Below are 123637 nucleotides of genomic sequence, written 5' to 3' on the forward strand. Positions count from 1 at the left end.
CTGGCTGGCTGAGAAACTTTTTAAGCTCTTGAAGCCTTAGCTCGGCAGGCTGGCTGGTTGGGCTGTTGGCTGGTAAGTCTCCTGGCCAGAGCCGGCCTTTGGCACCCCAGTGCCACCCTTTCCCAGCCCTCTGTCCCCCCTCAACACACACAAACTCTGCCTCCCTCCTGTACTCACACCCCTTCCAGACCCCAATCCCTTACCCCGGTGGTTCTCAAAGTGTGGTCTGTGGCTGCCTCCCTTGTGGTCTGTGTGCAGATCTCACCCCCCCCCCCCCCCACCTGACCCCCATGCAGAGGGGAGCCCGCGCTGCCGCTGCAGGCTTGTGGTCGCCTACCCACCTGCTCCCCCCCCCCCCCCACCTTGCTGCGCCACATCCAGCCTCCCTGAGCTCTGCCCCTCCATTTCCCTGAACCTCCCCCCGAGCCCCCTTGACCCCAGCCTTCTTCCCAGGGGCATCCTGCCCCCATCTCCCTGAACTCCCCCAGCCACTCTGCCCCCAGCTCCCTACCACTAGTCTGCTCCTGCACCCTCCCCCTGACCAAACCCCAGCCTGCTGTTGCACCCTCCCCCCGGCCAGACACCTACCCCCACTCTGCTCCTGCATCCAGCCTCCCTTGCTCCTGCTCACTCCCCCCTGCTCCCAGCCTGCTTCTGCCCCCCTCCCAGGCCTTGCACCTTCACCCCCTTCTGCACCCCACCTCCCTCCCCAACCCTGCACTCTCTCCCAAGCACTGGCAGCCCATCCTGCACACTGAACCCCTCGTGTTTGTCCCCACCCCAGAGCCTGAGGGTCCATGAACTCCACTAACCGGCACCCCAGGAAAGTGCATCTGGCCTATGGGCAGTCCCGAACCTCAGCCCTCCTGTGCCTTCCCCTCGCCCCGTGGGCTGGAGCACCAGGGTGAGGGGTCTCAGTTGGGGGCCACATCAGGGAGGGTGGGGGCTTTGCAGGAGTGCTGCTGCTTCTCACTTGCGTGGTCCTCAACTGATTTTTCTGTGGGTGAGCAGCCCCGACCCAAAACCGGTCCCCCCCCCCCCGCCATAAACAAAGGGACCATTGACCCCTTGTCTGCTGGACACGCCTTCGTCTTTGATTGAAAATGAGATGTGATGAACTAAGATGAGGAAGCGAGTGTCACGTTACTGGATCTTGAGGGGAGCAGCCAGATCACTGCTGCACCCATAGGTGGGGGTGTTGGCCCCAGGAATGGTATAGAAGGGGGCCATGTGGTGTATTGAATGGGAGCTTATTGTTTGTTGATCTTATGTACACTATTTATGTGAGTGTATAATGTCTGTGTGTGTAGGTAGGAATCTGTAATCTGTGTGGAAGCTGAATATTTCTCTGAATGTGGTTGAGCAGTGGGCAGAGCCCGGCCTATGGACATGCTAATCAGCGAGGCCCTGTGGGACAATGGCACTCGATGGGCCAAGGACACACCTAAAGCATGAGGGTGGAGACCTAAGAGCTGCAACAGAGAGAGGCTGATGGCCAGGTGACCGGCTGCGGCCAAGGAGAGGCCAGGAAGGAGTATAAAGAGGCCATGCGGTCGATGCCATTTTGTTCTCAGCTCAGCACTTCATCCCAGAGGCAGCACTGCAGGGATTGAAGAGCCCGGAAGACCTGTGAACCCATCCTGATCGTAGGATGTGCAACAAGAACTTTTAAACCAGCAGCTGTAACATCTCTGCTAGAGCCTGCATCGAGAACTGGGAGATTCGGTGCATGTAACGTACTGTACTTTAATAACCTTACTCTCAGGCTTTTCTTGCTTGTGTTAATAAACCTTTAGATCTAGATTCTAAAGGATTGGCCCAGCGTGATTTGTGGGTAAGGTCCAGAGGGTAAATTGACCAGGGATCTGTGGCTGGTTTCTTGGAACCGGACAGAACTTGTTCGGGGTAGGTGGGATTGGGTGCTAGGACCCCCCACCTGTGTATGAGGCCCGGGGCCATCTGGGGCACGGATATTGCTGGGGTGTCGGAGGGGTTTTGCTCGGGAGGCTTCAGGCAGGCAGCTGGAGCGCTCTGTGGGACTGGTTTGTGGCCTGTGTGGAGAGGTCGCCAGTCTGGGGGCTGTAAGGAGTCCCGGATTCGAGCAATTCGCCCTGAGCGGACGCCCTCAGCTGTGCCCAGACACTGCCCGGTCCGTCACAGTGAGAGCGCTCACTCTGTCTCCTCAGGTAGCCCCATCGCCCCAGCGGCAGCCCCAGCAAAATGGCTGGGTGGGATTAAGGAATCCACAGCGAGTTTCCAGTAGCAACCAGTGGGCCCGGGAAAGGCTTCTCCTGAGCCAGGGGGTCCACGGGCCAGCACGTTTGAGAACCGCTGGCGCATGCGACGGCCTAGTCCTGCCGCGGATCCAGCACTTGCGGGTACCTTTGCGGGCGGGGGGGGGGCGGGAGCTCACGGGAGCGGAAAGGCCGAAACACCCGTCACACTGGAGCCATGCGGCTAGCAAGGGAAACACCTTGCAGGTGAGCTCAGCATCCCTGGCCTGCGGGTTGAGCTAACCCCGTGTCCTCCCCAGACCAGCGCCCAGAGCGGCCCCTGGCCTGCGGGGCAGTTACACGCCCGGGCGCTGGGCTCAGGGTGGCTGAGGGGGTCAGATGGGATGTGCAGTTACACGCCCGGGCGCTAGGCTCAGGGCGGCCGAGGGGGCCAGATGGGATGTGCAGTTACACGCCCGGGCGCTGGGCTCAGGGCGGCCGAGGGGGTCAGATGGGATGTGCAGTTACACGCCCGGGCGCTAGGCTCAGGGCGGCCGAGGGGGCCAGATGGGATGTGCAGTTACACGCCCGGGCGCTGGGCTCAGGGCGGCCGAGGGGGTCAGATGGGATGTGCAGTTACACGCCCGGGCGCTGGGCTCAGGGTGGTTGAGGGGGTCAGATGGGATGTGCAGTTACACGCCCGGGCGCTGGGCTCAGGGCGGCCGAGGGGGTCAGATGGGATGTGCAGTTACACGCCCGGGCGCTAGGCTCAGGGCGGCCGAGGGGGCCAGATGGGATGTGCAGTTACACGCCCGGGCGCTGGGCTCAGGGTGGCTGAGGGGGTCAGATGGGATGTGCAGTTACACGCCCGGGCGCTAGGCTCAGGGCGGCCGAGGGGGTCAGATGGGATGTGCAGTTACACGCCCGGGCGCTAGGCTCAGAGCGGCCGAGGGGGTCAGATGGGATGTGCAGTTACACGCCCGGGCGCTAGGCTCAGAGCGACCGAGGGGGTCAGATGGGATGTGCAGTTACACGCCCGGGCGCTAGGCTCAGGGCAGTTGAGGGGGTCAGATGGGATGTGCAGTTACACGCCCGGGCGCTAGGCTCAGGGTGGTTGAGGGGGTCAGATGGGATGTGCAGTTACACGCCCGGGCGCTAGGCTCAGGGCGGCCGAGGGGGTCAGATGGGATGTGCAGTTACACGCCCGGGCGCTAGGCTCAGGGTGGTTGAGGGGGTCAGATGGGATGTGCAGTTACACGCCCGGGCGCTAGGCTCAGGGCGGCCGAGGGGGTCAGATGGGATGTGCAGTTACACGCCCGGGCGCTAGGCTCAGGGCGGCCGAGGGGGTCAGATGGGATGTGCAGTTACACGCCCGGGCGCTGGGCTCAGGGCGGCCGAGGGGGTCAGATGGGATGTGCAGTTACACGCCCGGGCGCTAGGCTCAGGGTGGTTGAGGGGGTCAGATGGGATGTGCAGTTACACGCCCGGGCGCTAGGCTCAGGGTGGCTGAGGGGGTCAGATGGGATGTGCAGTTACACGCCCGGGCGCTGGGCTCAGGGTGGTTGAGGGGGTCAGATGGGATGTGCAGTTACACGCCCGGGCGCTAGGCTCAGGGCGGCCGAGGGGGTCAGATGGGATGTGCAGTTACACGCCCGGGCGCTAGGCTCAGGGCGGCCGAGGGGGTCAGATGGGCTGTGCAGTTACACGCCCGGGCGCTGGGCTCAGAGCGGCCGAGGGGGTCAGATGGGATGTGCAGTTACACGCCCGGGCGCTAGGCTCAGGGCGGCCGAGGGGGTCAGATGGGATGTGCAGTTACACGCCCGGGCGCTGGGCTCAGGGTGGTTGAGGGGGTCAGATGGGATGTGCAGTTACACGCCCGGGCGCTAGGCTCAGGGCGGCCGAGGGGGTCAGATGGGATGTGCAGTTACACGCCCGGGCGCCAGGCTCAGGGCAGCCGAGGGGGTCAGATGGGATGTGCAGTTACATGCCCGGGCACTAGGCTCAGGGCGGCCGAGGGGGTCAGATGGGATGTGCAGTTACACGCCCGGGCCCTAGGCTCAGGGCGGCCGAGGGGGTCAGATGGGATGTGCAGTTACACGCCCGGGCGCTAGGCTCAGGGCGACCGAGGGGGTCAGATGGGATGTGCAGTTACACGCCCGGGCGCTGGGCTCAGGGCGGCCGAGGGGGTCAGATGGGATGTGCAGTTACACGCCCGGGCGCTAGGCTCAGGGCGGCCGAGGGGGTCAGATGGGATGTGCAGTTACACGCCCGGGCGCTAGGCTCAGGGCTGCCGAGGGGGTCAGATGGGATGTGCAGTTACACGCCCGGGCGCTAGGCTCAGGGCGGCCGAGGGGGTCAGATGGGATGTGCAGTTACACGCCCGGGCACTAGGCTCAGGGCGGCCGAGGGGGTCAGATGGGATGTGCAGTTACACGCCCGGGCGCTGGGCTCAGGGCGGCCGAGGGGGTCAGATGGGATGTGCAGTTACACGCCCGGGCGCTGGGCTCAGGGCGGCCGAGGGGGTCAGATGGGCTGTGCAGTTACACGCCCGGGCGCTAGGCTCAGGGCGGCCGAGGGGGTCAGATGGGATGTGCAGTTACACGCCCGGGCGCTAGGCTCAGGGCGGCCGAGGGGATCAGATGGGATGTGCAGTTACACGCCCGGGCGCTAGGCTCAGGGCGGCCGAGGGGGTCAGATGGGATGTGCAGTTACACGCCCGGGCGCTAGGCTCAGGGCGGCCGAGGGGGTCAGATGGGATGTGCAGTTACACGCCCGGGCGCTAGGCTCAGGGCGGCCGAGGGGATCAGATGGGATGTGCAGTTACACGCCCGGGCGCTAGGCTCAGGGCGGCCGAGGGGGTCAGATGGGATGTGCAGTTACACGCCCGGGCGCTAGGCTCAGGGTGGTTGAGGGGGTCAGATGGGATGTGCAGTTACACGCCCGGGCGCTAGGCTCAGGGTGGCTGAGGGGGTCAGATGGGATGTGCAGTTACACGCCCGGGCGCTAGGCTCAGGGTGGCTGAGGGGGTCAGATGGGATGTGCAGTTACACGCCCGGGCGCTAGGCTCAGGGCGGCCGAGGGGGTCAGATGGGATGTGCAGTTACACGCCCGGGCGCTAGGCTCAGGGCGGCCGAGGGGGTCAGATGGGATGTGCAGTTACACGCCCGGGCGCTAGGCTCAGGGCGGCCGAGGGGGTCAGATGGGATGTGCAGTTACACGCCCGGGCGCTAGGCTCAGGGCGGTTGAGGGGGTCAGATGGGATGTGCAGTTACACGCCCGGGCGCTAGGCTCAGGGTGGTTGAGGGGGTCAGATGGGATGTGCAGTTACACGCCCGAGCGCTAGGCTCAGGGCGGCCGAGGGGGTCAGATGGGATGTGCAGTTACACGCCCGGGCGCTAGGCTCAGGGCGGTTGAGGGGGTCAGATGGGATGTGCAGTTACACGCCCGGGCGCTAGGCTCAGGGCGGCTGAGGGGGTCAGATGGGATGTGCAGTTACACGCCCGGGTGCTAGGCTCAGGGCGGCTGAGGGGGTCAGATGGGATGTGCAGTTACACGCCCGGGCGCTAGGCTCAGGGCGGCCGAGGGGGTCAGATGGGATGTGCAGTTACACGCCCGGGCGCCAGGCTCAGGGCGGCCGAGGGGGTCAGATGGGATGTGCAGTTACACGCCCGGGCGCCAGGCTCAGGGCGGCCGAGGGGGTCAGATGGGATGTGCAGTTACACGCCCGGGCGCTAGGCTCAGGGCGGCCGAGGGGGTCAGATGGGATGTGCAGTTACACGCCCGGGCGCTAGGCTCAGGGCGGCCGAGGGGGTCAGATGGGATGTGCAGTTACACGCCCGGGCGCTGGGCTCAGGGTGGCCGAGGGGGTCAGATGGGATGTGCAGTTACACGCCCGGGCGCTAGGCTCAGGGCGGCCGAGGGGGCCAGATGGGATGTGCAGTTACACGCCCGGGCGCTGGGCTCAGGGCGGCCGAGGGGGTCAGATGGGATGTGCAGTTACACGCCCGGGCGCTAGGCTCAGGGCGGCCGAGGGGGTCAGTTGGGATGTGCAGTTACACGCCCGGGCGCTAGGCTCAGGGTGGTTGAGGGGGTCAGATGGGATGTGCAGTTACACGCCCGGGCGCTAGGCTCAGGGCGGCCGAGGGGGTCAGATGGGATGTGCAGTTACACGCCCGGGCGCTAGGCTCAGGGTGGTTGAGGGGGTCAGATGGGATGTGCAGTTACACGCCCGGGCGCTAGGCTCAGGGTGGCTGAGGGGGTCAGATGGGATGTGCAGTTACACGCCCGGGCGCTAGGCTCAGGGTGGCCGAGGGGGTCAGATGGGATGTGCAGTTACACGCCCGGGTGCTAGGCTCAGGGCGGCCGAGGGGGTCAGATGGGATGTGCAGTTACACGCCCGGGCGCTGGGCTCAGGGCGGCCGAGGGGGTCAGATGGGATGTGCAGTTACACGCCCGGGCGCTAGGCTCAGGGCGGCCGAGGGGGTCAGATGGGATGTGCAGTTACACGCCCGGGCGCTAGGCTCAGGGCGGCCGAGGGGGCCAGATGGGATGTGCAGTTACACGCCCGGGCGCTAGGCTCAGGGCGGCCGAGGGGGTCAGATGGGATGTGCAGTTACACGCCCGGGCGCTGGGCTCAGGGTGGTTGAGGGGGTCAGATGGGATGTGCAGTTACACGCCCGGGCGCTAGGCTCAGGGCGGCCGAGGGGGTCAGATGGGATGTGCAGTTACACGCCCGGGCGCTGGGCTCAGGGTGGTTGAGGGGGTCAGATGGGATGTGCAGTTACACGCCCGGGCGCCAGGCTCAGGGCGGCCGAGGGGGTCAGATGGGATGTGCAGTTACACGCCCGGGCGCCAGGCTCAGGGCGGCCGAGGGGGTCAGATGGGATGTGCAGTTACACGCCCGGGCGCTAGGCTCAGGGTGGCTGAGGGGGTCAGATGGGATGTGCAGTTACACGCCCGGGCGCTAGGCTCAGGGCGGCCGAGGGGGTCAGATGGGATGTGCAGTTACACGCCCGGGCGCTAGGCTCAGGGCGGCCGAGGGGGTCAGATGGGATGTGCAGTTACACGCCCGGGCGCCAGGCTCAGGGCGGCTGAGGGGGTCAGATGGGATGTGCAGTTACACGCCCGGGCGCTAGGCTCAGAGCGGCCGAGGGGGTCAGATGGGATGTGCAGTTACACGCCCGGGCGCCAGGCTCAGGGCGGCCGAGGGGGTCAGATGGGATGTGCAGTTACACGCCCGGGCGCTGGGCTCAGGGCGGCCGAGGGGGTCAGATGGGATGTGCAGTTACACGCCCGGGCGCCAGGCTCAGGGCGGCCGAGGGGGTCAGATGGGATGTGCAGTTACACGCCCGGGCGCTGGGCTCAGGGCGGCCGAGGGGGTCAGATGGGATGTGCAGTTACACGCCCGGGCGCCAGGCTCAGGGCGACCGAGGGGGTCAGATGGGATGTGCAGTTACACGCCCGGGCGCTGGGCTCAGGGCGGCCGAGGGGGTCAGATGGGATGTGCAGTTACACGCCCGGGCGCCAGGCTCAGGGCGACCGAGGGGGTCAGATGGGATGTGCAGTTACACGCCCGGGCGCCAGGCTCAGGGCGACCGAGGGGGTCAGATGGGATGTGCAGTTACACGCCCGGGCGCTAGGCTCAGGGCGGCCGAGGGGGTCAGATGGGATGTGCAGTTACACGCCCGGGCGCCAGGCTCAGGGCGACCGAGGGGGTCAGATGGGATGTGCAGTTACACGCCCGGGCGCTGGGCTCAGGGTGGTTGAGGGGGTCAGATGGGATGTGCAGTTACACGCCCGGGCGCTAGGCTCAGGGCGGCCGAGGGGGTCAGATGGGATGTGCAGTTACACGCCCGGGCGCTGGGCTCAGGGTGGCTGAGGGGGTCAGATGGGATGTGCAGTTACACGCCCGGGCGCCAGGCTCAGGGCGGCCGAGGGGGCCAGATGGGATGTGCAGTTACACGCCCGGGCGCTAGGCTCAGGGTGGCTGAGGGGGTCAGATGGGATGTGCAGTTACACGCCCGGGCGCTGGGCTCAGGGTGGTTGAGGGGGTCAGATGGGATGTGCAGTTACACGCCCGGGCGCTAGGCTCAGGGCGGCCGAGGGGGTCAGATGGGATGTGCAGTTACACGCCCGGGCGCTAGGCTCAGGGCGGCCGAGGGGTTCAGATGGGATGTGCAGTTACACGCCCGGGCGCTGGGCTCAGGGTGGCTGAGGGGGTCAGATGGGATGTGCAGTTACACGCCCGGGCGCCAGGCTCAGGGCGGCCGAGGGGGCCAGATGGGATGTGCAGCCCTGAGCGAGGCCCTGCTGGCCCCTGGCAGGAAGGAAAAGGCCGCGAGACGCTGCCTGCCACAGATTCCTGTACCTCAGGGCTGCAGCCTGGCTTGTGTGCTGGGAGGGGGTAGGGGTGGGGGTGGAGCCCAGGTCTGGCCGCGGCCACCCGCTTTCCAACCAGACCCCCCCTGCCCTGGTGCTGCTGGTGCTGGGGACCCGCTGCCGGGCACACCCGTATGCCAGTTGGGGGGGCGGGGGGCTGACCCCATTTTGCCAGAGCTGCAGCACGCTGCTGCCTGGCACTCCAGCGGGGGATGGGGAACTGCCTCTGCCCGCTGGGGCTCTGGCCGGGGGCGGGGTCTGGGGCTTACTGCCCCCCCATTGCCCACCCACTCAGCTGGGGCCTTCTGGCCCCGGGTTCACGCCCTGCCTGCGGGAGCCCTGCTGGAGGGCGAGGTGCAGCGATGGCAGAGGCCACGTGACACCAGCAGGGGTCTGGGCTCTCGCCCGCCGTGCTGAGCTGGGCGCTGGGCGGGGAGACAAGGAGCTCGCCGGGGGCCTCCGTGCCCGGATTCACTCCTGTGCCGGCGCTTTCAGGGGCGCTCTCCGGCGCGGGGCGGGAGGGCAGGTGAGCGTGAGAGCAAAGGGCCTTTCCACCCGGCACCACCAGCCCAGGCGACGCCCCGGGTCCAAGCGCCAGGTCTCTGCCAGCCCAGGGGAAGTGCCGAGGCCACACGGGGGCAGGAGGGACGTGCTGGTGCCGGGAGGGGCTCTCGCTCTGGGGGTGGGGGCAGGAGGGACGGCCGGACGGACAGCTGGCCAGTGGCGCCCAGGTGTGCGGGGCAGAGCATGGGGCAGGAGGCTGGTTCTGCCTGGCTCAGGACGGTGCTCGCTGCCCTGGCTCCACTCAGCACCTGCACTGGAGCCCCCTGAGCTGTGTCACCTCGGACCCCCCGGGCACCCCGGGGCCTCGGGCTCTGTGGGGGGGGGGGGCTGAGCTTTCAGGTGCTGGGTGGGCAGCACCATCTAGTGGGGGAAGGGTGGAATGGCAGGATCGGGGCCCTGCCCAGCCTCCCCCACAAATCGCATGTCCCCTTGCTCCTAGGAGCGCCCCTTCCAAGGGGGCTTCCTGCCTCCCACTGGGCAGGGGCAGGGCAGGACCCGCCCCCTCCCCGCAAACTGCTCCGGTGGGGGGAGGGGGGACCAGCCCAGACCCACCGCTCCCTCTTGCACCCCCCCCCCCCCCGCGGCTGCAGGAAGCTCTGTGATGGCTCCCGTCCGGCAGCTCAGCGTGAGCATGGCGATCCCGTGGCCCCCCAACAGGCTTGTGACGCCCCCGGGCAGGGCCCAGGTGCCAGCGCGGTGACATTTCAAGGGCAAACAGCTGGAAATGTGACATTTGCCAGTTTTAAATCCTGTGGCCGCGGGACGGTGCATGTGGCCGGGCCCCTGCCCTGACGCGGTTCCAGGGGCTGGTCTGTCGGGCAGGGGTGGCTCTCAGCAGACCTTGGCTGCTCCGGCCTGGCAGGGGGTCTGCTCGGGAACCTTCCTCTGGCACGTACAAGCGAGCCAGGGCCGGCTGGGGGAAAGCCTGTTTCCCTGGCCCCGCGGGGGCAGCCACAGGGTCTGGCTCTGAGCTTGGGAAGGAAAGGGGGAGGCAATGGCCAGGGCCTGAGCGCCAATGTCAGGGGCTCCTGGCCGAGGCTTGCCCAGCGGGGCCCCGCGCTCGGCCGGCCCCCTTCGCTCCGGCGACATTCCCGCCCTGCCAGGGGCTGCCCTGAGCTCCGCTGCGGGACCCGAGCCAATGGCAAGAGGCTCTCCCAGGCTGCCGAGCGAAGTCCAGCGAGGGCCTGCAGGCTCCCGGGGAAGGGCCCAGGAGGTCCGGCCTCGCCGCTGGGCTCTGCCAGGCCTGGCTCAGATTCACCCTCCGCAGTGCCGCAGCCGGGCCGGAGCAGGGCATCGGCGCTGCCGTCCCTCGGCCAGACCCCGGGCAGCGCCGGGACCCTCCTGGCCGTCCTCTGCGGGGCCTTTGCCGTGGCCAGCACCGTCGCCACGCTCTGCACCGACTGCTGGCAGGTAACGCGCGCTTGGCTTCCGGCCTGTGCCCTTGGGCCCCCGGCTGGGGAGGCCTCCAGGCCGAGGAGGGCTGGTGAGTGCAGGGCAATGCAGCAACCTCTCCTATCGGCCTGGGGTCCGCAGCGCTGGGCAGTGCCCAGAGCAGCAGTAACCCTCCTCCCCGCGCCTGCTCCAGCAGCACGCCCGTCCCTCCAAGGGGCACTGTGCATTCTAGTCTTGCCAGGGTCCTGTGCAGGGCCCATCACCGCGGTATCTGACCCTCCCCCCTCGCCTGCTGCTTGGGGCTGGGTATTTGCCGGGCTCTCGGCAGCCCTGGCTCGGTGCGATTACCCAGCGCGCTCCAGCCGGCGCACACACCTGCGCGGCGAGAGCAGGGAGTCGTCCCAGCTCGGTTACTGCCCGCTGGGCCCTGCGCTCCGCACGGTGGTGCTGAGACCCAAACTCAGGCGCAAACTGTAATGACCAGTCCAAGGCTGCTCCTGACCCGAGCGAGAGAGCGGGGCTGGAGAGCCGGGCCAGAGAGCAGGGCCTGGAGCGCGCAGGACGGGCCTGGCGAGGGCAGAGAGGGGGACGGGAACCGGGATGTCTCGAGTACATGACGGAACAGTCCAGGGGCTGGGGGCAAAGGGGATTTCTCCCTCTCTCTCCCTCTGAGCAAACGCTGCGGCGACGCCAGGGTGTGATCGCCCCTCCTCCCCTCTCAGATTAACAGCAAAGGCTCCGTCGCCCCGAGTACCCGGTGCCGTGGCCTCTGGAGAGTGCGTCTGGGACTCCTTTGCCCAGGTCTGGACCTGTGATGTGTTCGGCTCCTACCTTTGCCAGGGCTCTGGGCCTCCAGGCAGCCCTGCCCTAGAACCACCCTGCTCACCTGTGGGGCAGGCTCATGCAAGCAGGTGTCAGGCTGGGCAGACTGTTTGGTGCTGAGCGGCTGCCGGCGCTAATCTCACTAACAGCTGTCCCACGCGGGAAGGGCCTCGCCAAGCTGCTGTTCTGTGAAACCCGGCAGACGGGAGAGACATCGTGGGACGTGCTAACCTGCCCAGTGGGAACGCTCCATGCACGGCAGGTGGACAGAGCCCAGGAGACGTTTGCCCTGCCCTGTGAGATGAACCATGCAAGCACGTCTCCCATCAGCTGGCCCTGCAGCTCCGGGGGTTAAAAATCCCTACCAAGGAGCCATGGCTCCCTGTCGCCCGAACACTGGGGGACAAGGGTCCAGGAAGAGGCAAGAGACCCTCCCCACCCCACCCCACCCCGTTCAGCCTGGGACAGCCCTAAATGCCATGGAGAGCTTGCTGCTTAGAGAGGCCACTAGTGCTGTTTAGAGAGAGAGAGAGAGAGAGAGAGAGAGAGAGAGAGAGTGTGTGTGTGTGTGTGTGTGTGTGTGTGTGTGTGTGTGTGTGTGTGTGTGTGTGTAAAAAAAAAATAACCCGTTTCCTTTCCCTACTCTAGTTCCTTGCAGGACTGGTGACACGTGTTGTCTCTGGATAAGGTCCAGGAGGAAATGGCCGGGGGTAAGTGAAGGGGAGCCCCACAGTGCGGGTCTCTACCAAAGCAAGCCAGGCCTGTCTCAAGTCTGGTGCACAAAAGGACGCAGGCCAGGCTCCGGGGGACGCTTGGAGAGGTGGGAATGGGTTTTTGCACAATCAGGCAGATACAGCAGGGTGCAGTGAGACCACGCCAGGGCCATCGGGAGGAGCCTCGTACTGGTACAGTCTATTTCCGAAAAGCAAAAATTCAGGGTACAGCTGTAAAACTATTAACCATGCACATCGTTTCGCAAGATCCTCAGTAGCAGGATGTCCCCCGCATTGGGCATTGTAGGGATTTACACGACACGTCATCAATTGGTAGCTAGCACTAGAACGGTCAAGTCTCGCTCTGCTAGAAAATAGTCTCAGGAAGAAGAGTCGATGGGAGGCAGGGAGGGAGCAGGGCTGACCCACAGGTCCTGTGCATTGTAACTAGAAGTAAAAGACCCTTCACGCGGCTACGGCAGTGCCCGGTGCCCCGAAGAATGAGAGTCAAAGGGCCCACGAACCTCCTGCCTGGTACCGTAGGTGGCATACGGGTGACATGTAAGTGAACTGTAGTTAATAGAAGATTTCTTACATTGCTTTTGTATTGTTTTGTGCTGTACTCATTGCTTACGATGGATAGTACTAAGGTTTAAATTGTACAGTCGTTGTTCTTAAGGCTTGTAAAACTTAACACCTGTATGAACTGCTCAAAGCTTGCAATAAGTAAGGAAGTGGTTACGTCTCTCTGGAGTGTCCTGGTTTCCCTCGGATCCAAAACAAATCGAACCACACGTAAGTGGCTGGTCCTTTGGGACTGGGACTAAACTGGAAACTGACTAGGACTGTGAGCTCGCTTGGGTGGGGCGGTGGACCGGAGGCACCGAAGGGTCTGTCCCTGACTCCCTGCCTGGGAGGGGTTGACACGTGTGCGTTGGCTGGTGGAACGAGGTCCAGGACTCAGCTATTGGAGCTTTGTGCCCTGCTCCTAAGCAGGGGGCCCTGCCGAGCAGCCGGCAGTGACTTGAGGCGGGAGTGCCCGTGCAGGAGCGGCCCTAGACGAGCTGCCGGCAACGGGCGCCCTAGGCGAAACATGCGATCGGCGCCCCGCCTCCAAAGCCTTCAATGGCCATTTATCTTGGTGCCCTAGACGACCACCTAGGCCACCACTGTGCCCGTGACATGCACAGCCGAGGGAGAGTGCCCCCTGGCCTGGAGATCACGTTTCCCTCGTGTCGCTGAACCTCGTGATATTGCCCTCATGCCACAATGATGAGATTGGTTCATGTCGCAAGCCTGTTTTTCTGGTCCAGCTGCTCCGTTTGGCCGGGTCTCCAGTGCGAGAGCAGCCGGGAGAGGGAAGGAGCACTAGCCGGCGCCCCCCACCTGCTCCTGTGGGAGTGCCCCCTCCTGCCCCAGGGCCCAGCTCCTGGGCGAGGCCTCTGGGTGCTGCTGTAACCCACCGATCACCTGGCCCGCGCGTCTCTGCTCGGCCTTTGGGACAGGCCCTGAACAGCGCTCGCAGGGCAGCAGCCACCAGATGGTCGCAGAACCGCCAGCCTCGTACCAGTCCTTCAGGGGCATCATTTGGAGAGGGTGGGGGGCAGTGACCCCCCTCCCGAGTTTGAACCCCTGGATTTCAGGCTTGGGGTCTGCCCAAAGCCCACACCCTGACTCCAGAGGCAGCTCTCAAATGCTAGTTTGGGCTGCTGCAGCTTTGCCTTTGGAGCAGGGAGTTTGTTATCAAAGGGGAGGGGGATTAAGAACAACAAAAGGCTGGTTATTCAGGTAACTGAAGGATCCTTAGATCTCCATGAAAACAAAGCCGGGGCCTCCACTTAAAAGACAGGGGGAGTGTAGGAATGAGTGTTGTGCTGCAGGGATCTGCATTTGGATCCCGGCTGTTAAATGTCTCACAAATGTTCCTGAAAAAGGGTGACCAGTGACTACTCCAAAGCTGACCGCAGAGTCCCAAAGGGATCTCCCAAAGCTGGGTGACTGGGCAACACAAGGGCAGATGGAATTCAGGGGCGAGAAGTGCAAAGTGATGCACATGGGACAATATAACCCTCACCATAGATACAACGCTGGGTCTACAATAGCTGTTCCCACCCAAGAAAGCGATCTGGAATCCTTGTGGATATTTCCTTGAAAACATCTGCTCAATGTGCAGTGGCCATTTGAAAACTAAAAAGCTAACGGAATAATGGAACTCATTAGGAAAGGAATAAATAATAAGGCAAAATAGCCTATTGCCTCTCTATAAAATCATGGTTATGCCCGCATCTTGAACACTGTTTGCAGATCTGGTCACCTCATCTACAAAAAGATCTACTGAATTTGGAAAAGGTACAGACAGGGCAACAGAGATGACGAGGGGTAGGAACAGCTTCCATCTGAGGAGAGATTAACGAGACTGGGACTGTTCAGCTTGGAAAAGAAATGGTTAAAGGGTGGGGGCTATGATAGAGGTCTGGACAACCAGGAACGGTGTGGGAAAATAGAATGAGGGAATGTCGTTCAGCCCTTCGCTAACAACACAGGAAGCTGACCCAATGATGTGTATAGGTAGCAGATTTAAAACAAACAAAATAAGTGACAGGGGATGGATCGTGATGATTGCCTCCTTTGTTTATTCCTTCTGATGCACCTGGCGTTGGCTACTGTCAGCAGCAGGATATAGGGCTAGAAGGACCACTGGGGATATGTTGGCAGTCTAGAAAATCAGGAACGGTGTGGAAAATTGGAATAAGGAAATGTAATTCATTCCTTCACTAACAGAACACAAGAATTCAATTTATGGGCAGCAGATGTAAAACAAACAAAATAAATTAGTTTTCCACAGTCGACTTGTGGAACTCCTTGCCAGGAGACGGTGGAAAGGCCCAAACTCTAACAGAGTTCCAATAAGAACAAAATAAGTTCAAGGAGGATCGGTCCATCCATGGCCACAACCCAGACTGAGCGGGGATGGAGCCCCTAGCTTCATGTTGCCAGGAGCTGGGAATGGGCCACGGGGTGAGTCACTTGTTGATTCCCTGTTTATTCCTCCTGACACACCCGGCATTCGCCCATGGCAGCAGACAGGACACTGAGCTAATGGGCCTTTGGTCTGACCCAGTCTGGCCATTCTGGGTTTCTTATATGGAGCTGAAATGGACCTGCCCCTGCTGTAGCCCACTAGCCCCCCCCCCCTGCAGTTAGTAACTAAGCCCAGACATCCCGGTAACCCGCGTCCGTCAGGGAGGTGCCGCAAGGTGTCAGAACATGTGAGTGTCCGAGCTGAGGGGTCCGACAGTTATTCCATTGTCTGTCTGTTAGCTAGGAATTAGGCCCAGTGCTCCTGCCAGCTGACCGCTAACTGTCTGCCAAACCCAGAGTTTCTCGGTGCCTTGGCAGCCCTGGGCAGACACGCTGTGTGCGCGGGGAGGGCGGAAGGAATTGGTGACCCCCCTGCCCCCACTAGGTGCTTGGCTTGTACTGAGCATGCTTAGTAACACCGCTGCAGCTGCTGTCCCTCAGTCTGCCCCCCCCCCACGCTCTCACTTCCCCCATCACAGCTCCCCCCCAAATGGCGGGAGCAGGCCCAGGCAGTGTACCGGGGAGGTGGCGATGGGACTGCGCTTGTGGCAAACGCCCCTGCCTTCCTCTCCAGCCAGGCACAGTCCCGGGGCTGAGTTGGGGGGGGGGCGGTCCTGGCACCCCTAGGCACAGGCCAGACCCAGGCACATGCTGCCACCAGCGCCCAGTGGCAGGGCGGGCAGGACTCGCCTCGGGCCTGGCCCGGAGCAGGGAGGTCGGGCAGGCAGGACAGGGCTGCCCTGCCAGGCTGCGGGGTTCCCCCTGCTCTGAGTGATGCGGTCAGCAGGGCTCCCAACCCATTGTCAGGCCCCTCCAACGCCTGCTCGGCCCTGGGCACGTCCCCTGGCTCAGCGCCTGCCAGCCCTGCTGCTGCCGGGGCTCCAGGGACTCAGCCAAGCGCCCGGGCCAGCCTAGAGGGTTTAACCCCTTCCTGGCCTGGGCTGAGCGCCGGGGGAGGGGGACGCTCCCCCGCGGCTCCTGCCATTCCCCAGACAGGGCGGAGGGAAGGAGGAGCCGCCCTCGGGGTGAGATCGCTGCGCGCTCCTGCCGCCGCCTGGCTGCAGTTCCCCGAGGCCGGAGGCAGGGAGGGCTGAGGAGCCGCAGGAGAGTCTGACCCGGGGGGACGGGACGTGCCAAGAGCAGGGGCCATGCTGCGCTGTGCGCCGCGGTAGTGCCCGGGAGCCCCAGCCAGCCTGACAGCCGGAGCGAGGGGTGGCGGGGCGGGAGACCCCAGGCACAGTCCCTGGGCACGAGACACCACGGACAGTTCCTCGGCCGCAGCGCAGGAAGAGTCCCGGGGCGCAGCGCAGGAAGGGTCCCGGGGGCGCAGCGCAGGAGGAGACCCGGGGCGCAGCGCAGGAAGGGTCCCGGGGCGCAGCGCAGGAAAGGTCCCGGGGCGCAGCGCAGGAAGGATCCCGGGGCGCAGCGCAGGAAGGATCCCGGCGCAGGAGGAGACCCGGGGCGCAGCGCAGGAGGAGACCCGGGGCGCAGCGCAGGAAAGGTCCCGGGGCGCAGCGCAGGAAGGATCCCGGGGCGCAGCGCAGGAAGGGTCCCGGGGCGCAGCGCAGGAAGGATCCCGGGGCGCAGCGCAGGAAGGGTCCCGGGGCGCAGCGCAGGAGGAGACCCGGGGCGCAGCGCAGGAAGGATCCCGGGGCGCAGCGCAGGAAGGGTCCCGGGGCGCAGCGCAGGAAGGGTCCCGGGGCGCAGCGCAGGAAGGGTCCCGGGGCGCAGCGCACAGGTCTGGCAGTGCCCGGCCGGCAGCTCCTGGCCCGGGCTCGCCCTCCCGGCAGCGCGGCGCGCTCCAGAGGCTCGGCGCGGCGGGCCGTCCCATGGCGCCCCCGGGCTGGTGAGGGGCCGGTCGCGGCGATGGCCCTGGAGCGGGCCCTGCTGGCCGCCCGCCAGGGGGACGTGGACACCCTCAAGTCGCTGCAGGCGGAGGGGCTGCTGCAGCCGGGGCTGCGGGACGCGCTGGGCGCCTCGCCCGCTCACCACGCCTCCCGGGCCGGCAAACTCAACTGCCTGCGCTACCTGGTGGAGGAAGCGGCGCAGCGGGGCAACAGCCGGGCCCGCAACGGGGCCACCCCGGGCCACGACGCGGCGGCCACCGGCAGCCTGGCCTGTCTCCAGTGGCTGCTCACCCAGGGCGGCTGCAGCGTCCAGGTGGGCACCTCGCGCGGCCCCTCCGCCCTCCCCGGGCTCAGCCCCTCCCTGGCTCTGGGGCACCGGGGGGCGCAGGGCGGGGCTCAGGGGCGCGGGGAGGGGGGGACCCAGAGCCACGGACCCAGCTGTAACCGAGCCGGACCCGCCTGGAGCCAGGGGCTGGGCTGCCCCCAGTGCCCTGGTGCCTGCGCCCGGCCTGCAGGGGTGGCACTGGCTGGTGGGCACCGGGGGCTCTCCCCTGGCCAGGTCGGGCTCGCTGGCTGCGGGCAGCGGCAGGGGCTGTGCTGTGCCCTGCGGGAAGGCAGGGAAGCCGCGCTCCAGGGCCGGGCACCGCCCGCTGGGCTGGCAGCAGGGCAGTGGCACTGGGCACCCGTCGCCGCCGGGCACTCATGGCCCCCGGGGTGGCCGAAGACGGGGAATGTCACCAAAGGGGAGTCACAGGAGCAGGCCCCTCCCGGCTTGCGGCTGCCCTTGCATGGCTGGCTGGGCTAGTGGTGAGCGTGTGTGTCTATGACTGTGTGTGCGTGTGTGCATGTGTGTCTCTGTGTGTGTGTCTAAGTGTGTCTGTGTGTGTCTATGATTGTGTGTGCATGTCTGTGTGTGTGAGTGTCTAAGATCATATATACCAAGGGATACAATTAAAAAATGAACACATATGAAAAGGACAAATCAAATTTCAGAACAGAAAGGGGATGGGGGGGGGGAGGTAAATGTCTGTGAGCTAATGATATTAGAGGTGATAATTGGGGAAGCTTTGGTATATATGGTTGTGACAATTTTCTTCCACTATTTGATCTGAGGAAGTGGGTCTGGCCCACGAAAGCTCATCATCTAATAAACCATCTTGTTAGTCTTTAAAGTGCTACATAGTCCTGTATTTTGTTTCAGCTACACCAGACTAACACGGCTACATTTCTATCACTAATAAGACTGGGACTTTTCAGCTTGGGAAAGACTAAGGGGGGATAAGATAGAGGCCTAGAAAGGTATGGCTGGTGTGGAAAGAGTAAATAAGGAATGAAGACAGGGTGAATCAAGCCCTAAGGCCATAGAGAAGTCCTCCCAGCAGGCTAGAGTGGCTGTGGAGCACCCAGCCAATCAGGAGCCAGAGGGACTATATAAGAAGCTGCAAGACTCAGGGCAGCCCAGACCTGAAGGCTGGTGGAACCAAGGATGGCTCAGAGTGGGGAGCTGTTTAGGACATTGCCTCGAGGAGGGAAAGCTCACAGACTTCAAGGTCAGAAGGGACCATTATGATCATCTAGTCTGACCCCCTGCACAGTGCAGGCCACAGAATCTCTCCCACCCCTCCTAGAATAACCCTCTCACTAGATCTCAGATATTGAAGCCTTCAAATACTTTGAAGGCCCCAAGATGCAGAGAATCCTCCAGCTGTGATCTGTGCCCCATGCTACAGAGGAAGGCGAAAAACCTCCAGGGCCTCTGCCAATCTACCCTGGAGGAAAATTCCTTCCCGACCCCAAGTATGGCGATCAGCTAAACCCTGAGCATGTGGGCGAGACTCACCAGCCAGACCCCCAGAAAGTTCTCTAGAGTAACTCCTATCATCCCTCCATTGGCCTATTCCCACTGATAATAAGACTCTGGGGGCACCGCTCTCCTCGTGAGTGGGGAAGCAGACTGAGAGCCTGTGCTGGACTCAAGACCCTGCAGAGGGCACTGGGATGGGCCCCTGTTAGAGGGGCACCCTGGAAGTGGTTTGTGACTGTGCACAAGGGAGAGCGGCTTGGCCAGAGGGCTGAGTAGCCACAAGGCTTTTAAAACTGAGGCAGTGCAGGAAAGCGTATGCAGCCAAAAAGGGGGGTCTTGTGGGAGGTGAGTGCCGACCCCGTTCCAGGCAATGTTATTTACTCCTTCCCATAACACAAGAGTTACTCAATGTAATGAATAGGTGGCAGGTTTGAGACAAACAAAAGGAAGTACAAAACACACAGTCAACCTGTGGAACTCCTTGCCAGAGGATGTTGTGAAGCCCAAGACTTTAACAGGGTCCAAAAGAAGCACTAGCTAGATTCCTGGAGGTTAGATCCATCAATGGCTATTCGCCAGGGTGGGTAGGGTGGTGTTCCTGGCCTCTGTTTGTCACAGCTGGGAATGGCAACAGGGGCAGGGTCACTGGATGAGTCCTTGCTCTGTTCACTGTCTCTGGGGCACTGGGCACTGGGCAGCCAGGACCCTGGGTCTGACCCCGCCTGGCCGTGCTTGTGTCTCTGGACAGGACGACTCGTGGTGGCATTGGCAGTGGCCGCTTTGGAAGCCAGGCCCCGGGGGTTGGTTTCTGCAGCGCAGCTGGGATCGCTGAGGCGGCTCGGAGCTTTCCCAGGGTTCTGGGCAGCCAGGCTGGGCCAAGCGTAACGGGCTCAGCCAGCTGTTGCCAGTTGCCTGTGGGCTGAGGAGAAGCAGTGACTTGGGCCAAAGGCCCCCTGCTCACCTGGCCTTTCTCCCATCTCCTGCTGCTGATCCCGGGTCCCTCCCGGCCGGGCAGGTTCCCTGGGGGCGAGGAGTGTGGCAGGCCGGTGTCACAGCGGGCAGGGGGTGCAGAGCGAGAGGACGTGAGTGAGGAGTCACATCCCCGCACTGGGTGCAGAGCTCCCTCGGGGCCGGATCCAGCGGGACGTGCCCTGCCCCTCCAGACGTCTGCCCTGAGTTACGAGGCTGGTGTGCTGGGCCATGGCAGACGCCCTAGTGCCGCTCCTGGGAGTGCCACCGGACACCTCACTGATGCTGTGACCCCTGAAATTCCCTCCCTGCAGCCCACTGGCCCCCGAGCCCTCGCACTGCACACGGGTGATGGGGCGCGGACGTGGCAATTCAGTGGCACTCAACCTAGTTTGTACTCAGCCCGTCCCGTTGTCAGTGCCCAGGGCTCCTGCCGGTAGATGGGACCGAGCTCGGCAGCGGGTTCATGGAGTCAGACCATTTTTTCCATTCATGTGCAGAGTGAATTTTGTTGTGTGCACTGAGGCAGGTGCGGAGGGGCACCACCAGCAGGAACACTGACTGTGGGCACCCTGCTAATCAGTGGGTGGCTGCCGTCAGCGTTCGGGGATCCGATGAAACCGCCCCAAGGCTGGGTGCGGTGTTTCCGGGTGGCCCAGACATTGCTGACGCCAAGGGCAAGCGCCCTGCTGACTGCCGCAGGGGGTGGCCGCAGGGCTGAGATGCCCATGGGGCCGTGCCAAGGGGCTCGTGCTGTCGGGGAGCCCGGCCGCTGCGTTCCGTCGATGGGTCGTTCCCCGGGGCCGCGGTCGGAGCAGGCACCGAAAGGCTGAGCCGCTGCTGCAGCTTGAGCGGTGCAGACGTGGGCTGTTGCGACACAGCTGTGGGCAGCAGGGGAGATGAGGAAGCAGGGGGCAGGTCAGCCCCACGAGGCGCTATCTTGGCTGAATTCCATTTGCTGTTTGCTCCACGGTGTCGGGAGCGCTGTGACCCACACGGGGCTGTGCGTAACCAGGCGACCGCCTGCCCGGCAGCCAGCTCAGCATTGCTCTCCGCTCTGGCTGCGGGGAACATGCCAGCTCCCCTGGCGCGGGGCCCGGCGGGGGCAGGCCAGTGCCCAGGAGAAACAATCGGTGAATTGTCCGAGCCGGGGCTGTAGCTAGGGGGTGACAGGCGCAAGCTCCCACGGGTGCCCTCTGGTGAGAGGTGATACGTGCCAGTGGCTTGCCCAGGCCGTCCCAGGCTGCAGGCTCCTCGGGCCGGCCTGTCGCTGGGTGTCCAAGAGCCCCGCCGTGTTCGCAGGGAGGTTTTGCAGCGGGTGGCGACGGCCCCGCGCGTGTCTCGGCACGAGAGGCTGAGCGTGCAATTGCCAACTCCCTGCATTCGGGAGTCGTGCGTCGGGCTCTGGCGCTCACGAGGCCAGCTTCAACATCCCGCCCCTCGGAGGGAGTCGCACGGGCGGGGTCGTCTGGCCTTATGGTGCGCTCAGGGCTCGCGGCCAAGTTTCGCTCCCAGCCACCTGGGCTAGAAGCTTCCTGCCTGTTAATGAAAGCGCAGACCCCTCCCCCGAATAAATCACCTGACTCTTGCAGCTGGGTCCTTCAAACACCCAGTATCACGAGACTTGCAATCGTCACCTGACGTGGCAGCAGTGCCGGGTGGTGCAGCGTGGCGGGGAGAGCCCATTCCGGCCTGCCCGCTCGGTTCTGGTGAGGTTGGGTTGCCGTGAGCCGTCCGGGAGGGGCTGGGGGAGCTTGTACAGGGCAGAGCTGGAGGGCCAGGGCCAGGCCAGGCAGTGTGAGCACATGGCGATGGAAAAGGTTTCTTGTTGCCTAAGATGGATAAGTCGGTGAGCCTGACGGGTCGCTGCTCTCCTCGCCGCTCTCCTCGGCCCCTTTCACTGCTCGCAGGGGCGCTCTGGCTGCCCCGACAGCTCCCCAGACGGCTCCCCAGAGCGCCCGAGTGGTTCACGGCTCCCCAGACGGCTCCCCAGAGCGCCCGAGTGGTGCACGGCTCCCCAGAGCGCCCGAGTGGTGCACGGCTCCCCAGAGCGCCCGAGTGGTGCACGGCTCCCCAGACGGCTCCCCAGAGCGCCCGAGTGGTGCACGGCTCCCCAGATGGCTCCCCAGAGCGCCCGAGTGGTGCACGGCTCCCCAGAGCGCCCGAGTGGTGCACGGCTCCCCAGACGGCTCCCCAGAGCGCCCGAGTGGTGCACGGCTCCCCAGATGGCTCCCCAGAGCGCCCGAGTGGTGCACGGCTCCCCAGAGCGCCCGAGTGGTGCACGGCTCCCCAGACGGCTCCCCAGAGCGCCCGAGTGGTGCACGGCTCCCCAGACGGCTCCCCAGAGCGCCCGAGTGGTGCACGGCTCCCCAGACGGCTCCCCAGAGCGCCCGAGTGGTGCACGGCTCCCCAGATGGCTCCCCAGAGCGCCCGAGTGGTGCACGGCTCCCCAGAGCGCCCGAGTGGTGCACGGCTCCCCAGACGGCCCAAGTTGTTGCCCGTTGGGAGCTGAGTCACCCCATGCAAAGAGGGAAGAATTAACAGGCTGCAATGCTGGAGCAAGGCCAGCGCCGGGGGCCCTGGCTGTGCGTAGTGATGGGGCTTCAGCTCTGAGCGTCCGACCTTATTCTCGGATGTGAGTCTCCTTTGGGCTCCAAGCAGGCCTGGCGCTAGGCACAGATTCTCCCCCCCCCCCCCCCCCCCCCCCCCCCCCAGCTGTCTGGCTCGTTTTGGGTTTGAAGTTTCCCTGCCGAGGGCGAAGGTCCCAGACCTGCGGCTGGGCTGTTCTGAAGCCCTGGTTCCATCTCTCATTCCAGGGAGTAGCTTGTTCGCATGCAAATAGACCAGTGAGCAGAGCTCCCTGTAAGCTGCTCACGCGCGTGTGGTTGCTCAGGAGAGTCAAATGCTGCCCAGCTGATTAGCAGCGCGCCCACAGCCTGGGTTTGTTTGTATCAGTGGTGCACGTCTGCACATCTCAGTGCACATAACAAAATTGATTCTGCACATTCATGGAAAAAATCTGCGCCTGGATGGAAGAGATCAGCCTGGCAGAGCTGGGAAGGTAGAGCACAGCTGGCTGCACATCTGTCGCTCTCCTGCTCTGATGCCCTTCAGAAGGGGCTTTGTGCTGTGTCTGGCTCCGGGCAGCTGAAGGTGATGGCCAGGGAGCGGGCCTCCCCAGCACACCCCCCCGCACGCCCAGCCCTGTGTCTCCGGCTCTGTGGGCACTGCTCGGACGTGCAGAGCGCGGGCGCACGGTGTTACGGCGGGAGCAGCACCAAGAGGGGAGCAGTGGGGGGCGAGAGCGTCTCACAATAGCCCGTGTCTGCTTCTAGCCAGGGCACAGTCTCTGCCCCCGAGACGTACGCACAGACAGACACAGGGGCACACACACGCACAGACACACGCAGGGGCACACACACGCACAGGCGCACGCAGGGGCACACACACGCACAGACACACGCAGGGGCACACACACGCACAGACGCACGCAGGGGCACACACACGCACAGACGCACGCAGGGGCACACACACGCACAGACACACGCAGGGGCACACACACGCACAGACGCACGCAGGGGCACACGCACAGGCACACGCAGGGGCACACACACGCACAGACACACGCAGGGGCACACACACGCACAGGCGCACGCAGGGGCACACACGCACAGACACACGCAGGGGCACACACACGCACAGACGCACGCAGGGGCACACGCACAGGCACACGCAGGGGCACACACGCACAGACACACACACACTGGTATCCCCGTTCCCTTGGATACAGGACACTGGGTTGGGTGTTGCTTTAGCAGCTCTGGGCTGCTCCCTCTCCGCACCCCCACCCTTCCCATTTCCTGGCCGGGGTCCTCCTGCAGCTGCCCGTCCCTCCTGCATCCAGGAGCTCCGGGCTACCGAAGGCCTCTATAGCCTTCCCCCCCCCCCTCCCGACCCCAGCCCCGCCCTGCCGTGGGCCTGCCCTCTGGCCTCATGCCTCCTCCAGCCTTTGGCCTCTGGGCTGAGTCTCCCGAAAGGGGCCTTGTGTTTATTTAATGCAGGTCGGGGGGGGGGGGGCGATGCCGACGCTCTCCCACAGGGAACCCGGAGCATCCCCTGAACTCATCTCAGCGGCTACTGACCACTCCTAGGCCACGCTGAGGGCAGGCTGCCACTGGGCCGCCCCACCCACGCAGCCGTTGCTGAAACGCTGCACGAGGCAGGGCGGGAGGCCGGCCCTGCACAGCTGTGAGCCTGTGGAGGTGCAGCCCAGCAAACCCGTGTGCCACGAGCCACTGTGAGCCGCCGCCGCGAGCCACTGCGAGCCGCCGCCGCGAGCCACTGCGAGCCGCCGCCACGAGCCACTGCGAGCCGCCGCCGCGAGCCATGAGCCGCTGCTGCAAGCCGCCCCGTGCTGCGCGCCACCGCGAGCCACCGCCCTGTGCCGCACTGGTGACTGGAACTCTGTCATTCTGCAGGACACAGACAATTCCGGTGCCACCGTCCTGCATCTCGCCGCCCGCTTTGGGCACCACGAAGTCCTGGACTGGCTACTGCGCTTTGGAGGCAGCGACCCCACGAGAGCCACGGATACGGGCGCGCTTCCTCTCCACTATGCTGCAGCCAAAGGAGACCTCCCTTCCTTGCGACTCCTCTTAGCGCACTGCCCCAGGTGAGAGCCTTTTCGGGGGGGCGGGTTGCAGGGAGCTTGGCCGCTTGCTGTCAGCTGGCTCAGAAGAGCTAGGGCCGCTGTCACGCTCCGCTGGGTGCAGCTTGCGCACCACCGAGCCGGCCCCAGGACTGGCTTTCTGGAGTCCTCACTGCTCACGCTCTACCCACAGCGTCGCTCACACGCCCGGCCCTTGGCCCTCCAGCCGGGAGCAAAACCGAATCTGTCCCAGCTGCCGAGTCAGCCAGGGCGAGACCTGCCGGGAACGTGCGGATTTGTGACTCCCCGTTTGTACAGGGGTACAGTTGTCGGCTGACGCTTGGATTTGTGAACCAGGCAAAGGGTCCCCTCACCCCGGCACGGCTCCTTGGGCTCTGGGTCTAGAATCCCAGCACCTGCTCTTGGCGTGCGAATTCCTCGCAGCCCAGGCGGCCTGGTGCGCCGTGGGCACGGCTGGGGAGAAATACTAAGGGACCCGTAGTGGCCAGTGTCGGGATTCACGTCAGACGTGCTTTGGGGCTCTGGTGTGGGCAGTGATTACACGGCGGTGCAAGCGCCGATGCCCCAGTCCATGGGGCCTCGCTGTCGCCGCTTGCACCTGGGCAAGGTGCGTGGGAAACGCTGCCAGAGCTGGGCCCTTTCCCGAGAGCGGAGAACTGGGTGTGCCTGGCGCCGGCCTTTTGCTTCCCTTTGGTCCTGTCCTCTGCGAGCGGCCCCATCCTGACTGATGCTTCTCACAGCACTTGGCAGCGAGAAGTGCTGCCTGGTCCTCATGCGGATGAAAGGCCTGCTCTCGCTCGCACGCACGCATGCTGGGGCTGCTCTCGCTCGCACGCCTGCTCGCACGCACGCATGCTGGGGCTGCTCTCGCTCGCACGCCTGCTCGCACGCACGCATGCCAGGGCTGCTCTCGCTCGCACGCCCGCTCGCACGCACGCATGCCGGGGCTGCTCTCGCTCGCACGCCCGCTCGCACGCACGCATGCCGGGGCTGCTCTCGCTCGCACGCCCGCTCGCACGCACGCATGCCGGGGCTGCTCTCGCTCGCACGCATGCCGGGGCTGCTCTCGCTCGCACGCCCGCTCGCACGCACGCACGCCGGGGCTGCTCTCGCTTGCATGCTCGCTCACGCACGCATGCTGGGGCTGCTCTCGCACGCACACATGCATGCCGGGGCTGCTCTTGCTCGCACGCCCGCTCGCACGCACGCACGCCGGGGCTGCTCTCGCTTGCATGCTCGCTCACGCACGCATGCTGGGGCTGCTCTCGTACGCACACATGCATGCCGGGGCTGCTCTCGCTCACTCACATGCACGCTGGGGCTGTTCTCGCTTGCACTCTCGCTCGCACGCACGCATGCCGGGGCTGCTCTCGCACGCACACATGCATGCCGGGGCTGCTCTCGCTCACTCACATGCACGCTGGGGCTGTTCTCGCTCGCACGCACGCATGCCGGGGCTGCTCTCGCTCTGCCACTCAACACGCAGCGTTGCTGCTGAGAAACCTTTGTGACACCGGGGCTGGCTGGGGCCGTGACAGCTTTATCGCAGCGGGAAGTCAAACCTGCATTCTTTATTACCCCCTAACAAAGGGCGAGGGGCCGGGTGCGCTCTGGTGATGGAAATATTGCTCCTTCTCGCCAGCGCGGCTGAGGGGCTTTGTGGCCTGCGCCTTTGGAGCAGGGTGATAACACAGGCCTTTGTCTGGCCCATAGTTATGTAAATGGGTGAGGCGGCCCTGGGGAGGAGACAGGCTGCTCAGATGTGCGGCGAGACAAGCCGGCTGTTGTGGAGGGGCTGTGGGCCGCGGCGCGTGGGCAGGGGACGCGTTCTCTGCACGGTCACACCCAGGGCAGTGGGGTGTTTCCCCCTGGATATTCCAGAGTAAGATCAGAATCCCAGGGTGTCTGGGGAGAGGCCAGGCCGCGGGCCAGTCCTAGCCAGCCCGGCAACCAGCGAGTGCTGCTTATGGCCCGGCCATCCTGAGTCCTGCTCTCGGGGGCTTAGCACTTGCTCCACCCCCAGCTCTCCATCGGGGCTTCCCAGGAGCGGTGCCCGTGGCTGCGAGGCCATCCGCGTGTGGCGACGGTGCACGGCGTAGTGAGCCGGAAACGCCACACGCCCTGAGAGCGCGGCCCAGACGCGGGACGGCCCTTGGCGCGGGGGCGAATTTCACCTGCGCCGTAATCTCTCTTCTCTGGCCATGACCCCGTCCCAGGCTTAATGCTCCCACCTGGTGATTAAAATACAGAGACGTCTGTCCCCGAAATAGCTGCATTCTCTCGCGCCAGGGGAAGGGGCTTCCAGCTCCTGACGGGCCCCTGTGGGGTGTGGAACCGGCGTGCAGGCCGGGGCGCCAGAGCAAGTGTAAACCGATGGTGGGGAGAAAAGCAGGTCACCCAAACACACGGCTCTGTGCCCCGCGGATTACACCTCCTCTAATCTGATTTCCTGTGATGCTGGGGCTATAAATACCCCGTGCACTTCGCCACAGGCTGTGGGGCTCTCCGCAGGCAGCTTCTTGCCAAATGGGAGAGGGGAACCGAATACCCCACCCCCATAACAGCATCCAAAATGCAGCCACCTCTGGCCCTGAGCCAGTTTCGGCAGCAGAGCAGCAAGCTCCCAGGCAGCGGCAGCCTGGGGCAGGCCAGAGTCAGCCCCTCCCAGAGTTACTCCGGGCCAGAGCCCGCCCCGCCGAGCCAGGGCTGCAGGTGATGATGAGGCTGGCACCAGGGACCATACGCATCTGGCAGGCAGGGCGTGAGCCGGGGCGGGGCAGCCATGTGAGCCAGATGTGCTGGTGTCTGTGCACGGGCTGGGGCCTTTCACTGCACGGGAGCCGGTGCCAAAGCCGGTTCCACCCTCCCCATTTTCCTGTCACGGCCCTGGAGCAAGCGGCGCGTTCCCTAGCGGGCGGGCTGGGCACCGCCATGCGCCCAGCCCAGCACGGGCGTCCTGCGGGGGCGGGGCAGGCGAGGTGAGGCCCGGGGCCGTGCGGCAGCGGCAGGAAGCCCAGCGCTTCCCCGGTGCTGGTGGAGACAGAGCGGCCCTTGGCTGGGGAGGCGGCTGCTGGACAATCGGGGTGCGGGGTAATAGCCCCCTCCCTTCGGCGCCGGGGGCCACAGCTGGAGTGTCGTGTCGGGCTCTGGCCCCGCTACAGAAGGGATGTGGGCGCACGGGAGAGGGGCCAGCGGAGGGGAAACGCCGCGGGGGCTGGAGCGCATGGCCGATGAGCAGAGGCTGCGGGATTCGGGTTTGTTCAGTCTGAGAGGAGAAGAGCGAGGGGGTCGGAGAGCAGCCTGCAGCTCCCTGTGGGGGGTCCAGAGAGGATGGAGAGGGGCTGGTCTCAGTGGGGCAGATGGCAGAACAAGGAGCAATGGGCTCAAGTTGCAGTGGGGGAGGTCTAGGTTGGAAATTAGGGAAAGCGATTTCCCTAGGCGGGTGGGGAAGCGCTGGGCTGGGTTCCCTGGGGAGGGGGGGAAGCGCTGGGCTGGGTTCCCTGGGGAGGGGGGAAGCGCTGGGCTGGGTTCCCTGGGGAGGGGGGGAAGCGCTGGGCTGGGTTCCCTGGGGAGGGGGGGAAGCGCTGGGCTGGGTTCCCTGGGGAGGGGGGGGAGCGCTGGGCTGGGTTCCCTGGGGAGGGGGGGAAGCGCTGGGCTGGGTTCCCTGGGGAGGGGGGGGAGTGCTGGGCTGGGTTCCCTGGGGAGGGGGGGAAGCGCTGGGCTGGGTTCCCTGGGGAGGGGGGGAAGCGCTGGGCTGGGTTCCCTGGGGGGGGGGGGAAGCGCTGGGCTGGGTTCCCTGGGGAGGGGGAAGCGCTGGGCTGGGTTCCCGGGGGGGGGGGGGAAGCGCTGGGCTGGGTTCCCTGGGGAGGGGGGGAAGCGCTGGGCTGGGTTCCCTGGGGAGGGGGGAAGCGCTGGGCTGGGTTCCCTGGGGGGGGGAGCGCTGGGCTGGGTTCCCTGGGGGGGGGGGGAGCGCTGGGCTGGGTTCCCTGGGGGGGGGGAAGCGCTGGGCTGGGTTCCCTGGGGAGGGGGGAAGCGCTGGGCTGGGTTCCCTGGGGGGGGAAGCGCTGGGCTGGGTTCCCTGGGGGGGGGGGGAGTGCTGGGCTGGGTTCTCTGGGGGGGGGGGAGCGCTGGGCTGGGTTCCCTGGGGGGGGGGGGGGGAGTGCTGGGCTGGGTTCTCTGGGGGGGGGGGAGCGCTGGGCTGGGTTCCCTGGGGAGGGGGAATCCCCGTCCCTGGAGGTGTGTAAGTCCCGGCTGGCCGTGGTCCTGGCTGGGATGACTGAGGCGAGGTTGGTCCTGCTCCCGGGGGGCTCTTCCCGCCCTGGGATCCCAGGAGTGTCTGGATGCAGCTTGCCAGAGGCCGCCTCTGCTCCCTGATGGGCCTCTCTGTGGTGCTCCCCATGGGTCTCCGTGTGCGCTGGGCAGGGACAGGGCGAGCCTTGCGCCACGCCGGGTGGGGCTGCCACGTTTCCCAGCTGACGGGCAGCGCAGTGCTCAGGACTGGACAGGGCCCTGGGGTCACTATCTCGTCCCTGGCTGCTGGCAGGCTGCTGCGCAGGGCACACCCAGCCAGCCCCGCCCCACTCGACGGGCCGGCAGGCGTCACTTGGCCCTCTGGGGCCCAGAACTCCCCCCTGGATTTCCCCTGGGGACGGAGCGGGCGGCTGGAGGGGCCCATGGAGGATGCTGAGAGGGTCACCTAAGCCAGGAGGGCTGGCCAGGCTGGTGGAGGCGGGAGAACATCCTCCAAGCCCTTTACATGCCAAACCTCCACCCAGCAGGGCTTCCTGCAGCCAGGGCCTGCTGTGGGCCTCCCGACCGCCAAGCCCCAGCGCCCTCCCGCTGCCCCCAGCCTCTGCCTCTCCAGACCCAGCTGCTCAGGGCTCCCTGCTGCCTCCCTGCCTGGGTCCCTTCCCCCAGCAGATCGCGACGGAGCCTGAGCTTGCTCAGCCCGGGCCGGCTGCCAGGGAGACAAGCACGTGGGACAGCCTGGGGTTCACTGCGCCGGTGACGTGGGGTCCCGCGGTTCTGATTGCTGACGCAGGGGCCCTCCCATTGCCCCTCCTCCCCTGCATTCTCCATACGCTGCTGAGGAGCCGGCGCGGGGGAAGGCTGAGGCCCCTCCAGCGTGCCCGAGGGGTCTGATGGGATGGGCTGGCTCCGGCCGCTTTGTCCTCTGGAAGAGCCAGGCCCAGTGAGAACCAGGCGCTTTCTGGCTTGAAGCTGACCCGGTCTAGAGCGTCCAGCCCTGCCCTCCTGAGCCTGGCGTCTAGGGCACAGCGATGGTGCCTGGCCACCGTGACCGAGGCTGGGGGGCGACCTAGGGAAGGGGCCAGAGGGCGCCCCCCTGGGGCTGTGCTCTGCAGAGTCTCTCTCGGCCGCGCTGGCTCGGGGCACCAGCACTGCGGAGCGGAGGGACACAAAGGAGCAGAAGGGGCACCGGGCAGGCGCCAGCGCGTGGTACGTGGCACGGCAGTTTCCGCGTTGCCCCGGGTGGTTTGCAGGGCCTGCTGCCTGGGTATAAACCCCGGCTCCGGTTTTATCAGCCAGGGACAGGTCAGGGCACTTTTCCCTTTTCGGTGGAAACCCAGACTACGGGCGAATGCTTCTGGCTGTCCCGCGCGGTGTGCCCATCAAAGGGGATTCACCCGGCGTGCCTGCTCCGAAGCAGCTGTCTTCTCTTCGGGGCTGTTCTGTGCCCATCCTTTAAACCTGCCCCAGGCCGTGTACTTCGGCAGCATCACTGCTCCGGGGCTGCGGCGCACTCAGGCCGGTAGGACCGGAGACGAGCTCCGGGGCAGGCGCGCTCAGGCCGGTAGGACCGGAGACGAGCTCCGGGGCAGGCGCGCTCAGGCCGGTAGGACCGGAGACGAGCTCCGGGGCAGGCGCGCTCAGGCCGGTAGGACCGGAGACGAGCTCCGGGGCAGGCGCGCTCAGGCCGGTAGGACCGGAGACGAGCTCCGGGACAGGCGCGCTCAGGCCGGTAGGACCGGAGACGAGCTCCGGGGCAGGCGCGCTCAGGCCGGTAGGACCGGAGACGAGCTCCGGGGCAGGCGCGCTCAGGCCGGTAGGACCGGAGACGAGCTCCGGGGCAGGCGCACCTGCCAGGCCGACACGGCCGTGTGAGCGTTCCCCTTCATGCGCCAAGCTGCGGCCACAGAGCAGGGACAGCCCTGCAGCAGCTGCCGCTCACTCGTGCGCCCGACTGCCCTCCAGACCCGGGCTCCAGGTCCCATGAGCTGCGGAGGGTCTCCCCACCGAGCACGTAGCGTCCTGCTCAAGCGAGAGCCCTGGCCCATTCCTGCTCCACGCTGCGGCCAGCCCAGGGACGCAGGCCCAGCCCCACTAGCCCGGGCAGGCGCATACCAGCACGCCGCGTGGATTACGGTGTCTCGGGCGGGCGGCGTCTGTGGTGGGGCGGAGCAGGCCGAGGCTGGGAATGCTGCGCCGATTGCGGGGCGACGCTTGAGCCCAGACGGGCGAGGGGCAAGCTCGGAGACCCCTGGCGTGGCTTGGCGAGGGGAAGGGTGAAGCGAGGCAGGTCAGCTGTAGGGCCGGGGTTGGGGCTCCCTGGGAACGGCTGGAGAGCCGTTTGGGTTCAGACTCCCAGTGAAATCCATGCAAGTGATATGACAGCACCCCACGTCCCCCCTTATCAGTGGGAAAAGACTTCACAGCCCCCTCCCCCAGCAGAAGAAGGGTCCCTGTGCTTTGCCACGGAGGCTGTTAATTACCCCGGCTCAGTCGCAGCCCCGTGGCGTGCAATGCCACGCTTCTCCTGCACTCGCTTCTCCGCTGGCTAAGAAATCCCATCAATTATTTACCTGGTGAGCTCACTGGGCTCGCAGCACCTTCTGCTCGCTGGCGGCTCCATTACAGAGCCCTGACATTCGATCTGGGGGAGCTGCAGCACCGGCTCGCAGGTGGGAGGCAGCGGCAAGCGGCGTGGGGGCGGCAGGGGCTTGGATGGATACCGCAGACCCACGCCAGGTGGCCAGGCCATTCAGGGCTGCAGAGCGGAGCCCGCAGAAGCCAGGGAATGCCAGAAGCCAAGTTCCTCTGTGCGCTTGAGGCAGTCAGCAACCGGTAGCAGTAGAAGGTTTTTACCTTCCGTGTGGGCCAGCGCGAGAGGGTGATGAGCCGCAGCTTTCCCGGATTCCATTCCATGCCCAGGGCAGGAGGGGTCTGTAGTTGCTCCGGACTCTTGTGTCCCCATCACTCCCCCACCCTACTCGCACATGCCTGACTCCTGCCCACCCCCTGTGGCCCATCACCTGGCCTTGCCGCTGCCCCACCTTCTGCATCCCCGTCAGATTCCCTCCCCCTCCTCCTCCTCCTCCTCCTCCTCCATGCTGCCTGGGCGTTTGGGGCCTGCTTGTCAGAGCTCGAAAAGTGGTTGCAACTGGGTGGATTTCACAGGGCCAGCACCAGGCCCCTCCCTGCACCCAGGGCACTGGGCACCAACCAGTCGATCGGGATCTACCAGTCGATCTTGGAGCCTTGGACAGGGGATCCTGACTGGTTTGGCCAAGAGGCTATCGAGTGCAGCACTTCAGCCGCCCCTCCCCCCACGGCTGCGCATCTCCTGCCCTCTGCCTTGGAGCTGCCCCTCCCCTGGGAGCCTCCTGCTTTCTGCGCAGGGCAGGGGAGGGAGAGGAGGGCGCTGGTGTCAGGGTGCCCCCCTCCCACGCTGTGTCCTTTCTCCACAGAGCAGAGGGGGGCACAACAGGACTGGGGATGGAGTTTGCTGGCTGCTTTTCGGAGTGGTCCAGGGCCAGGGTAGGGGTGAGCCTGCCTTAGCCCCATGGCACCCCCACCCAGGAGCCACCGGAGGAATGCAGTGCCCTGCTGGAGCCCACATCCCGAGCTCCTACCCGTTATGAACCCCCTGGAGCACCCCTGCATCCAAACGCTGTCCCAGAGCCTGCACCTAGACCCCCCTCCTACGTCCCAACTGCCCTCCCCAAAAGCAGCTCAGAGCCCCTCCCACACTCCAGATCCCTTCATTCCAGACCAGAGCCTGCCCCCCAACCCTCTGCCCCAGCCTGGGGAAAGTTTGAGAGGATGGGCAAGAGAGGGAGGATGGAGTGAGATGGGGCGGGGCCTCGGAGAAGGGGCGGGAAGGAGGCGGGGCCAGGGGGTTTATATTTGAGGTAGATCTTGGCCTGCACTTGAATTCAAAAAGTGATCTTTTGCCTGAAAAGGTTGGAGACAACTGACCCAGCCAAGCCACTCGGCCCTCACACTCCTCAGCGCCTGCCCCACTGCGCTTCCCCCAGCGGCTCTCGCGCCCCGAGCACAGGCACCTCTGCACACGCGGGAGGACTGACCCGCCCATATTCCCCTTGTTGCTTTTTTCCATAGAATCGTCGAAATGCAGGGACCTCGAGAGCACAGGGCCGAATTGCAGGGCCGTCCCCAGGCATGTGCAACTGTGTAGGGCACCTGGTGTCACGGCTCACAGGTGGTGCCACACTTGGCCCCTCGGCTCCTGGGCGGACGCCCCCCTCCAGTGCGGGAGCCTCTTCTCGGGGAGCCCCCTCCTCTCCAGCAGCAGCGAGACGGCCCTTTCTCAGGGAGTCCGCTCCAGTGCAGCGACCCTCTCTCGGGGGCCCACTCACACCTGGGGGTCTGCCCCTCCGCCTCCGGGACGGTGCCTCTCAGGCCCGTCAGCCGCCTGCCTCCGCCATGAGCCCCCCGAGGGGTCCCCTTCCTCTGGCCCCCGGGGCCTCCGCTCCCAGAGGGAATAGCGCCAGAGCGACTATCAGCCAGCACCAAACAGGCGGGTTTATCGAGCTTTGAACAGCAACGGATCCCTCCGGCCAGTCGGCCTGGGCCTCAGCCCCCACATCAGCCCCCCCCTGCAGCCAGCTGAGTCCTACCTGCTCTGCCCTCAGTCCCCAAAAACAGCCCCCGTCTCCCAGCAGAGCCTCCAATATCCCCAGCAACAGCCCCTCCCCTGGCCATTGTCTTCCCCCAGGTAAGAGGGTCGCCTGGCCCCTCTCTTCTCCGCCCCCCTCCCCATCCAGTGTTCTCCCCTCGCTGGGGTCAGCTGGGGAGGGGGAGAGATGTAGAATCCCAGGGCTGGAGGAGACCTCAGGAGTCGAGTTCAGCCCCCTGCCCAAAGCAGGACCAACCCAACTCAGTCAGCCCAGCCAGGGCTTGGTCAAGCCGAGACTTAAACACCCCTAGGGAGGAAGATTCCACCCCCTCCCTAGGGAACCCAGCCCAGCGCTTCCCACCCGCCTAGGGAAATCGTTTTCCCTAATATCCAACCTAGACCTCCCCCACTGCGACCTGAGCCCATTGCTCCTCATTCTGCCACCTGCCGCCCCTGAGACCAGCCTCTCGCCAGCCTCCCTGGAACCCCCTGCAGGGAGCTGAAGGCTGCTCTCCGACCCCCCTCGCTCTTCCGCCGGCTCTGTGAAGCAACTAGCCCCTCGCCAGAGGAGGCAGAGCCACGATCGGGATGGGAAGGGAGGGGGCATTAAGACCCAGCAGTGCCCCAAATGGAAGGGTGCCCTACGCAGCTGCCTAGTCTGTGTCTGGGCCAGGGCAGCCCCGCCTTGGGCGTCTCCTGACTGAGTTACCAGGAGGGTCCCCTTTGCTGGGGATGCTGGTGCCACCTTGCCCTCTGTGCCCTGGCACAAGGGGAGGCACTCGCGACAAGCGGGCAGTCCCGGGCCCTGAGCAGTGGGAGGTGCCCAGTACTTGGCACCCGTCTGAGCCCAGCTGCCAGATTGCTGGGGGCGGGGGACCTGCCGGCTGACTCCAATGCCAAGGGCCGTCTGCCTCCCGTATTTCTCACGGCTCCTTCCTTGCAGGGTACAGTGGGCCCCGAAACGGACCCGAGCCCAGAGCCGGCCAGCAGGGCCCCTCCGCGCCCGCCCCTCTCGGCCCAGCTACTTCTGCCCCGGCGAGGCAGGTCCGCTTGGGCCTGGGCAGAAGTGGGGTGAAGCCCCCCGCTTGGCTTCTGGGGACATGGGCCGGCTCCTGCCCACACGCGGAGCCCCCCCAGCCCAGAGACGGCATCCAGCGTGAACCATGACATGAATCGGGGGGCGCGTCAGGGACCCCCCAGGCCTGCGCCCCGTCCGCAGCAAGACGAGACCCCGCCAGCCCGTAGAACGGGGGGTTATCGCTTCTCCCGGACACAGCCCAGACGTGACGTGGGTACGGGAGACAGGGGCTGGCAGCCTCCGACCCCTTGGGGTGGGTCCAGCCCCCCGGGAGCAGGGGGGACTCCTGGGCCGGCCCCTAATCTGCATATCTAACCCCCTCCCCCGCCCAGGCTCGAGCTGCAGGCTTTGTCTCGTTAATTCTTAATCAGCTTGGCCAGTGGCGATCGGGCCCAGCCGCTGGTTTCCATTGTGTTGGGATCGCTATGGCAACCCGGCAGGGCAGGGGTCTGGGCGCGGGGACGGGGACCGGGCGGGCGGTGATCCCGGGTTACCCCGCCCCTCCTAGCTCTGCTGGGGGGACGCGGCTCCGGCCAGACGAGACGGAGGCAGGGGAGCAGCGCCGGGGCGGGGAGGGAGGGCCCCCAGCCTGGGGCCCTGGGCAAGGAAGGGGCAGCTCTCCCCTCCTGCGAGCGGCCCGCCTCGTATCCGCTGGCACGGCCTGGCCGGAGCCTGGACCGGGGGGGACCGTGGCGCTGGCCGTTTGTCCCAGCGGCAGGCAGCCCCCGGCACTGGGCCCTGCCCCAGCGGTGCTGAGCCTCCCACGCTGGCTGGCGGAGCAGCGACGTGCAGACAGGGAAGGGCGCCCAGCTCCGGGGGCTCCGGATTCCCTTCGCCCTGCGCTGGAGCCGCCCTTGCCAGGCCCCGACGGGGGTAAAGTTCGCCTCCTCGTAGAGGGACGGGAGAACCCACCTTCCCAGCGGGGCGATGCCTAGGCCTGGGGGCCGCTCCCCGGAGCCCCCACTGCGCTGGTGTTTCTCCGGGCCCGCCCGCGGAGCTGCAGCGAGGGAGCCGCCAGGCCCCAGTGCCGTCAGCCTGGCGCTCAGGCCGTGGCTCCTGACCCCCGGCCCGCAGGAGCCCAGCCGATCATGGCGCTGCCGGTACCGGCTCTGTGTGGGCGTCGCGGCTGTGGCTTGTCTCTGCCTGCTGGGGCCGGGGCAGAGCGAGCCGGGCTCTGCCTGGGTCTGTGCAGCACCGGCCCCGTTAGGAGCCCCCCTCAGTCAGAGGCCCCCTCAGCCCTTGGCGGCACCTGGCGGTCCCTAGGCAGCAGCCCAGTGAGGGAGGCTCTGCGCCAGGTGCCTGCCTGGTCCCAGCGCTCGGCGCCAGGAGTGGGTGTTGGTCGTGCACCAGGGCTCCGGCTCCGGCTCCGGCTCGGTCGCTGCCGTCCCTTGTGAGGCTGCAGAGCGAGGCGCTCGATATGGGAGCAGGGCTCCGGAGCGGGATTGACGGGTGTGTTAGTGACCGCAGGCCCCGGGCTCTGCTCTCCTCTGGACGGCCACAGGGCCCTGCCGGGCTGAGCGAGCACCAGCCCCGCGGAGCAGGCTCTGAAACGCCCCCGGGGAGCAGCCCCCGAGCTGCCCATTCACCGGGGGAAAGGCAGCTCCTCGCGGGCGCCGGCACGCTGGGCCCCAGGCAAAGCTGCCGCTTGCAACAAATGCAGCTGGGGAGTTCAAAGGCCTTTGGGCCGATGCGTCCGGGGCCTCCAGGTCTCGCGCAGGCGGCGCCTTTCACCCCGGGCCGAGGGAGGAGAAAGGCCCTTGCCCGTTGCCGAAAGCTGGGTCCGCGCCCAGCCCAGCGCCCGCTTTGCTGCTGGTGTTTCTGGCTGGCGTCTGCCCCGCGGAGGGCAGGGTGGGCACCTGGGGCAGCAGCTTGGCCCCTTCCGCTTCCCAGATGGAACCGGCCAGCCCCGTGCAGCGCAAGGATCCTGCACAGCCAGGCTCCCGGCCCGGCATCTGTGCCCTTTGCAGAGCCCTTCTGGGCATCTCAGCTGAGCAGCAAGGCCGGCTTCTGGCTCGTGCGCCTGGATCGCTCCCCTCTGCCGGGGGCAGTGGCAGAGGCAGTGGGAACAGGGGGGTGCTGAGCCCCTTGCCCTGTGCACCCCCACCAGCTGAGGCCAGGCCAAAGCCCAGCACACGGGGCCGACAGCAGGGACCCCGGTGTGTGGGGCTCAAAGCAGGATCTCAGCACACGGGGCCGACAGCAGGGACCCCTGGCCAGGTCCCAGAGCCCCGGGGTGCTGTGGCGCCCCCCACCCCCGGAGTTCCGGCGCCTACGTTCGGGGGCCACCAGCTGTGCTAGCAGCGCTCGAGGTAACCGTCCCGCATGCAGACAGAGCTGCCTTGCGGCCCGGGGCTGGGCGGGGGGGCCATGGGCGGGCAGAGAGCCGCAGAGCCAGCAGCTGGTGCAGAGACAATCCGGAGCCCCCGCCAGATGGCAAAGCACTTTACGCGCACGGTCAGTATGCTGAGTGCCCGGGCGCAGGCTGCGTTAAGCAAACCTGAACCAGCCCTGATTAACCCATTCTAGATTACCTGGGAATTGGCAATTATGGGTTTAAAATGGGCCCGTTCACACGATTAGCGGCTAAGCTGGTCAAGTGCCATTAGCAGGGAGTTAATTAACAGATTTAATATGTTAAAAACAGAAGAACATTAAGTGCTGCCCACATCTGGCCCTTTGTGTGTGTCCATGGGCCTGCTGCTATGGCACACAGCCCTGGCCGGGGTCTGTGGAGGGGGAGGGGGCTGCCCAGGGCAGTGCACAGGCAGCAGTGTGGCCTGGCGGTGGTGTGCTGGCCTGGCGGTGGTGCACCTGGCCTGGCGGTGTGTTGGCCTGGCGGTGGTGCAGCTGACCTGGCGGTGGTGCACCTGGCCTGGCGGTGTGTTGGCCTGGCGGTGGTGCGCCTGGCCTGGCGGTGGTGCTGCTGGCCTGGTGGTGTGTTGGCCTGGCGGTGGTGTGCCTGGCCTGGCGGTGGTGCAGCTGACCTGGTGGTGGTGTGTTGGCCTGGCGGTGGTGCGCCTGGCCTGGCGGTGGTGCGGCTGGCCTGGCGGTGTGTTGGCATGGTGGCGATGTGTTGGCCTAGCGGTGGTGCGGCTAGCCTGGCAGTGTGTTGGCATGGTGGCAGTGTGTTGGCATGGCAGTGGTGCGGCTCGCCTGGCGTTGGTGTGGCTGTCCTGGCGGTGTGTTGCCATGGTGGCGGTGTGTTGCCAAGGCGTTGGTGCGGCTGGCTTGGTGGTGTGTTGCCATGGTGGCGGTGTGTTGCCAAGGCGTTGGTGCGGCTGGCCTGGCGGTGTGTTGCCATGGTGGCGGTGTATTGCCATGGTGGCGGTGTGTTGCCAAGGCGTTGGTGTGGCTGGCCTGGCAGTGTGTTGCCATGGTGGCGGTGTGTTGCCAAGGCGGTGGTGCGGCTGGCCTGGCGGTGTGTTGGCATGGTGGCGGTGTGTCGCCATGGCGGTGGTGCGGCTGGCCTGGCGGTGTGTTGGCACGGTGGCGGTGTGTTGCCATGGCGGTGGTGCGGCTGGCCTGGCGGTGTGTTGGCACGGTGGCGGTGTGTTGCCATGGCGGTGGTGCGGCTGGCCTGGCGGTGTGTTGGCACGGTGGCGGTGTGTTGCCATGGCGGTGGTGCGGCTGGCCTGGCGGTGTGTTGGCATGGTGGCGGTGTGTTGCCATGGCGGTGGTGCGGCTGGCCTGGCAGTGCACGCAGGGCGGCAGTCTGGGCGGGCTGGCAGGAGCTGTGATGCGTGCGGGGGTAGCAGGCTCGCGCTGCAGAGTGGAGGGAGACAGTCCCTGGGGCTGTGACAGTCCGGCGTGCGCTGCCTTTCCTGGAACGAGCGGCGTTCCGTGGGCCGAGTGGGCGCATTGCTCGGCTCTCCTGGCCCGCGCTGCCTCGCTGCTGCCCGTGCCCAGCGCCCCCGTGGCCGGCTGGGGGCGGGGGTGGTGCTTGTGCGTTTCCAAGAGAGAGAAAAGCTTTTCCATTGTCAGAACGACCCGGCCCCAGGCAAACCCGCTCCCCCGCCTCCCCCGCCGCCAAACCCGGACGCGGACAGGGAGGCCGATGCCGGCGGACTGCCTGCCACACCATGAACTTCAGAGCTGTATGCCTGAGCTGAGGCCAGCCCTGCAGCCGGCACCTCGGCCCTGGCGGAGGAGAAAGCCCGCGCCAGGCTGGCGTCACGACCCAGCAGGCTGAGCCCCGCCCGAAGCGGAGCCGCAGGGGGCAGGAGGCCTGTCAGGGACCTAGCCGTGCACAGGGCCCAGGAGCTGTGGCAGGGCGAAGCCCGGGGGGGGGGTGCTGTGCTCGGCGGCACGCAGGCGGGCGCAGCTGTCGCTTGTCTGCTCGCGTGGTGCATGGGCTTGGCCCGGGACTCTGGGACGATTGCCAGGGGGAAATGGCTCCCGGAACAGGCCTGGCTTCCCCTCCTGCTGCTGGGGGCAGGAGCTGTCAGCTGCAGGAACCAACGGGCAGCTGAATACAAAGGACAGGCCTGCTGAGAAAGCAAATGGCCATTTCCCCAGAGTGCAGCTGCAGCCCTATGCACTGACGGCACCTTTCCCTGGGCCCCAGCCCCACAGCTGGCGCGTGAGCCCCTCACATTTCACCGGTGGGAAACTGAGGCGCGGAGCGTGACACGTGTTGGGGACCCTGCACCCCCGTCCGCAGCCAGAGGTGACTCCGCCGGCCGGTTTAGCAAACGGCTTTATTGCTTCTCAGAGACACGGCCTGGCACAGAATCCGTGTTAGCGCCGACACCGAGAGCAGGCGCCGTATTCCTCTTGGGGGGAAGGGCTGACGGGCCCTGAACCCCCCTTCCTTGATCTCAAACACCCTCACTCAGCCTAACCTCACCGCCCAGCCCTACCCCCAGCCTGGGGCCGTCCCCGCCTCTTGTCTTCTGTCTCTCCCTGGGAACAGGATTGTTATCAGCCCAGGCTGGCACTTAGGTGTCCGCCCAATCCACACGTGGGGTGAGTCCGTGGGAATCACAGGCAGCAGCCCAGCCAGGTGGGGTCACAGGGTAACAAGGGGACAGCCCCCCGCTATGGCACAGGAGTGTTCGCAGCGTGCGCCAAGCTCTCCTGACGGCTTTGGAGGCTGCCACTGGGCCAGGCGTGGTGCGGGGGCAGGGGCCAGGACTCTGCAGTTATTGGGGCGGGGGTCTCGCCCCGGGGCCCGCAGTGCAAGGAGAAGCCGGCGCTGCTGCCTCGCCATGTGTGCCAGGCCCAGAGTCTGGGAAGTGCTGGCAGCTTGTGCCTGGGCCGCAGAGGGGCAGGCGTGTCAGGAGAACACGACTCCGTGCACGGGCTGGGGGTAAACGATGGCTTGCCCCTCCCCCCGTTCTACCTGGGCTGCCCCACCCCCCGTCCCACTGGCATCTCTGGAGACGGGAGCCCGGCCTGGCAGAGCACGCTGGCGGAGGGCAGGCTGCCTGTCTGTCTGCCCCGGACCCTGTCTGCCTGTCTGCCTGCCTGCCCCGGACCCTGTCTGCCTGCCTGCCCTGGACCCTGTCTGCCTGTCTGTCTGCCTGCCCCGGACCCTGTCTGCCTGTCTGTCTGTCTGCCCCGGACCCTGTCTGCCTGTCTGCCTGCCTGCCCCGGACCCTGTCTTGCCTGCCCCGGACCCTGTCTGCCTGTCTGTCTGCCTGCCTGCCCCGGACCCTGTCTGCCTGTCTGTCTGCCTGCCTGCCCCGGACCCTGTCTGCCTGCCTGCCCCGGACCCTGTCTGTCTGCCTGCCTGCCCCAGACCCTGTCTGCCTGTCTGTCTACCTGCCTGCCTGCCGCGGATCCAGTCTGTCTGCCTGCCTGCCCCGGACCCTGTCTGCCTGTCTGTCTGCCTGCCTGCCCCGGACCCTGTCTGCCTGTCTGTCTGCCCCGGACCCTGTCTGTCTGCCTGCCTGCCTGCCGCGGATCCAGTCTGTCTGCCTGCCTGCCCCGGACCCTGTCTGCCTGTCTGTCTGCCTGCCTGCCCCGGACTCTGTCTGCCTGTCTGTCTGCCTGCCTGCCCCGGACCCTGTCTGCCTGTCTGTCTGCCTGCCTGCCCCGGACCCTGTCTGCCTGTCTTGCCTGCCCCGGACCCTGTCTGCCTGTCTGTCTGCCCCGGACCCTGTCTGCCTGTCTGTCTGCCCCGGACCCTGTCTGCCTGTCTGTCTGCCCCGGACCCTGTCTGCCTGTCTGTCTGCCTGCCTGCCCCGGACTCTGTCTGCCTGTCTGTCTGCCTGCCTGCCCCGGACCCTGTCTGCCTGTCTGTCTGCCTGCCTGCCCCGGACCCTGTCTGCCTGTCTTGCCTGCCCCGGACCCTGTCTGCCTGTCTGTCTGCCCCGGACCCTGTCTGCCTGTCTGTCTGCCCCGGACCCTGTCTGCCTGTCTGTCTGCCCCGGACCCTGTCTGCCTGTCTGTCTGCCTGCCTGCCCCGGACTCTGTCTGCCTGTCTGTCTGCCCCGGACCCTGTCTGCCTGTCTGTCTGCCCTGGACCCTGTCTGTCTGCCTGCCTGCCCCGGACCCTGTCTGCCTGTCTGTCTGCCCCGGACCCTGTCTGCCTGTCTGTCTGCCTGCCTGCCCCGGACTCTGTCTGCCTGTCTGTCTGCCTGCCTGCCCCGGACCCTGTCTGCCTGTCTGCCTGTCTGCCTGCCCCGGATCCTGTCTGTCTGTCTGCCTGCCTGCTGCGGATCCAGTCTGTCGGTCCCAGACGCTGCATCAGCCAGGGACATCGCAGCACCGAGCTGCTTCCAAACCGGCCCGGGACCCGGCCTGCATGCTCAGGCTGGCTGGCTCCCTTTGCCCCCCTCCTCTCACTCTGCTGCGCGCCGGGCTCCCAGCCAGAGGGGGCAGACGTGAGAGCCGAGGGGGGCCCGGCCGAGGCCCCCAGAGCAGAGTGTCTAGCACTCGGGTTGGGCGTGGGGGTGCAGCCCCCCAGGCAGTGACGTTGCGGGGTGGGCTCCTCTCTAGCACCCCCGTTCCTCCCTCGCAGCTTCTCCCCCTGCTGCGCTGGGCAGGGCGGCCGCAGCGCCCGTGTCGGTTGGCGCCTAATCTGCTTATTTGCAAATGCTGCTAAATGGCCGTGTCCAAAAACAGCCGAAGGAACGAGATTAGCCTAAGCACCCTTCTTACGGGGTGACCTCCCGTGGCGGCGGCTGCAGCTGCCCGCGGGGGAGGGGGAGGGGCTAGCGAAGCGCAGTTAATGCCCGTGGCGCTCCCTGCTGGAGGGGGGCTGCGGGCGCAGGGCAGGGGAGGCTGCTCCCCAGCATGTGCTCTGCTCTTCGGTGAGCTGCTGTCTTGTCTGCTCAGCCTCTGCCCTCCCGGCTCCGGCTCCAGCCCTGGCCTGCCCTGCCCTGCCCCTGCAAGCAGCTCCAGTGAGCTGCTGTGGCCTTCTGCCCACCTGGCCACGGCATGCTGGTCCTGGCGGGAGCCGAGCGCGCCTGGCACCAGAGCGAGCTCAACACTCAGCCCCTCCCTGGAGATTTAGCTGGTCCTCTCCCGCAGGCTCTGAGTCTTCGCCTGGGCCCTTCTCCAGCTGCGGTGCCAGGGTCTCTGGGGCATCTCCAGCCCACGCGCCATCTCTGCCAGTACGTCCGAGTGGCACACGGCGCATGCACGGCCAAGGGTGTGGGGCACGGGAACGTGCCCGTCCGAGGGCTGGGGGGCGCATGCACGGCCAAGGGGTATGGGGCACGGGAACATGCCCGTCCGAGGGCTGGGGGGCGCATGCACGGCCAAGGGGTATGGGGCACGGGAACATGCCCGTCCGAGGGCTGGGGGGCGCATGCACGGCCAAGGGTGTGGGGCACGGGAACATGCCCGTCCAAGGGCTGGGGGGCGCATGCATGGCCAAGGGTGTGGGGCACGGGAACGTGCCCGTCCGAGGGCTGGGGGGCGCATGCACGGCCAAGGGTATGGGGCACGGGAACATGCCCGTCCGAGGGCTGGGGGCGCATGCACGGCCAAGGGGTATGGGGCACGGGAACATGCCCGTCCAAGGGCTGGGGGCGCATGCACGGCCAAGGGTGTGGGGCACGGGAACATGCCCGTCCGAGGGCTGGGGGGCGCATGCACGGCCAAGGGTGTGGGGCACGGGAACGTGCCCGTCCGAGGGCTGGGGGGCGCATGCATGGCCAAGGGTGTGGGGCACGGGAACGTGCCCGTCCGAGGGCTGGGGGGCGCATGCACGGCCAAGGGTGTGGGGCACGGGAACATGCCCGTCCGAGGGCTGGGGGGCGCATGCACGGCCAAGGGTGTGGGGCACGGGAACATGCCCGTCCGAGGGCTGGGGGGCGCATGCACGGCCAAGGGTGTGGGGCACGGGAACGTGCCCGTCCGAGGGCTGGGGGGCGCATGCATGGCCAAGGGTGTGGGGCACGGGAACATGCCCGTCCGAGGGCTGGGGGGCGCATGCATGGCCAAGGGTGTGGGGCACGGGAACGTGCCCGTCCGAGGGCTGGGGGGCGCATGCACGGCCAAGGGTATGGGGCACGGGAACATGCCCGTCCGAGGGCTGGGGGGCGCATGCACGGCCAAGGGTGTGGGGCACGGGAACATGCCCGTCCGAGGGCTGGGGGGCGCATGCACGGCCAAGGGTATGGGGCACGGGAACATGCCCGTCCGAGGGCTGGGGGGCGCATGCACGGCCAAGGGTATGGGGCACGGGAACATGCCCGTCCGAGGGCTGGGGGGCGCATGCACGGCCAAGGGTGTGGGGCACGGGAACATGCCCGTCCGAGGGCTGGGGGGCGCATGCACGGCCAAGAGGTATGGGGCACGGGAACATGCCCATCCGAGGGCTGGGGGGCGCATGCACGTCCAAGGGGTATGGGGCACGGGAACATGCCCGTCCGAGGGCTGGGGGGCGCATGCACGGCCAAGGGTGTGGGGCACGGGAACATGCCCGTCCGAGGGCTGGGGGGCACATGCACGGCCAAGGGTGTGGGGCACGGGAACATGCCCATCTGAGGGCTGGGGGGCGCATGCACGGCCAAGGGTGTGGGGCACGGGAACATGCCCGTCCGAGGGCTGGGGGGCGCATGCACGGCCAAGGGTGTGGGGCACGGGAACATGCCCGTCCGAGGGCTGGGGGGCGCATGCACGGCCAAGGGGTATGGGGCACGGGAACATGCCCGTCCGAGGGCTGGGGGGCGCATGCACGGCCAAGGGTATGGGGCACGGGAACATGCCCGTCCGAGGGCTGGGGGGCGCATGCACGGCCAAGGGTATGGGGCACGGGAACATGCCCGTCCGAGGGCTGGGGGGCGCATGCACGGCCAAGGGTGTGGGGCACGGGAACATGCCCGTCCGAGGGCTGGGGGGCGCATGCACGGCCAAGAGGTATGGGGCACGGGAACATGCCCGTCTGAGGGCTGGGGGGCGCATGCACGGCCAAGGGTGTGGGGCACGGGAACATGCCCATCCGAGGGCTGGGGGGCGCATGCACGTCCAAGGGGTATGGGGCACGGGAACATGCCCATCTGAGGGCTGGGGGGCACATGCACGGCCAAGGGTGTGGGGCACGGGAACATGCCCATCTGAGGGCTGGGGGGCGCATGCACGGCCAAGGGTGTGGGGCACGGGAACATGCCCGTCCGAGGGCTGGGGGGCGCATGCACGGCCAAGGGGTATGGGGCACGGGAACATGCCCGTCCGAGGGCTGGGGGGCGCATGCACATCCAAGCGGTATGGGGCACGGGAACATGCCCGTCCGAGGGCTGGGGGGCGCATGTACGTCCAAGGGGTATGGGGCACGGGAACGTGCCCGTCCGAGGGCTGGGGGGCGCATGCACGTCCAAGGGGTATGGGGCACGGGAACGTGCCCGTCCGAGGGCTGGGGGGCGCATGTATGAGGGGTGCGGGGTGTGTGCACTTGCCAATAGTGCAGGTGCATGCATGTCCAGGCAGCATAGGGCACATGCATGTCCAAGCGGTGTGGGGCTTGTGTCTGGCAGGTGCTGGGCCATTCCAAGACTGGTGGGGAGACCTTGGCACGGCTTTTTAGCCTGTGTGGGAACCTGGCACCAGCCCCTTCCATGGGTCAGCAGGGTCTGAACCTGGGGCCTGCGCTAGCAGAAAGTCAGTGCTGTGCTGACAGGAGCCAGTCTGTTAGCAGTGGTAGGCTTTTATCCTCCAGGCAGACCCGTTCAGTGGTGGACTCGCCCTGCGCACTGGTGTGATTGTGTGTGGCGTGTGCTCTGTGCACTAGCACTGGGCGGTGGCCGACTCTCATCCCTGGGCGTGGGGCCTGGTGGATTAACGTGGTGTGTGGCAGGGGTCCGGGCTATCTGCTGGAATTATCGCTCCAGTGCGGGGATGGGTCGGGCCCTGGATGCCAGCTGGTTACACTGAGACAGCCTGTTCTGCCAGCCTGCTCCCCTGCCCCCACCTGGTCCAGGCACTAAGGCTCCCTCTAGCAAAGCGCCCAGGCAGCAGCGCCCCCAGCGGCAGACGATAGAGACGCCGAGATCGGCCGTGGGAGGCTTGGCGCCAGGGGCTTGCTCCAGCCCTCGGGAGCACCCCCAGTTCTGCGAATTCACCTCCCTCAGCGTGCACAGCCCCCCCCAGCTGGTTCTATCCTAGAGCAGCGAGAGCCGAGCTCTGGGGAAGGCGCGTTGTGCGTGGCTGGAGGGGTAAGCGGCAGAGCGAAGGGGATCACTCAGAAAGCGGCTCAGCGCGTGGCGTCCCAGCTCGCTCAGCTCCAGAGCCAGGTTACAAACCATCGGTTCCCGCCGTAGAGTTTGTTTCAGGCTGAGTCCCGCAGGCCCCGTGTCTCTTGCCTGGGCCCAGCCGCCCCGGGGGAGGCCTCTGCACTTTCCATGCGGCTCGGTAACCCCGAGCTGGGTTTCCCATTGGCCGTGTGCCTTGCTCTGGGGCGGGCCAAAGGAGATTGAAAGCCGCCTGTGCCCCAGCCTGCCCTGTTCTCTTCGCAGCGGTGTCAGTGCCCAGACCAAGACCGGTGCCACTCCCCTCTACCTCGCCTGCCAGGAGGGCCACCTGGAGATCATACAGCACCTGGTGAAGGACTGCGGGGCGGATCCCCACGTGCGCGCCAACGACGGAATGACCCCCCTCCACGCAGCCGCTCAGATGGGCCACAACACCGTCATCGTGTGGCTGGTGAGCGCCGGCCCTGCGGGGCCACTGCCCTCTGCCCCGCTCTCGGCCGGCCGCCTCGCCGAGGGCTGAGCTGGGGGGGGCAGGGGGCTGTGCGTCCGGCTCTGATTTCCTTCCTGCGTGGACGGGCTGGTGTAGACGGGCCCCAGCCGCCTGGCCGGCGCCCCTTCCTGAGCCGTGGGAGACTCTAGCTCCGTGGGCCCAGAGAGCCAGGCGCTGCCGTCCTAGGCCATGCTGCTGGTCGCCTGCAGCGCCCGGGCTGGGCTCTCCCGGCACGGCTGCTGCCATGTCACTCACCGGCCCACGCGGCCGCTCTCCATCTCACAGACGAGCTTCACCGGCATCAGCCTGTCGGAGCAGGATGACGACGGTGCGACGGCCATGCACTTCGCTGCCAGCCGCGGCCACGCCAAAGTGCTGAGCTGGCTGCTCCTGCACGGGGGGGAGATCAGCACCGACCACTGGGGGGGGACGCCGCTGCACGACGCGGCGGAGAACGGAGAGCTGGAGGTGAGCGTGGGGCGCGGAGCCGTGGGGCCTCAGGCTGTCCCCCGGGGAGGGCTGAGCTGGGCAGGGAATGCCGGGGGGTTGCGAACACAGTTGTTGTGCAGTGGGAAAGCTGCAGTAAATGAAAAAGTATCAACCCCCCCTGCCACGGTACCGCCCTCCACAACCCCGCCCTGCCACAGTACCGCCCTCCACAACCCCTCCCTGCCGCACCACCGTCGTGCCACGGTACCGCCCTCCACAACCCCTCCCTGCCGCACCACCGCCCTGCCACGGTACCGCCCTCCACAACCCCTCCCTGCCGCACCACCGTCGTGCCACGGTACCGCCCTCCACAACCCCTCCCTGCCGCACCACCGCCCTGCCACGGTACCGCCCTCCACAACCCCTCCCTGCCGCACCACCGTCGTGCCACGGTACCGCCCTCCACAACCCCTCCCTGCCGCACCACCGCCCTGCCACGGTACCGCCCTCCACAACCCCTCCCTGCCGCACCACCGTCCTGCCACGGTACCACCCTCCACAACCCCTCCCTGCCGCCCCACCGCCCTGCCACGGTACCACCCTCCACAACCCCACCCTGCCGCACCACCACCCTGCCACGGTACCCCCCTCCACAACCCCTCCCTGCCGCCCCACCGCCCTGCCACGGTACCACCCTCCACAACCCCACCCTGCCGCACCACCGCCCTGCCACGGTACCGCCCTCCACAACCCCTCCCTGCCGCACCACCGTCCTGCCACGTACCGCCCTCCACAACCCCTCGCTGCCGCACCACCGCCCTGCCACGGTACCACCCTCCACAACCCCACCCTGCCGCACCACCGCCCTGCCACGGTACCGCCCTTCACAACCCCTCCCTGCCGCACCACCGCCCTGCCACGGTACCGCCCTCCACAACCCCTCCCTGCCGCACCACCGTCCTGCCACGGTACCACCCTCCACAACCCCTCCCTGCCGCCCCACCGCCCAGCCACGGTACCGCCCTCCACAACCCCTCCCTGCAGCACCACCGTCCTGCCACGGTACCGCCCTCCACAACCCCTCCCTGCCGCACCACCGCCCTGCCACGGTACCGCCCTCCACAACCCCTCCCTGCCGCACCACCGCCCTGCCATGGTACCGCCCTCCACAACCCCTCCCTGCCGCACCACCGTCCTGCCACGGTACCCCCCTCCACAACCCCTCCCTGCCGCCCCACCGCCCTGCCACGGTACCACCCTCCACAACCCCACCCTGCCGCACCACCGCCCTGCCACGTACCGCCCTCTACAACCCCTCGCTGCCGCACCACCGCCCTGCCACGGTACCAGCCTCCACAACCCCACCCTGCCGCACCACCGCCCTGCCACGGTACCGCCCTTCACAACCCCTCCCTGCCGCCCCACCGCCCTGCCACGTACCGCCCTCCACAACCCCTCGCTGCCGCACCACCGCCCTGCCACGGTACCACCCTCCACAACCCCACCCTGCCGCACCACCGCCCTGCCACGGTACCGCCCTCCACAACCCCTCCCTGCCGCCCCACCGCCCAGCCACGGTACCGCCCTCCACAACCCCTCCCTGCCGCACCACCGTCCTGCCACGGTACCCCCCCTCCACAACCCCTCCCTGCCGCCCCACCGCCCTGCCACGGTACCGCCCTCCACAACCCCTCCCTGCCGCCCCACCGCCCTGCCACGGTACCGCCCTCCACAACCCCTCCCTGCCGCACCACCGTCCTGCCACGTACCGCCCTCCACAACCCCTCGCTGCCGCACCACCGCCCTGCCACGGTACCACCCTCCACAACCCCACCCTGCCGCACCACCGCCCTGCCACGGTACCGCCCTTCACAACCCCTCCCTGCCGCCCCACCGCCCTGCCACGGTACCGCCCTCCACAACCCCTCCCTGCCGCACCACCGCCCTGCCACGGTACCGCCCTCCACAACCCCTCCCTTCCGCACCACCGCCCTGCCATGGTACTGCCCTCCACAACCCCACCCTGCCGCACCACCGCCCTGCCACGGTACCGCCCTCCACAACCCCTCCCTGCCGCCCCACCGCCCTGCCACGGTACCGCCCTCCACAACCCCTCCCTGCCGCCCCGCCGCCCTGCCACGGTACCGCCCTCCACAACCCCTCCCTGCCGCCCCGCCGCCCTGCCACGGTACCGCCCTCCACAACCCCACCCTGCCGCACCACCGCCCTGCCACGGTACCGCCCTCCACAACCCCTCCCTGCCGCCCCACCGCCCTGCCACGGTACCGCCCTCCACAACCCCTCCCTGCCGCCCCACCGCCCTGCCACGGTACCGCCCTCCACAACCCCTCCCTGCCGCCCCGCCGCCCTGCCACGGTACCGCCCTCCACAACCCCTCCCTGCCGCCCCACCGCCCTGCCACGGTACCGCCCTCCACAACCCCTCTCTGCCGCCCCACCGCCCTGCCACGGTACCGCCCTCCACAACCCCTCCCTGCCGCCCCACCGCCCTGCCACGGTACCGCCCTCCACAACCCCTCCCTGCCGCCCCACCGCCCTGCCACGGTACCGCCCTCCACAACCCTGCTCTGCCACGGCCCCACCCTGCCGTGTCCCTGCTCTGCCACAACACCGCCCTGCCCTGACACCACCTCCACAACATTGTCCTGGCACCCCAGCACGATACCGCCCTGTATAACACCCTGGCACGGCACGGCCCTACCCCAACACCCGGGTGTGGTACCCAGCGATAGCATCCCAGTCCAGTCCCCGCCCACCCTGGCACCCCTGCACAGCACCACACTGGATAACACCCTGGCACGGCACTGGCACGATGCGCTGTACTGCCTGCGGTCGGGCCTCGCCACCTCCCTGCCACCCCAGCCTGAATGTGGCTAAGGCTCATCTGGGGTGGGGTGTCCAGCAGCCCCCAGCTAGACAGGGCCTGAGTGGGATCTACCTGTGACATTGCCTGCACCCCAGTAATGGCACAAACAGACTCCACCAGCCGGTAGAACAGGGGGAGTTTATTGCTTCTCCAGGATACAGCACAGCACAGATGTCATCTGGTTCCAGGGCAGGCCTAGGATGCCTCAGCCCCCCTTGAGATGGGGGAGCCTGGGCCCCTAAATCCCAGCCCCTTCCCTAGGCTGTCTCCTCCATGCTCCCAGACAGAAACTAAACCTCTCTTCCAGCCCTGCCCCCAGCCAGGTGCTGGTCTCCGCCCCCCTCCCTTTGTCTCTCCCTGGGAGGCTGAGCCTGGGTGTCTGGGTTAATCCACATTTGGGAGGGTCAGTGAGAATCTCCCATCCCAGCGCAGGGGGACCCGGGTCACAGAGCAGACAGCCCCCCCCCCACGTCACACTGCCCGGGCTGACCCCTTTGTGTCTCCTTCCAGTGCTGCCAGATCCTCGTGGTGAACGGTGTCAACTTGGGGCTCCGAGACCAGGACGGCTACACGGCCGCGGACCTGGCGGATTACAATGGGCACAGCCACTGCGCCAAATACCTCCGCGCCGTGGAGAACATGGTGCGGCCCCGCCGGCTCCCCCGTGCCCAGCCTGCGGCCCCGCGGTTCTGTGCTGGCTTTGTGCAGCTGGGGACGTGCTGGCCGCTGCCCGGTCCCGTGGCTGCACGTTGGTCTGGAGGGTGGCAACCCCAGGCCGAGCTGTGGAGGGGCCCCGTGCCCTGCCGCGCCGCGGGAGCTGAGCTGGGTGTGTGTCCACGCCCCGGCTCAGCTCTGGCTCCAGGGACGCTGGCCCTGGAAACCGGCATTGCCCGGGCTCGTTAATGACGAGGGCCCATGGGAGTCGGGCGCTGGCGGTTCCCCTGAGCCGTGGGCACCATGGCTGGGCAGGGGTCCCCGAGGCGCTGGGGGACATGGGCTGGCCCGGTGGGCGGCCGGGTAGGAGTTTGCCTCCTGCAGGGGAAGGTGCCCAGCTGCTCCGTGAGCTGGCGTGTGCCTCAGTGGGCAAGTCGGGCGCTGTAAGTGGGGTCCTTTGCCCCATCCTCTCAGGACGTGGCAGAGCTCTCCAGACCCGCCGGTGCTGCTTGTTCATAGGGCTAGGACCATGCTCAGCACCTCCCATGGGGGCGGGGCAGGTGGGGCTGCGGGGGCGGGGCAGGTGGGGCTGCGGGGGCGGGGCAGGTGGGATTCTGGGGGCGGGGCAGGTGGGGCTGCGGGGGCAGGGCAGGTGGGGCTGCGGGGGCGGGGCAGGTGGGATTCTGGGGGCGGGGCATGTGGGGCTGCGGGGGCGGGGCAGCAGGCAGGGGCGGCCGGCCCCGTGGCACTCAGCTCACCATGCTGTCAGCCCCCTGCTGCTGGTGTGGGATCAGGAGATCTCCCCGCCCCCGTCACGGCAGGGCCCTGGCAGGCGGGCGTGTGGGGCACGTGCTGGCTCTGGGGTTGGCAGGAGTCCTTGGGGCAGGGGCAGGCTGACCGGAGAGCTGCTCTGCACTAGACCCCTGACAAGCCCGTGGCCTGGAGTGGCCTGTCCCTTGCAGCCAGTGTGAGGTCGAGGGGAATCTCCCTGCCTGGAGGTGGAGTATCCGCCCCTGGGCCCAGTGTGTCCCTGTGCTGAAGCCCTCCAGGGGCGCAGCTGAGCCGGCGTGGCCGCTCCTGTGGACAAGCCCTCAGACTCACCCACTGCTGCGTCCCTCGCTCAGCGGGCGGCGGCCCCGGGCTCAGACGATCCGTGTGATCTGCTGCCCCATGGCGGGCGCCTCGCAAGCCCAGCGGAGGCGGCTGGTCGGACACGGGGATCCCAGCGCCCCGGGGCGTCTCTGCAGCTCCCGTCCCTACAGACACGCTCTGGGCCCCTGCCAGTCAGTCCCTGGGGTGCAGGCCCCACACGTGGGGGAGCTGGGCCCACCCAGGAGCAGGGGTGAGCAGCACCAGGGCTCCCCTCTGCTGCCTCCAGGCAAGTCCCCTTCGGGCAGGTCCCTCGAGCTCAGGGGGGCTCTGGGCTCGGCCGGTCTCTAGGCACTGAGGGGACGTGGGCCAGCAGGCAGCAGAGCTGCCAGTGAGGAACCAGCCCCACAAACCCAGTGGCCTCTCAGGTGCTCGCTGGGGCCCGAGGTGCTCGAGAGCCCCGGGGCGCCGGGCTAACCCGCCTGCGGGTGCTTGGCCTGCAGAGCGTGGAGCACAGAGTCCTGTCCCGAGACCCCTCGGCCGACCTGGAGTGCAAGCAGCCCGACTCCGGCATGTCGTCCCCCAACACCACCATGTCCGCCCAGCAGGCGCCCTTCGACATGGGCTCGCCCACCAGCACCCTCTCCAACTACGACTCCTGCAACTCCAGCCAGTCCAGCACCGGCGACAAGCGGAGCAGCCAGCCCGGGGGCCAAGGCTCACGTAAGTCCTGCCCCGCAAGGGGCGCCTGCCTGGGGAAGCCCCCGGCCCTGCCTCTCCGGCCACGCTGGCACAGCCCCGTGGGCAGCCCCAGAGGGTCGGTCCACGCTGCAGCTGGGCGCCCGAGCCGGGCTGTTTAATTGGGATGTTGGCAGTCGGGGTCTAGGACCCTCCCCACGGGGTCCTAGGACCCAGGACCCTGCCCGAGCCTGGGCATCTGCACGGCATGAAGCTGCCCTTAGCCCAGAGGGCCGGGCCGGCCGAGGTGTGCGCGGCAGTGCCGGCCTGGCCGGAGGGACGGGTGGCGTGGGGACGGGACGGCTCTCCCCTGGTGCCTGTCTCCGGAGCTGAGCTGCTTGCTGGCCGGCCGTGGGCCCGCAGTGGCCGCTGTGCGGGCGTTTCCCGTCCTGCTCCGGGCCGGACTGACGGCTCTGCTGCCCCCTGATGGGAGCCCCACACCTGCGCCCACAGCCCTGCCCTCCGCTCCCCTGCCCACCCCAGATGGAACCCCTGGGCTCTTGGGCCGAAGTGCTGGGCTCCGGAGTCCTTTGGGGGGCTCCTGGCCGCCTGGCGTCTGGGCCGTGGTCCCGGGCCACAGGGGATTTGCACGTTGCAGTTGTGGCCCTGCCCTGACGCGTGCACCATGCGTGGGCCAGAGCCGTGCGCCTGCTCCCCGCTGCAGAGCCGGCCATGGGGAGCAGCCCGAGAAGCCCAGCTCCGAGCACTGCTCCATACCCCACCCACCCCGCCCCTGCGGCACCCCCACCCCCTCGTACTCCTTCCCCGGAGCCCCTGCCCGGAGCAACGTGAGCCGGGGATTGCCGGGGCTGGCGCGGGCGGTAGCCAGGGCTGGGGTCACTGCTCTGCCCCGTGCCCTGCGTCGCTCAGGGGAGGCAGCGCAGCCGGCTGGGGCTGGGGCTGGGGCTGGGTCACGTCCCTTCCCACCACTGTGCCGGAGCGGAGCAGAGCGGCCTGCCCGGGAGATGGTGCCGGAGCGTTGCTCTGCTCCCCGGCTCCTGGTGCGGGAGTGTTCCCTGCAAGCTGGGTGTGTGGGCGGCCGCCCAGGAGAGATTCAGGTGCCGCCCAGCTGATTAGCAGAGGGCCCAGGGCCGGCAGCATGTTGCTGCAGGTGGTGCACATCCGCACATGCCCTGGAACAACATTTATTCTGCACATGGATGGGAAAAAATGAGAGAACGTCGGTGGGGGAGCGCTGAGACCGGCCGCCACCCTGCGCCAAGCCCCCGGCAGGCAAACCCCAGGCCGCCCTGGGCCCTGCAGGCTCCCATCAATATGGGGGACCATCCTGCCCATAGGATGGCTGGACGTCCGCCTTGGGGCCCCCAAAGCAGGGGGCTCTGGGCAGCTGCCCCCAAGCAGCCCAGGGGTGGGAGGGCTTGGCTTGGGTGCAGAGGCAGGCGAGGGGCTGGAGGAAGGAGGACACAGACCTCGCTTCCCCAACAGGAGCCATTAGCGCGTCGGGGCTCGCGGGCCCTTTGCCGGACCAGGCGGTAGCCGGTCACGAGGCCGAGTGCGGCTGGATTCAGTCAGCGCCTTGCCAGGGGCGGGGGGCGAGCAGGCTCGGGCCGGGCCCACTGGCGCTGTGGAGACGCGTCGCGCTTCTCGCAGCTTGGCCAGCGCCCACAGACCGGCCAGCCGGGGCCCGAGGGGCCGGCCCCACGGAGGGTCCCTGGGGCCGAGGGGAGGGCTGGTGTATTAAAGGCCTGTTGTCGGCTTTCCACGCTCCCCCCGGCTCCGGGCGCTTGTCCAGCCGGGCTGCAGCTCTCCCCAGGCACTGGGAAGGCGCCTCCGGCTTGGGCTGGGCTTCGGAGATGCTCCCCTGACATCTCTGCCTCGCGGGAGCCACCAGCAGGGCTCCGGCCTCCTCTCCTCCCGAGCCTTCCCGAGCCTACCCATCCCCCACCTCCCCTCGGAGACCCCAGTGCTCCCTGTGCCCCCCAGCCCCCCTCACACAGGGGAGAGGGTATAACCCATCCCCCACCTCCCCTCGGAGACCCCAGTGCTCCCTGTGCCCCCCAGCTCCCCTCACACAGGGGAGAGGGTATAACCCATCCCCCACCTCCCCTCGGAGACCCCAGTGCTCCCTGTGCCCCCCAGCCCCCCTCACACAGGGGAGAGGGTATAACCCATCCCCCACCTCCCCTCGGACACCCCAGTGCTCCCTGTGCCCCCCAGACCCCCTCACACAGGGGAGAGGGTATAACCCATCCCCCACCTCCCCTCGGACACCCCAGTGCTCCCTGTGCCCCCCAGACCCCCTCACACAGGGGAGAGGGTATAACCCATCCCCCACCTCCCCTCGGAGACCCCAGTGCTCCCTGTGCCCCCCAGCCCCCCTCACACAGGGGAGAGGGTATAACCCATCCCCCACCTCCCCTCGGACACCCCAGTGCTCCCTGTGCCCCCCAGCCCCCCTCACACAGGGGAGAGGGTATAACCCATCCCCCACCTCCCCTCGGACACCCCAGTGCTCCCTGTGCCCCCCAGCCCCCCTCACACAGGGGAGAGGGTATAACCCATCCCCCACCTCCCCTCGGACACCCCAGTGCTCCCTGTGCCCCCCAGCCCCCCTCACACAGGGGAGAGGGTATAACCCATCCCCCACTTCCCCTCGGACACCCCAGTGCTCCCTGTGCCCCCCAGCCCCCCTCACACAGGGGAGAGGGTATAACCCATCCCCCACTTCCCCTCGGACACCCCAGTGCTCCCTGTGCCCCCCCAGCTCCCACCCCACAGGGGAGAGGTTATAACCCATCCCCCACTTCCCCTCGGACACCCCAGTGCTCCCTGTGCCCCCCCAGCCCCCACCCCACAGGGGAGAGGTCATAACCCATCCCCCACCTCAGTGCATGGGGGTAGCTATATGGCACGCCCAGGGCACAGGGAGCTGCACAGCGCGTGGGGGTGAGCTGCATGGCACGCTGTGACGTAGTGGGGGTGCTGTCACAGTCACTGCTGTAGTGTGTGGCGGGGGGGCACCTCAGTTCCCCCCCCCCCCCCGCTCTCCCTGCAGGAGGGGAAGAGGCCAGGCATGGCTCCCTGTGTCAGTCTCAGCTCCTGGGGCCCAGGTGACGAGATGCCCCGGGGTCTGGGAGCCGGGCAGTGCAGGAGGCGGAGCTGCCTGGGGCTGAGGGGCCAGTTGCTGGGAGGGGTCAGTCCCGGCTGGGCTAGGGGGAGTGAGGATGCTTTAGCCCAAGGGGGGGTTCAGGGCCCGGGAGCCCTTCCCCCCCAGGGCAATAAGGCTCTGCCCTGGCTCCGGTGTGAACATGGATCCTGAGCTAAGTCGTGTCCCTGGGAACCGAGAAACCTTCTACTCTACCAGCCGGCAGAGAATCCCCTCTGGCTGCGGGTGGGGGTGCAGGTCAGGGGCTCCCCACGCACCGTCACATGGGGGCAGGGCATGGGGAGCTGCACAGTGCTCAAAGGGTTGCGTGGTGCTCCGGGCCGGACTGACGGCTCCACTCCCTCCTGGTGGGAGCCCCACACCTGCGCCCGCAGCCCTGCCCTCTGCTCCCCCACCCACCCCAGATGGAACCCCCTGGGCTCGGACAGGGAGCAGCTCTTGGGCCCAGGGCACGGGGAGCAGCACGGTGCACGGGGGAGCTGCATGGCACGCCCAGGGCACGGGGAGCTGCACGGTGCACGGGGGAGCTGCGTGGCACGCCCAGGGCACGGGGAGCTGCACGGTGCACGGGGGAGCTGCGTGGCACGCCCAGGGCACGGGGAGCTGCACGGTGCACGGGGGAGCTGCGTGGCACGCCCAGGGCACGGGGAGCTGCACGGTGCACGGGGGAGCTGCGTGGCACGCCCAGGGCACGGGGAGCTGCACGGTGCACGGGGGAGCTGCGTGGCACGCCCAGGGCACGGGGAGCTGCACGGTGCACGGGGGAGCTGCATGGCACGCCCAGGGCACGGGGAGCTGCGTGGCACGCCCAGGGCACGGGGAGCTGCACGGTGCACGGGGGAGCTGCGTGGCACGCCCAGGGCACGGGGAGCTGCATGGTGCACGGGGGAGCTGCGTGGCACGCCCAGGGCACGGGGAGCTGCGTGGCACACCCAGGGCACGGGGAGCTGCATGGTGCACCGGGGAGCTGCGTGGCACGCCCAGGGCACGGGGAGCAGCACGGTGCACGGGGGAGCTGCGTGGCACGCCCAGGGCACGGGGAGCAGCGTGGCGCGTGGGGGAAGCTGTGGCAGTGGCTGCCGAGCAGGCAGAGCAGCTTGTGGGACAGAGCCCCGGCCGGTCTGTCTCGGTGGTTGGCTTTAGCTGGGGCGTGGCGGTGCTGACGTGGTTCGTCTCTCCCGCAGTGATAAATGACATGCAGACGTACATGGACATGCTCAACCCAGAGTTCCAGCCAAGCGATGGCAAAAAGGAGGGCCAGGGGCCCCCTCCGCCTCCGCCCAGCTTTCCCCCTCCTTCTCCACCCCCCAGCTCCAAGCTCCCCCCACCTCCCCCTGGCTACCCAGCACCGGAGCCGCCCGAGGCCCAGCACACGGCGGAGATGTACGTGCAAGCGAAAAACAACCTGCGGCACGTGGACAGCGAGGTGCTGAAAAAAGAGGTAATTCCCATAGTGCTGCGAGCCCTGCAGAGCCCCTGGGGCCGGGAAGCCCTTCGAAGGCCCTTTCCCACTGGGGGCAGGCATCCCCCGGGGCTGGAACATGGCTCGGGGCTCGGCCGTGTGAGTGGTGACGGCCCTAGATCCACACCCGGCTGGGCCGATGCGGCAGGGCCCTGCTGCAGGGGTGGCTGAGCAAAGCCCCGGAGCTCTGCCCCAGGCTCGGGAAGCAGGCCCAGCAGGTGGGTGCGGCAGGAGAAGGGGGCAGATGGTTCAGCCCCTGGGGTGGGGTCTGCAGACCATGCGAAGATCCCCCATCGTCTCCCCAGAGCCCGGTGTCCATCTACCCTCCCCAGCCCCCGGCTCGGGACCCCTGCAGGGGCCGGGCGGCGAAGGATGCTGGCCCCCCATGTCCAGAGGCACCAGCAACCGCACCCCAGGGGGCTCCCCCTGCTGGCAGCCCCTGGCCCCGATCAGCCCGTCTGGGGAGCACGCGGGAGAGCTCCGGGGTGGCTGGGCGGGGAACGCCCTCCGCCCGCGCAGCCCGCGGCCCAGACAGGGCCCTTGGAGCAAGAGACGCTGCCTGCTCCGGGGGTGCAGTCCCCCCAGGGCGGCCGCAGGGGGTGGGCGAGGGACCAGCAGGAGCAGGGTGGGGCAGGGCCCACGGCCAGCACTGGGCTCTGCTGGAAGCGCTCGTGCCACACAAAACGGCACCTCGCGCGCTCAGCAGGGGGCGCCGGACACTGGCCTGGGCGCCGGGACGCTGCTGGGGGAGCTGAGCTGCCCTGGGCCCTGTGCGGGGGGGGGCCCAGATCTTCTGGGAGGAGCCCCGGGAGGCGTGGTGCCGGAGCCGCCCTTCCCTCGGGCTAGGGGCCGGCGCAGGACGGAGCAGCAGGGCGCTGGGCGCGGGAGAGGCAGCGTCTGCCCCGCGGCTCGGTCCTCGCTCCAGCGTGGCCTGTCAGCTCTGCAGGGCCACCGACCACGGGGGAAAGCTGCCCCTGGGGCGCCAGCCTGGCCCTGGGCTCTGCATGTCGTCTGCCCTCTGCTCTGCCCTCCGCAGCACGCAGCCGCCGTCGGCCCCTGTGCCCTCACGCCCCGTTAAAACCCTTGGAAAGGGGCCTCGCCCCAGCCACTGCCTGCCCCCCCGTGGCCACACTCGGGATCACCCTGTGTGGCGGACAGAGGGACGGGCAGGCAGGGGTCAGGGGGCTGGGCACATGAGGGACAGGGAGCCAGGCAGGCAGGGGGCCGGGAATGTGGGGACAGAGGGACGGGCACATGGGGACAGGGGGCCGGGCATGCAGGGACAGAGGGACAGGCAGGCAGGGGTCAGGGGGACGGGCCCATGGGGGACAGGGGGGCCGGGCATGCAGGGACAGAGGGACAGGCAGGCAGGGGTCAGGGGGACGGGTGCGCGGGGACAGAGGGACGGGCCCATGGGGGACAGAGGGACGGGTGCGCGGGGACAGAGGGACGGGTGCGCGAGGACAGAGGGACGGGCCTGTGGGGGACAGAGGGACGAGTCCGTGGGGGACAGAGGGACGGGTGCGCGAGGACAGAGGGATGGGCCCGTGGGGGACAGAGGGACAGGCAGGCAGGGGTCAGGGGGACGGGCCTGTGGGGGACAGAGGGACGGGCACCTGGGGGACAGAGGGACAGGCACCTGGGGGACAGAGGGACGGGCGTATATCCCCTGCTGCCAGTGCGGGTCCCCGGCGTCCCTGAGCCGTACTGCAGCCCGCCGGTTTCCTGCTCCTCGGGAGAATGGCTCGGAGCCAGGGACAGGGGTGCCCGCTGGGTCTGACCCGTATCCCGGGGACCAGGCATGGCCGGGGGAGGCGGGGGCTGGGAACAACAGTAGCTCTTTGTGCGGGGCTTGGCGTGCGCGACTCCCTGCTGCCTCGCGCCCGGACGGCCAAGCTCCTCATTTGCTTAATTGCGCCGGGCGCCGGGCCTGTGAGAAAGCCTGTCTCCAGCGGCCCCGGCCCAGGGGCACCCCGTAGGGAGCCCCCGACCCTGCACCCCTCCGCAGCCAGAGGGGACTGCCAGCCGGAGACTAGAAGGTTTATTTGCTTCTCAGAGACTCAGCGCAGCGCGGGCTCCACGGGGCACCGGAGCCAGGACAGAGCCTTCCTCCTCTTGGGGGCGGGATCGCAGGCCCCTGGACCCCTCAGTCTGCCCCCCTCCGCCAAGCCTGCCCCTCCTCCCAGCCACAGCTCACTCATCCCCCAGGCGGCCCCCCCTTGCTTTGTTCCAACCCCTCCCCCACGGCCTGGGGGCCTGCCCCAGGGACCCCGCTGGGCAGCGCAGACACGCAGGGTCTCTGCAGAGCAGGAGGGCAGTGGGGTCACCCCCAGCCCGGCACGGCCACCAGGGACTGCCCAGCAGAGCGGATCCAGGGCCGCAGGAGGGGACAGCTCCCCCCATGGTCCCCCCATGGGGCCGAGAGCCGCAGGGCCGGGCCTGGGGGCTGAGGCCTGCACCCCACCCCTGCCCTCCCCCTGGAAGGGCCCTGGCAGCCGCCTGCAGGACCACTGCCCGGGCTCAGCGAGTGCAGTGTCTGCCCCCCGCCGTGCGCCAGAGGGCGAGGAGCGCTGCTGCATCCCCGTGCCAGGGCCGTGCACCACCCAGCCCAGGGCTCCCACCGGGAGGGCCCCCTCAGCCGGGCCGGGCAGCCCCCGCGTCACAGGTGGGGCCGCTGACGCCCCGGGGCAGCGAGGGCCGCGGGCCAGAGAGAGCGGGAGCTGGGCAGAGACCAGGTCTCCCGGGGCTGCAGGGACACCCATCGCTCAGCACAGAGGGGCCGGGCACCCGCCCCTGCGTCTCCCTCCCTGCTGGCCCGGGCCGGTGTGGGCACAGGCCGGAGTGGGCGCGCGGCGCCCTCTGGGACCCGGGCCGGTCTGCCAGCACAGTGCCCGCATGGCAGGGCCTCCCAGGCGGGCTCTGGGGTGCCCCGTGCTCTGCCGCCATGCTGCTGGGGACCCTCCGGTGACCGCGTGGAGACCCCGCCCGTGGGCGCTGGGCCAGAGCGATCCCAGAGCGCCCGCCCGCGCTGCCCTGGCGCTGGTACTGGGATGGCGGGAGCACTGGGCGAGCCCCGGGCAGGGGGGGCAGGGCCCGAGGGAAGGGCCCCCCACTGTGCCCATGCTGTGTCAGACTGTCCGTCGTGAGCGCCAGGCTCGCACCCTGGCCCCGCGTGCCCAGCCCAGCGGGGGTTCGCCTGGGGACGGTGGCGGCCACGTCTGCCCTCAGGGCCCACGGGCTCTTGGGACAGACTCCGGCCTGGGGCTCCAGGGCGCACTGGTGAGGCGCGGGGCGGCCCGGCCGGGGCTCTGGGCCTGGCAGTGGCTGGGCAGGGCGGGCTGGCCCCCGGCCCGGGGGGAGCCAGTCGGGAAGAGGCAGAGCCCCGGCCCCACGCTGAGCCTGCCAGCCGAGCGCAGGGCCCGTGCGGGCGGCACGCAGGGACGCTGCGAGAAAATCAATACACGAGTGTCCGGTGTCCCTGCAACCCGAGCCCCGGCACGTTTGTGGAGAGGAGACAGCTCGGCACGCACAGGCCCCAGCGCCGGCCACTGCCTCCTCCTGCAGCTCCGGCCCTGGCCGGCTCGGCGCCTCTGACCAGCACAGGGGCTGCAGCTGTAATAGCATGGGGGCTGTGGGCAACGGGACTTGGGGGGCTGCGAGCGGGGGGCACAGGACTTCAGGCAGGGGGCTGCGGGCAGGGGGGCTGCAGGCAGGGGGACTTGGGTGTCTGCGGGCGGGGGGCACAGGACTTCAGGCAGGGGGCTGCAGGCGGGGGGCACAGGACTTCAGGCAGGGGGCTGCAGGCGGGGGGACTTGGGGGGCTGCGGGCGGGGGGCACAGGACTTCAGGCAGGGGGCTGCAGGCGGGAGGACTTGGGGGGTTGCGGGCGGGGGGCACAGGACTTCAGGCAGGGGGGCTGCGGGCAGGGGGGCTGTGGGCAGGGGGCACAGGACTTCAGGCGGGGGGGCTGCGGGCGGGGGGACTTGGGGGGCTGCAGGCAGGGGGCTGCGGGCAGGGGGCTGCGGGCAGGGGGGCTGCGGGCGGGGGGACTTGGGGGGCTGCGGGCAGGGGGCTGCGGGCGAGGGGACTTGGGGGGCTGCGGGCGGGGGGCACAGGACTTCAGGCAGGGGGCTGCAGGCAGGGGGGCTGCGGGCGGGGGGACTGCGGGCGGGGGGACTTGGGGGCTGCAGGCAGGGGGCTGCGGGCAGGGGGGCTGCGGGCGGGGGGACTTGGGGGGCTGCAGGCAGGGGGCTGCGGGCAGGGGGACTGCGGGCGGGGGGACTTGGGGGGCTGCAGGCAGGGGGGCTGCAGGCGGGGGGACTTGGGGGGCTGCGGGCGGGGGGCACAGGACTTCAGGCAGGGGGCTGCGGGCAGGGGGGCTGCGGGCGGGGGGACTTGGGGGGCTGCGGGTGGGGGGCTGCGGGCGGGGGGATTTGGGGGGCTGCGGGCAGGGGGGCTGCGGGCGGGGGGACTTGGGGGGCTGTGGGCGGGGGGCTGCGGGCGGGGGGACTTGGGGGGCTGTGGGCGGGGGGCTGCGGGCGGGGGGCTGCGGGCGGGGGGACTTGGGGGGCTGCGGGCGGGGGGCTGCAGGCTGGCGCTGGTGGGTGGATGTTTAGGTGCGGTAGGAAGCGCGTCTGGTGTCTGTTCCCAGTGTCTGGCCCTTGTGGTGGGGAGTGGCCTTCGCGGGCGACAGATGCCCCGGGAGGTACAAGGCAAAGCTGTGACCCGCCCCCCCAGACCAGCACCCTGGCTTTCCACCCCAGCCCTGAGCAGCTGGTGCTGTGACCCGTCCCAGCCCACCACCGCCAGGGCCCTGCTCACAAGAAGCGGCCCCGCAGGGTTACCAGCCACAGGGGGGACCCCGCCCCGCTCCTCTGGGGTGCAGCCAAGGGGAAAAGGCAACACGCCATGTTTATTGAGAATTCAAAATGCAAAGCAGCACACATACACACACACACACGGACTCACACACGGACAGACACACACACACATGGACAGACACACACGGGGGGGGACACATGGACTCACATATGGACAGACGCACACATGGACAGATGCACACACACACACATGGACAGACATGGGCACACGGACAGACACACACACATACAGGGGGACACACACATGGACAGACACCCACACACGGACAGATACGCACACACACAGACACACATACAGACTCACACACGGACAGACACACACACACATGGACAGACACACACGCACATGGACAGACACACACACGGGGGAGACACATGGACTCACATATGGACAGACACGCACACACGCACAGGGGGACACACACATGGACAGACATGGGCACACGGACAGACACACACACGCACAGGGGGACACACACATGGACAGACACCCACACACGGACAGATACGCACACACACATGGGGGACACACATGGACACACGGACAGACGTGCGCACACAGAGGGACAGACACACACACACGGACAGACATGCGTGCACACATGGGGACACACACATGGACAGACACATACATACACACGGACAGACACGCACACACACACAGGGACACACACGGACACACACACAGACGGACAGACATGCGCACACACGGGGACACACACACGGACAGACACACACACACGGACAGACACACACACAAACACACATATGGACAGACACACACTCAGACACACACACGGACACACACATATGGACAGACACACACGGACACACACACACAGACACACATATGGACAGACACACACACGGACACACACACGGACACACACACACAGGGACGGACACACAGACACACGGACACACACACGGACAGACACACACAGGGATGGACACACGGACACGCACACGGACACACACACACAGACACACACACAGACACACACACACAGGGACGGACACACAGACACACACACGGACGGACGGCGCAGTTACCAGTCTGCGGCCCGGCGTGCGGAGGGACCCCCGAGTCGAGCGGCGCGAGCCCCGTTCTGCACATGCCGGTTCCCGGGGGGGGTGGGCTTTGCCGGCCCCCCGGCAGTATTGTGGGTTTCCCAGCGCCCCCTTGCTAGCGATTCCGGCTGCCCGTCTGGCCGCCAGGCCTGGCAATGCTGCTAACGCGGGTCCGCCTGGCCCGCCACGGCTGGTTCCTGATTATCTTCAAGGCCCTGCTTGGCCGGGGCATCGGTGGCGCCGTCACGCTCCCGCCCACGGGCTGGCGGCCCCGCAGGGTTACCAGCCACAGGGAGGAACCTGCCCCGCTCCTCTGGGGTGCAGCCCAGGGCGCAGCTACTGGCCAAGGCTAGCGAGCCGGGGTGCCGCAGCACCGCCAGCGCCCATGAGGGACCCCAGAGCGGCTCTCCCGGCGGCTACATCCCCTCTGGGCCCCCGGCGTGGAGGCTGCCAGCCGGCGGGGCAGAGATGCCGCGTGCCCTGCAATGAGTCCAGGCCCCTGCCTGCCCCAGAGCGCCAGCAGCTAGCGCTGGGACCCGCCCGGATGCAGGGCCTGGCCCGCAGAGTCCCTGGAGCCAGCCCAGCCCTGCACACGAGGGAGCGGCAAACGGCCCCCCACTTCTTGCCCCTCCCCCCTTCTCCCGCGCTGTGCCCCCAGATCCCTCCCCGGAGCGAGGTGCCAGCCGGGGCACGCGCCCCCCTGCGTGCAGATCGCTTGGTGGAAATGGATCCCCCCGAGGCCTCCTGCCTGCTCCCGCCAGGCCCAGCGTCTGAGGTAGCCCAGATACCGATCCCTGCAGGGGAGGCTCATTAACTATTGAGCAGCGCGGCCCAGGGAACAGACGCCCGCAGGAGCCAGGAGGGGCGGAAGGGGAGCCCGCTGCTGCAGAGCGGGCAGGGCCGGGGCACGGCAGAGCTGCCCAGGCGGCCTCCCTGCCAGGGTGCACGCACACTCGCTTGGGCCCTTCTATCCCCTGGCGCCGCTGGGCCCGGCGTATGCAAAGCACATTTGCATGGGCTCGAGGGCTCGGGCGCCGCTCCGGGGGAGGCAGGGTCTGGAGACGCTCGGAGCCATGTGCCTCGCCCCTTCCAGGCACGTTGCTGCTGGAGGAGCCGGGCTCCATGTTCCTGCCTGCCCCGGGAACGGGCCCGTGTGGCCCCGCTCCGGGCCACCGGGCCACCCTGACATGCGCCCGCCCGGCGAGCCGCCGTGCCACGGCCCTAGGTCCAGGGTAGCAAGCCGGAGACCTGCCCGCCTCACTTCCTGCCTGAGCTAGAGCCCATCTGGGACCCAGGTAGCCGGTCACGCCGTGACGTCCCCACTGGGCCCAGCCAGCAGCAGCTTGGCTACCTGGGTCCCTGGTGAACTAGCCTCCCTGGTAGCAAACGGCACCTTATTCCAGGCTGCCTGCCCTCAGCTCCCACCGCAGGGCCTGGCTAGTCCTCGGGCTCCTGCGCCGGCAGCCGCCCGGGGTCGGGGGGTCCCCAGGAAGAGCCAAGCAGCTTTGGGCCCAGCCACCCCGCGCCCTCCCTTTGGCCTGTCCCTTCGGGTGGCCCCTCTTCCCCTCTCTGCTGTAGCAACAGCCTCCTTGGGCGGGGCACCAGAGCTCAGCAGCTGTGTCACATGCATGCACGCACACGAATACATGCACATGGACACACGGTCACACACACAAATACACAGACACCACATGGACACGGGACACACACACGAATACAAGGACAAGGACACACAAATACACACACACACACACCACATGGACGTGGTCACACATACATGAATACACACAGACATATACACATGGACACAGAAAGGCACATGAATACACACACACACCACATGGACACGGACATGCACACACGGATACACACATAGGGACATGCACATATGAATATATGCACGCAGACACACATGGATACACACACGCACACACATGGACATGGACACCTGCGTATGTAAAACGGAAACTTGCTCTCCTGCAGACGTTGCTGTTTTGTTGCATTCCCAGTGCTCGGTGCCTGGCGCACACCCGCACTGATACACAGCGTGTGCCCGGGCATCTGCACATGCCCCTGACAGGACGTGGGCTGCCGTAGCCCACCCCTGTACCAGCAGGCTCCTCCCACCCATCCCCCAGGAGCCCCACGGCGTGTGCAGTATTTCTACACTGCCACCCTACTTCGAAGTTGCAAATGGGATTTTAATATCCCGGGCTTCATTTGCATCTTGCCAGGCGCCGCCATTTTAAATCCCCTTAGTGCGGACTCCGTGCCCGCGGCTACACACGGCTACACGCGGCTACACATGGCACACACGGCACACACAGCTACACACGGCACACATGGCACACACGGCACACACGCTACACACGGCTACACACAGCTACACACGGCTGCACACGGCTACACACAGCTACACACGGCACACACAGCTACACACGGCTACACACGGCACACACGGCACACACGGCACGCAGTAGGTAGTTCGACTTAGGGTCTCTAATTCCCACTCCCGGTACACCGCGTTCCACGACAAGCCCGGGCCGGAGGGGGCCTCGTGCGAACGGCCAGACTGGGTCCGACCAACGGCCCCTCCGGCCCAGCGCCCTGTCTGCCCACAGTGGCCAGTGCCAGGTGCCCCTGGGGGAGGGGTCACAACAGGGATCCCTCCCCTGTGTCCACCTCCCGACACACAGAGGGCAGGGACATCCCTGCCAGCCTGGCGAACGGCCATCGGTGGACCCAGCCTCCAGGAATCTGTCTAGTGCACCGCAGAAGTGGGGGGCAAGGGGGTCACAGCTGCAGTTGGGGGGCTGGGGAATGGACCCAGGCCGGGGGCTGGGCAGAGCAGGGTCTGGCAGCTGAGGAGGGGGCCAGGGGCCGGGCAGAGCAGGGGCAGGGGGCCGGGCAGAGCAGGGCTGGGGGCTGTGGAGGGGGCCGGGCAGAGCAGGGGCTGGGGGCTGTGGAGGGGCCGGGGGCCGGGCAGAGCAGGGACTGGGGGCTGTGGAGGGGCCGGGGGCCAGGCAGAGCAGGGCTGGGGGCTGTGGAGGGGGCCGGGGGCCGGGCAGAGCAGGGCTGGGGGCTGTGGAGGGGCCGGGGGCCGGGCAGAGCAGGGCTGGGGGCTGTGGAGGGGGCCGGAGGCCGGGCAGAGCAGGGCTGGGGGCTGTGGAGGGGCCGGAGGCCGGGCAGAGCAGGGCTGGGGGCTGTGGAGGGGCCGGGGGCCGGGCAGAGCAGGGCTGGGGGCTGTGGAGGGGCCGGGGGCCGGGCAGAGCAGGGCTGGGGGCTGTGGAGGGGCCGGGGGCCGGGCAGAGCAGGGCTGGGGGCTGCTGAGGGGGCCGGGGGCCGGGCAGAGCAGGGCTGGGGGCTGTGGAGGGGGCCGGGCAGAGCAGGGCTGGGGGCTGTGGAGGGGGCCAGGGGCCGGGCAGAGCAGGGCTGGGGGCTGTGGAGGGGCCGGGGGCCGGGCAGAGCAGGGCTGGGGGCTGTGGAGGGGCCGGGGGCCGGGCAGAGCAGGGCTGGGGGCTGTGGAGGGGGCCGGGGGCCGGGCAGAGCAGGGCTGGGGGCTGTGGAGGGGCCGGGGGCCGGGCAGAGCAGGGCTGGGGGCTGTGGAGGGGCCGGGGGCCGGGCAGAGCAGGGCTGGGGGCTGTGGAGGGGGCCGGGCAGAGCAGGGGCTGGGGGCTGTGGAGGGGCCGGGGGCCGGGCAGAGCAGGGCTGGGGGCTGTGGAGGGGCCGGGGGCCGGGCAGAGCAGGGCTGGGGGCTGCTGAGGGGGCCGGGGGCCGGGCAGAGCAGGGCTGGGGGCTGTGGAGGGGCCGGGGGCCGGGCAGAGCAGGGCTGGGGGCTGTGGAGGGGGCCGGGGGCCGGGCAGAGCAGGGCTGGGGGCTGTGGAGGGGCCGGGGGCCGGGCAGAGCAGGGCTGGGGGCTGTGGAGGGGGCCAGGGGCCGGGCAGAGCAGGGCTGGGGGCTGTGGAGGGGCCGGGGGCCGGGCAGAGCAGGGCTGGGGGCTGTGGAGGGGCCGGAGGCCGGGCAGAGCAGGGCTGGGGGCTGTGGAGGGGGCCGGGCAGAGCAGGGCTGGGGGCTGTGGAGGGGCCGGAGGCCGGGCAGAGCAGGGCTGGGGGCTGTGGAGGGGCCGGAGGCCGGGCAGAGCAGGGCTGGGGGCTGTGGAGGGGGCCGGGCAGAGCAGGGCTGGGGGCTGTGGAGGGGGCCGGAGGCCGGGCAGAGCAGGGCTGGGGGCTGTGGAGGGGGCCGGAGGCCGGGCAGAGCAGGGCTGGGGGCTGTGGAGGGGCCGGGGGCCGGGCAGAGCAGGGCTGGGGGCTGCTGAGGGGGCCGGGGGCCGGGCAGAGCAGGGCTGGGGGCTGTGGAGGGGCCGGGGGCCGGGCAGAGCAGGGCTGGGGGCTGTGGAGCGGGGGGGGGGGGCGAGGAAGGCCGGCCGGCCGCGCGGGGAGCACTCTGAGCTCCCCGCGTCCTGGGCACTGGCCTAACCGGGGTGAGGGGGTCCCAGGCTGGGGCTGCTGCCCGGGCCGTGCAGGAAGCTGGACCGTGGCCCGGCCCCAGGGAGCAGGCAGCCGGCTAGAGCGGCTCTCCCTGCCCGGCCTGCCCCCAGCGCTCCGCGGGACTCAGCATTCAGCACGAGGCAGGGCCGGCCGCGGGGCAGCACCAGTGCAGAGAGACCCCCCTTGGGCCAGGCTCTCCTCACCCACCCAGGCCCTTGCCCCGGCCCCGCCAGCAGGACGCCTCCCGGGCTCCCGGGGCTGGGCCGGGTGAGGCCAGCCCTGCCCGTCGGAGCGCGGCTGAGACGCTCACCAGAGCTCCAGGGTAACGAGCTGGGAAGAGCAGCCGGGGGGCCAGGCCGTGCCCCCTGAGGGCGGGGCTCAGAGCTGCAGGGAAATGGGGCACTGCCCCCCAGGGTAGCAGAGCCGGGGCCTCTCTCCAAGGGGCTGAGGAAACGGGGCGCCCCGTGCCGGCCGGCAGGAGGGCTGAGAGGGCGAGGGCAGCGCCGCTGGGTCTCTGGAGCTGGGGGGCAGACGCCAGGGGGAGCCCAGGCCTCGCACCCTGCAACGGGCAGCACAGCCCCTGAGCGTCACCCCAAGGGCATCCGGCAAAGCCACCGGGCTCAGCCGGCCCTCGTGCTGCACGTGGCCAGCGACAGGCCTGGGTGGGGTCTCCTGGCGGCCAGTCCAGCCCCTCTGCCACAGGCAGCCCCGGCACCTAACCCCGTCCCAGCCAGGGCCGGCTCGCTCGGCTTGGCCTCTGCGTGCCCGCCAGTGCCCCGGGAGGCCGAGCCCCCCCCTTACCACAAGTGCCCCTCCCATTCCCAGCCCGGCGAGCCCTCTCAAAGCCTAGCCAGCCCCACCTGGCCCCGGCGGCACGGATCCCTGGTCCCCTGGGACCTCCCAACTGGCCCCATTGCCCAGTGCACCGGCGGCAGCACCCCTCTCCGCAGCTCGGCCGTCCCAGCATGCCGGGGCCCCTCTCCGGGGCTGGGCCTGCCTGGGGCTGGGAGGTGCTCAGGGCCGGGGCCGGCCATGCGGTGTGTAGGGCACTGAGCTCGGCTGTTTCGCTGCCGGGCGATGGCTCCCCTGACGGTTCCGGGCCGGAGCAGCAGGACGGGCTCAGCGAGCCCCGGGCCACACGCCCTCTGCTCCGACCCAGGCGGCCGGCCCCGGACCACACGCCCTCTGCTCCGACCCAGGCGGCCGGTCCCGGGCCACATGGCCCTCTGCTCCGACCCAGGCGGCCGGCCCCGGACCACACGCCCTCTGCTCCGACCCAGGCGGCCGGCCCCGGACCACACGCCCTCTGCTCCGACCCAGGCGGCCGGCCCCGGGCCACACGGCCCTCTGCTCCGTCCCAGGCGGCCGGCCCCGGGCCACACGGCCCTCTGCTCCGACCCAGGCGGCCGGCCCCGGACCACACGCCCTCTGCTCCGACCCAGGCGGCCGGCCCCGGGCCACACGCCCTCTGCTCCATCCCAGGCGGCCGGCCCCGGACCACACGGCCTCTGCTCCGACCCAGGCGGCCGGCCCCGGGCCACACGCCCTCTGCTCCGACCCAGGCGGCCGGCCCCGGACCACACGGCCTCTGCTCCGACCCAGGCGGCCGGCCCCGGGCCACACGCCCTCTGCTCCGACCCAGGCGGCCGGCCCCGGGCCACACGCCCTCTGCTCCGACCCAGGCGGCCGGCCCCGGGCCACACAGCCCTCTGCTCCGACCCAGGCGGCCGGCCCCGGGCCACACGGCCCTCTGCTCCGACCCAGGCGGCCGGCCCCGGGCCACACGCCCTCTGCTCCGACCCAGGCGGCCGGCCCCGGGCCACACGGCCCTCTGCTCCGACCCAGGCGGCCGGCCCCGGGCCACACGCCCTCTGCTCCGACCCAGGCGGCCGGCCCCGGGCCACACGCCCTCTGCTCCGACCCAGGCGGCCGGCCCCGGGCCACACGGCCTCTGCTCCGACCCAGGCGGCCGGCCCCGGGCCACACGCCCTCTGCTCCGACCCAGGCGGCCGGCCCCGGGCCACACGGCCTCTGCTCCGACCCAGGCGGCCGGCCCCGGGCCACACGCCCTCTGCTCCGACCCAGGCGGCCGGCCCCGGGCCACACGGCCTCTGCTCCGACCCAGGCGGCCGGCCCCGGGCCACACGCCCTCTGCTCCGACCCAGGCGGCCGGCCCCGGGCCACACGCCCTCTGCTCCGACCCAGGCGGCCGGCCCCGGGCCACACGGCCTCTGCTCCGACCCAGGCGGCCGGCTCGCTGGGGCAGGGCTGCCCGGCTGCCCACTTTCAGGTTAATCTTTAGTTGGGGTTTTGTGAAGAGAAAGGGGAGCTGCTGCCTCCCGATTGGCTAGTGCCGCCCGGTGATGTCATTGCCAGGTGAGCCGATAGGTGTGGGCAATTCATTAGAAAGCGGCTGTAACCGGAGAGGCCGGCTCAGGTGTCGCAGGTGTGCTGGGGCCCGGTGTCGGGTGGCACTTTTGTTTCGGGCAGGCAGGTTTAGTGGGTCTGAGCCTCGGGAGGCGCAGGTAAGAGGGGCTTTCACTCCCCCTCCAGCCGGGCCGCTGGGCTGGGCTCCGCAGGACCGGCCCTGCTCACGGCGGGGGCACTGCGGCAGGTGGCGGGTGCACGGAGGGTGTTTCTGTCGCGGCGATGGCGGTGGCTGGTTGTGGGGCTGGGGGAGTGTCTGATAATCCCCAGGACTGCTGGCCAGTGACTCAGCCAGGGGCTCCCTGAGGTGGGGGTGGTCCCCCGGGGCTACCTGCGATGGCGAGCATCCGCGCCCGGCCGGCCTCTGCGGGCACTGCCCCGAGAGCTGGAGCACAGGGCTGTCCCCGTCTGTCTGTCTGTCTTCGTGCCCCTGTCCTGCAGGGAGGACGGGTGGGCCCAGTGGCTGGCACCAGTGTTTAGCGTCTGAGTCTCTCCTTCCGTTTCCGGCACTTGCACTGTCCAGCTGATGCGTGCGCCATGCTGTCTCTGTTCCTCCCTGCCAGCTGCGGGCCAGGCACATGGCAGGAGGGTGCCCAGAGCCGGCCTGTGTCTCAGTGCGGGTGGGACTTGCTCTGATCTCGGGGGGAGCAGAGGTGGCTGTGTCTGCGCTGCTCTCAGGGGGCCGTGGCTCGCGAGGCTCCTACGTCCTGCGCCGGGCTCGGGCAGTCGGGTCTCTGCACGCGGGTGAGCTCTAGCTGTGACCCGGGGCCATGCCGCCGACCGGGCATCGCGCTGAGCGGCTGCATCCTCCTGGGTCTCTTCAGGCGAGCGCCCTGCAGGGTGTGAGACCCAGGCAGCTGTCACGTGGGGCCCTCTCTAGTGGGGACCCACTTTGCGTGGCATCGGCTGGGTCACTGGCCGGCCAGGCCAGGCCTCGTCACTCAGGCGGGGGTCAGAGCACCTCGTGCCGCCAGCCGCTCGAGTCGGGCTGCGAGTGGAGAGCCCCTGAGCACCCTGCCGCAGCGTCCTGGGAGCCGTGTTCCCAGCCGAGCCCCCCTCCCGGGCTCCCGGGCGCGGTTTTGCTTTGCCACTGGCGTTGCCGAGAGCGGAACTTGGCCTGGAGTCCAAAGGGGACGGTGGGAGCAGCACGTAGGCCGCTGCTGGAGCGGATGGGCCTGCGCGGCGTTCCAGGCACCCCGCGCACAGCCATGCAAACCAGCGCCCGGGGAGACGCGCATGCAAATAGCCCGGCTCGGAACAAAAGGGCCAGTGAGCGGCAAGCCAGGAGTCTGCAGCCCGCGGGCCCCGGCCGGGGGAGCCCCGTTCTCCAGGCAGCAGGCCCTGGCTGATTGTGGGGGGGCTCCCGGGGACTTTCCGCGCCCCTGGCTCTGCACTAGGTGTCTACCGTGGCCCCAGGGCAGAGCTGGCAGGTATCTTGCCCAGCTCCGGGTGCCTCGTCACTAACGTAGCCACCCGCCCCCCAGCTGGTGAGCCCATTGCCAGAGGGGAACAAGGCCCCGTGAGACCCCCGATCGCAGGGAATGGCTGGCAGGCCAGTACCGTGAACCCTGACCTCCTGAGTGCAGCCCGGTGCCCTCGCCCCGAGCACGCCCAGCCCAGCCAGCAGTGCAACCCGGCTCCCCAGGGCCCGCGGCTGCCTCCCCTGGCAGGAGCTTCCTGCCGCGTCCCAGCGCCCCACGAGCAGTGAGCCGCCAGCCCCGCCGTGCGACCACCACACCCTTCCTAACCCGGCGGGCAGCCCCCCTCCGCACTCTGCTGCCTGGCCCAGCTGAGCTGCCGGGTGACCCTGCCGGAGCCGGGCCCACAGGAGGAGCAGGCTCCGGAGATTAGTGAGGCCTGGCCGAGGGGCGCCAGCTCGCACTGCTTGCAGGGGACTTGGCGCGATTTCCTGCCCCCTGAGATCCAGGCCACTCGGCTGCCCGGCGCCCAAAGCCGTGAGCTCTACCCAGGTGATTTAAGGCTGCTCCAAGTTACTTAAGAACGGGCCATTTCCAGCAGAGTTGGGGCCGTGCAAAGCCCCGGACTGTGGTTTGCAAAGGGATCAGCTGCCCCGGCTAATCCGCAGGGCCGGGACCGAGCGCCACGGGGCCAACACCTCCTCCAAAGCCGTTACGAAAGCAAAGCTCGTCCAGGGTCTGCGTGCCACGTGCAGGGCTGGTATCCGGCCTCCGTGGCTTTGGGGAGCCGTGTCCCTGCGTGCACCTCGGCAGCCAGAGCCAGAGACGCGTGGGCAGGGGGGTCAGCTCCCTACAACGCTGCCCCTGCCCCTCCCAGAGCCGCCTGCGCCCTGGCGCTGGGAAACGTGGCCTTTGCTCAGAGGGCCGACTCGGCGCCACGTGGGGCCCAGCCAAGCCCGGAGCCTGGGAGAGACGCGTGCAGCCACTGCCCAGCCGGAGAGCAGCTCAGAGCCGAGCTGTTTCTCCAGGCCCAGCCCCGGCGAGGGCTCCACAGCGGTGGCTGTACAGCGCCTAGCACACGGCCCCGCCCGGCAAGGAGACAGGACTAACCAGAGCCAGCGCCCCCGGCAAAGGCTGCGTCTGGGAGGAGGCGCCGGCCCCGCCTGTGTCCAGACCCGCTGCGTGACCGAGTGGGGGTGCTGTCTGTGCAGGGCCCAGCGGGGGTGGGCGTCTCCTGAGCCAAGACGCGGGGACAAGGGCCACGGGGAAGGAGTTGGACCAAAGGGGGGGCTGCCTGGGGGCTGGGTGGCTGGGAGGGGGCAGGCTGGGGGAGGAGGATGGGTGGGGCGGGCTAACGCCGGGACGGGGGTTCAGGGGCCCTTGGCCCCCCAGGAGGGGTAGGGTGTCCGCTCTCAGTGCCCCTGCTGCCATCGCCTGTGTCCCAGAGACCCAGTAACCCTACCGGCCGGTGGAGAGTCCCCTCTGGCTGCGGACGGGGTGCAGGGTCGGGGGCTCCCCACGCGCCGTCACACCCAGGGGAGGCGGCTCCTCCCCCCCCCCCCGGTGCATCTCCAGCCCCCGTGAAACCCTGCCCCCCTTGTGCCTGCAGCTGTCCTCACACGACAGCAGCCTGGGAGGCCTGCGGCGGGTGGACTCCAGCCGGAGATCCCGGAGCCTCAGCAAGCAGCGCAGCTCGGGGGATTACTACCGGCACCTGGACAGCAGCGCGGAGGAGCAGGCGGGCGGCTGGGCGATGGCGCACAGCGAGGAGGTGAGCCGCCCGGCCGCGAGTGGGGGCGGGGCGGGGCGGGCCTCAGGCAGGCGTGTTCCTACGCCCGTGGGGCTGGGCAGCAGGCTCCCCTCGGGGACCTGCCCGGGCTTAGCCCGGTTCCCACGGCTCACACGCCCCCTTAACGGCCAGGCTGCAGCGAGCCCGATGCCCGTCTCCCTGGCCCTGGCCGGGCAGGGCTGCGTGTGCCCGGAGCAGCCTGGGGGAGCCGCCTGCCGGCCCTGCTCCGGGGCACGGCCCCGCGTTGCCAGCTGCCCCACACGGGGACCCCCCTGCCGTGCCTTTGCCAACCTTTGTCTCTGCTGGTTGCTTTAAGGTGTCTCTTCTTCCCAACGCCGGCGTGCACAACGGGAGTGCGGCCGAGAACCAGCCCTGTGGGGACATGCCGCCCCCGCCCCCGCCCCCGCCTCTTCCTGAGAGCAGCTGCCCCCCGCCCCCGCCCCCGCCCCTGCCAGCGGAGCCTCAGGGGCCCTCGTGCAGCCAGCGCCGCTCCTCTTCGTCCACGGGCAGTAAGTGGCCGTCCCCGGGCACCGGGCCGGGCTGGGCTGCAGCGTCCCGCCAGGCGAGGGGCGACCGGGCTGGGTGGTCGCTGGGGCGGGAAAGGGGCGGGAAGATGCCCTGGCGGGGCGGGGGCTGGTCCTTGGCCCACGCTCGTCCCTGCGCCCAGGAGCTGGGCAGCGTGGCAGGCGCGGGCGGCCAGGCTCACAGACTCCCCCCGTGGCTCTGTCCTGGCACAAGGGCCTCCGGGATTTGCTGGGCACGGAGGAGAGGCGTGGGAGCCGTAAGGGAGGCTCCGAGTCAGCTGCCGTGGCCGTATTCCGTGGCAGGCGGGAGCGGAGCCGTGACAGCGCCGTGGCTCCCGCTCGCCCTGCAGGCTGCTCCCGGACAGGGGGACAGGCTGGGGCCCTGCTGCAAACAGCTGCCTTGCTCAGTCGCACAGGCCTCGCAGCTCAGCCGTCACCGCCGTCGCGGGCAGCTCCCTCTGCCCGCCCCCCTTGTGCGGCTGGGGCCGTGCGGGAGACAGGGCGCGTGGCACTCCGACGCCCGAGGCCCCTCTCCGCGTCTGTCTACACTACCCCCCTAGTTCCAACTAGGAGGGTAATGTAGGCATACCGCACTTGCTAATGAAGCCCGGGATTTGAATTTCCCGGGCTTCATTTGCATAAGCGGGGAGCCGCCATTTTTAAAACCCCGCTGGTTCGAACCCCGTGTAGCGCGGCTACACGGGGCACGAACTAGGTAGTTCGAACTACCGTTACTCCTCGTGGAATGGCGCACTCCCACGCGTGTCCCCTTTGCACGCGCCGGCTCTGTCTGGCGCACTCCCACGCGTGTCCCCTTTGCACGCGCCGGCTCTGTCTGGCGCGCTCCCACGCGTGTCCCCTTTGCACGCGCCGGCTCTGTCTGGCGCACTCCCACGCGTGTCCCCTTTGCACGCGCCGGCTCTGTCTGGCGCGCTCCCACGCGTGTCCCCTTTGCACGCGCAGGCTCTGTCTGGCGCACTCCCACGCGTGTCCCCTTTGCACGCACAGGCTCTGTCTGGCGCACTCCCACGCGTGTCCCCTTTGCACGCGCCGGCTCTGTCTGGCGCACTCCCACGCGTGTCCCCTTTGCACGCGCCGGCTCTGTCTGGCGCACTCCCACGCGTGTCCCCTTTGCACGCGCCGGCTCTGTCTGGCACGCTCCCACGTGTGTCCCCTTTGCACGCGCCGGCTCTGTCTGCAACGCTCCCACGTGTGTCCCCTTTGCACGCACAGGCTCTGTCTGGCGCGCTCCCACGCGTGTCCCCTTTGCACGCGCCGGCTCTGTCTGGCGCACTCCCACGCGTGTCCCCTTTGCACGCGCAGGCTCTGTCTGGCGCACTCCCACGCGTGTCCCCTTTGCACGCGCCGGCTCTGTCTGGCGCACTCCCACGCATGTCCCCTTTGCACGCGCCGGCTCTGTCTGGCGCACTCCCACGCATGTCCCCTTTGCACGCGCAGGCTCTGTCTGGCGCACTCCCACGCGTGTCCCCTTTGCACGCGCCGGCTCTGTCTGGCGCACTCCCACGCGTGTCCCCTTTACACGCGCAGGCTCTGTCTGGCGCACTCCCACGCATGTCCCCTTTGCACGCGCAGGCTCTGTCTGGCGCACTCCCACGCGTGTCCCCTTTGCACGCACCGGCTCTGTCTGGCGCACTCCCACGCGTGTCCCCTTTGCACGCGCCGGCTCTGTCTGGTGCACTCCCACGCGTGTCCCCTTTGCACGCGCCGGCTCTGTCTGGCACGCTCCCACGTGTGTCCCCTTTGCATGCGCCGGCTCTGTCTGCAACGCTCCCACGTGTGTCCCCTTTGCACGCACAGGCTCTGTCTGGCGCGCTCCCACGCGTGTCCCCTTTGCACGCGCCGGCTCTGTCTGGCGCACTCCCACGCGTGTCCCCTTTGCACGCGCAGGCTCTGTCTGGCGCACTCCCACGCGTGTCCCCTTTGCACGCGCCGGCTCTGTCTGGCGCACTCCCACGCGTGTCCCCTTTGCACGCGCCGGCTCTGTCTGGCACGCTCCCACGCGTGTCCCCTTTGCACGCGCCGGCTCTGTCTGCAACGCTCCCACGTGTGTCCCCTTTGCACGCGCAGGCTCTGTCTGGCGCGCTCCCACGCGTGTCCCCTTTGCACGCGCCGGCTCTGTCTGGCGCACTCCCACGCGTGTCCCCTTTGCACGCGCAGGCTCTGTCTGGCGCACTCCCACGCGTGTCCCCTTTGCACGCGCAGGCTCTGTCTGGCGCACTCCCACGCGTGTCCCCTTTGCACGCGCAGGCTCTGTCTGGCGCACTCCCACGCGTGTCCCCTTTGCACGCGCCGGCTCTGTCTGGGGCACTCCCACGCGTGTCCCCTTTGCACGCGCAGGCTCTGTCTGGGGCACTCCCACGCGTGTCCCCTTTGCACGCGCCGGCTCTGTCTGGCGAGCTCCCACGCGTGTCCCCTTTGCACGCGCGGGCTCTGTCTGGCGCACTCCCATGCGTGCCCCCTTTGCACGCGCCGGCTCTGTCTGGCACGCTCCCACGCGTGTCCCCTTTGCACGCGCAGGCTCTGTCTGGTGCATTCCCACGCGTGTCCCCTTTGCACGCGCGGGCTCTGTCTGGCGCACTCCCACACGTGTCCCCTTTGCACGCGCAGGCTCTGTCTGGCGCATTCCCACGCGTGTCCCCTTTGCACGCGCGGGCTCTGTCTGGCGCACTCCCACGCGTGCCCCCTTTGCACGCCCAGGCTCTGTCTGGTGCACTCCCACGCGTGTCCCCTTTGCACGCGCGGGCTCTGTCTGGTGCACTCCCACGCGTGTCCCCTTTGCACGCGCGGGCTCTGGTGCACTCCCACGCGTGCCCCCTTTGCACGCGCAGGCTCTGTCTGGTGCACTCCCACGCGTGTCCCCTTTGCACGCGCGGGCTCTGTCTGGCACACTCCCACGCGTGCCCCCTTTGCACGCGCAGGCTCTGTCTGGTGCACTCCCACGCGTGTCCCCTTTGCACGCGCGGGCTCTGTCTGGTGCACTCCCACGCGTGCCCTGTCTGGTGCACTCCCACGCGTGTCCCCTTTGCACGCACGGGCTCTGTCTGGTGCACTCCCACGCGTGCCTCCTTTGCACGCGCAGGCTCTGTCTGGTGCACTCCCACGCGTGTCCCCTTTGCACGCGCGGGCTCTGTCTGGTGCACTCCCACGCGTGCCCTGTCTGGTGCACTCCCACGCGTGTCCCCTTTGCACGCGCGGGCTCTGTCTGGCGCAGTCCCACGCGTGTCCCCTTTGCACGCGCGGGCTCTGTCTGGCGCACTCCCACGCGTGTCCCTCAGCTGGGGGGGGGGGGTGATTTAGTATATTTGTGTCCATGTTCTGTCTTTTCACTGCTTAATTGGCAAAGCAGCCCCCAGCCCACATACAACCTGGTTCCATCCGCCCCCCCCAGGCCGAGTCGTTCCTGGGCAGGTTTGTGTAGCCCAGCTGGCCGGGGGCAAAGCTGCTGCCTGCTGCTGCGTTGCCGGGTCGGAGCGGCCGGCCGGTGGGCTCGTGTGGGGCTGGTTTCCCCTTTGGGCCGGGCCCGTGGAGCAGCCGGTTGCACTCGGCTCGGGGCTCGGGCGGGGCTTTTACCCTTCCCCTGCTTGGCCGGGGAGGGCGCAGGAGTCGGAGGGAAGCTCTTGGCTTTCTTCTCCTTTGGCGCGGCCCCTTCCCGTGGGGCTAGAGCAGCTGTTTGTGCCCGGAGCCCTGCCCCGTGTCCCTGGGCTCCAAGCGCTTGAGCCCTTGTCTTGGGGGCCTCTGCTGGAAGGCAGCACGGATCCCAGGACGCCTCCCGTTCCGGAGCAAACCAGACCCGCCGGCTCTGTCTGGCACGCTCCCACGTGTGTCCCCTTTGCATGCGCCGGCTCTGTCTGCAACGCTCCCACGTGTGTCCCCTTTGCACGCACAGGCTCTGTCTGGCGCGCTCCCACGCGTGTCCCCTTTGCACGCGCCGGCTCTGTCTGGCGCACTCCCACGCGTGTCCCCTTTGCACGCGCAGGCTCTGTCTGGCGCACTCCCACGCGTGTCCCCTTTGCACGCGCCGGCTCTGTCTGGCGCACTCCCACGCGTGTCCCCTTTGCACGCGCCGGCTCTGTCTGGCACGCTCCCACGCGTGTCCCCTTTGCACGCGCCGGCTCTGTCTGCAACGCTCCCACGTGTGTCCCCTTTGCACGCGCAGGCTCTGTCTGGCGCGCTCCCACGCGTGTCCCCTTTGCACGCGCCGGCTCTGTCTGGCGCACTCCCACGCGTGTCCCCTTTGCACGCGCAGGCTCTGTCTGGCGCACTCCCACGCGTGTCCCCTTTGCACGCGCAGGCTCTGTCTGGCGCACTCCCACGCGTGTCCCCTTTGCACGCGCAGGCTCTGTCTGGCGCACTCCCACGCGTGTCCCCTTTGCACGCGCCGGCTCTGTCTGGGGCACTCCCACGCGTGTCCCCTTTGCACGCGCAGGCTCTGTCTGGGGCACTCCCACGCGTGTCCCCTTTGCACGCGCCGGCTCTGTCTGGCGAGCTCCCACGCGTGTCCCCTTTGCACGCGCGGGCTCTGTCTGGCGCACTCCCATGCGTGCCCCCTTTGCACGCGCCGGCTCTGTCTGGCACGCTCCCACGCGTGTCCCCTTTGCACGCGCAGGCTCTGTCTGGTGCATTCCCACGCGTGTCCCCTTTGCACGCGCGGGCTCTGTCTGGCGCACTCCCACACGTGTCCCCTTTGCACGCGCAGGCTCTGTCTGGCGCATTCCCACGCGTGTCCCCTTTGCACGCGCGGGCTCTGTCTGGCGCACTCCCACGCGTGCCCCCTTTGCACGCGCAGGCTCTGTCTGGTGCACTCCCACGCGTGTCCCCTTTGCACGCGCGGGCTCTGTCTGGTGCACTCCCACGCGTGTCCCCTTTGCACGCGCGGGCTCTGGTGCACTCCCACGCGTGCCCCCTTTGCACGCGCAGGCTCTGTCTGGTGCACTCCCACGCGTGTCCCCTTTGCACGCGCGGGCTCTGTCTGGCACACTCCCACGCGTGCCCCCTTTGCACGCGCAGGCTCTGTCTGGTGCACTCCCACGCGTGTCCCCTTTGCACGCGCGGGCTCTGTCTGGTGCACTCCCACGCGTGCCCTGTCTGGTGCACTCCCACGCGTGTCCCCTTTGCACGCACGGGCTCTGTCTGGTGCACTCCCACGCGTGCCCCCTTTGCACGCGCAGGCTCTGTCTGGTGCACTCCCACGCGTGTCCCCTTTGCACGCGCGGGCTCTGTCTGGTGCACTCCCACGCGTGCCCTGTCTGGTGCACTCCCACGCGTGTCCCCTTTGCACGCGCGGGCTCTGTCTGGCGCAGTCCCACGCGTGTCCCCTTTGCACGCGCGGGCTCTGTCTGGCGCACTCCCACGCGTGTCCCTCAGCTGGGGGGGGGGTGATTTAGTATATTTGTGTCCATGTTCTGTCTTTTCACTGCTTAATTGGCAAAGCAGCCCCCAGCCCACATACAACCTGGTTCCATCCGCCCCCCCCAGGCCGAGTCGTTCCTGGGCAGGTTTGTGTAGCCCAGCTGGCCGGGGGCAAAGCTGCTGCCTGCTGCTGCGTTGCCGGGTCGGAGCGGCCGGCCGGTGGGCTCGTGTGGGGCTGGTTTCCCCTTTGGGCCGGGCCCGTGGAGCAGCCGGTTGCACTCGGCTCGGGGCTCGGGCGGGGCTTTTACCCTTCCCCTGCTTGGCCGGGGAGGGCGCAGGAGTCGGAGGGAAGCTCTTGGCTTTCTTCTCCTTTGGCGCGGCCCCTTCCCGTGGGGCTAGAGCAGCTGTTTGTGCCCGGAGCCCTGCCCCGTGTCCCTGGGCTCCAAGCGCTTGAGCCCTTGTCTTGGGGGCCTCTGCTGGAAGGCAGCACGGATCCCAGGACGCCTCCCGTTCCGGAGCAAACCAGACCCGCAGCAGCAGCCCCTGCCATTTCCAGCCCATGGGCCGCCTGGAGCGGCGAGGCTCCATGTTCCTCTGTGAGAGCTCGCCTCTGCCGCCCTGCCCGGGGTACGCCTCTGCCGCCCTGCCCGGGGCACGCCTCTGCCGCCCTGCCCGGGGTACGCCTCTGCCGCCCTGCCCGGGGCACGCCTCTACCGCCCTGCCCGGGGCACGTCTCTACCGCCCTGCCCGGGGCACGTCTCTGCCACCCTGCCCGGGGCTCGCCTCTGCCGCCCTGCCCGGGGCACGCCTCTGCCGCCCTGCCCGGGGCACGTCTCTGCCGCCCTGCCCGGGACACGTCTCTGCCGCCCTGCCCGGGGCACGTCTCTGCCGCCCTGCCCGGGGCACGTCTCTGCCGCCCTGCCCGGGGCACGTCTCTGCCGCCCTGCCCGGGGCACGTCTCTGCCGCCCTGCCCGGGGCTCGCCTCTGCCGCCCTGCCCGGGACACGTCTCTGCCGCCCTGCCCGGGACACGTCTCTGCCGCCCTGCCCGGGGCACGTCTCTGCCGCCCTGCCCGGGGCACGTCTCTGCCGCCCTGCCCGGGGCACGTCTCTGCCGCCCTGCCCGGGACACGTCTCTGCCGCCCTGCCCGGGACACGTCTCTGCCGCCCTGCCCGGGGCACGTCTCTGCCGCCCTGCCCGGGGCACGTCTCTGCCGCCCTGGCCGGGGCACGCCTCTGCCGCCCTGCCCGGGGCACGTCTCTGCCGCCCTGCCCGGGGCACGTCTCTGCCGCCCTGCCCGGGGCACGCCTCTGCCGCCCTGCCCGGGGCACGCCTCTACCGCCCTGCCCGGGGCACGTCTCTGCCGCCCTGCCCGGGGCACGTCTCTGCCGCCCTGCCCGGGGCACGTCTCTACCGCCCTGCCCGGGACACGTCTCTGCCGCCCTGCCCGGGGCACGTCTCTACCGCCCTGCCCGGGGCACGTCTCTGCCGCCCTGCCCGGGGCACGTCTCTGCCGCCCTGCCCCGGTCTCCAGCGGCTGCTTGTTAGCGCTTGTGATGGCGCGTTGGGGTCCCCCTTCTCCTGCACCCCGAAATGGCACAAACAGTCTGCACCAGCTGGTGTAATGGAGGTTGTTTATTGCCTCTCCAGGATACAGCACAGCACAGATGGAATCTGGTCACAGAGCTGGGCTAGGATGCCTCAGGCCCCCTTGAGCTGGGGGAGACTGGGCCCCTAAACTCCAGCCCCTTTCCCTAGGCTGTCTCCTCCATGCTCCCAGACAGCAACTAACTCACCCTCTTCCAGCCCTGCCCCCCAGCCAGGGCAGCATCCACCTTCCTTTGTTCCTCTCCATGGGGGGTGTCTGGCCACTGGTTTGCATAGTGACTCATCCTGTTTTGCTGGGTCGTGGTACCCACGGCAGCCAGTGGGGTTACCCCAGAGCCAGCAGCATAGAAACCAGCCAGGTACCCCCACTACGTCACAGTTCTCCCCCCTCCGAGAGCGAACTGAGCAGGGTCACTCCGCTTGTGACCTAGGGAAGTTCGGGTCCTCTGCGTGGGAACCCGCCCTGGGGACATGGGTGCTCCCCTTGACTCGGGCCGGCCGTGGCGAGGCCCCACATGAGCTGGCTTCCCTCTGTCCACTCGCCGCCCCGCTCTAGGGCGACCGGCACAGGCCTGTCCTCGGGGGTCACACCCACCCTTCTGCTGGCCTTGATCTCTGGCCAGGGTCTCGGGCCGGGGCCATGAGCCCAGTGAGCCTTCTCTGGACAGCCAGGGCGGCTTCCACCCCCGATGCTCCATCCAGGGAGGTCTTCCCCTCCCAGAACTCTCTCAGCGAGCCCAGAGGGTCCTCTATCTGGGGTAGAGACCCCCAAGCCGCTTTCCTCCTGTCTTGGGCCTTCCCGCCCCTCTGGCAGGAGTCACAGGACCGGCAGTACCGCTGCACGGCCGTAAAGATTCCCGGCCAATAGAAGTGCTGGAGCAGCCTCAGCCGGGTGCTCCAGATCCCCCGGTGGCCCCCAACTGGGACGTCGTGGGCCAAATACAGCAGCTTGAGTCGATACTTTCAGGGGGTGACCAGCTGCCGCTGGACCCCCCATGCCCTCACCTTCCTGGGGGGGAGCCACTCACGGAACAGGAGCCCACGCTCCCGCAGGAATCTCTCCTGGCCACCTCTCCCCCGGGGCTGAGCTGCACGGAGGCCAGCCTGGTCCCTCAGCCTCTGCAAGGAGGGGTCTGCCTGCACCTCAGCCTGGAATTCAGATGCTGAGGCAGGGATCGGGACCTGTTCCCCACCTTTACCTAGGTCCGGAGTCCCAGCCTGGCTGGACCCCGTGACCACTGGGATGGGATCCTGAGGACTCTGCCGGGAGTCCTTCCCTGGACCCACGTTGTCAGCCCCCCGCTGGCTCTGGCTCTGGGCAGTGACTAGAGCCCGCTGGGATTCATGGGGCCACTCCTCTAGGTCATTCCCCATCAGCACCTCGGTGGGCAAGTGCGGGTGCACCCCCACTTCCTTGAGGCCTTCCTTCGCCCCCCATTTCAGATGCACCCGGGCTACAGGCACCTTAAACGGGGACCCGTCTATGCCCTTCAGGGTCAGCTGGGTGTGGGGTAGTATCCGCTCTGGGGCCACTATGTCGGATCGGGCCAGAGTCACCTCCGCCCCCGTGTCCCAGAAGCCCGTCACCTTCCTACCATCCACCTCCAGGGGTATGAGGCACTCGCTCCGCAGGGGCCGTCCTGCCCCCACACGGTACATGGAGAAATCCACCTCCCGAGGGTCAGACCTCCCAGGGGAGGTGCACTGAGCATCCTTCCCCTCTCTCTGAGCTGAGGTTTGCCTGCCAGCCCCTGCCTCTGGGGCAGCCTGCCCTTCCTCCCGCCCCAGCCAGTTAACCCTGGAAAGTCCCCGGTCCTGGGACCTGGTGCACTGAGCCCTCTTGTGGCCTTTTTGCCCACAGCGCTGGCAAGTTAGGCTTTGGGCTGTCTCTGTCCAGGCCCTGGCTGGTTCACTGGGGCACAGACGACCTGTTCCTTGGTCTTGCCCCATAGTTGACTCCCTCTGTCGCTCAGCCGAGATCCGGTCTCTGCGCGGTTCCCTTTCTCTCCGGGACTCCCGTTCACACCCGGACCGGCTCTCCGTGAACTCATCCGCCAGCCTCCCGGCCTCCTGGGGGTTCTCTGGTCTCCAGTCCTTGAGCCACAGCCTCAGTTTGGGTGGGCACGCTTCATAGAACTGCTCCATCAGGACCAGCTTGAGCAGCTCCTCTGCGGTCTGGGCTCCGACTCCAGACACCCACTTGCGGCCGTATTGTGACAGGCGGGAGGCCAGATCCACATAGGTCTCCCGTGGCCCTTTCTGTACCCCCCGGAACCTCTTCCTGTACATCTCGGGGGTCAGCCCGAACTTGTGCAGCAGGGCCTCCTTGACTCGGCTGTAATCCCCTGGCTGTAGGTCCTCCAGCTGACTGAGCACTCCGGCCGCCTCCTGGCTCAGTGCGGGGATGAGCTCCTGCAGCCAGTCAGCTGGGGGGACCCGTTGCAGTCCACAGGCCCTCTCGAAGGCACTGAGGAACCCGTCTATGTCGCCCACGTCCTTCAATTGGGCCACCACGAGCCTCTCCAAGCGTCTGGCAGTCCCGGGACCCTGGGGCCCATCGGCACTTGGCGCAGCCGGTGCCCCGCCGGTTCTCCGCTCTGCCATGGCCAGCTCATGCTGTCGCTGCCTCTCTCGGTCCTGGCGGTCCCTCTCTCGGTCCTGGCGGTCCCTCTCTCGGTCCTGGCGGTCCCTTTCTCGATCTTGGCGCTCCTTCTCTCGGTCCTGGCGGTCCCTCTCTCGGTCCTCTACTTCCAATTCCTTGATCCGCAGCTGGATCTCCAGCCGCCGCAGCTCCGCTGGGCTGGCCCCTGCCCTAGATGGGCTACGGCTTGCAGGCCTCCCGGGAAACGCTGTCTCATCTCTCGGGTGGGTTCCAGCGCTCCTCCCCCTCTCTGAGCCTGACACACTCTCAGGGGGGGTCTGGCTGCTTCCCCTGGGGGCAAGATCCTGGCCCTGTGGCTGGTCATTCTCTTCCAGCTGGGCAATCAGCTGGGCCTTGGCTGCTTTCCGCACAGGCAAGCCCCTCTCTCTGCACAGCTCCACCAGCTCTGCCTTCAAGAGTCGGGCGTAGGCCATCTGCCCGCTGGTCCCCTCGGTGCAGACTCACCAGTCTAGTGCTGCAGCGCCCCACGATTCCCAGGAACCGCTTCGCTCTGTCTCCAGCACGCCTGGCTCCAGGGCTCTTGCTTCTATGGCGCCTTGTCGCTCGCCGCTGGGAGCTCCATCCACGGGGTGCACTGCTTCCCACCCCTGACACCAGTGTGACGGCGCGTTGGGGGTCCCCCATCTCCTGCACCCCGAAATGGCACAAACAGACTGCACCAGCCGGTGGAATAGAGGAAGTTTATTGCCTCTCCAGGATACAGCACAGCACAGATGGAATCTGGTCACAGAGCTGGGCTAGGATGCCTCAGGCCCCCTTGAGATGGGGGAGACTGGGCCCCTAAACTCCAGCCCCTTTCCCTAGGCTGTCTCCTCCATGCTCCCAGACAGCAACTAACCAACCCTCTTCCAGCCCTGCCCCCCAGCCAGGGCAGCATCCACCTTCCTTTGTTCCTCTCCATGGGGGGTGTCTGGCCATACTAGTTTGCATAGTGACTCATCCTGTTTTGCTGGGTCGTGGTACCCACGGCAGCCAGTGGGGTTACCCCAGAGCCAGCAGCATAGAAACCAGCCAGGTACCCCCACTACGTCACAGCGCTGCCTGGCCCTGCCCCCCAGCCTCCAGCGGCCGCTCATTAGCACTGCCTGGCCCTGCTCCCCCGGCCTCCAGCAGCCGCTCGTTAGCACTGCCTGGCCCAGCCCCCCAGGCCTCCAGCAGCTGCAGTCCCAGCCCCCCAGTGTGTCAGGCTGCTGCTTTCCCCCGGGACGTGGGCTTTGGCCCATTGACACTCCGGGCTGGGTGGAGCCATGCCGTGGCGCGTGAGCCCCCCGAGTGCAGCGCAGGGCGGGCGGTGGGGACTCCGTGGGCACATCCCCAGCGGTGCTCGGCGCAGGGGGCTCAGCTGGGCTCCGAGGGGGGCGCTGGGCAGGGTTCCCGCTAGGCTGTGGGCAGCACCGCCCCAGGGATGAATCAGCCTGCTCAGCCAGAGGGAGAGAGGCAGGCTCAGGCCCTGGCACCATGCTGGGGAGACCCACCTCACGCTGCGCTAGCCTGGCACCGTGGGAGCAGCCCTGGGGCGAGCCCCAGACAGCCCTGCCCCAGGTGCCGTCCCTTCCAGGCCCCCAGCCCGCGGCCACGGCGGGGCCGGCTCCCTGGTCTGTGTTTGGCCAGGCCCGCACCTCCCTGCTGGGTTAGGAGCAGGCCCCGGTCTCGTCTCAGGGGCAGGTCACCGCCCCCTCCTCCTGCAGGCCCAGGGCTCTGGCCGGCCCAGGAGAGGCTGGGGCCCCAAAGCCGACGCCGCAGCAGGCAGGGAAGACGCCTCGCGCCAGAGGCTGAGCGTTGGTGCAGCTGCCTGGTGCATCGGGGAGAGTCCCCTCCTGTGGGTCGCAGCAGGGGGGACCGGCCCTTTGGCTTCTCCTCGCAGCCAGCGCGAGGCCCACACGAGCCTGCACTGGCTCCCCGGGCTGCTCTGTCCCGCTTTGCGCAGGGCGGTTCCTGCTCTCCGGTGCCTGCACGCCAAGCCGCTGCTCATTGCCGCGGGGCCAGGGCTGTGACGCCGGCGGGAGCCCGGGTGACGCAGGTTTGACCCACAGAGCTGCTGGGTGGGGTGCCCTGCCCCCTGGCGTGGCCCCTGGCCCACGTCCAGAGGAGTTAGCTCGACGGCCCGTAGCTCAGGCACGAAGCTCCAGGGGTCCCGGGGGGGGTCCGCCTGGGGGCGTTCCACAGGGGTGGGGCAGGGTCTGAACTCCGCCCTGCCCCCCGGGACAGCCGGCAGGATGGGGCCAGCAGGGCTGTGCAGAGCAGCCGGCCCCGCCCCCACAAGGCGCGAGGAGGGGGCCGCGGGGCCCGTGCAGGCTGCACCCCCCCAAGGTCCCAGTTCGCTAATTGGCTGGGCCTGGGCGTGAGGCTCTTCCCACGAGTGTTTTCACGCCTGGGGGCGCCCCGCAGAGCAGCCCTGCCCCAGGCCCCCTTGCCATCTCTCCGCACGTCCCGCTCACGCCCCCACGTCCAGCCTGGCCCCCTGCCCAGTGAGTCGGGGTCGCCCCGGGCTCGCCAGGCCCACGCAGGGGGCTCCAAGTGGCAGGGACGTCGATGGCAGCATTGGAGCCCCTCGGACAAGGGCCCGGCCCCCTGCCCACTGGGGAGAGCAGGGCCGTGCGCTGGGCCAGGCGCGGCTCTAGGAAGCGGGTAGAACTGCCATGGGTGAGGAAATGAGGCTGCTCCCGGGGCTGGGAGCTCAGCGCTGCCTGCGGGCCTGGCCCCCGTGCTGAGCCCCGTGGGGCAGCCCTGGCAGCCTGGAGCCCCCGCGCGCGCCGCTGAATCCCTGCACACTGGGCCCTTTGTGCGTGCTCGTACAGCCGGCATTAGCTGGCCGCGTGAGTCCCGCCGGCTCCGGCCATCCCAGCTTATTGCTGGGAGCACTTGGCAGCAGGTCAGCGCTTGGCCTCCTTCCAGCAACCCCGGTGCGGCGGGCGCTTAGTGCCGGGCCACTGCCCAGGGGCCGCTCACGCCAGCCACTTTGTCCCTCGCGCAGCCGAAGCAGAAGCGCCGGGGCAGGTCCCTGAGCGCCGGCAGGACGACAGCTGGGCCGAATCTCCACTCCGGGTCCCAGGCCCCTGGCGGGGAACGGGGCAGGCCAGGCCGGCGGCTGGACGGGAGCGCTGGGGCTGCAGGATACGGGCGGCACGTCTGCAAAGAGCCACCCGGAGCCATAGCGCGCCCAGGACGCGCGTCTCGGTCCCGGTGCCGCAGAGGTGCTGGCTCCGGACACTGCAGCTCGCGCTTGGCCTGCAGGCGCCACTGGCCCGGGGCGGCCGGGGGGTGAGACGAGCAGCCCTTCCTGGGGAAGCCGGGCCGCTCGGAGCTGTGTGCTGCCGGGGCGCGTGTGCGGCGACTGCACACCTGGCCGGGAGAGGCGTTGTGGAGGGCGCGCCGCACGCGGCCGGATGGGCATCGCCGGGCCCCGGGGGCCCTGCTGGCGGCTGGGTTAGGCTGCGCTCGGACCGGATTTCATTGCTCAGCAACAGCTCCAAGCACTAGGACGTGGGGCTGCCCCGGCTGGCCCTGCGTGGACACCCCAGCCACCGCGTCATCCCGGCGGAGCCGCTCCTGGCTGCTGCCTCGCGCATGGAAGGCAAGTACGAGGCAGGCAGGGCCAGGGCGCGTGGCTCTCCCAACCAGGCTGGGCCCTGTCCTGACCCCCAGGAGAGTGGGGGGTTTGTAGCCAGAGCGCCTCACACGGGCTGCAGGGCGACTGCTGAGCCGGCACGGCGGAAGAGACTGGGCAGGACGGGGAAACCTGCCCCCCAAAGGCGGCAGGGCTGTGGAGCTGGTGCGCTGCGCAGAGGTGGGCGCAGGGCAGGGGAGGGCGCCGCGCAGGGGAGGGGAGGGGAGAGGGCCGGGGAGGGTGCCGGGGAGGGTGCCACGCGAGGGAGATGCTGGTGGGTCCCCGGGCTCCGTCGGATTCTCTTGTGAGGTGCGGGGAGAGGAAGCCGCTGCGCGGGAGAGGGGAGGGGAGGGGGCAGGGGAGGTGCCTTGCTGGGAGGGGAGGGCACCGCGCGGGGGAGGGGAAGGGGCAGAGCAGGTGCCTTGCTGGGGAGGGGAGGGCACCACACTGGGGAGGGGAGGTGCCTTGCTGGGGAGATGCTGGTGGGTCCCTGGGCTCTGTCGGAGTCTCTCGTGCGGTGCGGGAGAGGAGGGGGAGTTTGGCCACCGGAGGACGCGCCGCTGCCTGGCTTCGAGCCTGGTGATCCCCAGGTATCCGTGGGGCCCCGGCTCCGTCCCCGCACACAGCGAGGGCCCTGCCTCCCGGCGAGTGTCGGGCCGTGCTGGCTGCGGATCCAGGAAGCGAGGAGGGAGCCGGGCAAAGGGGGTTTTGCCCCTGGCTATTCCTTGGGGGTGGCCCCAGGGCTGGGAGGCCCCGTCAAGGAGCAGGACCCGGCTGTGCGGCTCGTCAGCTCCACGAGCCCCTGGCACGGTTGCGTCCCTCGTGTGCGGAGCGATGCAGACGCCCCACGCAGTGTGGATGAAGCTGGGTTGCCGCGGGGGCAGCCCAAGGAAAGGCCTTCAGGAGGGAGGACCCTGGTCCAGCCCCAGCCCACCGGAGTGAGGGGCAGTGGCTGTGAGAGGAGCCAGCTGGGCCCCCCCCACGTGGCCAGCAGACCCCGAGGTCCCAGAGCCTGATGGTGCCGGGGCAGCAGGGCACTGCCCGGCTTCGCCACGCCCACGCCCCACGCAGGGCAAACCCCGTCCTGAGGGCCCGGTGGGTGGCAATTCCAGAGCCCTCTGCCCTCCACGCAGCCGGCTTGGTGCCCTGGCACCTCTGGAGGGGGGCTGGCCCAAAGCCCGAGGCCTGGCTTAGCCCCAGGCAGCTGCCGGAGATAGCTGAGATGAGCCAGAGGCCCATGTGCAGGGTCAGAGTCCCCGGCGTGGGCAGGCGGCAGGAGCTTTCAGACGAGGGTTGCCAGGGTCCAGTATTGACCCGGACAATCCGGTATTTTCGCCTCCCGTCTGGTAAAAAACTCCAGAAAATACCAGGCCCCTAAACTGCCCTGAAATGTCCGGGACTTTCTGATGCTTTCCCGGCCAGGAGGCGAAAATCCCGGGCTGTCTGGCTCAATCCGGAGGCAGCCGGGAACCCTGGTGCTTCCCGGGTTCCGCAGGGAGCTGTCCGGCCCGGCGCAGGGAGGCAAGATGGCGGGCGGCCGCCAGCAGCCGGGGAGGGCCAAAGCCTGACCCGCGGTTTGTAAAGTGGCCTCGCTGGGTTTTTGTTTAACACCTCGGGGGCTTTTTTTTTTCGCTCTACAAACTTTTCCCTGGTGTGGTTTGTGCTGGTTGTTGTTGGGTATTTTTTCTGGAACCATCTGGCAGGCCTATTTCAGAGGGACCAGACAGCGGCTTCCCCGCAGCGGGGTCGGGCTGGGGGCTGTCGCTGGCTGCTCCGGACGGGCTGCCCTTTGCCTGGACTCAGCTGCCACAAGGCAGGGCCAGGCCTTCCCCCGGCAGGCAGCTCTGGGACCGCTCGCCGGCAGGGGCTGCCTTTGACCTCGACTGCCCCGCGTGGCTTGGTGCTGCCTGTGTGGGCAGCCCCCGACCCTGAGCCACCCACTGCCGGGAGCTCAGCCACGCGGCCGGCCGGGAGAGGAGCTGTCCCCTGGGCCGACTCGGCCGCTCTTCCCCCACGCAGGGTTGCCAGGGGTCCGGTTTTCTATCAGACAGTCTGGTTTTTGGGGCCTCTGTCTGGTAAAAAAATCCGGAAAATACTGGCCACGTGCAATGCGCAATGCCCGGTATTTCCTGGCTCTCCGGCTGGCGCCGGAGGGAAGCCGGGCGGGGGGAGTGGCTGGGAGGCAGCGCGATCGGCGCTGGGAGCCCTGGTTGAGTCTGACGCCTTGGGGGGGGGGAGGAGGAGCCCGTCCCTGCTCCTGAGCGCGTGCTGGAGCCGCAGCCGGACTCACGCGCTTCGCCGGGACCGTGCGCGGGTCGGGCAGCGCCTGGGATCTGCATGTGCCCGGGTCAGTCCCGCTCCCTGCCGGCCGATTTCCTGCCCCCCGACCCTTCCCTGCCAGCTCCCCTGCCCCGACCCCATCCCGGCCACCCCTGCTTCCTGCTGGCCGGTTCTCCTCCAGCCAGCTGCCTCCCCGACCCCCCATCTCCCAGGCCAGCCGCGCTGCCCCCTTCTCCCCTCCGCCCGGCCGGCCCTGCCCCCCATCAGGTGTGTCCGGTATGTTTTCTAAGCCTCCCCCCGCGGTGCCGAGGGAAGGGGCGCCGGGCCGGGGCCCTGAGGGGGTTTCCTGCGTGGCCCCTCTCAACGGCCCCTCTCCCTCCTGCCAGGTTCCAAGTCCTTCAATATGATGTCCCCGACCGGCGACAACGCCGAGCTGCTGGCAGAGATCAAGGCTGGGAAGAGCCTGAAGCCGACTCCGCAGAGCAAGGGCCTCACCACCGTCTTCTCGGGCAGCGGCCAGGCGGGGGCCAACGTAGGTCACCTCCGGCCTCGCTCGGCCCTTGGCTCTGCGGGAGCTGGGGGGGTAGCGCGTTAATCCAGGGCGGCCGACGTGAGTGGCTGCAGTTGTCACACGCTGAGCGGGACCCGCTTTGCGCTGTCAGCAGTCGAGCCGTGGGGTGGGGGGGTCCCGCCGGAGGCAGCCGCTGCTCCCAGGAATCCCAGGGGCCCAGGGAGCCGTGGGCAGGGGTCTCCCCGCCTGGGCTACAACCCAGCCACAGCAGCCCCCTCCCATGGAGCACGCTGGGCAGGAGCGAAGGCCCCTGGGGGAGCCGCCAGCCCAGCCTCGCTGCAGAGCACCCGGCAAAGCCGGCGGGCTCACCCCAGGCACGAGCCACCGTCTCCTGGGGAGCGCGGGCGGGGCGTTGGGGCGTGGCCCCCAGACCAGGCTGCCCTAGGCGCCCTGCATGGACAGGTGGAGGGGCTCGAGGGAGGGAAGCTCCTTTCCCTGGCGGTGGAATTCAGTCTGTGCCTCACGCCGCACCCCGCGGCCCAGGGCTGCTGCGCCAGGCGCTGCACAAGCCCCTAGTAGCAGCAGCCCTGCCCCTGAGCCTGTGCCACGGACGCTGGCTGAGGGGACAGCCTGGCAGACGTGGCCCCTCTCTGGAATGGCTCAGGCACCACGGCACCGGGCCAGGCTCCAGCGCGGCGTCCCGGCCACGGGGCTCCGAACTGCCCGGCCCAGAGCCTCCCTCGTGCCACCCCCAGCACTAACGCCCTCTCCTCTTTCTGCCATCCAGCTAGAGACTGCGGCCCCCTCCCTGCCCCCCGCGAGGACACAGAGCCCCCCGAGCACGCCCGACCCAGCCTCCGTGCCCAGGGCCGCCAGCTCCCCCGAGCCAGTCGTCAACGGCAACGCGCCGCTCGTGGCCACGGGGCAGCCCGGCCAGCTGGACGTCGAGACCCTGATCCCCACGCACGACGAGCAGGGGCGGCCCATCCCCGAGTGGAAGCGGCAGGTGATGGTGCGGAAGCTGCAGCTGAAGATTCAGGAAGAGGAGGAGCAAAAGCGCAAGGTCAGCGGCCGGGGCCGGGGGGCTGCCGTGCCGTGTGCTGTGACCGTACCGGCCGTGTGCCGTGCGGGGCGAGGCCGCCAGCGGGCTGGGGGGGCACAGGACCCCATGCCGTGCCGTGTGCTGTGACCGTCCCAGCTTGTGCCGTGCGGGGCGAGGCCGCCAGCGGGCTGGGGGGGGCACAGGACCCCATGCCGTGCCGTGTGCTGTGACCGTCCCAGCTTGTGCCGTGCGGGGCGAGGCCGCCAGCGGGCTGGGGGGGCACAGGACCCCGCTAGCCTCGGCACAGTCGAGAGAAGCCGCCATCCCTGCCGAGCGCTGAAGTGCATTGTGGGAGCCACACCTGCAAGGCTGGTGCAGGGGAGCAGCCGGGGCAGCCCAGCATTATCACCGGGGGCCTCGCTCGGGGCAGCTCAGCACGGTCCATCTGCCGCGCCCCTTCTAACCCACCCCGGCCCTGCTGTGACGGACCGGGCCGAGTCTGGGCACAGCTGAGGGCGTCCGCTCAGGGTGAATTGCTCAAATCCGGGGCTCCTCACAGCCCCCGACTGGTGACCTCCCCAAACAGGCCACACACCAGTCCCACAGAGCACTTCAGCTGCCTGCCTGAAGCCTCCTGAGCAAAACCCCTCCGACACCCCAGCAATATCCGTGCCCCAGATGGCCCCGGGCCTATACACAGGTGGGGGGTCCTAGCGCCCAATCCCACCTACCCTGAACAAGTTCTGTCCGGTTCCAAGAAACCAGCCACAGATCCCTGGTCAATTTACCCTCGATGCAGGCTCTAGCAGAGATGTTGCAGCTGCTGGTTTAAAAGTCCTTGTTGCGCATCCTAGGGTCAGGATGGGTTCACAGGTCTTCCGGGCTCTTCGATCCCTGAAGTGCTGCCTCTGGGATGAAGTTCTGAGCTGAAGACAAAGATGGAGACCACCACATGGCCTATTTATCCCTCCTTCCTGGCCTCTTCTTGGCTGCAGCCGGTCACCTGGCCATCGGCCTATCCCTGCTGGCAGCTCTTAGGTCTCCGCCCTCCTGCTTTAGGTGTGTCCTTGCCCATCGAGTGCCATTGTCCCACAGGGCCTCGCTGATTAGCATGTCCATAGGCCGGGCTCTGCCCAATGCTCAACCATATTCAGAGAAATATTCAGTTTCCACACAGATTACAGATTCCTACCTACACACACAGACATTATACACTCACATAAATAGCGTACACAGGATCAGCAGACAGTGAGCTCCCATTCAACACCCCACATGGCCCCTTTTATACCCTTTTTTGGGGCCAACACCCCCACCTATGGGTGCAGCAGTGATCTGGCTGCTTCCCTCAAATTCAGTAACGTGACACCTGCCCTGCAGCCCCAGCCACCCCGGAAGCCCCAGCAGTAGGACGGCCTTGTGACGCCGCCCCCGCCCCAGGGCTCAGTCTGTCCCCTCGGCCCCCGGGGAGCGGGAGAGACGGCCCGGCAGCGGGCGTGCCCTGGGGGCCGGAGAGGGGCCCGGGAGAAGCCACCCGCAGCTCAGGGCAGTTAGCGCGAGGCAACCCAGCGGAAGGACCCTGCAGGCTGGGGACACCGTTGGCAGGCGCGGGGGCAGGCAAGGGGCAGCTCTAGTTCCCGTCAGCCTGGCCCAGGAGGGCCAAACGCAGAGCAAGGGGGAGCCGCCTGGGGCGGGGGGAGCCGGCAGCAGGCCCTGGACTGCACCAAGGTCCGACTGCGCCGGAGCTTTGCAGCCTCGTGCCCCGCTCGGCTCGCGCCCTGGGGATGGGGCCCGTTCCAGCCAGCCCCTGTCACACGGGCAGCCCCGGCTCCCCCGAGAGGTGAACTCCATTGGCCTGGGCTGGACAGAGCCTGGGGGCTGGGCCCCTCCCTCCTCAGTGGACCCATTCCCAGGGCGCCTGTGGGCTGGCGCCACGGGGCTCCCACCGGCCCCTGGCTGCGGCTGAAGAGGGGGGCTGGGCGGAGGCAGCGGCCCCGTGGGGTTAGGGCAGGCAGGGAGCCGGCTTTGAAATCTCTCCTGAGGATGCAGCGGGCGGCATTTTCCTGGCGGAAAGGGCTCGGGGAGCTAAGAGGAGCCAGGCCCGGCCCCGGAGCCGCTGCAGGAGCTGCCAGAGCGCGTAGGGAAGGGACCTGGGACCTGCTGGGCCCGGAGGCAGAGCGCGCTCCCGGCCAGGCGGGGCTCGGCTGGGCCCGGGGCTGCTCACAGCCTGTTCCTGCTGCCTTAGGAATTCGAAGCCAAGGGCTGTAAATAAGTGGCTCGTTTAGAGAGCTGCTGGCGGTTGGTGCGCAGCTCCGGCAGGGCCGTCCCAGCTGGGTCAATGGGGTTCATCCTACTGATGCCCCTCAGCCCCGTTTGCACTGTAAGAATCGGGTGCCATGGTGCCGGCCACGCCCCTGCCCAGAGCAACCTGCGGCGCTGGCGGAGGCCCGGGAGCTCGCACCGGGGGCGGGGGGAACAGACATCCTGGCGCGACTCATTTCTCCAGTTTTCTGCACTTGGATTTGCTTTGAGGCCACGTTGTCGGGTGGCAGCCCAGCCCCGGTGATGCCCCTGCCAGCCTTGGCCCCGTTCCAGTGTGTGTGCTGTGGAGCGTGCTGCATGAACTGAGGCCTGCATGCGCTTTGCGGTGCTCTGTGCATGCGGAGACACATTTAACCTGCAGCAAGTCGCATTCCCGGGGCTGCCGAACCTGAGCCCCCCCCCCCGAGCTGAACGTTTCCTCGCGGAGCTGCTGTGAGAGGTGCCTGGCGCCCACGCCAAGGCTCCAGCCAAACCATCGCCCAGGCTGGGCGTGGCTCAGACCTGCCGTTTTCCCCTTTCAAATGAGGCCAAGGGGCGGCTTCTAAGCCAGCCCGGCTCCCCCGGCTCCCGGGGAGACAATGCTGCAGGTTCAAATGTCTTACATGGGCCCTCAGTGGTGTAATGAGTGAGCGGCTCCTGGATGCATCGGCCACCCCGTCCCTCGGACTCGCTGCAGCTCACCCTTCGCCTGGTCCCTCTCCGGCAGAGCACGCCCCGTGCACATGGCAAGTCGCCTCCCGCCCCATGGCCTCGCTGCGTGTGCTCTATCGCCCGCCTGGGGCCGCCCCGGCTCTCCGTGAGTCCAGCCTGCCCGGCGCCGTTACACCACTGAGGACATGTAAAGCCTGGTGTGTGCAGACGAAGGGCCTGTGGAGCTCTGTGCTGAGGGAGATGTTTTTTCCCCCTGCCGTAGCTTGGGACCGGGAGTTCCTACCCTCAGGAAGGCTGGCGGTACTCCCATGCCCACAATGGCATTCTGGGACCCTTCGGGCAGCTGATGACCGAGGAGGACATAATCCGCATCGAGAAGCAAATTGAGAACCTCCAAGTGATGCACAAAGTCCAGAAGGTGGAGACGGAGCTGGAGCAGCTGGAGCATGAAATGCAGCAGCTCCTGCCACTCTCGGCTGCCTTGGCAAAGGAGCATTTCACGGCCAACCCCAAGCGCGTGCCAGGCCGAGCTGACGACCTCCCGGCCTGGTGCAGCAAGATCTCCACGCTCCTGAAGAGCATGGCCATCCTCCTGGCTATGCTCGGGGGCAAGGCAGTCAACCTGGCAGACATGGTGAGCCCCGACGCGTCCGAGCACGCCAGCCAGGCCGCCAGCCCCACGCCCACGGCAGTGCCACTGAAAGAGGGCCCTGCTCCCATCGGGCGGTCGCAGTCCTTCAGCTGCACGCGGGAAGAGGTGGAGAAAGAGATCCTGCAGTGCGGGGTGTCAGTGAAGAACCTGAAGGCCAACTATGAGCTGCACACACAGGGCCGGGTGCTGGAGGCCGCGTCCGGCCGGGTGTACAAGCGGAAGCGGTCCCTGCCTGTGGGAGCCGTGCCCTACGGCTGCGATCGAGAGCCCATCCTGGAAGAGGACTATGTGACGAGCAGCGAGCCGGTCAGTGCGCAAAGCGGAGACGCGGCAGCGGATGGCGTGGGGCCACCCAGGAGGCTGGCGCACGCCCCCTTGGCCTGTGGCGGAGCAGGGCCCTGCCCCTCCCAGGACGCAGCAGCACCGAGTGCGGGTGCGGAGCCTTTCGGGGAGGCCCTGTTCAGCCCCGACCACCTGACCAGAAGCCTCCCGGTGCAGACGGAGCTGAGCTGTGTGCAGGATTACATCGACATGCGGAAGGAGCGGATCGTCTACCTCTTCCTGGAGCACTGGAAGAAGTGGACGTTCACTGAGAGGAAAATGGGGCTCGCCGAAACGCTGGGCCCGGAGTTCAGCGAGGAGCCCAAGGCGTACAGCAGTACCCCGGTCGCCGTGGCGACCGTCAGGAAACCCAGCGAGGACGACCGGCTCCTGTACTTCATGAAGCAGAGACAGGTGGTGGGGAAGCTGATCGCCCACTGGAGAAGCATCATCAGCCAGGTCCCGACCCGGCAGATCCGCCGCCTAAGCCGCGCCAACATGCTGTACTGGCCGGAGCACTTCCTGCCGCACGTGCGCGGCGCCCCGGTGGAGTACGACAGCCTGACGCTGGACCTCTTCATGCTGGGCTACTTCCAGCTGCTGGAGATGAGCATGAGCCGCGAGGAGAGGAAGTTCCGGCACCTGCTGTGCTACGAGATGTTCGACCGGCTGGGCAGCCACAGCTGGGAGCTGATCCGCCAGTTCCACAGGGTGGTGATGGAGGAGATCGAGGCCGGGCAGCGGGACTGGCTGGACGGGTTCGAAGATCTCAAACAGGAGTTCTTTGGGGACAGCCTGGAGCCGGCGCCCGGGGCTGCCGTGGAGGCCGAGCTCCCAGCGGGAACCCAGGCTCTGCAGCTGCTCCGCCAGGAATCCTCCCAGAGCTTGGCCAGCGAGGCCCCGCAGCCCGCGCCAGCGCCCGAAGAGCTGGGCTTAGCCCCGGCCCCTATGAGCCGGGAGAGCTCCGTGCAGCTGGTCGCCGAGCTCGGGGAGTTCAGCAACGAGGACATTTGTCGCTACATAGACCGGAGTTTCTCCTTCTGGAAGGAGAAGGAGGCGGAGATGTTTGATATCTGAGCCCTCCCTGAGCAGCGAGGAGCCACGCCCGTGGCCTACCCCTCGCAGGGACCGGCCACTGCGCTCTCGGACGGGCCATCTCCCCAGGGACTTGCTGGCTGAGAAGCGTCTCCGGTGGCAGCCGGGGACCATCAGACGCGCCCGGCACCACAGGACTGGACAGGGGCCACGTTGACTCCATTCGTTGGCGCAGGGAGCTGTTGTGTTTGCAAGACGAACTGAGCCCAGGACAACCCTGTCGGGAGAGGCCTGTCTGCGTGTGAGGTGCTGCCGCGGCGACGCCTCTGCCCAGAGAAATGAAACACGTTCCCTGGCGTCGACCGGGCAGCCCAGGGACTCTGAGCAGGAGCAATTTAGTGTCCGATCCCACAGTCCTTACTGGGCAAAACTCCCACAGGCTCCAGCAACTCCAGTGGCCTCCTCGGTGCAGAAGGGCTGCAGGGTTAGTCCCAGAACCCTGAGTTCACGACGTGGACAGTCTCTGCAGAGCCCTCTGCTTTCCCCAGGGCGGCTGCAGCCACGTGGCATGGGAAGCTGTGGCCAGTGGGTTTTCTGTAGGAGGTGGCCCCTGGCAGCGTGTGCTTTGCATGGCCCTGCCCCTGCCTTCGCCAGAGGAGGAGCTAGTCCCTGGCACATTTCCAGACACACGTGGTCTCCAGTCCTCTGGGTTTGACAGATACGGTGTTAGCGAGCGGGAGCCAGGGCAGTGGGCGGAGGCTCTGGTGTGAGCATCTCCTGCCTTCCTGGGGGAGGTGCAGAAGGGCGCAGGCCCGGTCCCCACGGCGCGCAGGCTGTGCCGGGCTCACTGGGCTCGGTGCCTGGCCCCGCCGCCGGGCAGGCAATCGCGTCCCAGGGCGAGCGCCCTCGACACTGTGTGCTTTCCCCTGCAGCCCGCTCGAGCGCCCTGCCCTCGGAAGGCCTGCATGGGGCGTGGGTGGAGGCAGGCGCCGAGCGCAGACCGACCTTGGGGACCGTTTGCTTTCCGGGGGGCGGGGGTGTGCATCTGCCGTGGCGCTGCTTGTGACCTCCGCAATAAAACTCTGCTCTCGACTGGTGTCCAGCTCTTTCCGTGGGATTCGGTGCCCTGGCCCCGTGCTCTGGGGCGCTGGCTGTTCCAGCCCTGGGCCCTGCAGACACCCAAGGACAGGGCCAGTATGTCTCTTGCCAGATGGTGAGCGAGGCCTGCCAGTGCCCTGCGCCCTGCCTGGCGTCTGGCGAGCAGGCAAAGGGGCAGGGGTTAGCTTGGGTGCAAGTCCTTCCCTGGAGCCGGCCTGGCTGCGCCCGGCCTTTCCCAGCACGCTGCCCCCCGAGCCTCAGGCTGGCTTTGGCTGGCTGCCTGGAGATTGTGCGGGCTGTCCTGTGTCTGACAAGCCTCGCCCGCCAACACTGAGCTGATGGAGCCCCGGCGGAGGAGCCCTGAGCTCCGGCGTCTGTGGGCCAGTCACAATGGAGCCGAGCGTGGTGGGTGGGGAAACTTGCGCTGGCATGGCCCTGTGGGCCCGATCCTGCCGTCTGTGGGTTTCCGTGGTGGCAGGATTGGGCCCCCTCTCGTGGGAACAGGACCAGCCCGAATGCCAGCCCCAGCTCATATCCCGCTCTAGCTCTCTGTGGCCTGGCGTGTGGCCAGGCCTGGTTCCAGAACCCCTTGGGACATGAGAGGGGCTGTTCGCCCAGCACCCCTGGCCCTGCCCAGGAACGATCCCCAGCGCTCCCGCCGTGGGGCGACGCACTCTGGGGTTAGGTAGCTTGTGAACGTCGCTCTGCGTAGCCGTAACCAAGCCGCCGTGCGGCCGAGGGTCCTGTGGGTCCCAGACCTGCCCTGTAGGGGGCTGGGGGCTGGGGCTGGCGAGCGCCCGCTTGTCTCCCGCTGGCGCACACCAGAGCGGAGCGTGCGGATCTCTGGACAGCGCTGGGGAGCCCAGCCCGGCACCCGGGAAAGGGGAGTGAGGGTGGGGGGCTCGCTCCATGGGGGCGGCTGTGGCTCTGTGGCACTGCTGAGTGGCCAGGACACGTAACCTAACCTGGACTTCCCGGGGGCACCGTCCTGCCCACGCCGCGCCCGGGAGTGCCAGGAGCTCTGGTGCTGCCCTACAGCCGTGGGGCAAGCGCAGCCTGTGCCGTCGCCAAACGGGCCTGGTTCCACAGCCGCCCGGATCTTCCGTCTCGGGGACGGGCTGGCTTGGGGGCGCAGCGATCGGCTGTGGGGACCGCGGCTCGGCCCCCGCCAGCACCATGTGCCCAGAGGATGGCGGAGGAGGCCTGTGGCTGTCGCTCTGGGGGAATCGCCCCTTGGGGCCTGGCAGAAGATGGAGGCGTCCGGGCAGGCTCCTGTCCCGTGGCGTGGCGGCGATCACAGCGCTGGGCCAGGGAGCAGCTGGCACGGCCCCTCCGGAGGTGGAGACACTCCTGGCGGCCGACGCACTGGTGGCTCGGGGGAACCTGGTGCTTTTAGTGCCCTTCCTGCTGGGCACTAGCCCCACCGTGCTGAGCTCCCGCCTCCCGGCTCCAAGGCAGGGCAGGGGGCCGGGCACAGCCTGGGGGGGCATGCGGGAGCTCCCGGGCCAGCAGCGCCATCCTCCGGCCTCTGCTCTGCCTTGCTCCGCGAGATGCCCCAGCAGGCTGGCCGGGGGGATGGAGACCCGCGGCTCCTGCAGCAAGGCCGAGCGCGTGGGAGGGGTTATTTGCAAACCGGCCCACGGGGCATCCCCAGCCAGCAGCGCCTGGCGTGGGGCAGGGCGTGCGGTGGCCTCCGCGCCCTGCCATGGCCATTGGCTGCTGGCCAGGGCGATGCCTGGACCAACCTCCGGCTCCTTGGAGGCAGCAGCCCTGCCCTGCGTGGCCGCACCGCGCTCCGGCTCCTGGGAATTCAGCCTGCCACACCAGCGGGGCCCTTGCGCCGGCCGGCCCATGGGGCTGCTCTCTGGGCCCAGCCCAGGGATTTCTGGCCACGCGGGAGGGGCTTAGTGGGGCCTGGCCCTTCGGGAGCTGTCGGATTCCAGCCCCACCCGCTCCCTGCTAGGGGCTGGCTGCGTGCGGGCCGGGCGGCGCTTCGCTCTCTGCTCCGGCTGCACGTTCCCAGCCTGCTCCTCGGTGGGGGTTCCTGCTGCCCTCTGTCTCTGCCCGCAGCCCCCCCGGACACCACATCGCCGCCCCAGAGCCCTCGGGACTCCCCCTCCCTCTCGGCTGCCCGGCCCTCTCTCACGGCGGCCAGCCCAGGGCAAGGAGCCCTCCCACTCCATCCGTCCAGAGAGCGCCTGTCCCTGCCGCCCTCCCGCCAGTGGGCCGGGCTCCCGGGCTCCTCAGTGCCTTTTGCTGTCTTGCAGGAGAAGGAAGAAGCAGCTCGCTTGGCCACCATGCCAGCCTGGCGGCGCGAGATCTTGCGGAAGAAGCTGGAGGAGGAGAGGTGAGCTGTCCCCGGGCTGGGGCCTGACGGGGCTGCCGAGCCGCTGCCCCGCCGGGCGCTAACGCCCTTTCCTTTCTCCTTGTTTTCACAGAGAGCAAAACCGGTGAGTCCCGCGTCTGCTGTCACTCCTCCACCAGCCTTGGAGGCCGGTGCAGTCTGGTCCCGTGTGCCCGGCAGGGCCAGGCCAGGCTGGCGTCTGGGTCCCTGGGCCCCGCCGCCCACGCAGGTCAGTGCCAGGCGGCCGAGCTGTGCCACCAACTGCCCCATGTTTGTTTTGTTTCCAAGCAGAAAAGAGCAAGAAAAGCTGAAGCGGGACGAGGAGGCGAAGGAGAAGGAGCAGTCCGAAAAGCTAAGGACTCTGGGGTACGACGAAACAAAACTCGCCCCGTGGCAAAGGCAGATCATCCTCAAGAAAGGGGACCTAGCGAAGCAGTAGGCGCCCCCCCCCCCCCCCTGCCCGCAGATCTCAGAACTTTCTTCCTCCAGGCCAGCTGGCCAGTAGGTGAGAGGCCAGCTGCTCTGTCCCGCTGCAGACACGGTAGCTGACACCCCACGTCCTACTTCACGGCCTAGTGTCCGTCCCGCTAGTGAAAGACGGGCCCCGAGCGTGGGGCTAGCGCAGCTCACTCCCCGTCCCCTGGCAGCGCCCTGCCGCCCCTCGGCACGGGGCCCCAGCAAGCTCTTCCGAAGCGGCACGCCCAGGGAAAGCAGGTCAGGAAGGGGCTGGGGCTGGGCTCTGAGGAAACACCTCCGTGCCGGAGCCCTGCGGAGCAGCAGCGTCTCCTCGCCGGCTTCCTGTCCCGGGCAGTTGCTTTCCCACCGGAAAACCCACGTCCGCCGGTAGCGGGGAGCCCCCGGCGCCGCAGACGCACTGGCTGTGGATCTGGGGTGCCCAGAGAGCCGGATGCTGCCACCGCCTGGTGCCCTGGAGATGCCGGCGAGAAATCCCAGGTTCAGACGGGCCGGTGAGCCTGCCGGGCGGCGGGAGCCATTTCTGCAGCTGCCATATTCCGTCTGGCCCGCTCTGCATCCCCCCTCGCCATAGAGCAGGGGCTTCCTCCTGGCTTCTAGATGCGTCCCCCGGCCCCTGGAGCTGCTAGAGGGAGCTGTGCAGCCTGGTTTGACGTAGAATGTCTGTGTCCTCAGCGATTAAAGCACTAAGCACCCGGCCTCGCCTCCTCCCTGCTGCGTCCCCTCTGGCCGCACACGCTGGGGTCGGGCAGCGCCGAGGGGCCTGCGCCCGTCCTGCCGCGACGCCCGCTCCCATCGCTCCTGGCACGGGCTGTGGGCCACGGGCTTGGGGTACGTCTCCCCTCAGGGAAGGGGCCAGGAGCACCCCTCAGCCCGCTGTGCGTCCCTGGGGCCCCCCTGCCCCGGCTGTCTCAGTCGCTGCCGATGGGGCCAGGGTGGCGGTGCGCCGAGTCCCCCCGACCCTGCAGCCCGTCTGCAGCAGGAGGAGACTCCGCCAGCCAGTGGAACAGGGAGGGTTCAGCTTCTGCGAGGTGCGGCCCAGCCTGGGCTTGACGTGGGCATCGGAGTGGGGGGCCCACAGCCTCAGGCCCCGAACCCCGTACTCAGCCCAGGCTCTTCTCTTCACCCCCTCCCTTCGTTCAGCCCCTTTGGGTCACTGTGTAGGGGACCTGAGGGCCCTCCGGCCAGTGGGGTCACCCCCAGCCCACACAGCAGCCAGGGAATGCCCAGCAGAGGGGGCCTAGGGCCGCAAGAGGAAACAGCCCCCCCCACTACGGCACAGCCAGGAAATCTCTCCCCCCACTCGCTCCCTGGCTTACGGGCAGGCCCAGCCGTTTTCTGGCCTCAGCCCCTCCCCCCCGACCCCGGCTCTGCTGTCCCTGCCCAGCCCCCCGCCATGCTCCAGCGCTCCTCCCTCCCGTGCCCTGGGGGTCTGGGCCCTGCCCCCCAAGCCCAGGGCGCCTGGTCAGTGGGGCTGTGCTTAGCCGGGCACCCAGGGCAGGGGTGTGGCCCCCATGGCGGATGAGCCAGCAGCCAGCCTGCGCGGAGACCAGCACTACAGACCTGTCCGTGCGCGGGGCGGGACAAAGGTGCCAGACAGACCCTGGCTCCCCCCCACTGCTGTCCCCAGGGCCTGGCCAGGCGCCGGGTTGTTCCTGGCCAGTGGCCACGTAAAGTTCCCTAAGTTCCCAAGCACTCACCCCAGGCCAGCAGCGAGGGGGAGCGGCCCCTGCCCAGCGGAGGGGGGGGGCTCTGCTTTCAGGGGAGTCACAGCCCAGCCCTCAGGTGCCCCCGTCGTCAGTGCATGGAGAGGGCAGGCCGGGCCCCTCGCTGCAGGACAGCCCAGTGCCGGCGGTAGGGCTTGGCGGGGCCGGGCGCAGTCCTGAGGCTGACCTGCTCCCAGTGGATCGGACGAGGCTGCCGCAGAGCCGCAGGGGGACGTGTGAACTAACAAGAGGCACGGACGTGGTGGGGGGTCCCTGCCCTGCTGCACCCCTCGGGGAGCTCCCGCAGGGAACCCAGCCTCCAGCTCCGCGTGCGGCCGGCGGCACCGGCCTGTCCCACCCCACCCTGGGCCGGGGCTGGGCCTGCCTCGCAGGGAGCCGTGCCCACGGCAGTGAGGGAAAGGCGGGAGCAGGACCGAGGCAGCCCCAGGAAGTGGGTTCAATTGCGGCCGTTCTCCCCGCCAGCCGAGGGGGCTCACAGCCCTTCGGGAGCACACGGGCTCACACTGCGGCGGGAGCAGGGAGCAGGGAGCACGTCCCGCCTGGCAGGGTGGGCAGACGCTGGAGGCTCCATCGCTGCACGTATTTAAGGGCAGGTGTGACGGCGCCTGGGGGCCCCCGGCCCTGCACCCCCCAGGAGCCCCCGGCCCTGCACCCCCCGCAGCCAGAGGGGACTCTCAGCGGCCGGTAGAGTATCAGGTTTATTGCTTCTCAGAGACACAGCGGGCACATGGCACAGGGTGGTGTTAGCGCCGGCACCAAGCGCAGGCGCCTCATTCCTCATGGGGGGAGGGCGCCCGGGCCCTGAACCCCCCTTTCCCCTCTCTTCACCCTGCCCACACGCCCAGCAACCTGGCCCTGGGCTGGGGGAGGAATCTGAACGAGGCAGGAGGCAGGGCCCACCCCCGCTGGGTGCTCCCCACACACACACACAACCCCCCCACCCCCGCTGGGTGCTCCCCACACACACACACAACCCCCCCACCCCCGCTGGGTGCTCCCCACACACACACACAACCCCCCCACCCCCGCTGGGTGCTCCCCACACACACACAACCCCCCACCCCCGCTGGGTGCTCCCCACACACACACACAACCCCCCACCCCCGCTGGGTGCTCCCCACACACACACACAACCCCCCCACCCCCGCTGGGTGCTCCCCACACACACACACAACCCCCCCACCCCCTCTGGGTTCTCCCCACACACACACACAACCCCCCCCACCCCCGCTGGGTGCTCCCCACACACACACACAACCCCCCCACCCCCTCTGGGTTCTCCCCACACACACACAAAACCCCCCCCACCCCCGCTGGGTTCTCCCCACACACACACAACCCCCCCACCCCCGCTGCGTGCTACACACACACACACACAACCCCCCCACCCCTGCTGGGTGCTCCCCACACACACACAACCCCCCCACCCCCGCTGGGTGCTCCCCACAGACACACAACCCCCCACCCCCGCTGGGTGCTACACACACACACACACAACCCCCCCACCCCTGCTGGGTGCTCCCCACACACACACAACCCCCCCACCCCCGCTGGGTGCTCCCCACAGACACACAACCCCCCACCCCCGCTGGGTGCTACACACACACACACACAACCCCCCCCACCCCCGCTGGGTGCTCCACAAAGACACACACAACCCCCCCAACCCCTGCTGGGTGCTCCACACAGACACAACCCCCCCAACCCCCGCTGGGTGCTCCACACAGACACACAACCCCCCCACCCCCGCTGGGTGCTCCACACAGACACACAACCCCCCCACCCCCGCTGGGTGCTCCACACAGACACACACAACCCCCCCACCCCCGCTGGGTGCTCCACACAGACACAACCCCCCCACCCTCGCTGGGTGCTCCACACAGACACACACAGCGCTGGCCAGTTTCACCACGGGGCGTCCTGCGCCTGTCTACACTGGCCTCGTGCGCAAGAGGCTTATCCTCGCGGGGAGGCCTAACGCTGCCGGAAGAAGCCCTGTTTGCCGACGCTGGACCGGACAGTTACTTGTGCTAGAAGGCGCCTGCAGCGTAGACCCCCGGCAAGTTCTTGCGCAAGAGGCTGCCAGGGTAGAGTCTGCAGCCCAGGGCGGTGGGGTCACACCCAGCACAACACAGCCACCAGTGACCGCCCAAGCAGCGTGGCTCCAGCCCCCCCCAACGTCACAGCAGGTGAGATGCAAACCTGCCAGGGATGCTCTGGAGGGGCCCATGAGCCCAGCAGAATGTACCCCAGCCCCCGCCTGCAGCAAGGACAGGAGAGTCTCCAGCCAGTCGCCCGCGCTCGGCTCTGCTCCCCCAGCCCCTCGAGGCCCTTGCTCCAGGGATGAGGCGAGGCCGGGCCGGGCGCTCCCTCCTCCCGGCGGCTTGCAGCTCGCAGCAGGCCCCGGCTAGGGTTGGCAGGTTTCACCAAAGCTACCGGCCACGCGTGTCGTGACAGCGCAATCTACAGCCCATCCTCCTTGGACAATCCCCAACAGGTTGATTGTTTCCCGAACTCAAAGCTCAACCACTGGACTGTCCGGTTCAAAACCCGACACTGGCACATGGGGCTGCCTGGCTCAGGACTCCCAGGGCCATTGCTGCGTGTGACGGGCGTCGGGGTTTTCCCGTCTCCTGCACCCCCGTAGTGGCACAAACAGACTCCACCAGCCGGTAGAACAGGGGGAGTTTATTGCTTCTCCAGGATACAGCACAGCACAGATGGAATCTGGTTCCAGGAACTGGGGCTAGGAGGCCTCAGTGCCCCCCTTGAGGTGGGGGGTGGCTGGGCCCTACAATCCCAACCCCTCCCCAGCTCCTTCTCCCCTGCTTCCCAGACAGAAACTAACCAACTCTCTTCCAGCCCTGCCCCCCCCCCCAGGGGCGACATTCCTCCTTCGTCTCTCTCCCTGGGGGGCAGCTGGTTGACAGGTTGAGAGACCCTCTTTGCATAGTGACTCATCCCGTCTTGCTGGGCCGTGCTGCAGCCAGTGGAGGTCACTCACAACCCACTGCCCAGCAAGGCCCCCCACGACGTCACACCGCTCTCCCCCAGGCCTAGCCTGGCACGCCACGGGGGAAGGGGCACGAAGGAGCCGCGCCAGGCAGTGAGCTTTGTGGGGTCTCACGGGGCCAGGGCTCGGCCCCACTGCGCCGGCCTAAGCAGTGACAAGGGCAGGGGCCAAACTCGATGCCTCGCGAGGTCCCTGCTAGTTTGAGGCTTCTCATTAGCTGCCCACTCACAGGCGCGAGCGTCTGCCCAGCCCCGGCCTGCACACCCAGTGCCCCCCGCCCGCGCACAAGGCCTCTGCGACTGTCCGGCCATGAGGGGTTCGGCGCCTGGTTCTGCCCAGGCTCAGGAGTGGGTTCCCGGCCTCCAACCCTCCCCCAAAATGGCCAGTCCTGAGGCTGAGCGACACCACGGGGGAGGAGTGTCACCGCACACGGGAAGAGGCCGGGCCCGGCACTTCACCCCGACACGCTCTGCTGCGCCACGCGTGGCCTCTCAGGAGCCCCCCAAGGTGCCGACTGGCACTGGCTGCTCCCTCGAGCCACAGGTCGCCGACGCCCCGGCACAGCCAAGCCGGGCACCCCCCACTCTGACGCAGCGACACTGCCTGTCTCCAGCCCCACGCCCTGTCCGGGGCCCTCGGGGAGGAGCCAGGGTGGGACCCATGTAACGGGACTGGGACAGGGATAAATAAGGGTCCAAAGCCGCCACCTCTCCTCGGCTAGCTGCTTGCAGCACGCGGCCGGTGCCAGACCGACGGGCCTGCCCCTGCTACCGCGGGACAGCGCCGGCCTTACGGATAATTGACATAAAATGTCTACAGACGATAAGTAACTCTACTTACTGGTACAGGCCCCCAGCAGCGCTCCCAGGCCACCCCCCCACGCAGCTGAGCTGGCCACCCGGGGCCTGGAAACCTGCCCCCCTGGGGGGCGTAATGGAGCCTGCAATGGTGACTCTTGCAGACGGCCATAGGGCCGGGCCGCCAGCGTTCCATCCCTTCCAGGCTCCGGGCCGCAGGCACGTGGTTTCCAGCAGGGCGGGGGCAGCGAGCGCTGGCGAGGCCTGGGGAAGGCCGCCCCACCCTGCCAGGCCTATGCATCCCCTCTGGAACAAGCTGCCGGCTCCCCGGAGTTGGGCAAGGGCCCAAGTGGGGTCAGCACCGAGTACAGAACGGGGCCAGTCCAGCCCTGGGCTCCTCGGGGCCCCTCCCCCCTCGGCTCAGCGCCGACGTGGGCATGGAGCTGAGACTGGCTCCGGGGGCGACAGCAGGTCAGCGGCACTGGGGGGCGATGGGCGGAGCAGCAGCTGGGTGCCCGTGCACGCGCCTGAGTGAGGGCAAGGCTGGGGCCCCGCCCTGCTCCTGGCCCAGGCGAGGTCGGGGGCGTCCCACCAAACCCCGATTCCCCATCAGAGGAGATCTGGGCTCCGGGACGGGGCTGCCATGTCCTGCCGCTGGGCACAGCCCGGGCAGGGGGCTCAGGGGAGTCTGCCCCGTGCCCCGACGGGAAGCGCGGCTGAGCAGCAAGGCAGTGATGCTGAGCTCATTCCTCAGCCTGACGTCCGCCGCACCGGGGCGCACGGCTTCCCTGCCGGCCTGTGCAGGGTGACCAGCCTGCTCTGCAGCCGGGGGGCCCGTGTCCCCTCCTGTCCCAGGCTGGCGGTGGGAGGCCAGGTCCTGCCGCGCTGACGGCAGGGCTGGCTTTGCAGGCCGCGAGAGGCCTTCTCCTCCCGCCGGTGAAGCCAGCCCTGGCCAAGCTCACGGGCCCCGCTCCAGCCGCTGCCTCAGCTCCTCGGCGCAGCCGGCCAGCTCCATGCGCTCCAGGGCGGCGAAGACGGACTCCAGCGAGGCGCTCTGCTGCTGGCACCAGCGCTTCAGCATCTCGTACTGCTGGTCCCGCACGTGGGCGAACTCCAGCTCCACCACCTCGATCTCGGCGTCCTGCAGCTGCAGCACCCGCATGAACTCCTTCCAGCGCCGCACGGGCACCGCGTTGATGATGTCGTACAGCCGGCTGCCCTGCGGCAGCGCGCCGGGGAGGGGCCCTGCCGGACACAGAGCAGAGCCTCAGCCAGAGCCCGCGGCACAGCAGCCGAGCGGAGGCAGCGAGGAGCCGGGGCTGAGCCGTGGCGGAGGCACCTCCAGCAGCGCCTGGCTTACTTGGGGCGTCCTGGCGCAGGGGGGGGGACTCGCCGGCGCCCTGGCCGCCGAGGGGCCCGACCGGGCAGGCGTTGCCGTAGGTCTGCGGCGGCTCCGAGATCCGAAGGTGGAGCAAGCCCTGGGCCTCTGCGGCGCCAGACGGGCACGCTGCGGCCTGCGGAGAGAGAAGCCGCTGTTTGCAAGGAGAGCCCTGGCGTCTTGGGGGGGCTGGCAGCCTGGTGCCGCAGGGCAGGGGAGGGTCTGCCAGGGCGCAGCTCTGCAGGGCCGGCGGGGGCAGGACTTTGTTAGCGGGCTGGGCAGACAGCCTGGCCAGGGTGAGCTGCGCTGAGCCTGCGGGCCGCCAGCTGGGCCTGGGCCCGAGACCTCGCTGAGCCCCACCGGCCTCCTCTAGGCACCAGCGCCGGCCCCTTGCCTGGCTGGGAGCCAGCCGGACTCGGCGCCCGAGGCCCAGCCCCGCCCGTGCCAAGCGGCGGGAGCCATGGGCAGGCGTGCCCTGTGGGCGTGCCACCGGCAGCCAGGCGAAGGGCCACTGTCCGCGCGGGCCCGGCCCGGCTCTCACCTGTCGCAGCATCGCGCCCTTCACTGCAGCCTCACCTGCCGGGAGAGAGGAGCGATCAGTCCCGCGCCCCGCCCGGGGGCTGGCAGGCCCCGAGGGGAGCGCCAGGGGAGGGGGGTGTTACCGGCTGCGGCGGGGGCGGCACTGAGCGTCCTTCTCCTGTGGTAGATGAAGAGGGCGCCCAGGAAGAGGGGCCCCATGAGGCCCAGCAGAATGTACTCCAGCCCCGCACCTGCAGCAAGGACAGGAGAGTCTCCAGCCGGTCGCCTGCGCTCGGCTCTGCTCCCCCAGCCCCTCGAGGCCCTTGCTCCAGGGATGAGGCGAGGCCGGGCGCTCCCTCCTCCCGGCGTGCCGGAGCCCAGCCCGGCCGCAGCTCGCAGCAGGCCCCGCGGGGCTGCCTGGCTCAGGACGCCCAGGGCCGTTCCCCGCTCCCCCAGGCCCTGCCTGGCACGCGGGGGGCAGGAAGGAGCCGCGCCGGGCAGTGGCGTCGTGGGGTCGCACGGGGCCCAGGGGCTCAGCCCCACTGCTCCAGCCTAGGCCAAGGTTAGAGAGGGCCTGGCCTCCCCGGGAGCCGTGCCCCACAAGCCCCCCTAGACCTGCACCCACAGCCCCTGCCAGCCCCACCCGCTCACCTACCTCGTCCACTGCCAACGCAGGCCCTGCCACACCCCTCGCCGCACTTCTCGGGGCTCCGGCTGCCACGGGGAAGAGACACAAAGGGGGTTCTAGCCCATCACGGTCCCCGGCGCACCGGCAGTGTGAGCCCCCTGGCGCCAGCCCTGCCCAGAGCCACGCCCCCCAGACAGCGCCTGGGCTCGTCTACACCTGGCGTCGCTGCAGGGCGAGTGGAGCGCGCACCAGCTGGGCCAGGCCGGCCCCGGAGCAAGGCGCTAAGCAGGAGCCCCCTCGCCCGGGGGCCCTGCGACTGGCACACACGGGCTCTGCCGCATGGGGCCCCCGGGCCAGCCCCTCTCCAGTGGCTCTGGTGCGGGCTCTGGGCTGGGTTGCTGGGCGCTGGGGCAGATAAGACTCATAGACTTCAAGGTCAGAAGGGACCATTCTGATCATCTAGTCCGACCCCCTGCACAGTGCAGGCCACAGAATCTCACCCACCCCTCCTAGAATAATCCTCTCACCTAGATCTCAGATATTGAAGCCTTCAAATACTTTGAAGACCCCAAGATGCAGAGAATCCTCTAGCTGTGATCTGTACCCCATGCTACAGAGGAAGGCGAAAAGCCTCCAGCGCCTCTGCCAATCTACCCTGGAGGAAAATTCCTTCCCGACCCCAAATATGGCGATCAGCTAAACCCTGAGCATGTGGGCAAGACTCACCAGCCAGACACCCAGAAAGTTCTCTAGAGTAACTCCTATCATCCCTCCATTGGCCTATTCCCACTGATAATGAATGGTCAGTTAGTTACCAAGATCATGTTATCTCATCAAACCATCCCCTTCATAAACCCATCGGCTGTGTCTACATTGGCACCCCTTTCCGGAAAAGGGATGCTAATGAGACACTTCCTTTCAAGTAGGAATACGGGATCTTCCGGAAAAGGGCTTATTTTCCACAAGATCCCGTCTAGACTGGCGCTTTTCTCTGGCAAAACCCCAAGCCGGAAAAAAGCGGCAGCCATGTTCATGCAAATGCCGCGGGGGATATTTAAATCCCCCGCGGCATTTGCAATTCCGACTGGTCTCATTAGCATCCCTTTTCCAGAAAGGGGGGCCAATGTAGACACAGCCATCTAGTTTAATCTTGAAGCCAGATAGATCTTTTGCCCCCACTACTTCCCTTGGAAGGCCGTTCCAGAACCTCACTCCTCTGATGGTTAGAAACCTTCCTCTAATCTCAAGTCTAAACTTCCTACTAGCCAGATTATATCCATTTGTTCTTGTGTCCACATTGGTACTGAGCTTAAATAATTCCTCTCCCTCCCTGGTATTTATCCCTCTCATATATTTAAAGAGAGCAATCAAGTCCCCCCTCAGCCTTCTTTTGGTTAAGAGAAACAAGCCAAGCTCCTTGAGTCTCCTTTCATAAGACAGGTTTTCCATTCCTCGGATCATCCCAGTGGCCCTTCTTTGTACCTGTTCCAGTTTGAATTCATCCTTCTTAAACATGGGAGACCAGAACTGCACACAGTCTTTCAAATGGGGTCTCACCAATGCCTTGTATAACGGTACTAACACCTCCTTATCCCTACTGGAAATACCTCGCCTAATGCATCCCAAGACCGTATTAGCCTTTTTCACGGCCATGTCACAATGGCGGCTCATAGTCATCCTATAATCAACCAGGACTCGGAGGTCCTTCTCCTCTTCCGTCACTTCCAACTGATGTGTCCCCAGCTTATAACTAAAATTCTTGTTATTAATCCCTAAATGCATAACCTTACACTTCTCACTATTAAATTTCATCCTATTGCTATCACTCCAATTTACAAGATCATCCAGATCTTCCTGTACGATATCCCGATCCTTTTCTGAATTGGCAATAGCTCCCAACTTTGTGTCATCCGCAAATTTTATTAGGACACTTCCACTTTTGGTGCCAAGATCAGCAATAAAAAGATTACTCCCATTTACTCCCATTAAGCTGTTCAAATTTGGCTTTTACCTCGGCTATGGTAATATCTACCTCCACATCCTTAGTCCCCTTTGTTATGTTACCATTATCCCTAAGCTCTTCATTAGCCTCATTAAAAACTGAAGCAAAGTATTTGTTCAAATATTGGGCCATGCCTAGATTATCCTTATCCCTACTGGAAATAGGGATAAGGATAATCCTCCATCCTCAGAGATTAGCGGTCCCACTTCTTCTTTTTTTGTTTTTTTCCTGTTAGATCAGGTGCGTCCCAGCCCCCCATTGCTGACAGGCCCTGGCTGCGAGGTGCTGGGGCCCAAGGACGGGCACAGAGCTCACCCAGCAGCTGGCCTGGCACCCGCACTAGCGATTCAGCTCTGCTGGGGGGAAGCTGCTCCGCGGAGCTCCCAGCAGGGCCCGGGGGGCCTCCAAGGCCAAGCCTGGCAGTGCCCAGGGGCATTCCCTAAGCCCTGGCCTTAGCCACCCCCGCCTCGCTTCCGGGCTCTGGCAGGGCCAGGCTTAGCTGTGCTCCCCGGCCAGCGAGCGGCAGGGCAGAGGAGCCGGGGTCTTTACCTGGCACATTCGCGGCACTCGCCGCCCTCCAGGTAGAAGCCAGGCAGGCAGTCCCCGCAGCGGGTGGCCTTCTCTGCCGAACCTGCAAGACAGGGCCCGTGGCTCACGCCTGCCCGCGAGGGGAGGGCACGGGCAGGGGACGTGGTCTCGGGGGCGTGGGCAGCAGGCAGGTGCCTCCTGGGATGTGCCTTCCACCAGGGCCTCGGCTCCTGGCCCGGATTTGTTGGCGGGTTCCCAGGGCAGCAGGGTGCCCATCCCCACACCGCCGGGCAGGCCCATGGGGGGGGGCACATGTGGCAGCAGCTGCCTGGCTTGAGGGGCTGGTGGCGCGCAGGTCAGATGCTGGACGCTGACGTTCCCGCAGGGGCTTGCCGAGGCCTTCACTTTGCCCCCGTGGGCTGCAGGCCATGTGGGCATCGGGCTGCAGGGGCTGGGCTCCCACCACTGAGCAGCACTCCCTCAGCGGGCGGAGTGAGGCTGGGGGCAGCGCGAGGGGGCCAGCACAGAGCAGAGGCACCAGGGCAGGTGAAGCAACACGGGCAACAGCCCAGGCAGGGCAATGGGGCAGGCGTGGCCGTGCAGGGGCAGGGGCAGGGGCAGCAGGGTGAGTAGCCGGTGGAGTGGTAGGGCAGGCGGGGGCAGGGCAGAGCAGGAAGGGTGTGACGTAGTGGGGGTGCTGTCACAGTCACTGCTGTAGTGTGTGGCGGGGGGGCACCTCAGTTCCCCCCCCCCCCCCCCCCCGCTCTCCCTGCAGGAGGGGAAGAGGCCAGGCATGGCTCCCTGTGTCAGTCTCAGCTCCTGGGGCCCAGGTGACGAGATGCCCCGGGGTCTGGGAGCCGGGCAGTGCAGGAGGCGGAGCTGCCTGGGGCTGAGGGGCCAGTTGCTGGGAGGGGTCAGTCCCGGCTGGGCTAGGGGGAGTGAGGATGCTTTAGCCCAAGGGGGGTTCAGGGCCCGGGAGCCCTTCCCCCCCAGGGCAATAAGGCTCTGCCCTGGCTCCGGTGTGAACATGGATCCTGAGCTAAGTCGTGTCGCTGGGAACCGAGAAACCTTCTACTCTACCAGCCGGCGGAGAATCCCCTCTAGCTGCGGGTGGGGGTGCAGGTCGGGGGCTCCCCACGCGCCGTCACATGGGGGCAGGGCAGGTTTGGGCAGGGAACAGGGTCAGAGCAGCAGGACAGGTGGGGGCAGGACAGAGCAGGCGGGGGCAGGGCAGGGTAGGTGGAGGCAGGGAAGGGCGGGCAGGACAGAGCAGGCGGGGGCAGGGCAGGGCAGGTGGAGGCAGGGAAGGGCGGGCAGGACAGAGCAGGCGGGGGCAGGACGGGCGGGGGCAGGGCTCCAGCCACTCACAGTTCTGAAGGGTGACCCTGTCCTGGCACGGGCGGCAGGGCTGGCAGGTGAATTCGTGGCAGGGGGGGTCCATGCAGTGCTTGTAGTGGCCGAGCCCACAGCCACACACCACGTCGTGGGTCCCTGTGCAGTTCTGCACCACGACCTGGGAGGCTGAGCACAGGGTAAGGCTCCTGAGCAGGCTGAGGGCAAAGCGGGGGGGGGGGGGGGAGAGCGGGGCCCCGGGTGCAGCCGGCCCGTGGGGGGGGGGGGGGGCTGGTTCCTTGGCAGCGTGGGCGCGGGGCCCCGGGTGCAGCCGGCCCGTGGGGGGGGGGTTCCTTGGCAGCGTGGGCGCAGGGCCCCGGGTGCAGCCGGCCCGTGGGGGGGGGTTCCTTGGCAGCGTGGGCACAGGGCCCCGGGTACAGCCGGCCCGTGGGGGGGGGGGCTGGTTCCTTGGCAGCGTGGGCGCGGGGCCCCGGGTACAGCCGGCCCGTGGCGGGGACTGGCCGAGTGGCGGCACTGGCAGCGACATACCTTGAGCGTGGCACTCGGAGCACTTCCTGCATTCCCGCTCCAGGTTGTGGTGGGAGAGGAAGGTGCCGGGGGCGCAGCTGGCGCAGGCCGTGTCGTTGCCGAGGCTCGTGCAGGGCGTCTGCATAAAGTGGCCTGCAGACAAGGCCGGCCGGGGTGAGCGAGCGGCTTCGTCCCAGGCCGGGGGTCCCCGGGCCGGCCCCCCAGGCCGTCTGGGCTCTGACCAGAGCAGGGAGCCCGGAGCCAGGGCCTCGCATTGCCCGCGCCTGCCCCGTGGCCCCGCGGATCCTGAGCCAGCCTGGGCCCCGCTGCCCTCCAGGGCCGGGTGCTGAGCCTCACCTGCGGGGCACTGGCGGCAGCAGCGCGGCCGTGACGAGAACCGGCGGGACCCGGCCGGGCACTTGCTCTCAGCCGCGTGTCTCCTGTGCCGCTGGTGATGCTGCAGCCCCGGGGCGGCACCGGCCGGGCTCCCCGTCCGTCTCAGCTCGCTGCCGGCCACGGCCGCGCCGGGCGTCACAGTGCCCAGCAACTGCAGCCCGATGCTGGTCAACAGCAGTGCAGCCAGGAAGCCCTAGGAACAGGGGGCAGAGCGCCAAGGGCTGAGCGCGGCGGCGGCCCCACGCCCTGGGAGACCAGCGCCCACAGCCAACCCTCCACCTGCTGGCGGGACCTCCAGCCAGGGGCCTGTAGCAGGCACCGAGCCAGGGCACCCCGGTGGGACCGGCCACCCGGAGCCGACTACCTGGTCCCACCCGGGCCCCACATGCCGCTCCGGGTGACCCTGCCGCGTAAGAGGTTGGACCCGCAGAGCATCCCCGCAGCGCGGGCGTCGGGTGCCCACTCGGCTCTCCCGGGGCGCACACTCCAGCGGGGAGGCAGGGCCCAGGGAGCCAGAGGACCCAGGTTCCATGCTTGGCTCTGCCACTCACCTGCTGGGTGACCTTGGGCATGTCACTTCTGCTCCCGCAGCCTGTTTCCCTGCCTCCCTTGGTCTGCCGGGGCTCCTTGGGGCAGGCCCGCTGCTCGCTAACATCAGTGCCAATGGGGCCGGGGGGGCTGAGCGCAGCCAGGGCTGTTCTACCGGCACTAAGGGATCAGCCCTGGAATCCGAGCCAGCTGGGCTCAGGGGCCAGCCCCACGGCTCTGCCGGCCTGCGCCCAGGGGCCTGGAGCCCAGTGGCGGCAGGGCTAGCACGGTGCATGCCCGCCCCACATGCCGCCAGCGCAGAGCCCGAGACCTGCAGGTGGGTGAGCCGTCCTGCGGGGCAGCGGCTCCGGGGCCAGGGCTGAGGCTGCGGGGCCTGTGTTTGAGGCTGTGTCCGCGGCGCGTCTCCAGGCACCGCCCCACCCCAGGAGGCAGGCGCGGGCTCGTTCGGCCAATGACGGGCGAGCGGCTCAGCCCTCACTTGATTCCAGGAGCTGGCGCTTCAAGAACACAAACAGCACGAGGCTGGCGCCAGGATCCCCGGTGGGGGAGGCAGGGCCCCAGAGCCCCCAGGGCCCCCGCCCGAGCAAGGCATGTTCCCAGACTGCACCCCCTGAGCGCTGCCGGCAGCCGGGTGCACCGCCCTGCCCGGAGCCGGCTGGGGGCGTGACTAACCCTCGGCCCCCGGGAATGCCCCCTGCCAGCCCCTCAGAGTGTTTTCCTCCGCCTGCCAGCCCCGGGGCACAGCCCTCGCACTGCGCCCTGCGGGGAGCGTGGTGCGGAGGCCCGGGCGGAAGCAGGGGCGACCTCAGCCCAGGGCGCTGCTTCTGGTAAAGGAGAAGTGGGGCGGTGGTTAGCGCGGAAAGGGCACCGAAAAGGGCTGCCTAAGCATCCGGGCGCTGTTCCTGTAAGCGGCTGTGCTAACCGCGTTCCTAGGAATCGGGCGCAGGCTGCTCAGCAGAGCGGAAGTGCCGCTCCCAGGGGCAGGCTTGTGGGCCTCCCGCACTCCCCCATGGAGCCAGGGCTGGGGCAGACCCACCCCAGGGGAGGGCACGGGCAGCGGCCAGGCCGAGCCATGAGAACCAGGGGTCCCCTCCCAAGAAGGGCTGCACGCTGGGCCTGGCCTGCCCCTGGAGGTGTAGGGCAAGCCCAGGGGAGAGCAGGCGGCAGGCGGGCCCTGCAGCCCCAGCTTGGGGGGGGGTCCCTGCACTTAGCTGCAGGACCCTGGCCCCAGCCAGTGGGAGCCGCTGGGCATCTCCGGCTGCTGCTTGACCCCCTGGCCACCCTGCTCTGCCCAGACCTGGACAACCGGCTGCTGCCAGCCCTGCTGGGTCCGTGGCCAGGTCCTGCCGCCCGGCGCCCTCCCGACACGCCCGGCCCAGCGGCTGCGATTGCCAGCAGTCTGGTGCCACACAGGGACGGTGCCCCCATGGCGCCGGGGGCAGCTTCTGGGGCACCCAGGCCAGTGAGCACCTGGCAGCCACGAGCAAAACCTGCCTGGCCCTGCCCTTGGGACGGGGGGCGGGGTGCAGGGAGCATCGTGGCCAGCTCCCGCCCACGGGACTGGCTTTGCCTCTCCCCCACTCCCTGCCCCACGGGCACTGCCCCCCACGGACGTCTCTCACCTCCCTGAGCCACGGACTAGTCACCTGCCCCCCGAGCAGGCGAGGGGGGAGCTCTGGGCTCAGTCGCTGGCCTGGGCCGTAGCAGGCATGAGGCGTGTGCCTGGCATTGGGGGCTGGCGTGGGGTGGGCCGGCCCCCTGCATGGCCCAGGCAAGAAGCCATCACCCGTCGGCCTGAGGCAGAGCGCAGGGCCTGAGACTGTGCCGTGGGGGGGTCCTGCTCTGTACCCCGCTGTCCCCACCTGGCTGCGCTGTGCGATTCCCACTGGCTCACCCACCTGCGCATTGGCCCAGACACCTGGCCCCAGCCTGGGCAGGTAACAAGGCCCTTCCCGGGGGAGACAAAGGGAGGGAGGCGGAGCAGCCCCCTGGCTGGGGGCAGGGCCTGGGGGTGGGTCAGGCGTGGCTGCGGGAGGCATGGCGAGAGGGGACTAGGTCCGGGGGGCTCAGGGGTCCGTGAGGAATAAGGCTGCTGCCCCGTCTCCTGTGGGAAATGGCCCCTCGGCGAGGCCGGGTCTCTGGACCCAGAACCCGTCTGCTCTGCCCATTCCTGAGAGCACGTTTGGGTGCGGACGGGGGTGCAGGGCCGGGGCCCCCCGACGCGCCGTCACGGTGGTGTCAGGGCGGGGGCACTGTGCCCACGGGGCCGCAGGGGTCCTGGCCTCCCTGCTCCCTGCACTGCCACAGGCAGCCCGGCCCGGGAGCTGCCCTGCCAGGCCCTGCCGAGCCCGAGGCTGGTGGGCAGGACCGGGCCATGCCTGGGGGGCTGCAGAGGCTCTGGGCTGACCCCACAGAGAGCCAGAACCCTGCGGCTGCCAGGCCCGCCCCCCTCCAGCCCCGTCAGGCCCCGGCCGATGGTCCCTGCTCACTCGCTTAGCCAGCGACCCCGTGAAGCGGAAAGGTCACCGGCTCCACGGGGTTCCCAGCCCCGTCCCCCCCCCGGGCCTGCGCCGCGTGGCTGGGAGCGGGGACCCCGACAGGGGAAGGGGCCAAGGCCGGGGCAAGCTTAGGGCCAGGAGCAGGGTGGAGGCCGGGACTGGCGCCCCGCCCAGAGTCAGTGCAGGGGCCGGCGCGAGCAGCCCCTCCCCCAGGGCCCATGCCAGGCTGGGCAGCGGAGGGTTAACGCCGGCTGCGGTGCCGTGGTGCTTTCCGCCTGGAGAGGAAGCTCCCCCTCGCCGGCGATGGTATCGTGCCGAGTACGTGTCACACAAGTAGGTCAGCAGCCTCCGCCGGGCCCGGCTTCGCAGGCAGCCAAACAGGGCCCCGCCCGACGCCCCCTGCCTGGCCCGGCCTGGCCCCACAGCGGGCACCGGGGCGCCGGCCGGTCTGGTCCTGCCCAGGGCCCTGGGGCCACCCTGCAGCGCAGGGGCTGTTGTGCTGGGGGCTGCGCACTCACTCACCCCCACCCGCGTGTGCATGCGCACAACCGCGCACACAGCCCCACTCATACATACACACGCACCCCACCTGTGCACGCACACACACGGACATACACACGCACCCCACCTGTGCACGCACACACACGTACATACACACGCACCCCACCTGTGCACGCACACACACGGACATACACACGCACCCCACCTGTGCACGCACACGGACATACACACGCACCCCACCTGTGCGCACACATGGACATACACACGCACCACACCTGTGCACGCACACACACGGACATACACACGCACCCCACCTGTGCACACACACACACGGACATACACACGCACCCCACCTGTGCACACACACACACGGACATACACACGCACCCCACCTGTGCACACACACGGACATACACACGCACCCCACCTGTGCACACACATGGACATACACACGCACCCCACCTGTGCACACACACGGACATACACACGCACCCCACCTGTGCACACACATGGACATACACACGCACCCCACCTGTGCACACACACAGACATACACACGCACCCCACCTGTGCACACACACGGACATACACACGCACCCCACCTGTGCACACACATGGACATACACACGCACCCCACCTGTGCACACACACGGACATACACACGCACCCCACCTGTGCACACACATGGACATACACACGCACCCCACCTGTGCACACACACAGACATACACACGCACCCCACCTGTGCACGCACACACACGTACATACACACGCACCCCACCTGTGCACACACACGTACATACACACGCACCACACCTGTGCACGCACACACACGTACATACACACGCACCACACCTGTGCACGCACACACACGTACATACACACGCACCCCACCTGTGCGCACACACACACGTACATACACACGCACCCCACCTGTGCACACACACGGACATACACACGCACCACACCTGTGCACGCACACACACGTACATACACACGCACCCCACCTGTGCACGCACACACACGTACATACACACGCACCCCACCTGTGCACACACACACGTACATACACACGCACCACACCTGTGCACGCACACGGACATACACACGCACCCCACCTGTGCACACACACAGACATACACACGCACCCCACCTGTGCACGCACACACACGTACATACACATGCACCCCACCTGTGCACACACACGGACATACACACGCACCCCACCTGTGCACGCACACACACGGACATACACACACACCCCACCTGTGCACACACACACGTACATACACACGCACCCCTCCTGTGCACACACACACACGTACATACACATGCACCCCACCTGTGCACACACACACACGGACATACACACGCACCCCACCTGTGCACGCACACACACGGACATACACACACACCCCACCTGTGCACACACACACGTACATACACACGCACCCCACCTGTGCACCCACACACACGTACATACACACGCACCCCACCTGTGCACACACACACACGGACATACACACGCACCCCACCTGTGCACACACACGGACATACACACGCACACACGCGTACATACACACGCACCCCACCTGTGCACACACACGTACATACACACGCACCCCACCTGTGCACACACACGTACATACACACGCACACACACGTACATACACACGCACCCCACCTGTGCACACACACGTACATACACACGCACCCCACCTGTGCACGCACACGTAGATACACACGCACCCCACCTGTGCATGCACACACACGTAGATACACACGCACCCCACCTGTGCGCACACACACACATGTACATACACATGCACCCCACCTGTGCACGCACACACGTACATACACACACACCCCACACCTGTGCACATGTGCACACACATACATACACACGCACCCCCACCTGTGCACACGCACACACACGTACCTACACACACACACACCTGTGCACGCGCACACACACATACATACACACACACCTCACTTGTGCGCACGCACACATACATGTATATTCACACACACTCCCCACCTGTGTGCACACACACACGCGCGTACATACACACACCTCACCTGTGCACTCCACACACACACCACCTGTGCACGTGCACGCACACACGTAGATACACGCACACACACACACCTCACTTGTGATCTCACACGCACACACACATGCACCCCACCTGTATGCGTGCGCGCGCACACACACACACACACCACCTGTGCACACACACGCACACACCCCACCTGTGCACACGCACACACACACACACATGTACATACACACACCCCACCTGTGCACGCACACGTACATACACACACACACCCCACCTGTGCACGCACGCACACACACACACACTCCACCTGTGCACACACACGTACACACACCCCACCTGTGCACACGCACACACACACACACACGTACATACACACACCCCACCTGTGCACGCACACGTACATACACACACACCCCACCTGTGCACGCACGCACACACACACACACTCCACCTGTGCACGCACACACACACATGTACATACACGCACTCCCCACCTGTGCATGCACACATACATACAAAGCCACCAGCACGCGCTCTCACACACTGTGTCGTAGTTGGGTACCTTGCTGTTTGCTGTGCTGGGCAGTGGGTTGTGAGTGACCTCCACTGGCTGCAGCAGGGCCCAGCAGGGCAGGGGATGAGTCATTACGCAAGGGGGCTTCGAAACTTGTCAGACAGGTACCTCCCGGGGAGCGGAACAATGGGAAGAAGGGGGGTGGAGGCCTGGCTGGGGGCAGGGCTGGAAGTGAGGGAGTTAGTTTCTGTCTGGGAGCATGGAGGAAGCAGCCTAGGGAAGGGGCTGGGATTTAGGGGCCCAGGCTCCCCCATCTCAAGGGGGCTGAGGCATCCTAGGCCTGCCCTGGAACCAGATGACATCTGTGCTGTGCTGTGTCCTGGAGGAGCAATAAACTGGCTCTGTTCTACTGGCTGGTGGAGTCTGTTTGTGCCATTACAGGGGTGCAGGAGACGGGAAACCCCAACGTGCCGTCACACACACACACACACACACGTACACACACACACACACACACACATACACACACACACACACGTGTGCACACTCCCACCCCAGGGTGCTGTTGTCAAGCCCAGTGAAGCCGCACCGGGGCAGAGGCTTTGTGCTGCATGTGCAGGACCTGGGCCATGGGCTGTCACCGGGGCGGGGGGGGGGGGCGCCAGGCACGACAACGCTCACCCCGGCCCCTATGTGCCAGCTCCACAGAGCTGCCCCCACCCTCACTCCAGCAGCCTGGGGCCAGGCCCCGGCTCCCTTCCTCCTCAGAGCCACGGCCGACCCGCCGGCCAGGCCCCGCCCTGCCCCCAGCAAAGGGCATCATCACAGTGGCCAGCAACGTCACCGGCATGGCTAGCTGGGGGTGCCCAGGCCTCCGGGGTGGCTGGCGGGGCAGGGGCCAGCTCCCTCCGCCCCACACACCCTTCGGTGCCCATGGCCTGCCCTGCCCCAGGCCTGGTGCCCAGGCTGTAACACAGACCCTGCCTGCTGCCCTCAAATCCCCGCACACAGACCCCAGTGGCCCCCACGCCGCACCAGGGGGGCCCGCACCAGCCCCCTGTTCCCGGCTGGGCCTGGGCCCGCTCTGCCCCGCCCGTGCACGGAGGGCAGGGGCGCCCGTAGCCCCGACCGGCCCCTGGCTGCGCCGCGTGGGGGCGGGCACTGGGGATTCCAGCCCGTGGGCGGCGTCCCGGGGACGAGCGCGCTGACTAACGGGCTGCCTCACTTTCTACCCGTCACCAGCGCCCCCCATTTGCATAGCTCCATGATGGGGCTGGGCCGGGCCCCTCCTCCCGCCCCCTCCAGTGGCAGCGCTGAGTCAGTGGCGGGAGCGCCCACTGCCGCCTTCGCCTTTCCCGCTGGGCCTGTGCCACGTGCCACGGCCTGTGGGGCAGGGCTGGGCCCCCCGCTGCTCCCCTCGCACCATGGGCAGCGCCAAAAGGGGCCCCTGGCTGCACCCCACGGCCTGGGGCCCCCATGTGTGGCCACACCCCCTCCCGCCACAGGTGCACACCTGGCGCCCCACGGCCTTGCGGCCACGCCCAGCATCCCCCTCCCCCGCGGGCACGGGCACCCCAGGCCTGCCCAGCCGCATGTGCTGCGGGGCTGAGGGGAACCTCCCCCAGCCCCCCCGAGCTGGCGCAGGGCCGAGCAAGGGGGGAAGTGTCCTCGTTAGCCCCCAGGGGCTCCGGCAGGGCCGTGACGGAGCCAGGCTGGGGCCTGGCCAGACCCCCGTGGGAGCCTGGCCCTGCTCCGCACACAAAGGGCTTTGCCCAAGGGGCCTGCCCTGGGAACAGGCCTCCCAGGCTGCAGCAGGGGCTGGCACCAGAGCGAGAGCGCCCACGAGCCAGGGCACGAGCGGCGCCGGGTCAGGCTGGGCGGCAGGAGCCAGCAGGGCGGGTGGTCCCAGGCCCCAAGCGCAGGCCGGACAGGAGAGAGCAGCCCCCAGCTCCACGCGTGGGCTGTGTCTACACAGGGCTCAGCCAGCGGGCAGCGCCCCAGCCCGGTTCCCTCCTTCGGCTGCAAGCGCAGGACTCGGGCCTCGGCCCAGGGCCTCCGACAGCCTCGCCACGCCTGGCCGGCCGCGACCAGCGCCCCGTGGGCAGCGCAGGCTGGGCCTGGGCACGCGGGGACACAGGCCCTGCCCCCACGTGTGGCCAGGCGGACACACGTCACTTTGGGCTGGGCACTCGTTCAGATGCTGCCGTGTCCAGCCCAGGGGCAGCTGCCTCTTAGGCTGGTGACACGACCCAGATGCAGCGAGATGGCGACGCGCCAGGGCCTCGGAATCAGATGAACTTTTGATTATTTAACTGTGGGTGCCCCCCCCCCCCCCCCCGGCACTTTCACTTTCCCTCCTCCCGTCTCTCCTTTCCAGGAAAGGCCCGGGTGCTACAGAGCCGCGGTAGCGGAGAATTCAGCTGTTTTCCTGTAAGCTTCCCAAGGGCTCGAGGGGGGCCGCGCGCCCCTGGCTGGGTCCCTCTCCCCCGGGACCGAGCCGTAGCTCTGCCAGAAACCAGGTTTTAGCCCGGAGGGAATGACCTGAGGGCTGCGGAGAGCTGGCCCTCGGCCCCAGCCAGCCCCCGGGCTGCTCCTCCAGCCCCAGAGCAAGCCTGCGCCAGCCCCAGGCACTGCCCTCTTCACCCGGGAGCCAAGGGGGGAGCACCCGAGGGAGCAGGACTTACCCCAGCCGCCTTCAGGCCCCAGCTCTCCATCCTCGAGCCCTCGGCAGCCAGCTCATGCCGGGGCGGCCCGGGGGTTCCAGGTGGGGGCCAGTCACAGCCGGGCCAGCCCAGGGGCAGAGCGGGCTGGAGGCTAAGCCATGCTCAGCAGCCCGGGCGGCGAGTGAGCGCGGGCCAGCTCAGCTGAGGTTTTACACACCCGCCGCGGGAGGAAATCCATTTCTGGAAAGGAGGGCGGGGGTGAGAGCGCCGGGGCGGCGCCAGCCTGGGGAGGGGCCGAGCTGGCATGGAAGCAGCCAGGCAGGGGCACGGCTGGTGCTCCTGCTCCTCCTCTCACGGGCCCTGTGGCAGGTGAACCCCAGGCCCGGAGCCTTCTCGCCGGGCAGCCCAGCGCCAGCACAGCTCCGAGCGGCCTGCCCCAGCACCATGCAGCACGGGGCGCCCCAAGGCCACGGACACCCCGAGCAGGGACGCCCCCAGCCCTGGCCAGCGCCAGCACCATGGCCTGAGCACCTCCCGGCCGTGGCGCTGCTGCCCCTGGCCTGGCCAGGCCCTCCCTGCAGCACAGGGCCGCGGGCGGCTCACGGCTGCGGGTGGGAGGCCCGGTGTGCAGGCAGAGGACGGGGCTTGGCGCGAGGGCTGGGCACCTTCCCAGGGAGCCGTTCCACCCCGGAGCAGCCGACCCGGCTGCCCTGCGCTCGTCCCGCTCCCACGCCCTCAGACCCAGGCCAGGGGGACTCGGCGACGCGAGAGCCCGGCGGCTTCATCCGCCCGCCGCGTCTCCCCGTCCGGCAGCACAGGGGCTGGGCTGCCGCATGATCATGCCCTGGCCACGGACACTGGCGCTGGGGGCTCAGTGGGGGATGCTGCCCCCCACGCTGCACGCCTGGGGCAGGGGGAATTGCACCCCCACCTGCAGCCCCATTGGCCTGCCTGGCACTGCCCGCGCCCCACCTGGGAGCAGAGCCATGAGGGCCACGCTGGCGCCACCCCCACACCAGCTTCTGCTCCGTGGGCCTAGCGCCAGAGAAAAGCCCAAAGGCTCCTGGGGGAACAGCTGAACCTGGGCTGCCCCCGGCGCCTCACCCCAGCGCTGCCTGCCCCAGGCACAGGCACAGCAGGGCGCCCCCACGCTGTGTGCTGGCCCCATCCCCTGAGCAGGCTGGGCCTGGGGGGCGGGGTGAGGGAGTGGCCAGTTTTGGGGGGCGCTCAGCGTCCAGATGCTACTGGTTAATGTGACAAGGGGGAGGGGTTGTTGTTGCAGAGACCAGCCCACAACTGGAGTCCTGGTGTCTGGTGCCTGGTGCCCCAGAGGGCACGGCTGGGTCCGGCCAGACAACAGACAAGGGGCTGCTGAGGGGACCCTGGTGCCCGGCCCTGACCCCAGCGAGGGGAGAACACTGGCCGGGAAGGGGAGGGGAGGGGAGGGGCCCAGGCCCTCTGACCTGGGAGGGGCTGTTGCTGGAGGTATTGGAGGCTTGGCTGGAAAAGGGGGGGGCTGTTCTGGACAGAGCAGAGCAGGCAGGGCTCCCCTAGCTGCAGGGAGACTGACGTGGGGGCTGAGGGCCTAGGCCTGAGGGCCCGTTGCTGTTCAAAGTTCAATAGACCCTCCTGGTCGGGGCTGGCTGGAGTCGCACTGGGCTGGGGGACAGGGCTGCATGACCCCATATGGGCGTGCAGGCCCTGGGGGTCCAGAGGGAGGGGACTTCGGGGGGCTCACGGTGGAGGCAGGCGGGTGGAGGCCCTGAGAGGCGCCGTCCTGGAGGCGGAGGGGCAGACCCCCAGGTGAGAGTGGGCCCCCCGAGAGAGGGTCGCTGCACTGGAGGGGGCTCCCCGAGGGGGGGTGTCACTGCTGCTGCACTGGAGGGGGCTCCCCGAGGAGGGGCTGCTGCACTGGAGGGGGGTCCCACCAAGGGTCCGAGTGAAGGCACGGCCTGTGAGCCGTGACAGGAGGCGTCTGGGGAAGGCCGGTGCCCTGCCTGCGCTGCCCGTGCCCTGCTCTGCGCTGGGGGCGTCCCGGAGGCGGGCGCTGGCCTGTTTGAAAGGGCTCCCGGCTGGAGGCAGCGCCAGGCCGCGCGCCCGTGGGGAGGGGCGGCTACGCGCTGAGGAGCGACGTGGCAGGACCGTGGGGTTGCCAGGTGTCACGTTATTGGATTGTGAGGGGAGCAGCCGGGTCACTGCTGCACCCATGGGGGGTGTTCGCCTCAAAAGTGGTACAAAGGGGCCATGTGAGGGGTCAAACAAAAGCTTATTTTCTTCTGCTTCTGTATCGGCTCTTCGTGTACCTGCACAACGTCTGTGTGCGGCGTTAGGGATCTGTACGCTGTATGTCTCTCTGGATGAGCTTGAGTAATGGGCTAGGAAGGTTCGCCCTATGGACATGCTATTTAGCAAGGCTCCAGGGACAATAGGTCCCTTAAGTACCCAAGACCCACCTATGAAGGAATCTAGGTGCCTGGTCAGAGACCATGTGACTCTAGCCAGCTTGGAACAGACCAGGAAGAGGGGTAAATAGGCCATGTGGTCAACTCCATATAGTTACTCAGATCTGCTCCCGACCCCAGAGGCAGCCTCGCAGGGAACCAGGAGCCGGGAAGAACTGTGGACCCATCCTGGCATAGGATGAGCACCAAGGACTTTTAAGCCAGCAGTTATAACATCTTTGCTGCAAACCTGCATCGAGGACTGGGAGATTCGGTGCATGTAACGTATGATACTTTAGCAACCTCACTCTCAGGCTTTTCTTTCTGTAGTAATAAGCCTTTAGACTGTAAATGCTAAAGGATTGGCCCAGCGTGATTTGTGGGTAAGGTCCAGAGGGTAAATTGACCAGGGATCTGTGGCTGGTTTCTTGGGACCGGACAGAACTTGTTTGGGGTAGGTGGGATTGGGTGTTAGGACCCCCCACCTGTGTATGAGGCCCGGGGCCATCTGGGGCACGGATATTGCTGGGGTGTCGGAGGGGTTTTGCTCGGGAGGCTTCAGGCAGGCAGCTGAAGCGCTCTGTGGGACTGGTTTGTGGCCTGTTTGGGGAGGTCTCCAGTCTGGGGGCTGTAAGGAGCCCCGGATTCGAGCAATTCGCCCTGAGCGGACACCCTCAGCTGTGTCCAGACACGGCCCGGTCCGTCACACCAGGTGACACCTGAGCGATTCTCTGGGAGCCCCCGGCAGGTGGCCCCGGCCCCTGGCCTGAGCAGGACGTGGACAGGTCACGTCGCCATGTGACACTCCAGTTTGGGGGCCCATCCCACCGCAGGAGGGCGGGTTCCCCGCCACATGGGCCGGGGACAAAAGGATCCTGAGGCGCCTCCATCGCTTCGCCCGCCCTCCGCGCCACACGCCCCTTCGCCGGGGACAGAGGCCGGGAAGGATTCCCTGACCCATCCCGCACCGGACGGGCCCAGAGACTGCTCAGCCGGCAGCGTGTCCCCCCCCGCTCAGAGCCTGCGCCGAGCCCTGGGGACGGGGGGATGCGCTTTCCCCAGCC

At 68.1% G+C, this 123637-nt stretch overlaps 2 protein-coding genes and 1 long non-coding RNA gene across 3 annotated transcripts; 2 read left to right on the forward strand and 1 right to left on the reverse strand.

Moving 5' to 3' along the window:
- Positions 1–10145: 10145 nt before the first annotated feature.
- LOC142819393 (uncharacterized) lies at positions 10146–12817 on the forward strand. The gene is made up of 2 exons (XR_012897262.1): positions 10146–10565; positions 11270–12817. It is a non-coding gene; the product is annotated as an uncharacterized LOC142819393 (long non-coding RNA).
- A 3973-nt stretch (positions 12818–16790) lies between these two features.
- On the forward strand, positions 16791–99191 carry ESPN (espin). The gene is made up of 14 exons (XM_075906144.1): positions 16791–17323; positions 24262–24455; positions 45313–45499; positions 45824–46006; positions 49364–49495; positions 51100–51319; positions 55646–55902; positions 71816–71977; positions 72312–72504; positions 88433–88578; positions 89345–89620; positions 97943–98022; positions 98114–98125; positions 98311–99191. Exons 1-14 carry the CDS (start codon positions 17030–17032, stop codon positions 98456–98458), a joined length of 2484 nt encoding a protein of 827 aa, XP_075762259.1. The 5' UTR covers positions 16791–17029; the 3' UTR covers positions 98459–99191.
- A 2958-nt stretch (positions 99192–102149) lies between these two features.
- Positions 102150–120362, reverse strand: TNFRSF25 (TNF receptor superfamily member 25). Its single transcript, XM_075906558.1, has 10 exons — positions 120154–120362; positions 111303–111534; positions 110967–111098; positions 110454–110606; positions 109107–109188; positions 106583–106641; positions 106071–106178; positions 105950–105984; positions 105391–105544; positions 102150–105275 (listed from the first exon to the last, which is right to left on the reverse strand). Exons 1-10 carry the CDS (start codon positions 120181–120183, stop codon positions 104989–104991), a joined length of 1272 nt encoding a protein of 423 aa, XP_075762673.1. The 5' UTR covers positions 120184–120362; the 3' UTR covers positions 102150–104988.
- Positions 120363–123637: the final 3275 nt, after the last annotated feature.

The sequence above is a fragment of the Pelodiscus sinensis genome, chromosome 23 (assembly GCF_049634645.1).
Source record: "Pelodiscus sinensis isolate JC-2024 chromosome 23, ASM4963464v1, whole genome shotgun sequence".
Lineage (NCBI taxonomy): Eukaryota > Metazoa > Chordata > Testudines > Trionychidae > Pelodiscus > Pelodiscus sinensis.

What these genes read in the sequence shown, in the direction of transcription:
- ESPN (XM_075906144.1), top strand. Translation starts at nt 17,030, where the DNA reads ATGGCCCTGGAGCGGGCCCTGCTGGCCGCCCGCCAGGGGGACGTGGAC. An exon ending in GCGAGGTGCTGAAAAAAGAG is followed by an intron (nt 55,903 to 71,815) that starts GTAATTCCCATA and finishes TTGTGCCTGCAG; the next exon opens with CTGTCCTCACACGACAGCAG. An exon ending in GCGGCCAGGCGGGGGCCAAC is followed by an intron (nt 88,579 to 89,344) that starts GTAGGTCACCTC and finishes TCTGCCATCCAG; the next exon opens with CTAGAGACTGCGGCCCCCTC.
- TNFRSF25 (XM_075906558.1), bottom strand. Translation starts at nt 120,183, where the DNA reads ATGGAGAGCTGGGGCCTGAAGGCGGCTGGG. An exon ending in GAGTGCCGCGAATGTGCCAG is followed by an intron (nt 106,642 to 109,106) that starts GTAAAGACCCCG and finishes TCCCCGTGGCAG; the next exon opens with CCGGAGCCCCGAGAAGTGCG. An exon ending in CCTGCGCCAGGACGCCCCAA is followed by an intron (nt 105,276 to 105,390) that starts GTAAGCCAGGCG and finishes TGTGTCCGGCAG; the next exon opens with GGCCCCTCCCCGGCGCGCTG.